The sequence below is a fragment of the Malania oleifera genome, chromosome 5 (genome assembly GCF_029873635.1).
Source record: "Malania oleifera isolate guangnan ecotype guangnan chromosome 5, ASM2987363v1, whole genome shotgun sequence".
NCBI lineage: Eukaryota > Viridiplantae > Streptophyta > Magnoliopsida > Santalales > Ximeniaceae > Malania > Malania oleifera.
Window position 1 is genome coordinate 13,656,969 of NC_080421.1, and position 144,179 is coordinate 13,801,147.

A 144,179-nucleotide genomic window follows, 5' to 3' on the forward strand; every position below is an offset into this window, starting at 1 on the left:
ATTTTAGTTTTTAAAAAGGTATAATAAAAGAAAATCTTTTGAAAGTGTTTTAGGTTCAAAAGTATAATTGTGAATAAGGAAAGTGATTTCTTAACTCTTCCTTTAAGAGACTTTAAGGGATTAACACCACACAACACCCATTATATATGAGTGTCTCTCAAGAGAAATTTTTTTTTTTTTGTTTTTTCTGTAAAAATAGGAAGGTTACGTACAAGAGTCGGTAGACCATCTTCAAAGGCTAGTCGACCGTTGTAGTAACTCGGAAAAAATTTATTATTATTGTATTAAATTAAAATAAACAAATTAAGTGAATAGTATTATAATGGTAATAAGATCTAATAGGATAAGATATATATATATGTGTGTGTGTGTGTGTGTGTGTGTGTGTATAATATTAATATTAATATTAATATAATATATTATATGTTATATTAGTTATATATATATATATATATATATATATTGTAACGACCTGATTTTCATGCCATTTTTTTTTCACATATATAAACTGTAAAATTTCGCCGTTCTAATACCTTCTATTATAAACCATAACATCATCCTAGACTAGGTAAGGACCATGGAACCTATATAACCATAAACTGCCTATGCAGCGAAAAGCAAAAAGCAAATATCCACATCAAACATATAGAATACCAGATAGTCAGTATCTCTCCAAAATATACATACTTAACCATTCCCAAAATGCCCTCAGCTGGACCTAGGGATTACTCAAAAAGTGACTTCCCAAAATACTTACCCTCCAAACAAGGCAGTACAAAGTCTCCTCTATCTCGATGCCTGATCTGCACGCCTACCTGGATCACCTGAAAAGTGGTAAATTACTAGGATGAGACAACTCTCAGTAAGATGAAATATGCTAATATCAGTGTGTGGCAGATGCGTTCGCATAACTGTAATATCTGATTTACAAGTACTATAAATAACTGAAACTAATAGAACACATATAAATGATACACAGTGTCGCAACGTCCTGGACCCGGCCCAGAGAGAACCTCTCTCACTGGCACAAAAATGTGTGGGTACGGCTGCGAAAAGGGAAAAATGGAATGTGTATTTTGAAAAAATATTTTCGTGGAAAACGATGTGTGATGGAGTCACCACTAACCTTTTGAAGTGCGGTTAGAACACTTGATTACCACCCCATCAGGGATAGAATCAGCCTGCGTTACCAAAGTCAGGTTTGGGAGTACGGTTATGCGAGGGGAAGGTATTAGCACACCCTACACGCCCGTTTTTACGAATGGTACCAGATTAGTAAAAAATTATCCCGAAATAAATCGAATAAGCCTTGTAAAATTACTCCCTCTCAAAAATCAAAAGAATGAAAATACTATATATGTATTCCCTCAGAACCGGGGCAAGTCAATACTCCGAAGAGTCCATGCCCTTGGTTGCAATCATTGGGAAGGAAAATCAAAAATAGGATACAAAATACACTCCCAGAGGTTTTGAAAACTATAGGTTTTTCTAAGTAGGAAAATACTATTCCGGGAGGTTTTTGGACTTTTTTTCGGGATGAAAATGGTTTTATGTGCCTAAAAACCCATTTTTGTGATTTTTCTAAAGTGTGAAAACATTTTTTGTGATTTTTTGTGATTTTTCCTTAACCCTCCTCTCTCTCTCTCTCTCTCTCTCTCTCTCTCTCTCCTACGATCCCCTTCCCTTCTCCCTTCGATCCTGTCCCTATTTCTCACGGAATTGAAGATCTGAGGCCACCATGACACTCCTGGCGAAGTTCTCTGCAAGTCTGCTAGAGTAGATCGTGGGAAAAGTTGATTTGAAATTCATCCCAAATCCAGGGTAAGACATTTTATTTAGATTATGTCTTCCTTGTAGTTGTAAGAAATGTTGTAAGTAAGGAAATACTGATGTTTTGTTCTGGGGGATATTGTTTTCAGGATGTTGAGTTAGGAACCCTGCGGGTATAGAGTTAGAATTTTATAGGGGCTTTTCAGATTTAAGGTAAGGGAAATATGCTATGCTAGCAATTTTTATTATGTATACAAAATATTATGAATATGTATATACAAGCATGCAGATCAGATTATTTTTCCTAGAGAATTATGAATATTATCTTTATAGAAAAATTATAGAAATTGAGCATGAGAATTTGTTTACTCAAATGTGTGGCATGTGTTTATTACAGTATAGTATGTAGATTTTTCAGTATTACAGATATTCAGATATTTCAAATCATTAGCAATGAATGAGACTTACAGTATTTCTAAAAATAACATGATTTCTACACCATAACACTCACACAGATTTTATAGATAATACAGACAAATTATTCAGTTATAGCATCAAAATGCTATAACCAGATTATACAAAGATTACAGATATTATACACAGATATTATATATAGTTGTTACAGATAGTGCAGACAGAAATCACAGATGATACAAACAGATATTATGAATACACTTCAGAACTATAATGTTATGGTTGTTTTTGAAATCATGTTAAAAGCAGTAAGATTATTATATATTTATATATGTATTAGTACTACATGGTTACAAAACCCTGTGAAAATTACAGACCGATGAATATACAGCAGAGCACGGTATCGTTGATAGTACAAAATAGAGTGCAACCACATAACTCAAATAGTATGTGGATTCCGTCTAGCCGAGCCAGGAGTGATTGCAGTCTCCCCAACAAGCTGGGTTGAGGTGGCCGGTTAGACGATGTTAGAGTTTGGTGATTGCCCGGAGAGATTGCAGTGGGCTAGATTGGCGGATGTACAAATATAGATTGACTTGCCTCGTAGGCCAACCAGAGTAAGTCTAGCCTACGGGCCACACAACCCTATCATGAGAGGTTATATCATGATATACAGATCCCAGGGTATAGCAGAAGTTCCTATGTAAAGATATATCACACAGCAGCAATTTATATTATTATACTAGCAGTATCTTCAGATAGCAAACTCAGATACACAGCAATATTTCAAAGATTACATGATAGATAGATATATTCTTTACATTTTATCAATTTTCTTAGATTTCAGTATTATTTCAGTATTTTAAATATGTAACTCAGCCGCCACACACTAGTAATAACATATTTCCACTTACTAAGCGTTGTCTCATCCCAGTAACTTATCATTTTTCAGGAGATCCAGCTAGGCGAGCAGATCAGGCTCGCGGGAAGAGGTTGACTTGAGCGGCCCTTGTGGGAAGGGTAGGTATTTTTGAGATAACAGTGTTTTGGGATAGTTTTTAGATTATAGTGATGTCACTGGGTATTTTATATTGTAAATATATTCTAGAGTTCTATAGTTTTCTGGTATTGTATTGTATATAGCAGTTCCTAGTTTTTGTTTACCACTGCCTAGTTTTGTATGACGTACAGAGTCTTCCCCGGTGCTCCTTTGGGTCTGGAATGTTATTAGTAGTATTTCAGACAAATGATACTATGATTTACAGATAAAAAAAAATGTTAAATAAGTAGTAGATCATTACACCATGTGTCGCTCTTTTGTGGTGCAAGCAACTTTAAAAAGGATTTTTCTTTTCTTTTCTTTTCTTTTTTTTAATTTTTTTTTCTAATGTTTCTTTCCTTCCTAGTTTCTCTCCTTTCCCTGGCTTAACCCCTACGCCATGCTCTTCGTCTCCTCCAAGCAGTATATAACGACCTGAAGAATAATGGTATTTAAAAAGAAAGGGAAATGGAAACAGGAACAGAAAGAGGCAGCCGACTTCACGTTCATAGACGACATTGCATTTTGGATGGGATAATCCCAAGAAATTTTTCAGGCCTCGTCGACGAACACAGGGGTTTCGTCGACGAACACAGGGGTTTCGTCGACGAGGGTTCTTCAAGATCTCATTGACGAAGTTCCGTCTCGTCAACAAGAAGATACCGAGAGAGGATTTTTGGAAGTCTGAAATTCGTCAACGAGGGTTAAGGGCGTCGACCTGTCTTCTTCTTGACCTCATCGATGAGATGACGTGACTCGTTGATGAAGGCCACAGTTTAAATAGGCCTAAAATCCATTTTTGGCCAAAATTTTCTGCACAGAACCTCTCTCTCTCTCATCCTTTGGTTCCCTACCCTTCTCTTTAATATCTCGGGCCGATTTTCTACTGATTCAATGATTTGAAGCCACCACGACGCTCCTAGGAAAGTTTTCTGCAAGTCTGCTGGAGCAGATCGTCGGTGGGGCTGAGTTGGAAACCATCCCAAATCCAGGGTAAGACTTTCTACTCAGTATTTGGTTACTTGACAGTTGTAAAGAGCATAGTATGCGTAGAAATACTAAACTTTAGTTCTGAGAAATGAGTGTTGAGTAGGGAACCCTGCGGGTGCAGGACAGATTTTCTTAGGGGCTTTTCAAGAATCAGGTAAGGGGATAAATTAAGCTAATATTTTATGAAAAGCATGTATAATATTATAGCATTTGATTTCAAGAAAATAAATATGTAACGCCTTGAACTCTTAAACCCGGGTCCAGCACGTTATACCTGATAAAATCCCTGATATTCCGTAATTAAACCATACATACGCAGCGGAAAAACACAACTATGAACCTCAATCATACAAATAATACCAGAGTTTCCTAATTCTATCCATAGACCATAATATCCTTCAACACCTGCATTTCCATAATTACATATATCTCCAAAACATTTCAGTATGTTCACAATCATTCCTTATTCAATAACTTTAAAATATAAAGACATAAACATAAATATTTACATTCCCCACAATTAACATAGAAATATACTATTTTCTTTTTCTATTTCCCAATAATGCTATTAAAACCTTGAGCATTCAAAGCTCGACCTCGAGGATGTCCTGAAAAAGAAATACATTTATATTCAGGTGAGACACATCTCAGTAAGGGAAGAAACAATATATTAAACTCAGCGTGTGGCCATCATGAGATTATACATATCATTTTATAATATTTGCAAATCATTAACATAATACTGAAAGTCATTTTCTGAACCTAACAATCACATGCAAATGTTTACCCACGAGATTACCCAAGGATAGGGGTGATTACCCGCCCATACAAGTAGCACCACTCTGCTCTGATACTTAGGTAACCCGAAGGTCACTACTGAAGCATACTAGAGCACTCACCTTACTCAGTAAGCCCTCAAGTGTTAGATTAATCTCGTACTCATACCGTTCAACAATAGCTTACCGGCAAAGGTCCTAAGGATAGGGAAATCTACTCGCTCATACAAGTAGGTTCCCTCTACCCTAGTACGTTATGCAGTTACTGCCACATTTGAAGCTACTAGTGCACTTGCCTTACTCAGCAAGCCCTCAGGCGAAGAGTATGTCTCGCCCAATCGTAACATGTTTTACATACATAGATACTTGTAATATCATAATACATCATTCTTTCCATCGTTATTCAATCATTCACATTCTTTCATGTTCATAACTTAACATTTCCTTGTGTGTCACTTTAAGTGACTCTTTTTCATTTGTATCATTTACATTTCACATTTCATTTCATTGCATTGTCATTCTTTATCATTTCATTTCATAACATTTTCATTTCATTCCTTTGTACTACAGCCGCTCTTTAGCCGTTATCAGTTAGTCCACATAGAAGTGCGCTAGAATCTGCTACAATTAGTCCACATAGAAATTCGCTTGAATCTGCTAACCCGACTTTCAGCTGTCGTACCTTTACATGGTTGCATTTAACATACACAGACAACATTGTCCATATCATATTTTATTCTCATTGCTTTACTTACTTAGCCTGCATCTCATACATTTAACATATATTTGCACAGAGTTTCATGCCACACAATTTAACAGTAAAATTCATACATATTCCTGTAAAATAAGTCAACACACATTTAACATTTAATTACTGAAAGTACAATTTCCATTGCTTACATAATTATCTAGAAAATTCCTTCCACTTTGTTAAGTTTATTTCCACAAATATATAACTAAATAAGTGGTCCTAAGCTCTGAAATCATAGTTTTACGTGGTTGACATTTTAATAATTCACACCAAAACATACATATAATATAACATAAATTATTAACTTAAATTTCATAAAATCTGATTTAATATATAATTTTCCCTTACCTGATTTCTTGCACTACGCCAACAGAGACCCTGAAAGATGCCTGCGGCGCTCACTCGGACCCTGAAATTAAATTCCTAGTTCCAATAAATTATTCTTGAATAAAATATTATTTAAATATTTCCTAAATAAATAGTAATACCCGCAAATATACTCAAATTGCCAAATTTCCCAAATCTCACTCTCACTTTGGAGTAGGGCCTAGAAGACCCCAATTGAAAAATTACCTACACCAAAATGACGACAATTGTGATTAGGATCACGTGGTGGTACCCAATCGTCGATTTAACCGCATATTAACAGAAAAATTAGGAAAATGAGAAAAATTTACCTTTCCCCAAGAGTAGTGCCTAAGTCATTCCCATGAAAAATCTACTCCAGTAGAAATGTCGGCAGCGAAATCAAGAATCCAACAGCACCTTCTGTTTCCCGATCCGCCGCAAACTCGTCGAGAAATTGAGAGAAGGAGAGAGACGGAGATGGAGACGGCGGACGGACGCAGAGAGAAGCTGGCGCAGGAAACAATTTGCAGAGTGGGGTGGGGGGGCGTGAATCTGGAGAGAAGAATTGGATTTCAAATTGAAACCCAATTCATTTAATTCTTATCTTTATATTATTTTATATTATATATATATACTTATTACTTTAACCATATATATACCCTATCCTTATATATATATATATATACCCATCATATAATTTACTTAATTAATTCATTTAAATAACATTTAATTAATTTATTAATTCAATTAAATAATATTCAATTAATTAACTAATTAATAATTAGTCTAATTTCATTTTATTTCATATATATATTATTTTTATTTTTTTCTCATAATATTCCTTTTATCTTTACATTTATTATTTTATTTATTATTGTTATTTTTCTTAATTATTTTAATCATTTTAATTTTTTGGGTCTTTACAAAATATATTTATATATGATTTATATTTGAAAAAATACTGTTGAAAATGATGGTATGTTAAATATACGAAAAACCTGTTTAGTGTGGCATGAGCAGAAATTGTTATGAAATACTGTTTTTTAGAAATGTGTTAACGATACGGATTTTTATAATGAAAAATCGGCGTATGGGCCGAGATTTTTATATATGTTTGCCGGCGTACAGGCCGAGCTATGTGTATGATTTGCCGGCATACGGGCCGAACTATGGAAATGATTTTCCAGCGTATGGGCTGTGCTATGGATATGATTTGCCGGCGTACGGGTCGAGCTATGGAAATGATTTTCCAGTGTATGGGTTGTGCTATGGATATGATTTGCCGACGTATGGGCCAAGTTATGGTAAAATGTGAAATACCGGTATACGGGCCGATGATTTTCATGATATACGTATATATGCAAAATGATATGATTGATTTTATAATTAATGATATGAAATATCCATGTATCACAGTTTCAATATATGTTATATGATATCAGAACCTGGTTAGCTTGGTCTAGGCTAGCACTTGCACGGTACCGTTACTATGTGTCCATGGTCATCATGATCATGATATTTGTGTTAACGCCGCTGTACGGTGTATGAGATTGGATGGTCAATGTGATTTTTAAGATGTGTGTGAGCGCCCCTAGTGTACGGACCAGGTCTGGTAGACCCATCAAACTTACAAACTGTACTTTTGACTTGGCAGTGATCGGCCAACCATTGTCAGGTCCCGCCTTTGGGCCACACAACCCAGTCATGTAGGGCAGCCAGCTAACCTACCAGGATTGTTTTTGTATTATTATTTATATAAGATGAATTATGTTATGGAAACCATTATGTTCTGCCTTGTTTTATACATGTTTTACCAGAAATGATGTATATATAGTTTTATTGGTTATGTTTATGATTATATGTATATCACATAAATGCTCATGTTGCCACACACTAGTGTTAGTTTATTTCCCTTACTGAGAGATGTCTCACCCCAAAATTTTATAAACATTTCAGGAGCCCCTGATAGGAGAGCGGGTAAAGCCCCGTTGATCTAGTACTGTTGATCTGCCCTTCCAATAGGGTAAGTGTTTTGATAGGGTCGGATTTATTTTGTAGGATGACCCTAAATATCTTTTGGGTTGTGTATTGTGTGTGTGGTTGTAGTAACTTTGGTATTGTGATGGATGATTCTATATTTATGATATTAAGATTACATGTTTCCTGCTACTTAGGCTTTCGTTATGTGTTCTGATGTATCCCTGGTACCCACGGGTCTAGGTTGTTGACCTTATAGGTCACGCCTGGTTTTGATAATGACAAATACTCATTATATCTAATGGGTGTTTGAGGTTAGTGTAGGAACTCAAATTGGCAGATCAAGATGCACATAGAGAAAGTGAAGAGTCAAAATCCAATCATTTTATGTTGTAATATATTTCTTTGATGTAAAGGGTTTGTAATAGTAATTAGGGCTTATGACTTGTAATAATTGCATGCATCACCTACATGATCTAATAGGTAAGCTCATAATGCAAATGACCTTAGAAAGACCTTAGGGAGGTCGACCGACACATAATTTTTTTTCGGTGTCTACAAAAAGACCTAAAAAAGACCCTAGGACACTCACCCTTACACTTATATATGTTAGGCACATTGAATAGGGTATTTGTGAATCAAAACAAAATCGAAATGTACACTTTGTGCACTTTTGGTCGACCGGCCCATATAGTTCATTCTGTTCTGGTCGACCGAATCCGGTCTGGGTCAAAAAGTTGACCACAGTTCGGTTGACCGAACTCTTGTAGTTCAAAATGGCCCAGTCGACTGAGCCCTTCTAAAGTCTACACTTTGACTTCCTGGTCGACCAAGAAGAATTTGTATACCACCAACCTACCAATGGTCCTCGGGAGTTGTCCCAACTGTCTAGTCGACCGAAAGCCTCAGTTCATTTTCTCTTGGTCAACCGAACCATGCGAATTGAAAAAATTGCCTTCTTCTGGTCGACTGACCGAGCAGTTCAAAAATGGCCCGGTCGACCAAACCACATGAACTACGGTGGACCGAAAAGGTTTCTGGTCTACCGGACCTCTCGGGTTGCCCTGATTTTTTACCGTGGTTAAAATATTTTAAACAAGGTTAATTATTTTAAAATGATTTAAAACTTTCCTAATTATTCCCAATAGGTCCCTAATGGTTATATTTCAAGGGGTGTCTATAAATATGCCCTCATTTGGGATAATTAGTTGGGATTAAAAAAAAAATTGATTAGGAGAGATTCTCTGAAAATCCCAAAACCTATAATACTCATATCCAATCTCTATTCACTCATACTTACCATCTTCGATTTCTTAAATCCTCTATAAGTTGATTGAGTGTTTATATTAATAGGTTTGCTCTCCCATTCATGTTTGATTGATTTATTTTTATTGAGGGCTAAACCTAAGTATTCTTAGGAGACTTTGTTAATAAGTCTATCCTAAGAAGACTTTCATTTGATCTTCTAAGATTGCACCTTCATTGCAACATCTTGAGAAGACTGTATTTGTTTTTGGTTGCAAAATATTTTCCAAATACTTTCAAATATCTAGTGTGTTTTATTTTGATAAATCTTTGAAGAGATATTTGTTTGTGTGAGAAAAATCTTTGTTGCAATATTCATTGATTTATATCTCTAGTTGAATACAAAGATTAAACTCTTTTTGCAAACCAAACTTATACATTGCTAGAGCTTCATATATATATATATATATATATATATATATATATTGTTTGGTTGATATCTTTGTTTGAGCACTTAGATTGAATACATTTTGTGACACAAAGATTATACTGGTTTGCACTCTCACGCACTAATTACACCGATAGTAAATCTATTTGAGAGTAGACATCTTAAGACCACATTGAGCTTACATATTATATCATTGGTGGTGTTTGTAATTGTGCGTATCTAGGTACACATCTGCTTCACTTGAAAGCATAATTACTGTACCATTTGATTATATTTTAAATACTATTGTATTTCCAGACACGGGCCTGAAGAGGGAGACTAGCCCTTTGAAATAGTCCCGGATTGGTTTAGACCCAGTTAGGAAATCTAGGTGCCTCATCCTGTTAAGGCGTGTAGGTTGAGGTCAACCCCGCTAATTGAACTGGTTGTAAAGGTTGAGGTCAGCCCCGCTGATTGACCTAATTGTAAAAGTTGAGGTCAACCCTGTGCTAATTGACCTAGTTGTAATCGGTGCCACTCCACCCTTAAGTGAGCCTTTAGTGGAATCCTCGAGATTGTGAGCTTAAGGCGGGGACGTAGGCATAGTTGGCCCAACCCCGATAACATATTGTGTGCATTGTTTATATTTCTACACTTTACATTTACCGTACATGTATGTTATGGGGTGAATGATGTGTATGACTTAATTTTCACATTATATTTATCTACGCATTTGGAAATTGCATAGACAGACCCTAGGTTGTATATATACTGTTGTTGGATAGATTAACCTAAGAGAAAAATTTTTAAATTCCTATTCACCCCCCCTTTCTTGGGAATACACCAATTCTAACACAGGTGGACTATGATCTGTTGAGTTTTGTGATATTGATTTTATTATATTATGAAAAAAAACTAAAAATTAAGCAGGTTGTCACACAGTAGCTCCACGACCACAGTGTTCGAGCAACAACTCATCTCCTTTGCAGCCTCCCCTCCCCTCGGCGAAACAGTGCACAAAGCCTTAGAGCCTCATGCTTCTTTTCTTTTTATCTCCCATCATGGCTCTTTCTCCCTTCATTTCTCACTTTCCTCTCCTCTCTGTTCACTCCACTTCCCTGCCCCTTCTCTTCTCTCTTTCCTTCATCATCCTCGGTGACCCATAGTTCACGGCCGCCTTGACAGCTCGTCGGCCACTTCCCGTTGCCTCCACACATCAACGTGTCTCCACATGGCCAGATCTAAATGAGTCTAAAACCATTCGTCGGGACCATGACAAACATCCGAGGACAATTTCATGATTCTCAAAGGAGATTCTCTAGATACGAGAACGCTCCAAACAGATGAGTTTTTCTCTTATTATTTTTTTTCGATTCATTTTTGTCTTGATTTTATTTGCTTCGAGTTGAGGCTCAACGTGAGTTTGTGATACTGGCGTGGTTCATGATTTTTGAGTTTCGATTGAGTGAGGTTGTGTGTGAGTGAATGTGCATGGCGATGGTGTGGTCGTGAGTGGGCAATGCTGTTAAGGTTCATGTGAATCAGTGAGGGATAGGGTTTGGATCTCGTTTCGGGTTGGAGACAAGGCAGCTCGTCTCTGACCGTGTGAACAAGGCTTGGGTTGACTCGTGCGAGTCAACCCAGGTAAACTATGTGATCTTGGGTTAGCCCGAGTGGGCTCAGGGTTGGTTAGGAATGGGCCTTTGGCTGATTTCTGATGGGTTGGGGTTAGGTTTAAAATGTGCCAGGGTTAGATTTAAAATGGGTCAGGGTTAGAATTTTGAAATGGAATTGGGTTAGAATTTTGAAACAGGCTTGGGTTAGCATTTTGAAATGGGTATGGGTTAGAATTTTGAAACGGGCTTGGGTTAGCATTTTGAAATGGGCCCGAAGTATTTTATTTGGCTAAATGGGCCCGGGGGTTTATTTTGAAAGTGAGTTAGGGTCAGTTTTTAAAACGGGCCAGCCCAGTTGTGGATTTTAAAAGCAGGCCAACCTGGGGTGGGTGTTTAAAGTGAGTTGGCCTGCTTAGGATTTTAAAACTAGGCTTGGTAAGTTTAACATATAACAGTGGGATGGTTTTGAGAACAATGGAATGGGTTGTGGGCTTTTATTTCAACTCCAACTCAGGACTAGAGTTTTGAAGCAGGGAGTGGGCTTACCTGCAAACCGGGTTTGGGGGCTGAGTTTTAAAAGAGAACAATTGGGTTGGATTTAATTTTGGAAAGGGCTAGCACTGATACTCAGGAGCAGGGGGCTTCGAACTTAGATAAAAGGATCCGATCTTTAGTCTGGGGAGTTGGTCTTAAGGGATTCAAAACCCAAATTCAAAAGTGGGTTCAGGGAATTGGGAAACATCTGGGATCACAATCAAACTCAGGTTTGGATTTGAGCCTAAAACTTAGAAACAGGGGGGGGGGTACCTGCACTCGTAAGCACACATACAGTAACATCATATTAATTGAACAAATGGATACATAATTTTACCTTTCTCTTCTTCTCTTCTAGTCTTCTTTTCCAACCTAGGTGTGTTTATGCTTGTTTGGTGCTCTGGATGAAATGTGTATTCTGGATGTTCTGCTTCTGAACTTTGCTTTTGAATTCTGTCCTCCTATAAACTTGTAGAACCTTCCTATCGACCCTCTTATTTCCAAACAGTCTTCTCTCCAAATCAATTCTTAATTTGAGCAGCACCTCCCCTCTTTTCTTTCTCTTAATATCAACAGGGTTTCTCCACTCCCCCTCTTTCTCTCCTATTTTCCCGACACTTCTCTACACTCTATGTGTGTTTAAAAACTAGCAGAGCCTCCCCTCTTCTCTGAATTTTTTCTTACTTCTCTCAATTTCACCAGGGTTTTACTTTTATCTGAGAGGTCCCTTTGCAATGTGTGAGCCTACCCTATTTATAGGGAGCTGGGGTAGCCTCTTGGCGCCAATTTCATTCCCTTGCAACCAATTTTGTCAGGGAATAATATTTCTTGCACGTGTGAGTGATTTGGTTTTTTGATTCTGGGCTAACCAACTCTCCCTTTCTTGTGTGCAGGTAATCCGGAGGGTCCATGTGGCAGATGAGGAATGAAGGGCTTTTGGGAGGTTTCGAGATGGTAGCACCGAGATGGAGGGAAGGGCATCTTTGGTTTATTTATCTTTTGTGATTTTCTTTTGCTATTACTAACCAATTTCATTTTGCTTTGCTTCTCTGTGCGCAGGTAGCTGAGGTGATCCAGATGTCCGCGTAGGAAAGGAGGGCTTTTCGGATGTTTCAGCTTGGCAAGCTCAGATTGGAGCATGGAAGGCTTGGCATCTTCATTTTTATTGAATTTTTTATTTTTTATTTTTTTCATTTCTGCATGAATGTAACCCCGGGGTTAACCCCCTGTAACCATTATTTGTATACTTTATTATTTCCTGCTTTATTTCCCTATGTATGTCTGCAACCTTCCTTTCTATATGTTTAGAGGTCTATGTGTGCGTGTGTGCACACCTGCCCAGTGTTGAATGGATGATGCATGTATCCCAATGTTGACCAATTTCGACCAAGTAAGTTAACCAATTAAGTTGGATAATTTTATCATATTAACCAATTAAGTTGGACAATTTTATCATAAAAGAGTCTAGTGATTAAAGCATGAATTCACCATCCAAATAGAACCCCAACTTTAAAATCAAAGGACTCATTTAATTAAAAATCCCATTAAAAGTTTAAAAGATCCAATCAAACCTTTAAAGCTCAGCTTTCAACAACACATCACTTAATTTTGAAATCTGGCTCAAGGATCGTCATTCAGATTTGAATTGAAATTCAAGAATGAACATTTCCTAGCACCAAATAAATTTTATGAAAAACTCAATTTAAAACTATAGTGAAAAAGGCTCAAATAGTTGACTTGACTCAAAATTACAAAACTACCTTGAGGAAATCAGGATTGTAGTATGGGACTCCAATTATCAAAGGGGCCTAAAATTTGGAACAATCGGGGCTCCAATTAGACTTAAAGCCAACTCTATTACACCGGGTCTTTTCAGAAAAGCCTGGTAAAAATTAGGGTGTCTACACATAGTATAACTCACACCTATGTTACTTAACATAAACTGTTTCTGAATGTTTTATTCAAAATAATTTTAGTATCTATATGTATGACTGCCGTTTCTGTAAAGTCTAGATATAGAATAATAACTGAGAAAACTTTCCTGGATGGATAACTGAAAGTCATAATTTAAACCCTTATGACTGGGTTGTGCGGCCCGCAGGCGGGACCTATCACTGGCTGGCCGACCAGGATAAGTCAACTGAACTCCGAAAGTCAGATCGGCCACCTCAACCCTAACTGACGGGGAGCCGATTGTAACGACCTACTTAATTTTCACATTTTTTTTCCTTTTAAATAATAAAATACAATATCAACATATCAAATCTAGTAGGTCATAATCAACCTACACCCGTGGGTACCAGGGACATACCAGAAACATAATACGGAAGCCTAAGCAGCAAGAAACATAAAATTTTAATATCATAAACATAACACCATTCATTTCAGTACCAGAATTACTGCATCCATTGTGTTTATATATACATCCCAAAAAGAATTCTAGAGTCACTTCTCACCAAAACCATCTGAGCCTAACAAAATACTTACCTTTCAAAAAGGGCAGGCCAGCTGAATCTATCCCAACAGAGCTTTATCCGCTCTCCTATCAGGGGCTCCTGAAAATTTTATGTAATTCGGGGTGAGACACCTCTCAGTAAGGGAAATAAACTAATACTAGTGTGTGGCAACATAAGTAATTCTGTGTTATACATAGAATCATATACGTAAACATATTCAGTAACTGTATTAATCATTTATAGGAAAAACATATTTAATCATAGCATGACAGAACATACTGGATTTCTACAAGCATAATTCATCTTATATCATATTAATAATATGAAAACAACCCTAGTAGGTTAGCTGACTGTTGTCATGTATTACCCCCACATGACTGGGTTATGTGGCTTGAAGGTGGGACCTGAAATTGGTTGGCTGACCACTGCCAAGTCAAAAGTACAGTCTGTAAGTCCAATGGGTCTGCTAGACTTGGTCCGTACACCAGGGGCGCTCACACTTCTTAAAACCACATCAACTATCCGTCTTCACGCTACTCCGTACAGCAGCGTTAACTCAATATCATGATGATCATGAACACATAGCAACGGTACCGTGCAAGTGCTAGGCTAAACCAAGTCAACCAGGTTCTAATAACACATAGCATATAATCAAACTGTGATACATGGATATTTCGTACTATTAATTGCCAAATCAATATCATCACATCAATTTGCATATTTATATACATTATGAAAATCATTGGCCCGTACGCCGGCATTTCATATTTTAACATAGCTCGGCCCGTACGCTGGCAAATCAAATCCATAGCACGGCCTGCATGCCGGCAAAACATATCCATAGCTCGGCCTATATGCCAGCAAAACATATCCATAGCACGGCCCGTACGCCGACAAAATATATCCATAGCATGGTTCGTATGCCGACAAAACATATCCATAGTTCGGTTGTACGTCGGCAATACATATCCATAGCTCGGCTCGTACGCCGGCGATACATGTAAAAATTCTTGGCCCGTATGCCGGTTTTATTATAAAAATCCAAATCATTATTATACTCCCAAAAAAAATTGTATTTTATCATAAATTCTACTCATGCCACACAAAATGAGTTTTTCATAAATTTAGAATATCTCATCAGTTTCAGTAGTATTTCCCAACATAATGCATAATTATATAAATATATAAATATATATACATATATATATTTATTTATTTCCCTAAAATCAAATTCTATAAAATTTATACTTATTTTTCATAAAGCATCTAACTTAGTTTATCCCCTTACTTGATTCTTGAAAAACCCCTAAGATAAACAATACTGCACCCGTAGGATTCCCCGTTCAACACCCTGAAAATAATATTTCCCAGAACTAAACTTTAGTATTTCTACGCGTACTATGCTTTCTACAACTGTCAAGAAGTCAAATATTGAGTAGAAAGTCTTACCCTAAATTTGGGATGAATTTCCAAACTCGACCCATCGACGATCCACTCCAGCAGATATGCAAAGAACTTCTCCAAGAGTCTCATGGTGGCTTTGGATCGTCAATCCAGGGAAGAACGGACCCAGAAATTAAGAGAGAAGGGATAAAAACCGAAATGGGAGAGAGAGAGAGGTTTTACGCAAGAAATTCTGTTAAAAAATGAAGTTTAACACTATTTAGACACTGGCCCTTGTCGACGAGATCATGAAGACAAATCGTCGATGAACTCTCTCCTCGTCGACAAATTTAGAATCACCCAAAACCCCCTCTTGGTATTTTCTCGTCAACAAAGAGCACCCTCGTCGCCGAGCCAAATATGTTGCGTCGTTGATGAACGCGCCTAATGTGCCCCCCTTTTAATTTCCTTTTCTCTCTCTTTTATTATTTAAATATTATAATTTCTCTGGATCGCTACACCTATCCACAACATAGGCATGATCGACTATTGAAAATCCATATACTATCTGAGTTATGTGGTTGCACTCTGAACTGAAAATAGTTACGATATTGTGCTCTGAAATTGATCTGGTCCATTAGGGTCTGATACTATATATATGTAACTGATATTTCTATATTACTATTTTACCATAATTTTGATATAACTGAAATAACCATTACATGAAATAACTGATCTGAATATGTTGTATAATCTGAATAACTATATATCTGAATACTGAATATCTGAAGATTTAAATACTGAATATCTGAAATGTTATGATTCTGAAATATGTAAATCATGGTATACTGAAAATGTTGTTTTATATATTTTTATGAATATATTCCATAACTTATGATTTTGCAAAATCTGAAAATATCTTTCTATCTATAGATATTTATACATGTATAAATGTCGTACATCATGATATTCTGAAATTCGTATAAATTCTGTGTTAGCCCTGACAGCTACACTATCTCGGTTTATATGTTTTGATGATATTAACCTATTTGTTGTTCCTAGTATTTTCCAACCTTGTAGATCTTATCTAGTATAGGTACAAAGTGTCGGATACACGGAGGTACCAAATCAGAAGCAAAGATCGGATCGAGTAGACATCAAATAGGAAATATCGGAAGGACGCTAACTTGGAAGCACCAAAGCACATCTTGAAGTTTTTATTTTGTATAAATTAATTGTAATAAGGGTTGTGTGAGTGAGTGCGTATTGTAACTCTTGCGGTGTGTGTCTTGCATGATTTTTGAGTAAGATTTGAGCCATTGCATAAGCATACTAGGACACATGAGCATATAAGATCTGCACAAAAGTAACAAACTCACAATTGATAGTTTAATAAGTTAAAATAAGAGTTTGTCAAATGAATCCTAAAACTCAAATATGTTTTCAAAGGGACAAGTTTTTAACATCTTAGTTTTAAGAATATTTTTATACTTAGTCCCGATTGTGTTAAAACAAGTTTTATGTCCTAAAGGTTCAAAGAAAGTCAATTATATTTATAAAAGGACATACTAAGCATATAAGATATCAAAATGGGTTTTCAAATGTGTTTTATTAATTAAGATATCTTATATTCAAAAGGAAACTCTTTTGGACAAGTTTTAATCTTCATTATACTTAATATATTTCATATAATTTTTCCCAAGAATGTTTTGAGTCATTAAAATGCTTTTTAATAAAGAAAAACAAAGCAATCGTCACTACCGTAGTGCAGCATTGAGTCTTGAACACCTTTCGGTATTTTGGGCATAAAATTTTGCTAGAAAAGTAAAAATGGGACGATCTTGATTTCCCTGGAAAGCTAAGACAAAATTCAACAACTTTCATGTTGATGACATTTTCTAATTCAGGGACCTCGTTGATGAACACAGGGGATTCGTTGATGAGATGCAGTATATGTCTAGTCGACGAGTGAAGGGGCCTAGTCGACGAGTCCAATGGGCAGAATGATGCTAATAGGCGGAAAACGGCTAGTTTACTAAATAAAATATCGTTTCTTCCCCTCAACAACTAGTTAAAGACTCCTAAGGCTCTTGGGCTATAAATACAAGCTATTTAACTTGTATTAGCATGGTTTTGAAGGCTTCTGATCATTCTTAGTGAAAAACATCTTTTCACACCAAAACCAAAGCACCTAGCACTTTGCATTGTTGTTCTTCATTCACAAGTGTTCATTCTCTCTTACTCTTTAATTGTGTTTGATTCATTACTTGAGAGATAGTGTGAGGTTGCTTTGTATTTAATATTTGCTCATTTGAGGAGCATCATATTATATTTCCATCATCTTCTTGTAAGGTTCTTTGTGGACCATTTGGTGAAGGTTCTTTGTAAACTGAAGAGGCTCTTAGTGAGCGGGTAGGGATTTGTTCTTGAGTTGTAAGACTTCTCCGCCAATGAAGGAGATCATATAGTGGAATCTTTGAGTTGGTCTCAAGATGTGGATATAGGCTTGGTGCCAAACCACATAAAAATACCGGTGTTGATTTTCTCTCCCTATACTCTTTATTATTTGTCTTGTATATGATTTAAATTTCATATATTGTGATATAATTGCTTGCATCTTGCCAAGTGTTTTATTTTGTAGAGAAAGTTTGTAATTCTGCAAAAGAGTCCATTCACCCCCCCTCTGGATCATATACTCCCAGGCTGGGACAACCAACCTTTTGTATAACAATATTTTCAACTAAGATACTGTAAATCATGATATCAGGAAACTGTATAAATACTATACTAATTCGATGTTAACTCATGCCACACAACTAAATAACAGCTCATGTATTAAAATCTGTATAAATATATATTCTGACATATTCAAATCACACCTTGTACCCATATTCAAATATTATAATTTATACTGATAAAAATTCTTGAATTTGCTAGCATAGCATATTTTCCTTGCCTGACTATCTGAGCACTAAATGTTATTTAAAATCTCACGCATGTGGCATTTATAATTTCAACATCCTAAGATAACACAAGTATAATTTCCCCATCAAACAACTGAATTCACTTAGATTATTATCACATACATATTCTCCTCGATTCCACATATGCATAATTTCTAGACTATAAATCATTTATCATTTTACCTGAGTTCCTAAAATATCACCCCACTGGGGCTTCAACCCATGCCTGCAGGGTCCCAAAACACTCTATCCCTAAAAATATAATACCTTAATTTTACTTCACAAAACTCTAGTATATTCTCATATAATACAAAATTTAGGCTCAAATAAACCTAGTAATACTGAAAATACCCAAATAATTTACTTACCCTGGTTTTGGGATGGTTCCCAAACTTCTAAAATCAACATTTTGCTTTGGCTATGTTGTAGAAAATCTCCCCAGGATCACCGTGGTAGCTTCTGATCATCAAACCGGGGAGAGACGGAGCCAGATTTGTAAAGAGAAGTCAGAGGAACCAAGTTTGAGAGAGAGTAAAAACTGATAAAATGAATTTTCTCGCTGAAAATCCGTTTTAGGGGTATATATAGACTACTAACCACGTGGTCTCGTCGACGAGCCATGATACATCGTCGACGAGTAACAAAATACGATTCGTCGACGAGCACTCAACCCTTGTTGACGAGTTTCTGACCCTGGAAATAGCCTTCTCGGTAAGTTCTCATCGACGAGACAGGTGTCCACGTCGACAATCCCAAGACCTGCCACGTGGGTCTCTACATTCTCTCCTCCTTATAAAATTTCTTCCTCAAAATTTTCTATTTGTAACACCCCAAACCCGCCACGTGGGGCCCGGAGTGTTAGGAGACCAGCAAGTGTCTCTGATACCATTCACGCAGCGGAAATAATAAAATAACCTCAACAAAATATACCAGAGTTCTATATTTACACACGCGAATCCATAATAATTACAACCTCTTTCTTCATATTACAAACCTGAACAAAATATATATTAAACATAAAAACTGAAAAACATAATCATTCTAGTACCACTCACAAAACTACCCCGCCCTGGAGCTATCTAAGCTCGATCACCTGGATAACCTGAAAAGATTTAATCAACAATGGGGTGAGACACCTCTCAGTAAGGAAGAAATAGTTTATAATAGTATGTGGCTGAAGTGTTTTATATATAATTAAAATAACCATACAAACACAATCAAAATCCAATAGCAGCCAAGGTAACCCGTTCATAATCACACTATGATAAATGCCTCTGTTATCCAATCACATGCCCACATACATAAATATTATACTGATAATTCCTGAGAATAGGGAAGTCTACCCGCCCATACAAGCAGATTCCCTCTGCTCTAGTGCTAACACCAGGGCACTCACCTTTCTCAGTAACCTCTTGAGCTATGTATCCAGGTAAAGTCACCTAGAATAGGGAAGGTCACCCACCCATACAAGTGGCTTCTCTCTACTCTGGTATCGACAAATAATTACCAGAGTACTCGCCTTCCTTAGCAAGCCCTCTGGTGGAGTAATCTACTTTACCCAAAATACTTAATTAATTAACGTAGCCCAACAATATTCGTTTCACAGAGCTTCACACATATATGCATACCACAATCATTCCACGTAGGATAACCATACAGTCTTCAATCATACCCACACTGTAATGACTTGCCTAAGTTACCATATATATATATATATATATATATATATATATATATATATATATATATATATATTTTACATAATAGCATGTCTATAACGACCTGCGTAATTTACTACATAATCAACCACATTAAATGGTCTGATACCAAACTGTAACGACCTGCTTAATTTACTACATAATCAACCATTTTAAATGCTCTGATACCAGTAACTAAGGGTTTAACAAAGTCGACCTGAACCCATGGGTAACAGGGACACACCTGTCATACACAGCGGACACCTAAGTAGCAGTAAATATAAATTTCATTCACCCAACCATAGAATACAATACCAGAGTTACTTACATTCCACCATATTTTTTTCAAAAAAAACACCAAAAGATAAAACTAGAATCTTACATAAAAAACCTATCGATCCTAGTTCAAAACTCACCCCTCTAGTAGGGTAGTAAAATCTGCCTCTAATAGCGTGGATCTCGGTCCGCCTGTCTATCTGAGTTTCCTGAAATAATTTTAAACTGGTGTGAGACACATCTCAATAAGAGAAATAAACTAAATACAGTTGTGTGGCAACATGAATATTTACGTGTTATAATAAATATACAGTACATATTACATACCTGAAAACACTGATAATATCATAACTGAATAAACATACAATTTCATAGTTATACTAAATCATATTGTATCTCACTGTTCATAAAATCATCTGATATAACTAGTAATACTGAAATATACCCAGGATGAATAGCTAACTGATGTCTACAACTATATACTGAAAGTCACATCGACTATCCATCTCTCACCCCCTCTACTAGCAGGGGTAGTTAGCACAAGTCTGAACTGAATTGAACTGAACTGTATAGTTATGGTACCGTGCTCCTGAAAACTAATCTGAACTATCATCCGAGTTCTGATAATATATAGTACATGATCATATACTGTTTTAACATAAATAGATTGATAACATTTTTTGAATTCTATCATAACATAAATAATTACGGCCTTGCGCTAGATAACATACATAACTGCGGCCTTGCGCCGGCTATCAATCACGACCTTGCGCCGAACATATCATAAATACTGAACTGAACATATGTAATGTTTATCATATATTTTGAAATCATAATTTCCTGTATTATCATGTTATTCCTGCAAATAACTGTAAACATGCTTTTTCTGTAAATCTAACTTAACATAATACAATATATGTGAAATAATATTCATGTCACACAAATTGATTAAAACATGAAATCTGCTCTGGAATTACATTTTCTGGAATTTTACACTAAAAACATAGTCCTGTGTAACAACAATATTTTCCCAAATAAATAAATAAATAAATATATATAATACATGCTTTCTAAAAATGAATCTGCTATTAAATGATAATAATAATAATAATAATAATAATAATAATAATATTAATTATTATTATTATTATTATTTTTATTTTTATGGAAAATTATTGCTTTAATTTATTCCCTTACTTGACTACTGGAAAGCCCCTAAAACAACTAGTCCTGCACCCGCAGGGTTCCCCGTTCAATATTCTGAAAATAACATTGCCCTAAACAAAACTTCAATATTTCTTCAAATGTTACATTTTCTACAATTGTAGGAATGTCAAATACTCAACATAAAGTCTTACCTTGAACTTGGGATGGAGTTCAAGTTAGCCCCACCAACGATCTACTCCAGCAGACTTAAAGAGAACTTCCCCAGGAGTAGCGTGGCGACTTTGGATCGTCAATCTGGCGAAGAACGGACCCAAAATCTTAGAGAGAAGGCAGAGGGGACGAATAAGAAAGAGAAAATATGATTTTCTTGAAAAATTTGCGTTGAAATCCAAGTTTAAGGCTATTTATACACCTGCCCTTTTCGACAAGACACGTCACTTTGTCGATGAGGACATGAAGGGAGTTTGTCGACGAATGCTTATTCTTCATCGACGAAATTCAGAGTTAAAAAATAGCTCCTCGGTAACTTCTCGTCCACGAGACGCGTGTCCCTGTCGACAATCCCATCAAGCGTGTTCATCGACGAGACCCCTATTGAATTCCAATTACAATTTCTTTTCTCTCCTCCTCCTATTATTTAATTAATATAATTCACCGGGTCTCTACATTCTTCCCTCCTTATAAAAATTTCGTCCTCGAAATTTACTATCCATATGATTCACCATCCCCTAAAGATAAACAGTCTACTTATTTTATTACTTACCCTCACTTGTGGCGGAGGAATACTTTGGTTACATTCAGAGTTCTGGGAGATTACATATATAAAATAAAATTATCCCAAAACCAAAATATTACTTACTAACTAAACTACTACATGTACTAACTAACCTGCAAAATAAACATTTCATAACCACTTACACTTTTCTGATTATAACTGAACCCCACTGAATAAATGTGGATATTTCTGCCTTATTTGTTCCTCGAGCTCCCAAGAAGCTTCTTCTATTGTGTGATTTCTGCACAGGAATTTTATTAGAGGAATCTTCTTATTATGTAATTCCTGCTCTTTCCTGTCCAGAATTTGTACTGGTACCTCCTCATAAACTAGTGAATCACTGAGCTCTAATTCACCATAACTGATTATGTGAGAAGGGTCCGAGACGTATTTCCTCAACATGGAAACATGGAATACGTCATGTATCCTAGACAACACAGGTGGTAAAGTTAGCCTGTAGGCAACCGGCCCTATTTTCATTAGAATCTCGAACGGGCTAATGAACCTAGGGCTAAGTTTAACTTTCCTTACAATTCTTATAACCCCTTTTAGCAGAGTTATTTTCAAAAACACATGATCACCGATATCAAATTCCAATTTCTTGTGGCAGGTATCAGCGTAACTCTTCTGTCGACTCTGAGCTGCACTGATTCTATCTCTGATGAGCCGAACCTTATTATACGCTTGTTGTACTAACTCTAGTCCCACAACTCGTCGTTCTCCCATCTCATCTCAATGTAGAGGAGAATGACACCTTCTACCGTAAAGAGTCTCAAACGATGCCATGCTAGTGCTGGCCTGATAACTGTTATTGTACGTAAACTCCACCAACGACATAAAATGGGTCTAACTATCCCCAAAATCTAGTACGCATGCTTGAAACATATCTTCTAATATCTAAATCATCCTCTCAGTCTGTCCGTCTGACTAAGGATGGAATGCCATGCTAAAGGATAACCGAGACCCTAGAGCCTCCTGCAAGCTCCTCCAAAATTGTGACATGAAACGTGGGTCTCGATCTGACACTATAAACACTGGAACACTGGGAGAACGGACTATCTCCTAAATATAAATCTCTGCCAGTCTATTAATTGAGTAGTTAATCTTGATGGGAAGGAAATAGGCTGCCTTAGTCAAACAATCTACAATCACCCAAATTGCATTTTGATCATGCAACGTTGACGGCAGCCCTGAAACAAAATCCATAGATATGTGATCCCATTTTCATTCTGGGATAAAAAGTGACTGCAATTAGCCTGCCGGCCTCTGGTGCTCAGCTTTTACCTACTAGCACGTCAAATACTATGCTACAAAGTTGACAATCTCCTTCTTCATACCACTCCACCAATAAGACTTTCGCAGATCCTTATACAATTTTGTTCTACTGGGATGAACTGTGTATAAAGATCTGTGAGCCTCTTCTAGGATGATCCTTTTGATATCAGCATTACTAGGAACACATAATCTAGAACGGAACCGCAAAGCTTCGTCATCTATAATCCAAAATTCCTCTCCTTGACCACTCTATACTCTGACCATTACCTCTACTAATTTGGGATCCTATTTCTGAGTAGTTTTAATCCTTTCCTGCAGAGTAGGCTGCACCACCAAGTAGGAAATACATGCCTGAGGATAACTCTTAACCAACCTTATATCGAGTCTCTCCAGATCCATCATGATCGGATACTGAATCTCCATAGCTGCCAGCACTGGTCCCACAGATTTCCTGCCCAGCGCATCAGCTACCACGCTTGCTTTTCTTGGGTGGTAACTGATAGTACAATCAAAATCTTTAATAAGCTCCAACCACCTTCTCTGCCTCATGTTCAATTCTTTCTGAGTGAAAAAGTACTTTAAACTCTTATGGTCGAAGAAGATTTCGCATCGCTTGCCATATAAGTAATGCCTCCAAATCTTCAATACATGTACTACTACAGCCAATTTAAGATCATGGGTAGGGTAGTTCTTTTCATACTCTTTCAACTGCTTGGAAGCATACGCTACCACCCTACCATGCTGCATCAATACATAGCCAAGTCCCTTCAAGGACGTATCACTGTAGATAACATTACCCTCACCCCCTGACAGGATGATCAACACTGGTTCCGTGACAAGCCTTTGCTTCAAATTCCTAGAAGCTCTGATCATAACTGTCGTCCCACTCAAATGTGATATTCATCCTAGTCAGTTATGTTAGAGGCTCTAATAACGCTAAGAATCCTTCAACAAAACGATGATAATAACCAACCAGTCCCGAGAAACTCTTGATCTCTTGGACATTCCTTGGTCTAGCTCAATTTACTACCGCATCAATTTTACTAGGATCCACAGAAATTTCATTCCCTGAGATGGCATGCCCCAAGAACACAACCTTCTCGAGCCAGAATTCACATTTTCTGAACTTGACATACAACTTCTTTTCCCTAAGCATATTTAAAACTTGCCTCAAATGCGTCTAATGCTCCTCATAGCTCCTCGAATAGACCAGTACATCATCAATAAAAACAACAACAAATTAATTTAAATATTAATGGAAGATTCTATTCATTAAATCCATGAATATTGCAGGAGCATTCGTTAGACCAAAAGGCATAACAAGAAACTCATAATGCTCATACCTGGTTCTAAAGGCTGTCTTCGAGATGTCTTCCGCTCTAACCTTCACTTGATGGTAGCCTGATTTGAGGTCAATCTTAGAATACACTTGTGTACCCTGGAGCTGGTCAAATAAATCATCTATACGGGGTAGAGGATACTTGTTCTTGATTGTCACCTTATTAATTTTCTTGTAATCTATACACATTCTCATGAACCTGTCATTCTTCTTCAAAAATAACACTGGAGCTCCCCACAGAGATACACTAGGTCGTATAAATCTCTTATCAAGCAAATCTTGCAACTGATTCTTTAATTCTGCTAACTTCGCTGACGCCATTCTGTAAGGTGCTTTAGAGATTAGCACTGTTTAACATAATACTTCAAAACCATAGTTTCTATGTTGTTTTTATGGTTTTTTTGAAAACTATTATAACATGCTTATTCTGAAGAAAACATAATATTTTGGTATAACATAATTTTTATGGAAAATCATACTCATGTCACACAAGTGTAAATAATATTCCAACATAAAATCTGAACTAAAATCATATTTCCTGATAAAATGTATTAAAACCATTTCCTTATTCAAGAGCAGTATTTGCAAACACAGTTCCATATCATACATATTTTTCTAAAAATAAATGTTGTATAATAATAAATTATTTTCATGAAAATGCTGAATTAGTTTATCCCCTTACCTGGCTTACTGAGAAGCTCACAATTTAAACCAAATCTACACTCATGTGTTCTTCTACTCAACACCCTGAAATTACATTTTTCCTAACAAAATTTCAGTATTATCATACCTAATACATTTTCCTCAGTCCAGAAATACCAAATAACTTATAAAGCCTAAAATAACCAACTTATCCAAATTTTGGGATGGTGCCCTAGTTTGCCTAATCAACAATCTACTCTAGAAGACTTGAAGAGAATCTTCCCAAGAGTAACATGATGGCTTCTGATCACCGAACCGGCAAAGAACGAAGCCGAAATCGAAGAGAGAAGGTAGAGGGGACAAACTTCTAAAGAGAGAGAGAGGGTTTCTATGCAAAATTTCTCGCTGAATCCCGAGTTTGGCATATTTATACACCTGGATTCATCGACAAGATACGTCATCTCATCAACGAGGCGAAGAAGGGAGTTCATCGACGAGCTCATAACCTTCATCGACGAACTTGAGGCCCGACTTCACCACTCTCGGTATATTTTCTTCAACGAGACACGTGGTGTACGACAAACCAGTGAAGGAGTTCGTCGATGAGATGAGAGGGTTCGTACTTTGTCCCCTTTTTGAATTTCTTTTCCTTCCACCTATTTTCTTTCTCTTTATTATTTAATGGCTATAAATTTTTGGGTCTCTACAGATACAAATTCTCTTTGGAATAGATTAGCTAGCTTTATTAAAAAGATAGCAAAAGAGATTTTAGGTGAATGAGGGGGAAAATTCTCAAATAGCAAAGAGAGTTAATGATGAGATAAAGATGTAAAAAAAATTATAAAGACAAAAAGAATTTGGTATAAAACGTGTCAAAAATGTAGAAATACAGATAACTTTGAAAAATATAAGGAGGCAAGAAAAGATACAAAAAATGCCGTTAGTGAAGCTAGATATAAATCATTTAATAGTTTGTATGATAGATTAGGTACAAAACAAGAGGAAAAAGATATATTTAAACTTACTAAAGGTAGAGAAAGGAAGAGTAAGGACTTAGGAAATGTAAAATGTATAAAAAGTGAGGATGATATTGTAGTGATAAAAAAAAATAAAAAAAATAAAAATAAAAATTTAAAATTAAATTAAATTAAATAATTAACTAAATTAAATAATTAATTAAATAATAATTATTAATTAAATTATATAATATAACATAATAATATATATTAATATAATATAATATATTATTATAGTATATAATTAAGTAAAGATCCTGAAGTTGGAAGCTTCAAGATCAATTTGATTTCATCTAAAGACTCACGCCAACCCCCCCTGAAATTCTCCTATGCGCCCAGCCTCCCTCCATCTCCGTCTTTCTCTCTCTCTCAATTTCTCGACGGATTTGCGGCGGATCGGGAAACGGAAGGTGCCGTTTGATTTCTAGTTCTGCTGCCGACATATCTATTAGAGTGGATTTGTTGTGGAAGTGGCTTATTCATGGGGTAAGATAATTTTTTCCTAATTTTTTAATTTTGCTTTAAATCTGCCGTTAAATCGACGATCGGACACCACCATGGTGTCCTAGTCGCAATTATCGTCATTTTGCGTGGGGTAAATTTCCAATTGAGGTTTTCTAGACCTCACTCCAAAGCAAGAGTGAGATTTGGGAAAATAAGTAAATTTACTATATTTGAGGGTATAATTATTTATTTGAAATTTATGGACCTATGAAATATTAAAATAATATTTTATTTAGGGTTAATTTAATGACACTAGAATTTTTAATTCTAGGGTCCGGGTGAGCGCCGTTGACATCTTTTCGGGGTCCCTATTGGCGTAATGCAATAAATCAGGTAAGGGAAAAAATATATATTAAACCAAAATTTTTATGAATTTAATGAAAAATAAATTGTGTTATATATATGTGTATATGTCTCGGTATGAGTTTAAAATGTCAACCATTTGAATTATGTTTTTCCGAGTTTATGACTGTTTATTAGATACGTATATGCGAAAATGAACTAATGAAAGTGAGAAATATTTTCAGGATAATTATGTAAGAAATGAAAATTTTATTTTCAGTATTTAAATGCTAAATATGGGTTGCCTTATTTTATAAGGAATATGTATGAATTTTATTGCTAAATTGTGTGGCATGAGTAAATGTAAGTTCTGTGCAAATATATGTTAAATGTATGAGATGCATGTGAAGTAAGTAATGCATTGAGAATGAAACATGATATGAACTATATTGCTTGTGTGTGTTAATGCAATTATATAAACAGTTGAAAAATGTTGGGTAAAACAGCTGAAAGATGTTGCGTAAAATAACTGAAAGATGCTGGATAAAACAGCTGAAAGATGTTGGGTAAAACAACTGAAATATGGTGGGTAAATGTAAAACAGCTGAAAAATGTTGGGTAAAACAGCTGAAAGATGCTAGGTAAATGTATGACAGTTGAAAAATGTTGGGTAAAACAGTTGAAAGATGCTGGGTAAAATAACTGAAAGATGCTGGATAAAACAGCTGAAAGATGTTGGGTAAAACAACTGAAATATGGTGGGTAAATGTAAAACAGCTGAAAAATGTTGGGTAAAACAGCTGAAAGATGCTGGGTAAATGTATGACAGTTGAAAAATGTTGGGTAAAACAGTTGAAAGATGCTGGATATAAAATGAAATGAAATGAAAATAAAAATGAATGAAATGGAAATGAAGTGTGAAATGTGAACAATGTAAAATGGGAAAGAGACACGTAAAGTGAAATAAAATGAAAAGAAAAAGATGGAAACATGAACAATTAAGAAATACAAAATAATGGCAAACAAAATAATGTACTATGATATTATCAGTATTTATGCTAGTTAAACATGTTACGTTTGGGCGAGACAAACTCTTCGCTTGAGGACTTGCTGAGAAAGGTGAGTGTCTTGGTTGTATCAGGTGTAGTAGTAGGCTGCATAATGTGCTAGGGTAGAGGGAAACTACTTGTATGGGCGGGTAGATTTCCTTATTCTTGGGAGCCTTCACCGGCAAACTTTCGTATGAACTGTGTGTGTACGAGATTAATCTATTACTTGAGGGCTTACTGAGTAAGGTGAGTGCCCTGGTATGCTTTGGTTATGACCTTTGGGTTGCCTAATGTATCAAACCAGAGAGGTGCTACTTGTATGGGCAGGTAATCACCCCTATCATTAGGTAATCTTGTGGGTAAAATATCTTGCATGTGTTTGAATAAGATTTGGAAATGATTTCAGAAATTATGTTAATGATTTGCAAATAATAAATAATATGCTATTTATAAACCTCATGTTGGTCACATATTGTTTTAATATATTATTTCTTCCCTTACTGAGATGTGTCTCACCCAAATATGAACTAATCTTTTTCAGGACCTCCACGAGATCGAGCTTAGAGAGCTCGAACTGTTATAGCACTTTTGAGGAAAAAATGTATAATTTTGATAACATTTTGGGGATGTAAATATTTTATGTTTTATGTTTTATGTTTTAAGTCTTCTGAGAAAAGGATGGTTGTGAAACATACTGGTGTTTGTGAATATTGGAAGTTTATGTTATGTTTTGGAGATATGTATATATGTGAATACAGGTGGATGCATGGTTTATTATGGTGTATTGATAGGATTTAGAAAACTCTGGTATTATATTTGTTGAAAGATTATAGTTATATTTTCCGCTGCATAAATGATATTAGAATGTGAATTATCAGGTAAATAAATGAATTAGTAGTACTGTGGGCCCACGTAGAGGGTCAGAGTGTTACAGATATTGTCTTGGTTAAGGATGAAGACATTAAAGAAAGATGACAAAGTTACTTTACTAAGTGGTTAATGAAAACCAAATAGAAGGCTTAAACTTAGAATTGTCAAATAAGAAAAAAACTAAAAATATGAGATTTATTCGCAAAATTAGAGTTAACGAAGTTAAGTTTGCACTAAAAAAGACAAAAAATGAGAAAGTTATGAGACCAGATAACATCCCAATTGATGTTTGGAAATGCTTAGGTGATAGCGGAATTATATGGTCAACTAATTTATTTAATACAATTGTAAAAACTAAGAAAATGTCATATGAATGGAGGAAAAGCTCTTTAATACCTATATACAAAAATAAAGGAGATATTTAAAATCGTAATAACTATCGTGAAATTAAATTTATAAGTCTTATGATGAAACTATGAGAAATGGTAGTTGAACAAAGATTAGGGTTAGAAACAAAGGTCCAGAAAATCAATTTGGTTTTATGCCTGAGAGATTTACCACAGAAGCTATTTATCTTTTAAGAAAATTAATGGAAATGTTTAGGGAAAAAAAGAGGGACATGCATATGATATTTATTGACCTTGAGAAAACATATGATATAATACCTAGGGAAGTTTTATGATGGGTTTTAGAAAAAAAAAGGTGTATATAGTAGGTATATCGATGCCATTAAAGATATGTACAATAAAGTAATGACTAGTGTAAAAGTTATAGATGGAGAAACTAGAGAATTTTCAATCGTATAGGTGTACCGTGACGGATCTGCTTTGAGTCCTTATATTTTTGCTCTAGTGATGGACCAATTGACTAAGAGTATTCGAAAGGAGGCCCCATGGTATATGTTGTTTGCAGATGATATTGTATTAATTGACGAAACTAAAGACGGAGTAAAGGTGAGTAAGAATTATGAAGAGAAACTTTGGAATCTAAAGTCTTTAGGATAAGTAAAAATAAAACAGAATATATGAAATGTAATTTTAGTAGTGATAGACAGAATATTGGAGACAAAATTAAACTTGATGATGAAGAATAAATAGAACTTGTAGATTTCGATACCTTGCATTTATTATGCAAGCTGAAGGAGAAATCGAAAATGATGTAATGCATAGAGTTAAAGTAAGTTGGGTAAAATGGAGAAGTGTTTTAAGTGTGCTCTATGATCGTAGAATACCCCTAAAATTGAGAGGGAAATTTTATAGGACAACTATAAGACTCGCTATGTTATATGAATCAGAATGTTGGGTAACGAAGAAACATAATATCCAAAAAGTAAAAGTTGTCGAAATGAGAATGATTAGATGAATGAGTGGTATAACATTGAAAGATAAATTAAGGAATGAACATATTTGTGATAAGTTAGGTGTAACTCTTATAGAAGATAAGATAAGAGAGGGACGACTCAAATGGTATGGACACTTGCAACGTAAGCGATATAGTGCACCTGTAAGGAAGAGTGACTTAGTTACTGTGAAGGGTAGTAGAAAGGGTAGGAATAGACTCAAAATAAATTGAAAAGAGATAGTGAGTAATAATTTAATATCCTTGAATCTATCAAAAGAAATGATTCATGATCGCATAAATTGGTGAAAAATGATTTAATAACCCTTCCTAGTGAGACTAAGGTTTGATTTTGTTGTTGTTGTATTAAAATAATTATTTATATTTCATAAAATTAAATATAGAAAAAAATATAATAAAATATAATTTTCTTGCCCTTTTTCTTTCCTTTTTATTTTTCGAAGTAAAATCTTTAATGAAATCGATCTTAAAAAAAGTCCTAAGAGTCTCGGCAGGTACCAGGTAGAAGAAAACGGCGTCGTTTCCATGTTTTGATCGCCTTGTAATTTACGCTGCCTCGCGACTTTATTATCATTCACTGTGGAACTAGATCACGAGCTTCTGTTCATTCCAAGGTCCAACCGACAAATCTTTCCGCCGAGGTCCCAATTTCTGCAACGAAATCAACCTAAAAATCCACTACACGCTGAGCGAATTCAAAGAGGTGGAGGTTAGCATTGAATTTCTCAATCTGAGAAGAGCTCGATCTTCGAGTTTTCTCGGCAATGGAGGAAGAAAAGAAGTCGCTCAAGGAGGAGACACAGGTTGAAGAAGCGGGACCACCGCCACCAGGCCAGAGCGGTGGCGGTGGATGGGGTGGGTGGGGTTTTTCTCCGTTGTCTGTTCTATCGGATCTTCAGAAGGCCGCCACAGTTGCCGCCGAAGAGATCTCTCGCAATGTATGCCTCTCTCTCTCTCTCTCTCTCTCTCTCTCTCTACAGATACTTGTATATGCTACTTGTGTATGTGTATTTACATGTGTCTATAAATGGCATGGGTTCTTGTTGGTTAATTTCGCTTCCTCCTTGAAATTAGGGTTATGGCGGAGTAATTTTAGTATAATTTTATATTGTGAAATGTTTGGCTTTCAAATCTTTTGTATATTTCTTGTGCACTTAATTCTGATACCTGAAAAGGTTCTCGAAGTGTTTGTTTTTATTTTTTCGCACCCTCTTTTTATTCCAACCGGTTTATTAGCAGAAATGAGTCTGATGGGTGAGTGCCTTGAATGGCGGTCGTCGTTGTTATCCATGATGCAAAAACAACAGTTTGTTTGATATAATTGTATTTGGATGCGAAAGGGTAACAATGAGCTGCATTTGATCTAACCCTCTGTATCAAAATGTAAGGTTGCATAGATTAGATTAATTTTTTTATTATTATTATTATTATTATTATTATTATTATTATTATTATTATTTTCATTGGGAATTTACTGACATTTTTTTTTTTTTTTCTGGAAAACTTCCTATTCTTATGTTGTTCAAATCGATGCTTCAATGGTTCCCCACAAGGCAGAATAATCCCATGTAGGGGACTCTGTCAAGGGGATCCCCTAGGCCCTATCACCTTATCATCTTATTATTTGTCAATATTAAGGAAATCTGAGTGCCAAACCAACTTTAAGGGTCTACTATTTGCAGAGGGCAGCACCAAACATATCTCAAATGGTTTCATGCTGTGAAATATTTGAATGAGCATCAACTTTGAAAATTTCAATTGAACTTACAACAGTGTGGGCAACACATTGTTAACTCTGAGACTGCATTTCTGAGAACATTTATGCAAGCCCTATCTCGTTACCAAAGATCAACAGATTAAAAACAAAAATTGCTTATCTGGTGAAGAATAAGGGATTTGCATGGTTGCAGATGGCATCTGTCATGCTAATAATGTTCTCTTTTGGTTGTAGATGTGCTTTTGAGTATCATACTCATTCTCTTCATTTTCCATAGGGCATCAATGTAAATATTTGAGTTGGACTCAGATCAAGTGATAATTTGGCTAGGTGGTTGCCGTATATATTGGCATGTTAAGGATAGTCAACTCATACTCATTGAAACTGCTGTGTCTGGGTTGCACTCCGTACAATACAGAGCTGAAATCTGCTCAAGTGACCATGCCCAAGTGGGGGGTGGTGCAGCCAAGTTAATGGTTTTCTGTAGTTAGAATTTTAGAATTCTTTATATACTCCCATAGTTTCATTTCCAAATTTCTTTGAAAATTTGAATTGAAAGGTTTCCAAAAACTGAGAACTGAAACTCAATCAATGTAATTGGGAATTTGATATTCCTCATTTTGAATAGCCCATATTTACGTTCTGCTAGTTGGAAAATGCTGCATGAATGGCTGTATTTATTTATTTATTTTAAAAATTTTCAGTCACAAGTCACATTTATTTTGTTGTTGGATGGCTCTATTGCATGATATCATGGTGAATTTCTTCTCTCCCTTGAAGGGCCCCATGATTTATTATTATTATTATTATTATTATTATTATTATACGAATCATACGATGGTGTCCGAGACCCTTTGGACACTCGACTAATCTACCGGGATAATGGATCTTGATCCTGAGGTATGATTTCTGATTTATGTGGTTGATTCTTTCTTCTGATTCTGACCACGCATATATCCTGCATTCGTCATTATTGAAGATGGTAAAGTAAATTCCTTACTCATATTGATCCTGAGAACAACAAGCTGAATTACAAAGTAGCTTTTTTAACCATTTATATGACAAATTTTTAGAAAAAACTCTGGACATGCTAGATTGAATTGTTTTGTTGCCCTATGTAGATAAGTGAAAAATATTTTTGGTAGATGAAAATTGAAAATGTATCAGTTATCACTTGCTCAGGGATTAGTGGCATGTCTATCGAACAAGAGTAATCAGTGAATAGCTGGTTGAACGTTGTTGCCTTTTTTTTTTGTGCCTGAATTAGAAAGAGAGCAAATGTATAAGACATAGTTATGGTTTTCTAATGTATTACATTTCTACATTCATTCATTCATTATTATTGTTCAATATGCTAAAATCATTGCAGTCTTGTTCACTATTGCACTTTCCAATGTCTTGGATGTATTCTTTAGAGTTTTCTGAGAATTGCATTGATGGATGCAGGCTGCTGCCGTTGCCAAGTCTGCCGCAACGGGCATTGCAGATGTGCAAAATGTGGTTGAGGACTCAGAGTCTTCTAATGGGGAGGAGGAAGAGGTCGAAGAATCTGTGATTGAAGGGACAAATGAGGATGGGAAGGAAAATCTACGAAAATCTGCTCTTGATAAGTTGGAGAAAGCTAGTGACGATTCATTCCTTGGCCAGGCAAGCCCCAAATCCTCTGTGTGTGTGTGTGTGTGTGGAGATCCAAGAACAAACAAATTCATCCATGAAGGGGTTCATATTAATGCTGAAGACACTATTATTAGGATATTAATTGATGTAAAGTTTTGATTAATTGGTTGTAAAAGAGCTTGAGGATAGTTGTTAGGGGTCATCTTTGGGATAGATGGAATAGTATCCCAACTCTCTGAGTATGCCGTGTTCTCTCCCATTTGCTAAGAGCCTAAGATATATCATGATGCAAGTCAAATTTATGTTACTGCACATCTATATGTATATGTATATTTAAGTCAAAGTCTTTTTTTATTTTTTTTTTGTATTTTTTTTTAATTCATGCAGGGTTTGAAGGTTTTTGATAATTCGGTGGAGAATTTTGCTTCAGGAGCATGGCAGGCAATAGGAAGTGCATGGAAAGGGGGATCTAATTTGGTTCAAAAGTATGTTTGGACTGTGACTTAATTTTTTAATATCTGCTTCATTGATCATTAATTGTACTCAGGAGAAACAATGATCCATTATTTATTTTGAGGGAACTTTTAGTGTTATGATCTGGATTTGTCGTTATTAGAGGAGTGCAATTAGTAGATTCCTTTATTCAGTTTTCTAGGAAGTTAATGAATGTTAATGTTAGAGTTCAGTGCTGCAGGGTGTGTATTTTAATACTATGCACCTGAATTTGGCAGTTTCTAGTGAAAACTTGACTTCAGTAGTATGGGTATTAACAGAATGGTTCAAATTGTCCTCTCTTTTGAGAAGGTCTTTCATTATATAGGCAAGACTGCCAGTTATACAAGGAAACTTAAATCTGTACATGCTAAGTACACAAAGTGATCTTAGGAAGCTATATTTTGTAAGCCAGCTAATTTACATAGAGTGATTTTAGGAAGCTATACATGGTAAGCTAAATCTCCTCTCCTATTTATGAAAGTATGTACAGCCTAGATTAATAGCTATTAACAAGGCATAATTTATGGCCTTCTATTGACATCCCCCCTCAAATTGATGTGGGTTATCTATAAGCATCAATTTATTTGTAAGAAAATTATGCCGTAGCTGTGTGAGAGCCTTGCTGTGTGAGAGCCTTGGTGAAAATATCTGCTCCTTGAAGATTGCTCGACACATGAGGAAGAGAGATAGTCTGAGTTTCAAACGCCTCACGGATGAAGTGGCAATCAACCTCGATATGTTTAGTGCGTTCATGGAAGATGGGATTGGCTGAAATGTGAATGGCACTAGTATTATCTGCATGAAGAGAAGTAGGACCACTTGGAGAGAAGCCAAGTTCAGCCAATAGCCCTCGGAGTCAATGTATCTCAGCGCAAGCTTGGGACAGGGCCCTATATTTAGACTCAGTAGAGGACTTACAAACACGGTCCTGTTTCTTGCTTTTCCAAGAAATAAGAGCTGGACCAAGAAACATGCACCAAACCATGGTAGAACGTCAAGTGTCACTACACCCGACATAATTAGCATCACTATATGCTACAAGTCAAGTGAAGTACCAGCAGGATAGAAAAGTCCCCGCAAAGCTGTGCCATGGACATAGCGAATGATTCGTCGAACTGCAGCCATATGAAGGTGTCGAGGAGAAGCCATGAACTGACTAACCTGTTGGACTGCATAAGAAATATCAGGTCTGGTAATTGTAAGATAGACCAAGCTGCCAACCAGCGTACGATAGGCTACAGGGTCTGATAACAAGTCACCTTCTTCTTTGCACAGCTTGAGATTAAGTTCCATGGGAGTATCAAGAGGGGTAGAGTCCTGGTGACCAGCAGCAGCCACCAAATCCTGGGCATACTTGTGCTGTGACAGAAAAATACAATGTGAACCAGCAGTAATTTCTAGACCAAGAAAATACACAAGAGATCCCCCAGATCCTTCATGTGAAAAGAATCCTGTAAATACTGCTTTAATTGAGAGATCAGAACTGAATCAGTACCTGTGATGATTATGTCGTCAACATACACCAAGAGAATGACAACACCAATCTCAGTTTTACGAAGAAACAAAGATGAATCATACTTGCTTTTGAGAAAAGCAAACTTGAGTAGGGTAGAAGTAAATTTCTCATACCATGTACGAGGGGCCTGTTTGAGACCATACAAGGAGCGACGCAACTTGCACAATGCCGAAGTAGGGGTGAAATGGTGCAAACCCCAATTTTGAGAAGCGGTAATAGCCAAAATTGTGCTGATGGTGGTCATTTTGGCCATTGGAGCAAAAGTTTCCTCGTAATTTACTCCATATTCTTGATTATTTCCAAGAGCTACTAAGCGGGCTTTATACCTGTCCAAACTACCATTAGACTTAACCTTAATGGAATAGACCCACTTACATCCAAGTGGAGTCACACCTGTAGGACAGCCCACCACTTCCCAACTCTTATTAGCCTCAAGAGCACATAGTTCCTCCTGCATGACCTGCTGCCAGCATTTCTCTTTGATTGCCTGTGAGTAACTAGTAGGAATAGCAATGGAAGAGAGAGTGGCAGACAGTGCAGTAGTAGTAGTACGTGCCATACATGGCAGGAATCCATAACGGTCAGGACTCAGGAGGACCAGATACTCTAGAGGGCGCAAAGGAGCAGATGGCGAGACAGGAGCAGAAGGGGGGCAGCACTGGAGGTCTCCTCTGGTATACCATGCCTGGCTGGAACCTTTCAACATGAGTACTAGGAGCACTCAAAGTGTCATCAAAAGAAGGTAAGAAAGCAACGGAAGACTCCAGTGAGGAAGACATAGGAAAGAACCATTGATTTTCAAAAAAGAGCACATTCCTTGAAACACAAATCTGATTAGAGTTTGGATCATGCATAAATAACCCTTTTGTGTGACACTATATTCCAACAAGGCACAACGGATGGATTGGGCAGAAAGCTTCTTTCTGTCCGGTGGGGGAAGATGCATAAAGCATACACACCCAAAAATGTGGAAAAAGATTGTGTCATAAAGAAGTATTGTGATGATTTTTTTTTAAAAGCACTGGAAAATATGGAGACTCGAAAAATCCAACAAAACTTGGGAGGAAGGAGTCTATTTTATAGAAAGGTTGCTTGTGTGGTAAGGTGCTTCTAGCCAAAACGTTAGGGAGGGAACCCCAAAAGGCCTCAATTAGGCATTGGTCCGGTCAACATTCTAAAAGGATAGGCGATTCTTCGTTCTAGCTGCTACTCCATTTTGTTGGTGGAGTTATATGGACAAGAAATAGTTTGTGACGAGATAAGACCTTAGAATTGCAAGATAACGCACTGGAACTCATGCCACCATATACCCCAACCGAAAGTCGGACTCTGAAGAATTTCACAGCAGCTGCAAATTGAAGTGGTCAACAAGAAGCTAAGAATAGTTAGGAACATATGGAAAACTTCTGAGGGTTGCGCAAGAAATACACCCATGTATATCTGCTGTATTTGTAGTCATAGATATAATTGATATTGTCAACATATGAGCTAAGACTAAGATAGTTGTGAACATATGGAAAAAACTTTCGCTGATTTGTCCGCAAAGAAATACACCTCATGGATATCACGCGGAGTCAATCGATATAAAAGGTCACTAAAACTATTCATATTGGTGCGAGGAAAATAATAGGACAATATCCCCAGACATCACTATGAATGATTGATCAAAAACTGTGGGTGGCGTCTACTTCCTTCAGAGGAGGGGAAAAAGGGAAAGTCACGCCTTTTTGCCTGTGCACCAAGATTTTAGCAGTGTGCACAAGTCAGGAAACATAGTTGCCACACTAAGGAAATGCTACTATCATTATTCAACCACATAGACCGGATTTCAACAAATAAGGTAGGAACCCTGGAATTAGGAAATAGTCCAAAGAGAGCTTATGCCAGAATTCATTTGACACTCTAGACTTATTACAAAGTAAAGATAGTACAGAGAAGAAGGTAAGCTATCGTGGAAGGAGTAAGGAGGTAGGAGAACAGGGAGCGTCCAATGCTTAGTCACCTTCGCTAAAAACTGCCCCGGACATTTGATCATGCACAGCAACAACACCATGCAGTAAAATGTACTCATATTTTGGTCCACAAGCTGGTGCACGAGAAAACTAAATAGAAACATCCTTAAGGAAGAGAACATACATCACCAACTGACACAATGGGTAGAGCATACCATTGGTTTGAATATATGAAGAGTCACAAATTCTCTGACAATTACTTAAACCATGGAGAGAATTAATCATTTGTTAGAAGCACCCGAAGATCTCAGACAAAGAGGGAGAAAAGATCCGTAACTTGAAGACCAATGCTGAAAAGCACGACATCATTGCTGCAATGTTTTAGAGTTAGAAAAGGAAATGCTGGAGGGGCTGTAAAAGCAACAGCGGACCAACAAAGTCAGTTTCAGCAGTAGCAGCAGAGGCATAGCGCGCAGCATCCAACAGTATCCCCTAGTAACAACAGACATGAGAGAGACTTGTTGGAGTGTGAAGGACGAATAGCAACAGTCATAATAAATGTGCCCTGGCGCTTGCAGTAATACAACATTTCTGACAGTGGGGCAACATGGCCATATTTCTTGCAACTTATAGCACTGTGTGGTGCTCATTCGGACACTTCCCTGCCATGAGCAAGATAGGCAACTGAGACGGCCAATTAGAAGAAAAATGAGACGCTCCATAATAATTCCGAGTAGGAGGTGTCTGTTCCCACGCACAAGGAGTCTCCAAAAATAGGCCTCCAAAGTCAGAACAGGATCTCAATTTACTAGAGAGGCACGAATTGATTCAAAGTTGGGCCTCACATTTAATAGCAAATTGGTTTAGTTGGTGGATTTTGGTACACGTGATTGTACTGTCGCCCAATCCTGCCGCCAAACCTTCGCTACCAGTAGAGAGACCGAGCATGGACTCTGTATGGTATACAGGTTCTGAATTAATCATTAACACCAAATCAGTCCAGCATAAACCGAGAGTAGCTCGTCTTGAAACTGATGGTATCCCCGGTCCTTGAGTATAGGTAAGGCATATGGCACAAATCACGCTGGAAGCACCTAGCATGGTATGTACCTTGTGGAAGACTGTTGAGATATTCCACATAGCCTTTGCAGACCTTTATGGAATGGACGCAGAAGATTTGAATGATAATCAGTATTGGCTCACAGAACCAAGGGGGGGAAATCCAGGAAATGATTTGAGTATCACTTCGGCACCTATCAGAATGCCTTGTCGGGCCACAGACTTGTGGCAGTAGATCCCCCTTTGCTGCTGCCATCTATATGTTCCCCACAGTCTTTACCCACTTTGATGAAAAGTGCCATTGAATTAGAGAAAACTCCCAAGCAGCATAATTTGCCACGTGTCAATCTGGAAACAACATATCGGACTCTCATCGTACTGAGGCATGAAAGGAACATGCGAGCAAGCAACATAGGGACCTGAAAGATGAATCTTATGATGGATTGATAGCTCTGAACACATCACCAGCATGGTTCCGAAGTTGTGCCTTGTTGAGAAAAAAGGTCTTTCTCTCTATAGCACAGGAATGCTAGTTATACAAGGAAACTTAAATCGGGTGCATAGAAGTCATTACACAATGAATGTATCTTAGGAAGCGAATATGGTATAGCCACAAGAGCTAATTCCATAAGAAGTATTTCAGGAAATGCTATACAGGCTAAGCTAATCTCCTCTCCCTATTTTATTGAAAAAGCTAATATCAGCCTAGATTAATAGCTATTAACAAGGCATAATTTCTGGCCTTCTATTGACAGGTATATGATTTTTGAATTGGTTTTTTTTTTTTTTTTTTAAATCAATGTAGTTGAAAAGGTATTTTTATTCTAAAAATAGAAAGATAGTGGTTCTTAGGTCAATACCTTGGGTTTAGAAGATGGTCATGGGCTTTTCTGTATATTCCTTGCAGACCTGCCTGCATTAAATCTCTTCAGCAAATTGTGAAACTGGGATCATTAGATCCTAAGAGGAGGTACATAGCAATAGTGATAGGACTCATGCAGTATGGATGTACCTGTCCAGTCTGTCCTGCATATTTTTTAGTTGCTAATTTGGGCTGTGCATCTTGCTACATCATTTAAGTTATGTTTTCTTTTTTCTCCTCTTGTTTTAGTCTTTCTCAATGCAGTACATTGCCTATTCATTTGAACTGCTGTTAGAAAGATAATTTTGCATGCCCCACATGCATCTATGTTTCTTATAGGTGGCCAGGGACCGAACCGAGATTCCATGATTCTGCGGAAAAATTGCGCCGCATGTAGGTTTCATTCTGTTTTGTGATCCAGCACTGATTAAATATATCGGCATAAATGACTATGGTATCAGTGTTGTTTTGCGTGCCAAAGATTAATTGTTTTGAACGGGTTAAGTTTACCTCTCCCCCAGCCAAATTCCCAGTCAAATTAGTTTGGCTTTTTTTGTTCCCCAGGCTCGAGCATTCTGCCGCGCAGTAATCTCTGCAAGAAGAATCTGATTCAGAATTGGTTAGTATACTTGAGCTAACGGCTTGGTTCAGTTGCACAGTACGATTCGGAAGTTAGCTTTTGAGAATTAATACTGCTTAATTTTTCAGATTGACTTATGTCTTGCCATTCTCCTGCAAGACAGGGAAACGGCTTTTTTAAGCAAAAGGGATGCGAAGTGTTGAAACTGCTGCGGAAAGGGGGAGGACTATGGATGCCATACCTCGATCAACGAGGACGGTTATTGGAAGTTGATGAAGAATCCCAAATAAGCAGAACAAGAATCCGATTTTACATGGGAGCACATTGTATTGAAGATCCATGTGACATTTGATCGTTTGCTTTACATTATGGAGGCCCAGAACAGATGAAGTGGTGTATTGACTCGTGGTAGCTTTATTATCTGTACAAAACTTAAATTTTCTTTAGTAGTGTGGAATCGAGGCAAATATTGACAGTTGTTGCTAACATTGATGTGATCTACCCGTTACAACTTTTAATCACTGTCAGGAACTTGAGGCATTGTCCAACCACTATGCTCTTCTATATAATCGAAGAAAAGCAAAAGTATCACATGAGCAGAAGTCCGCTTACGATGGAAGGCTTAGACAAATCCAGCACATTTCAGCTGAGACTGAAAGGCTATGGACGGTAGAGTGGAACGCAAGACGGGGAAAAAAAACTAGAGAACTATATTTGCTGAGTGGAAGGAAGTCCGAGTGACCCGACCATAAGGATTGTGCGAGGACATTAACATGATTACGTATAGTGTTTTCCGACAAGGCAGCTGACTTGGCTGCAGGGTAATGTTGCTGAGTACAATCCAATAATTCTTTCTCAGTTAAATAAGTTTTCACTTAGCCAACATGCACTTTTTGCAAAACTGCATGTGGCTGTCCATGCAGTAATCTGATTCTTCAGAGACCGATGTCAGTATCAAGTTTTCTATCTATCCTCTTTCTTTTTTATCATCATAGCTGAAATTTTCATGCTGGATAATTAACATTTGTTGATTGAATTTGGATTTTAGATATATCTGTTCCTCTATTTGCTTCGTTCTATAAACCACGGAATGTCATCCAAAGCCCGGAATCCATTAAAGATGTAGATAGGTCCAACACACAAATCTGCTGTACTAATGTTTTTCTGACATTTTGCAGGTTCACGAATGCCCTGACAGGCCTAGCTGCGAATGACATAATTCAAAGGACGTTCGTGGGGAGATGAGTCCCATCATTATCAGACGTGTGTGCGGTTCACGTACTGAAGACAATAATTTGACCACTTTTTAAGCAACACAGTGGGTATTGTACCTATATATGTTATCTTGGCATGGGTTCTATTACTGACAATGTCTTTCATACCTGAACATAATAACTGTGTGTAGCAGGAGACCTTTCAGAAAATGTGTGTTGTATTGCGGTTTCTCTACAAGGTTCGCAATTCTTGGACGTCGCTCCTTCTTATAGCAGCAGCAACGTGCAGGTGACCGAGAAAAAAAGACTTCTGATGCACGGAAAACAGTAACACATGACTGGCGCCTGAGGATTCAGTTGAAAAAGCTAAGATAGTTAGAACAAAGGCACAGTCGATGACCGTAAATGTGGAGGCAGTCTCCAACAGTTTTATTACAGGTGTGTTGTACTGCATTCTGGTCTTTTTGGTTGTAACTTGACGATAACTTGATGGTTTTGTACTAATTTAATGTATGCTGTATTAAAAAATATATTCACTCTGCCCCCTCCCCCCCCTATTCACTACATTAGGGGAGTTTGTAACGTGCATTGACAACACATTGAGTTCGCTTTAGAAGGATCATGAATCGCTAATATTACGAAATAATTTAAACCCAACATAAGATTAAAGTCCTGTTGCGTCAATTGAGTAAATTGCGGGAGCGGAAATATGAAACTTTTCATGCACACAAGTTAGCTGATTATAAATTTATACAATTCAGGATGATCAGAGATTGGAGGCTAAACATTTGGTGGTTGGTAGCAAAAGTGAAAAAATAGAAAAACCAGTATCAATAAACATGAAGAGTTTTGATGGGAAAATAAGAGTACATATGTTCAAGGTGCCTTCTTTGTGTTTGGAGAGTACGTTTTCCGTTGTTTAATGTAATTGTATTCGATTGATTAAGAGGATATGTGCTATAACATATGGTATTTAGGAATGGTGAAATGACAGCAATATTGCAACTACAAGTTTGGAAGAGTGTGCAAATCAGAGCTACTATTCTACAATTTGGAATAGTTAAACTGTGTGTTTTTTTTTTTATTTGGCTAGGGGAGAGGAGAGGGTGGTGTTGGGGTGGGGACTGGATATTTACAGCATATACAAGCCAATGTTCACCGTTTTTAGCTGTTGATTTTCTTCTATTTAATTTTTTTTAAAGTGTGCATGTGTGCAAGTGCGCACTGCGCACAAGAACATGATTAAGCAGAGAATGAGCCTGAATCTCAATCCTTGGCCCAGGCATATCTGATGTAGCTGAAGCATTTCAAGCAGCAATAAAGGGAGCCACTGCAGAGTCTCATGAAGTGCTTCCCCAAACCTCAATCCAAGAAAAAGCCAAAGCTTTCTCTGAACAGCTATGTATGATAAAAACACCAGCGATGCGCAAAATAGGATGGCCTCCTATACTTATCTTTGTAGTTCTTTGACCTCCATGTGCCTGCAGCTGAAATGGTCACGTCTACAATCGACATTAATCTAGGTTAGAAATGTTATCATATTAGTTTCATGGTAAATAAACTGTTTTTGAGGGTGGGTTCGTTGGAAATGGGAAGGCCACGATGTGCTTGCACTGAATCCTTTCCTCCAATTAAGATTCAATATGCTAAATAATTGGAATGGTGTGAAAAAACATGAAATGTTATGAAGAGAAGAGTGGTGGGAACTTGGAAAGAAACAATTCCGTCGGGTTCTAAGCTGCCTATCAGTTAGAAAGTGAGAGGGTTTCTCTTTGTTCATAATTTTTTTTATCTGAGCTTGAACTAGACGAGAGGGTTCGTTGGATTCAAACGTGAATGCAATATGGACATCAGAAATGTGGGGAACAGCCTTCATCAGTGGGAAATGGACAATTTTGTTATTACTGCTGGGGAATGAGAATTGTTTATGTTAGGGTAGGTGGTTTGATTTCCCTCCAAGTCTCTTGGTTATAATCTTCGATTTGATCTAACTTTGAACTTTTTTAGTCATCTTTGAGCATGAAGTTTTGAACCTTTAATGGCACTTTTATGAGGAAATTAACAATAGGATCCTAATTTTTGTACTCATCAGTTGTATGGTGTATTTTGATTTCAAATACGATGAAAACGATATTGTAGAAATGAAAATGGAGCTTTAGAAATCAAATGCAATGAAACTTTTAAGAACTTGCGTGATTTACTGGAACCTTTTCTCCTCAATCTGATCTTTACGATTTTTTTAGGGGCTCAAAAGACATGGGCGTGCATTGGAAAAAATCTTAATTATATTTACGTTTTTAATTTATGAGGTTTTTCATGGGGCATATGGTGAAGTCTAGTAGGCTAAAGTGAAAAATACCCCAAGAGACAGCTGAAAATTTTACATTTGAGTTCTATTTGAAGCCCATAGGGGAAATACATGTCAAAGGCTTGCACAATAAAGAAACATTGTAGAAAGAGTATTATAGGAGTGGACCAAGTAGGACTAAGGGGAAAACGATTAATAGGTGACGAGTATAAGCGGGCAAGTGAGATATTTCATTTGATTCCAAAGATCAAAGCCATTATAGCTTGAGGGCCATTATTATGTATCACTTGATTGGAATTTTACAAAAAATTCACACACTAAGTTTCACATCGACTATCTGCCTATAAACATTATAATCAAAAATGAGAAATTATAACAATCCAAAAATTAAAATTGCGAAACTTCAAGAAACATTGTCTCAACGTCCACAATAGTAATAAGAATTAGACTCAACATTAAAAAGAAAAGTATGTGATTTATACCAGATAATGTTAAGACCCCATTCTAATTTCATGGCAATCAAGTGAAAAAAAATTAATGGTCTATTTAGTTATGGAAAATATTTTTAATTTTTATTTTTAGTTTTAAAAAATATTTAAAAAATAGCTAATCTTTCATTTTTTAGAAATTTTTTCTAAAGTAAATTAACAGTATAAAAAATTTGACACTATTTTCTTGTAGAAATAGTTTTATTTTTATTTTTTTTTATTTTTTAAATAATTAAAAATGACGTTCTTTATTTTTAAAAATTCATATAGAAAAGGTAACAAATAATTTTTACTGTTTTTAAGATTTCTAACTCTTGTTTTGTTAATTAAGACTTGAGAGCATGCACTCATATATTAAATTTTGATTTGTGAATTCAAATCCAAAATTAGTGATCAAATATATTAATAAAACAATGTATTATAATATGACAATTTATATATAATATATATTACATAAATTTTAAAAATAATATTAATATTATGATATTATTATTAATATTTTTATTATAAATAATAATTTATAGAAAGAATTTATTTCTTGATTTATTACGTAGAAGAATTTATTACGCAGAAGATTTATTTCCCGATTTATCATTTTTTTAAAAAATATATTAAAATAATTTATTTCCCTATTTATTACGCAGAAAAATTTATTTCCTGATTTATCATTTAAAAAAAAAATATATATTAAATAATATCTTTTTTGGGAAAATAATTCCCGAAATGACATGTGACAAATCTCGCTACTCCAAGAAGCGAGATTACGTCAGGGTTATTCTGGGAATTATTTTCCCAAGAAACGTATTATTTAATATATATTTTTAAAAAAAGATAATTTGGGAAAAAAACTCTTACTTTTTGATATTAGAATCATATTGAAAATAATGTCATTTGTGAAGTTTACACAGTAGCGTGGCCATTTTGATAAGAGAAGAGATTAGATGAAACTAATAAGTTGGAACAGAGAAGAGATTAGATGAAACCAATAAGTTGAAACAAGATATAAATGATGACTTGATATATATTGGTGAAAACTAGTTTGATTCAAACGTTAAGCCATTAGATCTTGAGCATATCCATGTTTATAAGTTAACTAACAAAATGGAAAATTTCAAAAAAAATCCTCCTCACTTGAGTTTCAATCAGCCCACTTGAATATATAAAAGTCATTCTTGAATACTTAACTTTTGTTTGCCAGCATGGAATTTTGGCCTGTTAAAAATCTACTTACGAGTTTGTCCCACAATAAAAAATAGAGTCAAAAGATGAGTACTTATAGACATGATTGACCTCAAGATTAATAGGTTTAAAAACTTTTGAGTCAAGTTAGTGCTCATTCAGGTGTATCAAGCCCCCATCAAGATGATGATTCATAACTTCGGACAAGTGATGTGTTCATGCATGTAGACAAATGAAAGAGGAGCAATGATAAGTAGACTCATATGCTTTTGTGCCCTTTCCCATGATCGAGTAGTGACTCCTAATTGGTTTCATGATCAGTAGTTAACTTCCATTGAAGGGAGAGTTATTGGAACTCAGAAGTTAGGGTGAAGGGGAGATCCTTAAAAAATCCACTTGTGCGTTGTCCCACATGAGAAAAATAGAATAAAAGGAGAAGTGTTTATATACATGGATGAGTCCAAAAATCAATAAAAAATCAATAGGCTTTTGAGTTTTTTGGATTAAATTGGTGTTTGCCCATATATATCAAGCCCCCATCAAGACTCCCTTCATACTAATATGACCTTATTTGAATTTGTGTGTATTTGGATAAAATGTAATACAAAATTACATTCGCCTTGCACTTAGGGAGCATGAATTTCAAGTTTTAAATTTGGATTTGTATGGATTGAAAAAAATATAGTATAAATTTGTATTGAATTTCTTTTAGATCCACTCAAATCTAAATCCAAAACTTGAAATTCACATTTTGAAACATGACTTTATTTTAAATTCAATAATCCAAATTCAAGCCCAGAAAATTATGCTTCTACATAATTACCTTAGTGTCACATAACTAATTTGGAACTACTACTTAATAATGAAAAAGAAAAGTCATGTGAATCCATTCATCTATTGGATTAGCATGTGTAGAATCCACCATTCCTCTTCAATGGGTCTCTACCGGTAGGATTACATCTATTTGAATTTGACTCAAAACACTTAGGACACACACACACACACACACATATGTATATGTGTTCTATATTCAATTTTTCAATATTAGACAACTTAATTATAAGTGAAAATTTGCAACAACTTTTCAATTATTTTATTATGACTTGTGGAACATTACCTTTTTTATTTTTGTTGTTGCCTGAAAATCAAATGACCTTTATGGATTGTTTTCTGACCCCACCTAAAAAAAATCAAGAAATGATTTGCGAATGTCGTTCAATTTTTAAGTAGCAACAGTTTTTTAAAAATGCGTTAATGTTGATATATAGTTGTCCTCTAACATGGACAAGATTTTATTTACGTTGTCTAATGAGAGTACGAAATAATATAGTGAGACTCAACCGGCAAAAGTAAACAATATAAATCTTTCACATTTGACATTAAAGCTATACTAGAAGTACTTTCATATGAACTTTTTGAAAACACACTAATAGTTGAGTGTCTGCGATTAGATGATAGTAATAAATCTGAACATACTATATGTCACAAGAGAATTAGGTCAAAACAAATATATAAAACATGACAGTAGACACACAATTAATTCATGTATGTGCTTATGTAAAGAACAACTCTTTCTTTTACGCTAGAATATTGAGGGATTACCTTTAAAATAATTTTTGGCAAATCAAATATTATGTATTGAATACATTACCATAATTTATTTTGTGAAGATTTATTATATATTGGAAAGATGAGATGGGGGAGGCAGTAGTGTTACAATGTGTCCAATTGAGCCATGCACAGACAAAATCTTCTTTCCTATTATTTCCACCAAACCCACTAGGCCACTACCGCATTCTAGCCCATAGAATAAATAAATAAAAAGAAAAAACAAATAACTAAAATAAAAAAAAGTGTCCAGATTCAATGTACCTCCAACCAACCACTCCAACACTAAATATTTACCCACCTTTTATTTTTGTCGACTTAGCTTTGAGCAGCAGCCTGAAACTTCTACTGGCTACAGCAGCCATGGGAGAGGTCGATCCTGCCTTCATCCAAGACCTGGAACACAGGCCTAGTCCCAAATTCATCGAAGCCGGAGGAATTCCGTTGATCGATCTCTCGGCGGCGAATTCTCCCGACACTCTGTCGAACCCCCGCACGATCGCCGGCCTCGTTGCCGAGATAGGCGAGGCGTGCGAGAATTGGGGATTCTTCCAAGTAATCAACCACGGGGTGCCGGCGGAGATTCGCGAGAGGATTGAGAACGCGGCGAGGGAGTTCTTCGCGCAGCCGGCGGAGGAGAAGCGGAAGGTGAGGAGGGACGAGAGGCAGGCGTTGGGGTATTACGACACGGAGCACACCAAGAACGTAAGGGACTGGAAAGAGGTGATTGATTTTATTGCGAAAGTTCCGACGGTGATTCCGGCGTCGCACGAGGCCGATGATCGGGAATTGAAGGAGCTGGTCAATCAGTGGCCGGAGTATCCTCCTGACCTAAGGTGCTGTGCTGCATATTATTCGTAACACTGCATACACTCTGCAGGGTTTGGGAATATGAATTTTAAAATTAAAATTAAAATTTATAGATTTTTTTTTAAAATTTAATAAATCCAGGATTAATTGCAATTTATTTATTTTTTTCATCAGAAACACACACTTGAAATATTTTAGAGATTTGTTTTGGGCAATTTCATGATAATTTCATTCCTTTGCTATTATATCTTTTCGGACTAAATTACTCTAATTAATTTTGATGGTTTGACTTTAATGTCTCATAATATAATAAGCTATTATTATATTTACAATAGTAAATTATATTATATAAAAATTAAAATAATGTTATTATTATTGTACACAATAATTATATGGAACAATGATTGAAAGTGTGAGACTATCCCATTTATTTTCATTAATCAAATTAGTATGTGTTGAAGGTTTTTTTAATGAAGATTGATAAACTTTTTAGGAAATATATTTAATTTGATACATATTTTTAATAATTTTGTGTTAAAAATATATTTATTCTTCATATAAAATAGACATTTTATTTCAAGAATGAGATTTTTAAAACTATCATTATATGTAATTTTTTAATAATTTTAAATTAAGGGTCGGTTCAGGTGTGAAAAATATTTTTTAATTTTTATTTTAGTTTTTTCAAAAAATTTAAAAACTTAGTTAATTTTTTTATTTTTACAGACATATATGAATAATAATAAATAGTTATGGTATTATTTGTTTGTATAAATAATTTTATTTTTTTAAAAAATAATTATAAAAATGTCACCTAATTTTAAATTTTTTAAATTTATAAAAAACATTATTTAAAAAATAATATATTTTTAAAAAAATTTCTTACTTTTACATGTGGTAATTGAAATTTGAATGTGATATGAGCAGGGAGGTATGCGAAGAATATGGAGGAGAAATGGAGAAACTGGCTTTCAAATTGCTAGGACTCATCTCCCTGAGCTTGGGGTTGCCGGCAGACAGATTGAATGGCTTCTTCGAAGACCATACCGCCTTCATGCGGCTGAATCACTACCCTCCCTGCCCAGCTCCTCACCTGGCTCTGGGCATCGGCCGCCACAAGGATTCGGGTGCGCTCACCGTCCTTGCTCAGGACGACGTCGGTGGCCTTGAAGTCAAGCGCAAGGCAGATGGAGTGTGGGTTCTCGCCAAGACCACGCCCGATGCCTATATCATCAATGTCGGTGATATTGTTCAGGTACTCCTCCCCCTCAAGATTCCCACATTGAACATTTGCTTAGTTAGTGTTTGGATTTTGAGTCTTGAATTGAATTGTAGTGGATTTGGATGAAATTCACTATAATTTTATTTAAACTTCGCATAAAATCAAATTTAAAGTTGAAGAATCAAACTCTCAAAGACAGAGTTAGTATTAACTGGGTCACTTGGGCTTTGTAATTTAGGGGCTAGGGCTTGCTTTAAAGTGATTTGGAGGATAGGATACCCTTCCTAGTCGAGTCTTAGGAATTGGTACATAACCCTTGATTGGATTTTGCACATAACCTTTGATGACTTGATCCCAATGTTCCAGGTCAATACCACCATGATTTCTATGGGTTTTAGGGATAGTTTAGAAAAGTACTTTTTAAAATAAGTATTTCTTTGAGTGTAAATTAGACACTATTTATTGATGCGTGCACTTAATTTAAGTACTTATAGTAAATACTTACATTTTCAGACAATTCAAATGGCAGCTTAGACCCCTTGAGGAAGCACTTGCCACGCTGGGCCACTTTAGGCTTGGCTAAGAACTCTGTGCGTGCATTTGATGTAACACAATAATGGGACAAGATCGATTGGAGGGGGGATTTAGCCCCTTTGTGGGCTAGATTAGCCAATCTTATGCTGCCAAATGAAGGGAGTAGGGACCCTTTCATTATGTTAGGTAAGAAGGAACAATGAAAGAAGAAAATGTAAGGGACAGCTTTGCACCTTCATTTTCCTTTCTAGGAATTGAAAGGAAAGCAAATGTTTTGTCACACACATTGAAAACACAGGATACTTGCCCATCTAAATTGCCTCTTTTCCACATGGTTCTCTCAAGTCAATATGAACTCAGCAGCATTGAATTTTGTCCAAGGTAGAAAGCATAAATGCTAAAAAAATTTGTGGGGATCATTCCCAAGGGTGACTTAGGTGGTAAACTCAAGGTTTTTTTGATTAAATAATCAGGATTCAAGTTTTGAGGATTACGACTTTCCATTTGAGATAATACCTTAATACTTAAGTGGAGAAGAGTAGAGGGATGAATCCATTATTTCAGTCGATTAGAGTGTCCAAAGGATCTTGGATACCACTGCTAAAATAAAATAAAATAAAATTGTGGGGATTTATTAAAGTTTTGTCATCCCACAATGTAGTTGCATCTGACAGGATACTTGCTGCTTTTTTGATCATTATAAAAAAAAAAAAAAAACTTTGGGTGGATGCACGCTGCTTTTATCATAAATTCTTAGCAATGCAAATGTTAAAAGTAAAATTTGCCAAACCCAATGGCCTTTACCTCTAGTCCTCTGTCACCATGTGGGACTGATGGACTCCTACAGTGACATCCGAAAAGAATGCTCGGAACTAATCATGTCCACCTACTCTTTTTTCCCAACTGAAAAAACTGTTGCCAAGAACCTGAATTGATTGCAATAGTTCAAGAATCTTTTGGAGTATTAGCTGAGGAAATGAGAAAATTGTGCAGGTTTGGAGCAATGATAGATATGAGAGTGTGGAGCACAGGGTGAAGGTGAATCTCGAGAGAGAAAGGTTCTCCATTCCTTACTTCTTCAACCCGTCTCAGCATGTCAATGTGAAGCCTCTGGAGGAATTGACAAGTGAGGAAAACCCTGCCAAGTACGAGGAATACAACTGGGGAAAGTTCCTTGCCAACCGAACACGCAGCAATTTCAAGAAGCTCAATGTTGAAAACCTCCAAATTGACCATTTTAAGAAGCAAGAACAATCAGTCTAGTAATAGAAAAGAAAAAGGAGTGCTATCTATCTGTAATTAAGGAATAATAAGCTGTTTCAGCTTCTTGTATACGTTATGTTGTATATGGTAGTCGCTTTGGGAAGATGGTGTTTCCAATGGAGGACTATAATGGATAGAGGATGGTATGTTGTATTTGGTAGTCAATTTGGGAAGATGGTGTTGACAATAATGGATAGAGTATGGTATCTTGTATATGGGGACAGAAATTGGGATTCAGCCCCCTTAGCCTTAGCCTCAGGTCAGCCATTGATTGTAATATATACCACTAGCTCTATATGAATGAGACATTCCAAAAGTTATTATCATGTTTGACCCTTCGAGCTTGACCCTTTGACATTAATATTATCAAGTTGCATTTGGGAATATAGATTTTAATTTAAATTTACAGCATATTTTTGGAATTTGATAAATTTAATATAATTTTCTTTCGGATGGAAATCTAATGAAGTTGACATCTCTGCAGACATATATAGTCCAAGGTATTACTCTATTAGGAAAAAATGATCGACAAACAGTAATCACACAAGCAAACATTATGCAACACAAATGTGAGACCAGATTTACGTGGTTTGGTCTACTGTGACCTACGTCCATGGGAGAGCAGAAAATTCACTATAATCACCAGGAGAATTACACAAGGAGAAGGCGGAGGCTACTGCCCTCAACTCCTCTCTCACTCTCTCTTCACTTTGCCTTACAACACAGCACCACACACTCTCTGCAACACAGCTCTCTAAACTCTCATAATGCAACTCTCTACATGCACACACACATAGCAACTTTGCTGCACTCAGCTGCAACTCACCATACATTGCTGCAATTCACCTGCACATTCCACACACACATACATTACATATATATACACATGGGAGGGGGAAGAAGTCAAACAAAGGCTACTGCAAAGTCAGCTGGTAGGCAGATTGTTGGTGGCTGTCCATCTCTAGTTTCAACATTTTTAGCTGGGTGTGGCTGTCGACACACATACGAGCCACACATCTCCTAACAATCTCCACCTTGCCGAGTATCAACTCCCAAGTCCACAGCTCTACCTTGACACGAACTCGATCAATGCAAGTCTTCATGACTTGGTTCAAACGTCTGAACCATGCAGAGAGTACCGCCTTCTTCATCGGCAAATCGAACTCGTCTGTTCGTTTCTGACGACGTACTGCTATCATCTTCTGAGATCGAACCACCAACCACTGTGGTTCCTATCAACTGATATAACCCACGATACTCCTTCCTAGTAAATATTATTGAGTCACGTCGTGTCACCTCCATAGCTCCACCTGCGACAGATATTTTACAACCCTTAGAATCCAACCGACTAAGGGAGATCAAATTTCTTCGCATCCTTGGTACAAAGCTTACGTCATCCAAAATATGGACTGCTCCAATTGGCACTTTAGCTTCACAGATCCAATCCCTCTGACATCGCATGCAGACCCATCACCGAGTGATACCATACTGCAAACTTATTTGAAAGAATGGAAAAAATCTTTCTTAAAATAGTCATGAACTGAACTCCTAGAGTCCAAAACCCATCCATCATCGTTTGGACTGCTATGAGCATTTATGTTCTTCTTCATCAATTTTCGGCACTCTCTCTTCATATGGCCATGCCTTTTGTAGTATCGACATTGCACATTTCTTCGATTGATTTGTTGACGTGAGCTGCTCACCGTTACAAGAGCCTCGTCATTGGCATACTATGAGACATGCTCCGATACATTGACACCGTCTCGTGTCTTATTTTCTTCTTCATATCGTTTTCTATCTTCACAGTCCCTCTTGAAGTGCCCCTTTTTATCACACCAGTGACATACGATTTCGCTCGTATCTCGTCCTCTTGATTTTGAATGTCATTGCTTACCTCCGAATTTTCGATCTTTGCTTCTTCCTTGTCTCTCACTATTAGCTACCAAAGCTTGCTCACGAGATGTTACAATCGACTTTCTTAACGTCTCAGAATCTTGAAGTGATGCCATCACATCATCCAACTTCAAGGTTTCCTTCTCCACGAGTAATGCAGTTACCAAACCATTAAATGAAGCTGGTAAAGACAACAAAAGTAGAATTACCTTATCTTCTTCATCAATCTTTACGTCGAGGCTAAACAACTGGGTTAAAATCTTGTTATAATCATTTATGTGATCAAAAAGGCTGCTTGCCTCGTTCATTCGAAGTTGATACAATTTTTTCTTCAAAAACAATTTATTGGTAAGGGATTTTGCCATATACCTTTGCTTCAATTTCTTCCAGAGCTCCATTGGTGAGGTTTCGTCTAACACCGAGTACTTAACTTCATTTTCCAGACACAATTGGATTGTGCTGACCGTCTTTATCTCTAATTCAGTCCAATCATCATCTTTGAAATCATCTGACTTCTTCCCAATCAACAGCTTGATCAAGCCTTGATGAACCAAAATATCTTTCACCATGCTCTGCCATAAATTGAAGTTGTTCCGCCCATCGAACTTCTCCACCTCAAACTTCGAAGTGCCAATACTTGCCATTATGCTCCGAATATCACAAAATGGACATCGCCAATGGCTCCGGAATGGTCGAAAACCTTATAAATGGTTCAAGCTGCTCGAAAAACCGACCCTAAATGGTTCCGAAAAGCCCAGTCAAACTTCAGGTCAAATCAGTCAAGAAAAATCAACTATTCGTTAACTTTAACAGAATATTCCTCCGTTAATGGAATATATCTAACGACATTGACGGCCACTGACGCTGTTACTGATGCCGTCTGATTACGTGGCACAGTGGACCCCACTTGCTGACGTGTCCTGGGACCCACCTCATGTGGGGTCCACTGCTGACATGGCACGGGACCACCTCCTATGGGGCCTACTTGCTGACGTGTCCTGGGCCCACTTGTTGATGTGAACTGTACGAACTGCTATCGTGTCGCGGGCCCTTGATGACGTGGCCAGTGACTGTGCAGCTGACACGACGCTGACGTGTCATGGTGTTGGCTGATGCGGCGCTAACTCAGCGCTTATGTGGCCGCTGACGTGAGTGTCTTCAACCTCCGAACGTTCACCGGACGTTGGCCTGTGCGTGGGCACGCGTGACTCTCTTCCCCGAATAGCCGCCGGTGTGTGAATGCGCGTGGCAAAGCGATCTTTCTGCCTGAGGCACGTGTGAGCACGTGTGGCTTCGTCCGAGCTCCGGTTACTGCCGATGGCTTCGTCTCGATGAGGGGAATGTTATGGTGGTCTCAAAACCGAGTTTTGAGCTACTGTGCAGGGGCTCAAACCTGGGAATTTTGCTTCGATTCGGTGATTTTACTCCAACCTCGCTCTGATACCGTTTGTTAGGAAAAATGATTGACGAACAGTAATCACACAAGCAAAAATTATGCAACACAAATGTGAGACCAGATTTACATGGTTTGGTCCACTGTGACCTACATCCACGGGAGAGCAGAAAATTCATTATAATCACTGGGAGAATTACACAAGGAGAAGGAGGAGGCTACTGCCCTCAACTCCTCTCTCACTCTCTCTTCACTCTGCCTCACAACACAGCACCACACACTCTCTGCAACACAGCTCTCTGAACTATCACAATGCAGCTCTTTACATGCACACACACATAGCAACTTTGCTGCACTCAGTTACAACTCACAACACACTGCTGCAATTCACCCGCACATTCCACTCACACATACATTACATATATATACACATGCGAGGGGGAAGAAGTCAAACAAAGGCTACTGCAAAGTCAGCTGGTAGGCTGATTGTTGGTGGTTGCCCATCTCTAGTTTCAACATTTTCAGCTGGGTGCGGCTGTCGACACACATACGAGCCACACATCTCCTAACATACTCTCCCCTTGTTTGCTGTTGCTTTCCCTCCATAGCAGGGGCCATACAGAACTCATAACTTCCATGTCCAGCTGTTGACTAAGCATTTAAGTAAGCATGAGATTAATATATGAATGGTTTGTAATTACATTTTCTTTCCAAGACATCATTGTCTTCCACATTATTAGTATCTGTAAAAACCATTTGCATTCAAAGATACCAAGTTCAAATGATTTTTGTTAGCTTTTCACATCTTCAGAGCTACCTTCAGGCTTCACGTTTGCTTTTTCAACCTATGGATTCAGCTCCATTTCATTCCATGTGATAATCGTTGGGTTCATGAGCAGTGAGAAGAAAAACCCTTACATTAATTTCCTCCTCTTTTTTGAAGATGCCCCTCTGCCATTGCTACCAGTGCAGGATAATTTTATGTTCCTGTAGCATCATTGTTTTTCTACCGTACTCCATATCATGTGTTAAGCCCATAATTTGGTATTGTTGTTTATGGTGTGGCTCTTATACTTGTTGGGACTCATAAACAAAGGAAGAAGAAAAGCATATGAAGGCATTGGTGTTGCTCAGCAGGGACTTATCAACGAGTGCCCCGTGCTCTTCGACAAGTAGATACTGAGAGGCAGAAAATTGCAGAGTTTTTGAGATACCGAAAGCAGAAAAATGGGCTCATTAATGAGTGACTGTATTTGTCGACGAGTGGCCTTCTATGCCTCGTCGATGAGTGCCCTGTTCTCATCGATGAGTCTATTTGGGTTGCGAGAAATAATTTGAATTTTGAATTGAAACGTTGGGGTGGTTGGGAATTCGGAGGGAAACCTACAAGGGAGTCTTATTTATGTCCTTCTGGGCATATTTTGACAAAAGGAGAGAGATCATTGAGAAGTGTATTGTGTACTTACAAATTTCTTAGTAAAATTCTTGTGCTGATTGCTTTCGTAGATGTAGGCTTTGCTGAACCACATATATTGTTGTGTTGTTCTCTTTATTTACTTTCTGAATTACTGGTTGTGTTTACATTGTGTTGGTTCTTCATCATTTGTTGTGTTTTTTTTATTCCGCTGTGCATCCTATATCCGATTTCCACAATAAATTGGTGTCAGAGCGTTGTTGTCATGGCGTCAAGATCATCTTCTATAAGATTTGACATTGTCAAATTCAATGGAACTGGAAATTTCGATTTGTGGCAAAGGAGAGTAAAGGATGTACTTGTGCAATAAGGGATGACAAAGGCCTACATGATGTTCAACCGGATGGTATGGATGAGGCAACATGAGGAGAATTGCAAGCAAAGGCCATTTGTACAATACGCTTGTGTTTGACCAATGAAGTGTTCTATCGTGTGATGGAGGAGGATTCTCCAGCGGCTATGTGGCGAAAGTTAAAAAGCCGGTACATGTTCAAATTACTCAATAATAAACTTTTTCTTAAGCAGCGTCTCTATTGGTTTAAGATGGTTAAAGGTTTAAATTTAGATCAACATATTAATACCTTTAATCAAATCATAAGTGATTTGATGCGGGTTGATGTTAAGTTTGATGAAGAGGATAAGACTTTAATGTTACTAAACTCTTTGCGAGCGACTCATACTTATGAGAATTTAGTTACCACCTTTACATGGGGAGAAAAGTCTCTTAATTTAGAAGAGGTGACAAGTGTTTTACTGAATTTTCATCAAAGGTTGATGTTGGTCTTACAAGGTTTAAAATCTTGTTTTGATGATAACAAATAAGATGTACCTAACATATTTGGTTAAATGATGATATTTCAAGACTCAAGTATATGAATACAAAGTCAAATGCTCATAAGGATCATTCAAAGTTTATGTTCCATAGAAAGATGATCAAATAAAACTTAAAGAGCCAAAGCATGGATGTTAAAGAGGACTTGTTAAAAGCTTAAAGTATATTAAAGTTTAAAGACAAGATGGAGCCAAAGGAAGACAAAGCTAAAAGAAAGGACTCAAAGTAAGGACATGCATGAAGACTCCAAGACCTGAAAGATTTAAAGTCGTAAGAAAGTCTTTATGTAAGTACTTCAAGTAAGACTCAATATAAAAATAATTGAAGCTCTTTAGGAGAAGTTAAAATCTAAGAAACCATTTTTATAAAGACCTTGAAATATGTTTTCTAAAGTCATAAATTATAAAGGTCTCAGATATAAAAAGGTTTTCAAAGTCAAATTCTTCAAAAAAAAAAATTTTTTTTTGAATGCCCAAGCGCCTGCCCAAACCTCCCAAGCGATTGCCCATTTTGTGTTTTTTAAGAACTAGCAGATAGAAAGGTGTCAGGCGCCTGCCTGTGTTTTGACAGGCGACTGCCAGTGTTCTGAATTTTGAATTTGAATTAAGATAGGCGCCTGCCTTGTTGTACCAAGTGATTGCCACTCGAATAGTATTTTAAAATACCAATGGGAATTATTTTTAAATTTGTTTCTTAGGGTTCAATTCTTTTACAAACTTGACCAACACTCCAAGTAAACTTAGGGAGCAAGGATTTAATTTTTTAAACTCTATAAATAGCCCCCAAGACATGGATTTTAATCACTAAGAAATACCTATAGCAATCAAAGAACTCTCAAGTACTTTCAATTCACTAAAGCTCTCTTGCTAACATCTTGCTGCATACTCAACTAAGTTCTTGCTGATTCTCACACTGAAATTGTGCTTTCAAAGTCTGAATCTTTCAATAAAAAAAAGATTAATTCGGTGATATAATTTCATTGAGCTTCAATTACTTTATATTGAATTTACTTTGAAGTATATTGTGCTAATTGTTGTACTAATCTACTCTATCTCTACTCTATCTGAGAGTGTCTTTTGTACACAAGTTCTCTTCTTTTGCTTCTTGTCTCTTATAGATGATTATGCACTTAAACTGTATAATTAAGCGTTTTAATTCATGCATTGGGATTTATATTTTTAAATTAAATACATAATTACTCTCAATATTTTAACACTATGTCATATTCGTAATAATTGAGTTTTATTGAGTAATTTATTAATTTTTGGCATTTTTTTATCGCAGGGGAATTATTGGAAGCTAAAACCGGCATCGTTTTGTAATTTGCGCGTAAAGCTTTCGTTCGAGCTCCAATTGAGACAATTCGAAATTCAAGAGAACGCAAAGGGGGTGCTCTATGACTTTCGTGTTTCGAACTTCAAGAGATACGTACGGGCTTTAGGATTATCAAAAGTGGGCATACTCTCTAGGAAAGAAAAAGAAGAAACACGAAGAAAAAAAAAAGAAAAAAATTAAAATAAAAAAAAGTTTTGATTTGACCCGGCCATGCAGCCGGGTCTTTGTGGGTGTACGCGGGTAGGTCTCTTCCCCCCCTCGCCTATATATATATATAGGAGAGTTGAAAGAGGGTTCAGAGAGAGAAGAAAGGAGAGGAGATGTGCGTGAGGGAGAGAAGGAAGAAGAGAGAGCTGGGGTTGTCTATTGTGTAAGAGAAAGAATATATATATCTCCTTTCTTCTCTTTTTGAACTCTCTTTCAACTCTCCTCTCCTTCTTTCTATCTCCTCTCCCTTTCCTTCCTTTTTCTTCCCCTTTCCTCTTCTCTCCCTTCTCTCCCTTATCTTCTCACGAACCCCTTGCTCCAAGAGGTCTGCTACTCTACTTCGGCCAGTTGCTGCCACTGCTGCTTTGCTCTGGCCAGTCACTGCTACTGCCTCCCTCTTCTTCTTCGTCTTCTTCTTCTTCTTCTTCCTCTACTACTCCACGGCCTGCTGCCACTCCTGCCCTTGCTGCTATAGGAGGAAGACCCGAGAGGATCCTCTTGCTGTCAACTATGCTTGGCTGCTGTGTTGTTGAGGAGGACTCCACCATTGCTACTGTGAACAAGCTCTGCTCCTTCTGTGGTTGTTGAAGACCCGAAGGCTACACCAGCAACTGCCACAGCCAAGTTGTTCCTCCTTCCAATCGTCAGCAAAAATCGAAGCTTCCTTAAGCTACCATGGCTGATGTTGCATCCTTCCACACGGGCAAAGAATAAAAAACTTTCCTTTCTTTTTTATTTATTTTTTATTTCCTTTAAGTAGTTTAAATCTTGGTTGACTATTAATTAATTTATTAGAGTTTCCTTTAAAGTTTTATTTTTTTTAATTATTGGTTGGGTGTGTTTACTAAAGTTTATTACTTTTTTCTCCCTTAATTAACATTAGTATTAAATTTACTTTTTGCTTGATTTAACTTCTCCTTGATTTTAATCGGTTTGATTTCTTCAAAAAAAAAAAAAGAAAAAAAAAAAGAAAAAAATATCAAAGGAAAAAAAAAAATACCCTCCTATTGATTTAAGTTGGTAGTTTTTCTTTAGAAGTTAATCCTTGGTTAGTTCTTAATTGCGTAAAATCTTTGGTTCTTGAGTTTGCGTTCGATTGAGATTTTTAGACTTGCGTGTTTTAATTTACGTAGGAAAATTATCATTTTTAGGTTTGTCCAAAGTTTAACGCGTATTTCAATTTTTGCTTGATCAGACGTAGGATTTCTGTTTCTCATTATTAAATTCAGTGCATGCTAGGATTAGGATTTATTTTGTATATTCATTTAATTTGTTAAAAGAAATCTCAAACAATCCTGAAAACCCCAAATATGAACTGAGTTCAGTGATTTTTATTTTCGATTGGAAATAGGTAAAATTTGAGATTAAATCGCATTCCTTGGGGAGACAATCTGACCTTTGTGCTGAATATTACACGACAGAACTGCTATATTTGGAATAGCTTTCGAGCTGCTCATTTTTCGAGTGAATCAAGTTTTTTGCCCTGTTGCCGGGGAATGTCAGTCTTAGTCTCAAATTAGTATTTTTTCCGTCATTTTAATTAGTCTCATGAAAAAGAAAAAGAAGAAAGAAAAAAAAAAAAGGAATTGAGCTTTTAAAAAAAATTATGGCCGCACCTGCACCACACACGCTTATGAATTTTTTGCAGCTTCAATACACCACTGCACCATCTTACACTACTTTACCTAATGACGAGCTTAATTTCATGATGCAATGTGGGAGGAAGTCGTTGCTACCTCAGTTCTACGGGACGGAATCTGAGTGCCCTTATCGGTACTTGACAGAGTTTGAGTTGACTTGCAATATTTTTTTCTCTCGTGCTAGAACTAATGAATCTACTAGACTACGTTTATTTCTTGCCTCTTTGAAAGATAGGGCGCAGATGTGTTTTAATTCTTTGAGACCTCACTCTATTCCTAATTGGGCTGATATGGAGCGTGGATTTCTGCATAGGTTTTGTCCCTTACAAACAACTTAATTTTTGCAGGAACAGATCATTCAGTTTATGCAAAAGGGTGAAGAGACGTTTCGGGCTTGCTGGAAGAGATTCAAGGATCCGTTCAATACTTGTCCACATCACGGGTTTGAATCATGGAGATTAGTTAATTGTTTCTATACAACTCTTACTCCAGATTGCAAGCACTTTGTCTAGACCATGTGCAATGGAGAACTCTTCAGCAAGGAACCGGATCAGGTACTATCATTCATTGATTACCTAGCTGAAAGTGTCCAACAATGGAATACACGATATAATTAGGCACCTATGACAGTACAACCTATCAGCACAATTAGTGGTGGAGATACATATGAGTCAACATATTATCCAGACACGTTTCTGCCTTAGTATTAGCCACAACAGATCCCTCAGAACTGTGCGCCTTCAAGATTTCAATCTAATGTAACACCTGCTCCACTGGGGATGTCTCTTGAGGATGCCTTCCAGTAGTTCATGTAAATTCAAATTAATCAGTATACTTAGGACATTAATGAATTGCGGGATACCGTTAATGCGATAAGCTCGTAGTTGGATATCTTAGAAAAAGGGAAATTTTGGTGGAACCTTAGCCTAGTCCTCAAGAATACCAGTAGCAACAACACAAATACATAATGTTTCTCTTGAGACAGTGGAGGCCATCATTACTTCAAGAAGTAGGAAAGAAATTTCCCAACCTGAGGTGCTCATCGACAGACAACCAGTTGTCCTGACACAGGAAGTTACAGCTGAGATAGAGAAGTCAAAGAAAAACCAGAGGAAACAGGTCTAGATGTGAAACAGTCAGTTAATGAGGAGGCTGATACTAATAAGGAGTACCAACCTGTGGTACCTTATCCTCAGAGTTTGGTAGCCGTGGAACCGTCACTTCCGATTGGAATAAATGTCAAGAAGTCCAATGCTGAAACAAATCCCCGCAGTGGTAAGATGATTGGTATACCCGATAAAGAGGGTGAGTAGAATGGAGAACCAGGTAAAACTTTAAATGTTGATGCTTTTGAAGAACTAAAGGTAACTGTTCCAACAACTTTTCCTAAAAAACCAGTTCATAAAGAAGTAAATTTCATGAAAAATATGTGGAATAAAGATCTTTTCTTGTTAAAACAAGAAAGTCAATCTACACATGTATTGTCTGGTATTTTGAAGAGTATTAATGCATTTGAGGTTGACTTTCGTGCAGGTATGCAGACTGATTCATTGTGGCTGCTCAAATTTGGAGGTCTGCTAGTTCAATTTATAGATCTGCACCCATCAGACGAAATTCCTCTAGAGCGTTTGCTAGACCTGGCAAAGCGGATCGGGTCGGATAATCCGTGGCAGATAAAGCGGATTATTGGGTGAAGAAATCATAATCCATATTCGACTCGTTTAAGTGGCGGATTGGGCGGTTTTGGGTCGGATAATTCATGGCGGATGAGCGGATATTCTGCTATTCTCAAATGTAATTTTATTATTAATTTATTTTGTGTCATAATTATTTAAGTTCTAAACGAAAACTTGCGATTAGTTTGTTATTAATTTTTCTTGTAATTATATCAATCATTCAATCGTTTTTACCCGTGGAGTTGTTTCATTTGTGGGTTCTATGTTTGATGAATTTGGCAACCGAATTTCTTCTTCACTCATTTCGTCATTTTGATAAATTGAATTCACTATTGACTGAGACATTTTTTCCCCCTAATCCTTGTAATGCACTGTGAAAAATAGAGAAACAAGCTAGAAGGGGTAAAGTGCATTATAAGAATTAATTCATGAAATAAAAGTTTTTCTCACTAATTATACTTTTATTTTCTATTTCACTTTCTTTAATAACTAAACATAAAAAATACATTTATATTAAATTTATTTTTCGACTATTCTTTAAATTTTAAATAGAGTCTAAATATTATTTTCTAGTCTTAAATTCCTTTGGGGAAAATGAGTTGAGAATTATTATTTTACTATTTTTCACATTCTTTAAATTCTTTAATGTATAACATTTTATGACAAATTAAAAGTTTTAACTAAAAGTATGTTCATTTTTGTTCTTGAATCAAATAATAATTAAAAAATATGAATAAAATAATAAAAACAAAAATGAATACAAATTGTAAAATACTATATAAAAATATAAATTAATTATAATTATCTTACTCAATTATTACATTTTTCCTTAGTTTTTAGTGCTCCAAGAAAATGTGTGACATCGGAAAATGGGTGAATATATTTTCTTTGAATGAATTTTTATTTATATTTTCAAATTTTATGGATATTTTTTCTTCAATTATATTTTAAATTCACATGATCATCTTATTTTAATTTTAATTTTTTTATCAAAAATTGTACATAGAATGATTTAATATGCAAAAGTGAATATTGAATATACAACAAATATCATTAAATTTAATTTTCATTTTTGCCACAATAGTTGAAAATCGAAAATGGAAACAAAAAACAACCATTGTGCATAAACATTGTCATTGCCTACTTTAGTATTTTTTTTTTCAGTGCACTGAACAAATATAGAAGATGAAAATTGAACATTATAGCAAACAACCCCTTAGCTAGGCAGAACATATCCATTATTTTAGTCATTGCAATGCCACAAACAGAATTTTAATATCAGTTGAATCACTGGAAGAAGATATTCCTCCATTCTTCTTTTGGCCTAATTCTAGTTTAATTTAAACATATAGTTACAAGATCATAGAAGGAAAACTTTATTGAAGAAAAATAATACAGAAATTAAAGAATATATGCAATCCACCTCAAGTTGAATCGTGAATTGGTAGACTTGTCGAGTGGCTAGTGAGGGCCGACTGGGGCCACTGTGCGAGTGATTGGGCGAGGTTGTGAGAGAAGACTGGGCAAGGGAATAGTGGCTCATGGCCGTGGGTTGGTGGGTGGCAGTCGGCGACGGCAGTGGCAGTGGGAATCGTCATCGTCGGGGTTTGTGGGATGGTGGGATACCGGGAGTGGGAGTCTCAGTTTGGGTCCTACCCTTCTGGGATGTGGTTACCGGCTGCGCAACTGAAACAATGAAAATTATGAAAGTTGAAACCCTAATTTGACTATCTGAGATTTGAGATTTGGGATTGGGCTATCTTGGGAGTGGGAGTGTGGGACTGACAGACTGTGGCTATCTGGAGTGGACTACTGGGTTGTCTGTGTGGCGTGTGGTGTGGGCCGTGTGGGCACTACTGCACTAGGCTGTGGACACTTGGGCAATGGTGTGAGCACTTGGGCTTTTATGGGTTAATAAGTTGGCGGATATCTGCTGGATAAACCCAACCTGACCCACTAAGTAGGCAGATATGAAAATGAACAACCATATTCGACTCATTTAACAAGCAGTTAATTATAAGTCGGTTAAAACGGGTTGGATGCAGGTTGAATTAATGAATTTTTATCCATTTTGTGAGGTCTAGCCTCCGCCAGACAATTGTGATGTTTTTTTTTTTTTTTTTTTCCCTTTTTTTCATTTTGTTTTACCTTATTTTATCTTTAGTTAATTTTCACGTACATTTTTTTGTAGTTCAAATTTTCTTTTCCATTACTTTTCCACCCAGGTACGCCCTACTTCTCCCATGCACAATTTTTTTATTTCCCTTATGCTTTCACATTGAGGACAATGTTCCACTCTAGTTTTTTTTTTGGGGGGGGGGGGGGATGAGCATTTGCATGTGACACTGTGCACTGCTAGGTTTTATATATTAATTTGAAAAAAAAAAAAGAAAAAGAAAGAAAGAAAGAGTATTGAGGATAAACGATTATGCCTTGATTAACACTGACATATATCCTTCACATACTTGCATATAACCTAAGAATTACACAATTGAGTCATTTATGTGTAGTTTCTCTTTATATGACTTTGTAACTCCATGAAGAATTGATTGGTAGTACAATCGTGTTAATCTGGCTATATAAACTCTTGTATTTACACGACATCTTATGAGGTTGAATAGACACATTCACGTGATTCATTGCACTTAGGTTCCTTGTGAGCACCAAGAGAACACTCGTGGTGACTATGACACCTTGTGAGAAATCCTTGAGCTATTTATTATCCTTTTGAGTGTTAACATCAAATCAGAGTTCATGAAACTTAGTTCTCTTTTCTTCTGGACGATTCTTTGAACATTAGTCTTTGTTTTTGACTTGCTAGCCTAAAGGTGACATCTAGTGGGGAGATAGAAACCTAGGTCTTGTAGCCTAATCAAGATGTAAAGGCTGAGCCACCCCTCGAAATAGACTTATTTCATAGACTACTGTTCAAGCTTATTTCCTATTGGTGGTATGAAGATAATGAAAGAAGTGTAATGATTCTCCTAATTGACAAAGAAAAGAAAAAAATTGAAGAATGAGTAGAAGAAAGAATAAGAAATAGAAATGCACATGAAATGAAATACTAATGCATGTTCCACAGAAATACCACAAAAAGTCAAGGACACGATACATGTTTTCCACGTATGAAGATTCTTCAACCGCTTAATGCCTCAAATGTATTCACACCAAGTTTGTGAATAAGTTGATCTAGGGTGATCTCGGTTGGACATTGCGAATAGGTGAGAAGATGCTAGGGTGAAGGACCGGATACCTCGTAAATAGGCTAGACCCTTCTTAAACTAGTCCACTCTATATACTTAGCATTTTTTCCTTGCAATATGTGGGATGTTTGATCATGACACTCCTCCTCACATATGACAAGCAAACCCATTCTTTTTGAGTATTTTTGAGGCTATACCAATTAGGCCGAGTCAAAACTACCATTCTGTAGGTGTCCACTGGTATTCTAGGTGTAATGAGTCACACACATCACACATTCCTCAAGATTTTACCTATTTATACTCGAACTTATATGACTGCATTAACTCTGAATTGTACCGTTGGTTAACTTCATGTGAGCATACTATTCTTAATTGCTATATAAACAATGAACTTGCATGAGTGACGTGCTTTGGAGTTGTGTGCATTGAATATGAACTAGTTTGTGTGAAATTTAGTTATATTCTTGTATGTGAAGCGTTATGATTGTGTTGCATAGGCATTAATTTCATGTTTGCAAGAGTTAGTATTTGTGGGTACCGCCCTTGAAATCATTTACGTTATTTGTTAGAAACTAACAAAACGTTAGTTGGAGGGTGTGATTACGCGTTTAAATTACGTAATTAGGCATTTTAATTCATGCATTGCGACTTATATTTTTAAATTAAATACCTAATTACTCTCAATATTTTAACACTGTGTCCTATTCGTAATAATTGGGTTTTATTGAGTTATTTATGAATTTTTAACATTTTTTTATCGCAGTGAAATTATTGGAAGATGAAATCGGAATCGTTTCATAATTTGCGCGTAAAGTTTTCATTCGAGTTCTGATCGAGATGATTCGAAATTTAAGAGAACGCTAAGGGGGTGCTCTATGACTTTTGTGTTTCGAACTTCAAGAGATACGAGCTCTAAGATTATCAAAAGTCGGCATACTCTCTAGGAAAGAAAAAGAAGAAACAAGAAGAAAAAAAAGAAAAAAATTAAATAAAAAAAAGTTTTGATTTGACCCAGTCATGCAGCCGGGTCTTTGTGGGCGTACGCAGGAAGGTCTCTTCCCTTTTATATATATATATATATATATATATATATATATTCTTTCTCTTACACAACAGACAACACCAGCTCTCTCTTCTTCCTTCTCTCCCTCACACACATCTCCTCTCATTTCTTCTCTTTCTGAACTCTCTCTCAACTCTATTCTCCTTCTCTCTATCTTCTCTCCCTTTTCTTCCTTCTTCTTCCCCTTTCCTCTTCTCTCCCTTCTCACGAACCCCTTGCTTTAAGAATTCTGCTGCAAATCTTGTAGAATCTATTCAGAATGGTAGTCTACTTGCAATGGCTGGTTCTGTTGCACCGTCTTTATTAGAGGTTAGCTTGAGAATTAATATCTTGCTTAATTTTTCATTGTTGCTTATGTCTTGCCATTCTCTTGTAGACAAGGAAGGCTTTTACTGCAAAGGGAATGCAAGTGCTTGAAACTGTGGGCAAGGAGACCATGGACCTACTGATCACAGAGACTAGTATTGAAGTTGAGAAATTCCCAAAGAAGCTGAACAAGAATCCGATAATGACCAATTGTTTGAAGATGTGACATTTGATCGGTGCTTCTACATATATGGAGGCCCATAACAGATGAAGGTAGCTTTATTATCTCCCAAATTAAATTTCTCTCAATGCATGTGAATTGGAATGATACAAATGGTGAACCTGACAGTAATATGTGCAACTTGTAAAAAATCTGTCTTTTGTATTTTGCACCTTCCCTTTTTTTTTTTTCAGCCGTCTATTCTCCCTTTCATATACAAAAACCTTAACTTTGCTATACAATTTTTTCATCTCCTAGACTCAAGCTAACCTCCCTTATTAACGGGATGTTACAAAATTCAAATGCCTTAAATCTCTTTTGGTTGTTTACAATAACAACTCATGTCAACACTCCCCCTCAAGTTGATGCATATAGGTTTCGCATGCCCAACTTGTCAAGTGAGTTGTAGAAGTCCTTACTAGATACAACTTTTGTGAGGATATCTGCCAATTGATATTTAGATTTCACAAACGGAAACCTAATTGTTTTTGGTTCAAGATTCTCTTTGATGAAGTGTCGATCTACCTCCACATGTTTAGTACGATCATGTTGAATAGGATTGTGAGAAATGGCAATTGCAGCTTTATTGTCACACAAGAGATCCATCTCGGAAGTGGGGGCAAATCCGATTTTAGTGAGTAGCTTTCTTAGCCAAAGAAGTTCACAAAGACCCTCAGCCATTTCCTTAAACTCAGCTTTAGCACTTGACAAGGCTACCACTTTTTGTTTTTTGCTTCTCCAGGTTATAAGATTTTCTCCAACAAATGTAAAATATCCTGAGGTGGACTTTCTGTTAGTTATATTACCTACCCAAATCGCATCCGTATACCCATAAACCATCTGCTGAATGTTATGTTTTGAGAACATAAGTCCCTTGCTTGGGGATGACTTCAAGTATCGAAGTATTCGAATCACTACTTCCATATGACTCTTACTTGGATTATGCATAAATTGACTTACGACACTTACAACATAGGCAATATCTGGGCGAGTATGGGAGAGATAAATGAGTTTACCAACTAACCTTTGGTATCTTCCCTTATCTGTTGGTACTTGGTCTGGGTATTCTCCAAGCTTGTGATTCTGAACCATGGGGGTGTCTGCAGGCCTACACTCCAACATCCCTACTTTGGTTAGCAAATCTAATATGTATTTCTGTTGGCAGAGAAATATGCCTTGCTTAGACCTGGCAACTTCAATTCCTAAGAAATACTTGAGTCCTCCCAGATTTTTCATCCCAAATTCTGTTGCTAATTGCTTTTGAAGCAGAGAGATTTCGTCTTCATCATCTACTGTAATAATAATGTCATCTACATAGACTATCAAAGCAGTTACCTTGCCCAACCGATGCTTTAAGAACAAAGTATGGTCAGAGTTACTTTGTTGGAAGCCATATTTCTTCATTGCCAAGCTAAACCTTACAAACTATGCTCATGGTGATTGCTTCAATCCGTACAACGCTCACTACAATTTGCACACCACTCCATTCTTTGAAGATGCTGTATAACCAGGAGGAACATCCATATAAACCTCTTCTTGGAGATCACCGTTGAGAAAAGCGTTCTTTACATCAAATTGATGCAAAGGCCAATCAAGATTTGTAGCAAGAGACAATAATACCCTAACTATATTTAACTTGGCTACAGGTGAGAAAGTCTCCTGATAATTGACACCATATGTTTGCTTATATCCCTTTGCTACCAGTCGTGCTTTGTACCGTTCAATAGATCCATCTGCTCGGGTCCATCTTGCATTTGCAAATGCCTCATGAACGCTGGTAGGAATTTGACATATGGAGAGTTCTTGTGCAAATTTCTTAAGAGGTTCAGAGAGTTCCTTGGTGGATACATAGTTAGAAATTGGATACCTCGACCTTCGTTCTTCAATGTTTGGAGAGTATCTATTAGGTGGCTTGCCACGATTGTACCTGTGAGGTAAGACATAACCCGCATAAGCATCTATATCATCGGTATGTAAGGGTATAATAACATTATGTACCGCAGGAGTATTCTTAGGAGATGTTTTGACTAGCACTTTAGAGGGAGGGGATATAGGTTCAGTCTCAGATGCTGCATGCTTTGTAGTAGGATATGTCTCAGCTTCAAAGTTCACTATGCCTAAGTTATCATTCGGCCTATCCTGTCCCTCATGTTCACATGGCCCCTCATTTGGTGCCAACCAATCAAACTCATTTGGCACCTCATGTTGGAACCAATTCAACTCTTCATTATGTATCTCCCCCTAAAGAGGAGAAGTAGGTGCTGAAGAGGAAAAAAACACATCAGTCTCCAAGAATTGGACATCCATAGTCACATGGAGTCTACGAGTGGTAGGATCATAACACTAGTACCCTTTTTGATGGATGCCATATGTAACGACTCGGCCCTTTATACGGACTAGTACCGTTAACCCAAATACAAAATACCTATACCTGTTCAAAATACCTAGACAACCCGCCCTAAACAGGGACATACAGGTATAAACCATGCATAATTACAATGTAAATGCCTTGGAAAACATAAACATTCATTGGGATTTCTAATAGACTTATACCAGAGCTTACTATTACATCCACAATTACATAAATCCAGACCTAGCACATATTCTGCTATTACAACCCCAAAAAGATACTCCAATTGCATTCAATATACATATAGTCCACTTACGTAAGCTACCAACAAAAACGATTTCCAATTCCCTTAAGCAACTAGGACAGATGACCAGATGAACCTAAAAACAAAGGTTGTATAATGGGGTGAGACACTTCTCAAGAAGGAAGAAGATATTACAACAGTGTGTGACCACATACGCATATTTCCATAAAAACCCATGTATATATATATATATATATATATATATAACATTTCTTTATAACATTGTAACATATGAGATTTATTTGCACATTCTAGTATTTAAATCATGCATATGGATATTAGAACAACTACTAGTTTGGTATGACAAGTTTTTCTGTTTACCCCGTGGCTCGGGTTGTGCACTGATACCCCTGACAATGTCCTGTTCATGCAGACACTGCTAAGCATTTATCTATAGTTCGACTGCCCCTTGGTCTATTATTTCACAAACAATTAAAACTCCATGCAAGCCAACTATCTTAAGTACCCACACTGATCCCTCATGTGTGGTTGCACTGTACTGCCAGCATCGGAACCGTGCTTATAATAGTTTAGAATATTTTTCAACCCCATTACTGAAGTTTTTTTTCAACTTATTTTGGTAGCAAGCTGTGGTTCCAGTATCATATATACAATTTATAACAAAACATGATAACCTGTGCAATTCCAGTATTTTCACAAACTCATATATCCATATTTAGTATAAACCGGCACACACCCTCTCGGGTTACCCTTTTTGCATAATTAGCACGGTATATAACCGACACCTTTTTTTCAACATTTTCCAATATAACAATTTGGAACTCCGTTCCCATAATCCATATCAACGTATCAAATGTTCACGAGTTCATTTTCATCCACATGTCACACTAATTTAAACAAAAATCTGCTATATAGTATATAATATAATAAACGCCATTTAAATAAAAATAAGGGATTCAGGCATCTCTTACATATATAATAATACAAATAAAGAAGTTTTGAAATATTTGGAGATCATACGCCAAAATTCATATTTTTACCAAAAACTGAAAAATCATAAAATCGTAAAACTAGCATTTCTACTTAGTGGAAGTTAGCAAATAAGTGGTTAAATCATACATATAAGCAAAACCTAACTTTTTAGCTGTTTAGTTTTTTTCAAATATATTGTTGTAAACAAATTCGCCTTACCTTAAACTCGAAACGAAACTACGTACGAAAACGGTTCAAACCGATAACCTGGGATCCTCGAAACCTAAAAACTACAAGACATAACCTTACTATAATTTCAACTACTATCCAAACATTCAATCGAAATTGAAATCAAATCCTTACCTCGATTTTTGGAAAAACCCAAAATCCCCAAAACAACGATCCGATTCGCTAAAGTTGTAGAACTTCCTCCTTTGATCCACGCAAGAACTTCTATTTTTAGAAACGGACGTTGAACAACGAAGAATTTTAAAGAGAGAGAGAGAGAGAGGATTTTCGTTGGTTTAGAGAGAGAGAGAGAGAGCTTGGCGAGAAACTTAGCCTTTAAGCAACCACAATGGATATTTATCGAGCCTTTGACTGAGTCAAATTCGTCGACGAGGTGGCGCCTTCGTCGACGAATCTACCACATAGCTCGTCGACGAAGCCATTCCTTTGTCACCGAGCCCAATTCAGATATTTTCTCTGACCCGCTTGGTATTTCCTCATCGACAATGCTCTGAATTCTCTCGATGAGGCTCTGAAGGATTTCGTCGAAAAATGTGACCCCTTCATCGACGAACCCAGCTTATACGGGTTTGGGTCTCTACAATCTCCCCTCCTTCTAAAAATTTCATCCTCGAAATTTACTAACTGTTGCTAAACATAATCTTTTCTTATAATTCCACTCTACAAAAGAGTCGAAAGTCACTTACAAAGTGACTTTGGCCCAAATTCATTACACATCCTCACATATAGTGGAAGAATACCGTGGTTACACAAAAGATACTTCGGAAGATTACATACATAAAAAAAACTCTCCCAAAGACCGTTACATTTGATCTAAACCACTTCGTACTATAAAAATAACTGTGGGTACTTCTGGAGTATTTCAGACTCTAATTCCATGAAGCCTCTTCCACTGCATGGTTGCACCATAATACCTTCACGAGAGGTATTTCCTTAGTTCATAACTGCTGAACCTTCTAATCCAATACCTGCACTGGTACTTCCTCATACGATAAGGCATCACTGATCTCAAGAGGTTTGTAGCTCAGTACGTGTGAAGGATCCGGTACGTACTTCCTCAGTATAGACATGTGAAATACATCATGGACTCTGGATAATTCTGGAGGTAGAGCCACTCGATAAGCAACCGAACCTATCCTTTCAAGGATCTTAAAAGGCCCGATATACCGAGGACTTAGCTTGCCCTTCTTCCTGAACCTCATCACCCCTTTCATCGGAGTGATCCTCAGAAATACCATATCTCCTACCTTAAATTCCAACTCTCGTCAATGAGTATCAACATAACTCTTCTGTCGACTCTGAGTTGTCTTGATTCTTTCCCTGATCAACCACAACCCATATAGCATTCTGCCCATGCACCGCCGCAGGTAATCCCATCACAAAATCCATCAAAATGTGCTCCCACCTCCACTCAAAGATGTCAAGTGGCTGAAGTGGTCCTATTGGCCTCTGATGTTCTGCTTTGATCCACTGACATGTTATGCACTGCTCTACAAAACAGGTAATCTCTATTTTCATGTTGGACCACCAGAAAGATTCCCTTAAATCCCAGTACATTTTTTTTACTACCAGAATGTACAGTGTAGAGTGAATGATGTGCCTCCTCCAGAATGACCCATTTAATTATGACATCATTCGGTACACAAACCCTGCCACGAAATCTCAATATCCCATCACCAGAGATACTGAAATCCGGCTACAACCCCTTTTGAATTCCTTCCATAACCTCAACCAACTTAGGATCCTTCTTCTGCACCACACGGATCCTCTCCTGTAAATTTGGCTATACCACCAAGCTAGCAAGGACAGCCTGATGGTTTCTTTCCACCACCTCCAAATTCAACCTTTCAAGGTCCATACAAATCTGATGCTGAACCTCAACTACTGATACTGATGCATCCACAGACTTCCGACTCAGAGCATCAGCTACCACATTAGCCTTTCCTAGGTGATAGCTAATAATACAATCGTAGTCTTTAATCAACTCAAGCCACCTACACTGTCTCATGTTGAGCTCTTTTTGGGTGAAAAAGTATTTAAGACTTTTATGGTCAATAAAAATCTCACACCTTTCACCGTGCAAGTAGTGCCTCCAAATTTTCAGTGCAAACACTACCACTGCTAATTCCATATCATGCGTCAGGTAGTTCTTCTTGTATTCTTTGAGTTAACGAGAAGCGTAAGCAACTACTTTGCCTTGCTGCATTAGAACACAACCAAGACCCTTTTTCAAAGCGTCACCATAAATAACAAAGCCACCATCACTGGATGGAAGAGTCAGAATAGGAGCAGTGACCAGTTGTCATTTTAGCTCCTGGAAACTCAGCTCGCACTCCTTCGTCCAATCATACCTCACGTTCTTCCACACGAGTCTCTTTAAAGGACCTGCTAAATTGGAGAACCCTTCTACAAACTGACGGTAGCAACCTACAAGATCCAAAAAACTTCTGACCTCCTGAACATTCTTTGGTTTCGCCCAGTTCACTATTGCTTTAATCTTACTCAGGTCCACTGATACACCTTCTTTAGACACTACGTGCCCCAAAAATGCAATCTATTCTAGCCAGAACTAGCACTTCTTTAGTTTAGCATATAATCTCTTATCTCTAAGAATTTGCAACACCAGCCTCGAATGAACTTCATGCTCTATAGCACTCCTAGAATACACTAGGATATCATCGATAAACACCACGACGAATTGGTCTAGATATTCGTGGAAGACCCTATTCATCAAATCCATAAATGTTGTAGATGCATTAGTCAAACCAAAAGGAATAACCATAAATTCAAAATGGCCATATCGGGTTTGAAATGCAGTTTTCGGGACGTCCTCCGCTTTCACTTTCAATTGGTGATACCCAGACCGTAGGCCAATCTTGGAAAAGACCTGCGTGCCCTGGAGCTGATCAAACAAATCATCAATCCTAGGTAGTAAATATTTGTTTTTCACCGTTACCTTGTTAAGTTCTTTGTAATCGATGCACATTCTCATCGACCCATCCTTCTTCTTCACAAATAACATTGGTGCTCCCTAGGGAGAAACATTGGGTCGAATATACGCCTTGTCTAGTAGCTCCTAAAGCCGTTCTTTTAACTCTCTCAATTCAGCTAGAGCTATGCGATATGGAGCTTTTGATATCAGTGCCGTACCTGGAGCTAATTCTATGACAAATTCCACTTCATGATCCAGAGGTAAACCTGCCAAGTCCTCTAGAAATACGTTAGGGAACTCGCGCACTATTGCGATTATCTCCATACCCCATTCTTCTGCTGGCGTGTCTTTCACAAACACTAGATACCCCCAGCACCCTTTTACGAGTACCCTTCTAACTTGCATAGCAGAAAGGATCCATGGTGCAAAACGCACACACGACCCCAAAAACTGGAATTCCTGCTCTCCTGGCGGTCTGAACAATACTTCCTTCCTGTGGCAATCTATACTGGCATAACTGGCCGACAACCAGTCCATCCCAAAGATGATATCAAAGCCAACAAACATGCCATACACCACAAGGTCAACTAGTAGCATCCTCCCCTGAATTTCAACTAGGAAGTCATGGACTACACTGCTACACCCGACCGCAGACCCGGACGGTCTAGCTACTACCAGTTCATAATCTAGTAATCGAGCCTCTAATCCACACAATTTAACAAATCCATGGGAAATGAAAGAATGCATTGCCCCAGAATCAAATAATACAACAGTTTTATGAGAAAGTATGTAAATGATACCTGTGACCACATCGCCAGCGTTCTCAGCATCGGCTGGAGTTAGAGAATACACCTTATCCTGGGTCGTACCCCCTTGCTTACCACCATGTGGAGCATGAGTATTTCCCCTGCATGGCTGCTGCGAGGTTCCACTGTTTCTTTGCACACGACAGTCTCTCATCTGATGCCCTTGTATACCACACTCCATACAAGCCCTTGTAGACAACCAACACTGCCTAGGGTGTTTCTTACCACACAAAGAGCAACGTTGAACACGTGCGATGTTCTGGGACATACTACCACTGTTCTTTTTCCAGCTACCCTGTCCTACCCTAGATGAAGAACTAGGAGGCATTGGCCTCTTCTTCGGGACCTGAACCTCTGTGTCCTCTAGTAGACTCTCCTCTGCCACAGTGGCTTTGTCATCCAACATAGCAAAGTCCTGCAACTGCAAAATCACGGTCTGCCTACAAATTTCCTTCCTCAAACCCCTCTAAAACTTCCAGGCCTTCTTCGCTTCATCCGGTATCATGAATGGAGTGAATTGGGATAGCTCCTGGAATTTGGTAGCATACTGCTGTACTATCAACGACTCCTGCATCAGATTCATAAATTCCTCCATCTTTGCGTTTCTAACCGTGGTCAGAAAATACTGTTCAAAGAAGAGCTCTTTGAACCGGGCCCACGTCAACGCTACTAGTATTTGTAGTGACCTGAAGAATAATTGTATTTAAATAATAACGAGGAAGAGAAATGGGAACAAGTATCAGAAGGAGGCAGTCGCCTTTGTGTTCGTCGACGACATTGCATTTTAGATATAATGACCCGAAAGATTTTCCACAAGGCCTCATCAACGAATATAGGGAGTTTGTATATGAGTGCATAATAGGACCTCGTCGATAAAGTTACGACTCGTCGACAAGAAAATACTAAGAGATGGATTTGGGCTACTCTGAATTTCGTCGACGAAGGGTAAGATTCATCGGCGAATTTACTAAAGGACTCGTCGACGAGGTGACATGTCTAATTGACGAATCTTGCCCTATAAATAGCTAAAACTTGGATTTTTATTCATTTCCAGCGCTTCTCTCTCTCTCTTTCTCTTTCTCTCTCTCTCTCTCTCTCTACATCCCTCTCTCACTTCTCTCTTCGTTTCCGAGCCTATTTTTCGTCGGATCAAAGATCTGAGGCTACCACGACACTCTTGACAAAGTTCTTTGCAAGTCCGCTGGAGCTAATCGTTGGAAAAGTTGGGTTGGATTTCGTCCCAATCTCAGGGTAAGACATTTTATTCAGTATTTGCCTTTCCCTCAGTTATAAGAAATGTTGTAGGTAAGAAAATACTGATATTTTGTTCTGGGAGATTGTGTTTTCAGGATATTGAGTTAGGAACCCTGCGGGTATAGAATCAGAATTTTATAGGGGTTTTTCAAAGTTAACGTAAGGGAAATATGCTATGCTAGGGTTTTAAGAATTTAACAAAGTTTTCATAGATACATATATACCAATTAATATGTTGTTTCTATAGAATGAATGTTTTAATGTTGTGTGGCTCGAGTAGATATTTATCTAATGTATATTTATATAGATTTTATTCAGTTCAGTATATCATAGTTTCACAGAATGTTATGTTTTCCTGAATACCACAACACACAGTTTATAAAGACAGATTATATAGTTATAGCATCGAGATGCTACAGTTACTCAGATTTTAAAGTACAAAATTATAGCGTATGGTTATTTTGGGAACATAATGAAAACAACAAAAGTATATATATATATATATATATATATATAGTATCAGATCCCTATGGAGTTATTACAGACAGACACAATTTACAGAGCACGGTACCATTACTATGTACAGATAGAGTGCAACCACATATCTTAGATATTGTGTGGGTACCATCTAACCGTGCTCGGAGAGGATGCAGCTCCCTAGTACACTGGGTAGAGGGGGCTGGTTAGACGAGGTAGCAGCCAGTCCCGTGCTTAGGAGTGGATGCAGTTTGACCGGACTGAGGTAGTGTAGAGTATGATGACTTACTTGGAGGGCCGACTAGGTTAAGTCCTGCCTACGAGCCGCACAACTGTATCATGAGGGGTCAAATCATGACATATAGAGTCCCAGGGAAAGAACACAGTTATATATATATATATATATATATATATATATATATATGTATATAAATTTATAGTTTTTATTGTACGTAGTAAATTATAGCAGTATGAATGATAGAAAGTTTAGATGATACAAATGTTTTAAGCTTTTATATATATGTTTTATAGATTTGTCAGATCATACAGTTTTAAATATTATTATTATTATAATTTTATGACTCGGTCGAGACACACTAGTAATAGCATATTTGCACTTACTGAGCGTCGACTCACCCTATTACTTTACCATTTTTTAGGTGAGCCAGTTAAGCGAGTAGATCAGGCTCGCGGATAGAGATCACTTGGTCACCCTAGTTATAGGGTAAGTTTTGTGTAGGGTTCTGTATTTTGAGTAGTTGACACGGGAAAGAGAAATGTATTATGTAGCTATGGTTGAAAATACTGAATTCTGGTATTGTATATACATGTATTGGTGGTTATGTGATGTATGTTTTTCCGCGGCATAGGAGTGCCCATTACATGCAGGCATTGGAGGAATTTATAAAAAAAAAAAAAGGTGAAAATTTTGAGGATGTTACAGTATCGATCGGTGCTCCTCCATATTCTTTACTAACACCCACCATCTCTCAGCCTTCCCTGCCAACTTGAATGTGGCGAAGGTGACTTTCTGCCTCTCTGTATAGTTCAAAACATCCAGGATTTTCTCAATCTCTTGGATCCAATTCTCAGCATGAACTGGATCTACACTTCCTACGAACACCGAAGGCTTCAACCTGGTGAGCCGATCAATGGAGCATCCCATCTCAGATGCGAAACGGTCCTGCCCCCTATTTGTTTGCACCACCTCAGCCATAAGTTGCTGTGCGAAATTCCGTAATACACTCGTAGAGTCATTGCCAGCCTCATGGTCAGCACCCTCACTACTACTGCTTCCTATGTTAGCAGTAATGTCCCTGGATTCCATCCTAAAAGGCAAAAATGAAAATCCATTAGAAGGGTAAAATCCTAAATATCGGCTAATACTATTTTACTATAGACTCCCCTAAAATCATATTTTCAATATTGACGTACACCATTAATTTAACATCATCATTCTAACTCAAATCCTGCCCTTCTGCTTGGAAACAACACCATCAATAGATTTTAGTGATTTTCTGAACCTTTCGAATGATCCAGAAAAAACATAGAAGTCTGCCAAAGGAATTTTGTCTCCAGGCATACAAAACAAAACTCGAGGTCTTATCTATGTCCTATACTTTGGTATATTCTAGACTATAGAACTAGAAAATTCTTAATTCTGAACATATCCCTGACCAGGTAGCATGATTTAAATCACACTTCCAACTGGTTAAGGGCTCTGATACCAACTGTAATGACCCGACACTTTATACGGACCAACACCATTAACCCAAATACAAAATACCTGTACCTATTCAAGATACCTAGACAACCCGCCCTAAATAGGGACATATAGGTATAAACCATGTATAATTACAATGTAAATGTCGCGGAAAAATATAAACACTCATTGGGATTTCTACTAGACTTATACCAGAGCTTACTATTACATCCACAATTACATAAATCCAGACCTAGCACATATTTTGCTATTACAACCCCAAAAAGATACTCCAATTGTGTTCAATATACATATAGTCCACTTACGTAAGCTACCACCAAAAACGATTTCCAATTCCCTTAAGCAACTAGGACCGATGACCAGATGGACCCGAAAACAAAGGTTGTATAATGGGGTGAGACACTTCTTAGTAAGGAAGAAGATATTACAACAGTGTGTGACCACATACGCATATTTCCATAAAAACCCATATATATATATATATAACATTTCTTTATAACATTGTAACATACGAGATTTATTTGCACATTCTAGTATTTAAATCATGCATATGGATATTAGAAAAACTACCAGCTTGGTATGACAAGTTTGCCTGTTTACCCTTGTTGCTCGGGTTGTGCATTGATACCTTTGACAATGTCCTGTTTGTGCAGACACTGCCTGTAACGCCCCAAACTCTTAAACTCGGGTCCGGTGCGTTTTACCTGATCATATCCTGATAAATCATAATCCATAACATACGCAGCGGAAAACATAACCATAATCTCCATATAACATAATACCAGAGTTTACTAATTCTAACTACCAACCATAATAAATTAATCATCCACCAGTATTCAAACATATATACATGTCTCCAAAACATTATCCACTAATACCCGTATGTTTCACAACCATCTATATCTTATAAAACTTAAAACATAAATCATAAAACATAAAATATACATATCAAAATTAACATAAAAATATGCCCCTTTTCTTATATCTTCCAAAAATGTTATAAAATCTCGAGCTCTTAAAGCTCGATCTTGAGAAATCCTGAAAAAAATGAATTCATATTCGGGTGAGACACATCTCAGTAAGGGAAGAAACAATATATTAAAACAGTGTGTGGCCAACATGAGTTAAATAGATATCATTTTATTTCATTTGCAAATCATCATATAACATTGAAATCGTTTTCTGAACCTAAACAATCACATGCAAATATTTAACCCACGAGATTACTTGAGGATAAGGGTGACTACTCGCCCATACAAGTAGCACCCCTCTGCTCTAATACATTTAGCAACCCGAAGGTCACAATTTAAGCATACCAGGGCACTCACCTTACTCAGTAAGCCCTCAAGTGTTAAACTGATCTCGTACTCACGCATTCAACAATAGTTTACGCGCAAAGGCCCTAAGGATAAGGAATTCTACCCGCCCATACAAGTAGGTTCCCTTTGCCCTAGTGCGTTATGTAGCTACTACCACATCTGAAGCTACTAGTGCACTCGCCTTACTGAGCAAGTCCTCAGACGAAAGGTACGCCTTTCTGTCATTATACATTCATGCACATTCATTCATATTCATAACTTAACTTTGCATTTCATTTCACTTTAAGTGACTCTTTCCCATTTACATCATTTACCTTTGTCATTTCATTTCATTGCCATTTCATTGTCATTTCATTGCATAACATTTTATTTCATTACTTTGTACTATAGCTGGTCTTTAGCCATCATTAGTTAGTCTACGTAGAAACGTGCTAGATCTGCTACCACAACTCCTTTTAGCTGTCATCAGTAAGTCTACACAGAAGTGTGCTAGATCTGCTAACATGACTGTCTTTCAGCTGTCTTACATTTACATGGTTGTATTTAACATACACAGGCAACATTGTCCATATCATATTTTATTTTCATTGCTTTACTTACTTAATTTGCATCTCATACATTTAACATATATTTGCACAGAATCTCATGCCACACAATTTAACAATAAAATTCATACACCGCTTGTAAAATAAGCCAACCAACATTTAATGTTTATATACTAAAAATACCTTTTATTTCTTACATAAATACTCTGAAAATATGTTTCCACTTTCGTCAGTTCATTTTCACATATACATATCTAATAAACAGCCCTAAACTCGGAAAAATATAATTTAAACAGTTGACATTTTACCTATATTGAAACATATACACTTACATATAACACAATTTATTTTTTCATTTAATTCATAAACATTCTGATTTAATATATATTTTTTCCCTTACTTGGTTTCTTGAACTACGCCAACAGGGACTCCGAAAAATACCTGTGGAGCTCACCCGGACCCTGATTCAAAAATTCCTAACTCTAATAAATTATTCCTAAATAAAATATTATTTAAATATATCCTAGGGTTATAATTCTTAAATAAATAAATATACCCTTAAATTTAACCAAATTGCCAAATTTCTCAAATCCCACTCTCCCTTTGGAGTAAGGTTTAGAAAATCCCAATTGAAAAATTACCTACGTCAAAATGACGACAACGACGATTAGGACCTCGTGGTGGTGCCTGATCGTCGATTCAACAATAGATTTAACCAGAAATTAAGAAATTGGGGAAAAATTACCTTTCCCCAGGAGCAGTACCTAAGTCGTTCCCACGACAAATCCGCTCTAGTAGAAATGTCGGTGGCGGAGTTAGGAACCCAACGGCACCTTCCGTTTCCCGATCGGTTGAGTATTCGTCGAGAAATGAGGGGAGAAAGAGAGACGGAGATGGAGGAGTGGATGGCACAGGAAACAGAGACGCAGAGAGGTTGAAGAAGAAGGTGATGCTTCAGGTAACTTTTTAACTTTCTTTTATCTTGTTTTTTCTTTTACTTACATTGCCGTAATACTATTATATATATATTTCAAATTTTTTTAACTATTTATTTATTTATTTAATTTAATAACATTTAATTAATTAATTAATTAATTAATAATTTTTTTTCATACTATTTATTTTTATTTGTTTATTTAATACATTAATTTAATAGTGTTTAACCAATTAATTAATTATTTTAATTAATTATTATTATTTTTTATTTTAATTTTTTTTCTCGGGTTATTACACTACCGAGCATCTATCTATAGTCCGACTGTTCCTTGGTCTATTATTTCACTAGAAATTACAACTCCACGCAAGACGACTATCTTAAGTACCCACACTGATCCCTCATGTGTGGTTGCACTGTACTGCCAGCATCGGAACCGTGCTTATTATAGTTTAGAGTATTTTTCAATGCCATTACTGAAGCTTTTTTTCAACTTATTTTGGTAGCAAGCTGTGGTTCCAGTATCATATATATACAATTTATAATAAAACATGATAACCTGTGCAATTCTAGTATTTTCACAAACTCATATATCCATATTTGGTATAAACCGGCACACACCCTCTCGGCTTACCCTTTTTACATAATTAGCACGGTATATAACCGACACCTATTTTTCAACATTTTTCAGTATAACAATTTGGAACTCCGTTCCCATAATCCATATCAATAATATCAAATGTTCACAAGTTCATTTTCATCCACATGTCACACTAATTTAAACAAAAATCCGCTATATAGTATATATTATAATAAACACCATTTAAATAAAAATAAGGGATTCAAGCATCTCCTCCATACATAATAATACAAATAAAGAAGTTTTGAAACATTTGGAGAACATACGCCAAAATCCATATTTTTACCAAAAACTGAAAAATTGTAAAATCGACATTTCTACTCTGTGGAAGTTAGCAAATAAGCAGTTAAATCATACATATAAGCATAACCTAACTTTTTAGCGGTTTAGTTTTTTCAAAAATATTGTTGTAAACAAATTCCCCTTACCTTAAACTCGAAGCGAAACTACGTACGAAAACAGTTCAAACCGACAACCTGGGATCCTCGAAACCTAAAAACCACAGAACATAACCTTATGATAATTTCGACTACTATCCAAGTATTCAATTGAAATCAAAATCAGATCCTTACCTCGATTTTTGAGAAAACCCAAAAATCCCCAAAACAACGATATGATCCGCTAAAGTTGTAGAACTTCCTCCTCTGATCCACGCAAGAATTTTCGTTTTTAGAAACAGACGTCGAATGGCGAAGAATTTTAGAGAAAGAGAGGATTTTTACTGGTTTAGAGAGAGAGAGAGAGAGAGAGAGAGAGAGAGAGAGAGAGAGAGAGAGAGAGAGAGAGAGAGCATGGAGAGAAATTTAGTCTTTAAGCAACCACAATGGATATTTATAGAGCCTTTGACCAAATCAAACTCGTCAATGAGGTGGCCCCTTCATCGACGAATCCACCACACAACTCGTTGACGAAGCCATTCCTTCGTCGCCGAGCCCAATTCGGATATTTTCTCTGACCTGCTCGATATTTCCTCATTGACGACGCTCTGAATTTTGTCGATGAGGCTCTGAAGGACTTCATCGACGAACGTGACCCCTTCATCGATGAACTTAGCTTATACGAGTTTGGGTCTCTACACCATAGCCCAAAAACAAACACCGACATGCACACGGATCAAGTTTAGTGCACTGGTTCTTGTGGAGATACACATAAACAACACACCCAAAGACGCGAGGAGGAAGCATCAGTGCAGTAGGTAGTGACACATAAGTAGAAAGACATTGGAGTGGTGTCTTAAAGGATAAAACCTTGGAAGGCATTTAGTTGAGAAGGTGGAAAGCAGTGGAGACGACATCGGTCCAAAAACGTTAGGGCATATGACCACCGAGAAGCAAAGCACGGGCAGTCCAAGAACATGTCCATTCTTCCTCTCAGCAACACTGTTCTGTTGAGGTGTTTGTGAGCATGAAGTTTCATGAATTAAACCATGTTGAGTAAAGTACGCTTTAAGGTGCTTATTGACATATTCACCACCATTATTAGAGTGGAGAACCTTCATGGTGGCACTGTACTGAGTACCAACCATAGCATGGAATGTTTTAAACACATTGAGAACCTCATCTTTGTGTTTCATCAGGTAGAGCCATGTCATATAAGTACAATCATCCACAAAAATCACAAACCAACGAAAGCCAGACATATTAGTAACAGGTGAGGGCCCCCATACATAAGAGTGAATTAACGTAAATGGAATGTCACTTTTATTCATGCTTAAAGGATAAGTAGCCCGATGGCTCTTAGCCAAAATACAAGTGTCACATTTCAAATCAGGAGTCTGTAAATGCTTAAACAAATCCGGAAAAACATGCTTCAAATAAGGAAAAGATGGGTGTCCCAAGCGTCAATGCCACAACCAAAGTAGTGTCTTTTTATCAGCATGCGGATGGTTCATGTGATTGGCCTGGCTGATACTGAAGTCTTCCACATAATATAATCTCTCCCTCTTAGTACCACGCCCAATTATCTCCTTGGTGAGAATATCTTGAATAAGACAGAAATTGGGATAAATAAGCACAACACACCCAAGGTCTATAGTAAGCTGACTTACAAACAACAATTTATGGGATAAAGATGGAACAAGTAAAGTATTAGATAAATGTAGGGATGGAGATGAAGTCATAGAACCAACACCAGTGACTGGTGAGATAACACAATTTGCATTGGCTATGCTGGTGTATCGCGAAAGAGAGGTATGAGAGAAGTCCGAGGCAGCAAAAGTCATATGGTCGGTGGCCCCTGAGTTAAGAAGCCATGCACTACAGTTTGCATCTCAGTGGTAGGTAGGAAGAGCAAGACCAGGGATACTTGAGTTCAAATTAGGAGGAGCATCCGTGGATGTTGTAGCTGGTTGTATAAGGGAGAGATGAGGCTCTGCAGAAGCAACAATAGATATGCCTGAATTTCCATTGGTTCCGGTTCCAATATGACGTTTACAGGCTTGAAGGTCATGCCACCAATCAGGGTACCCATGCAATTTAAAACAGGTTTCACATGTGTGCTTCTAGTTTCCACAATGAGAACATTTTTTCGTATCAGTGGAATTTTGGGGTTTGGAAGATTTACCAGGGGCAGAGGTGCCTAACGTAAGTGCTTTTGAGGTCAAGACAGCCCCCTGGAGCCCATCGGGGTCATGGGTAGTCATAACCTGTTGTCGAATAACCTCCCGTCTAATATGCGCATACGCTTGTTTGACAATAGGAAATGGTTTCATCTGCAAAACATCAGCCCGTATTTTGTTTAGCCGATCATCAAGACCATCCAGAAACACATAAACATGGTCTTCCTGGATGATCTGATCATAGTGCTGAATATCAACAGAGCATTCCATAGGATTTGGCCAATGGAAATCAATTTCACACCATAAACCCTGCAACTTAGTATAATATTTTTCCAGCGAGCCAGCGGCTTGCTTCAGCCGTGTCACACGGCGTCGGAGATCATACACTTGTGATGTATCACTACCATCAAAGAATGTAGTGGCAATGGAGTCCCAAACCACCTTTACCATAGGAAACTGAATAAAATTGTTAATCAAGGACGAATCCATGGAAGTAATTAACCAACCTTTAACAATGGCGTTATCGGTGCGCCACTTGTGAAAGGAGGGATCAGTGGATAGCTGCTGGGGAAGGTCGCCATTAATGTACCCCAGTTTATCCTTGCCAGAGATATACATATCGACAACCTGGGACCACAGTGCATAGTTGGAACCATCCAACTTAATGCCGATTGGAGCAGCGGATGTTTTAGTGGTGATGGTTGGGGTCCTAGTACTGTTCAAAACCTCGGTCATCCTTGTAGTCAATTCAAGGATAGAATCAAAGAGGTTGGATGTGTTGCCAGAAGAGTTCGGATCATCAGAGTTCGCCATGAACAGAGGTATGGTTAGGATGTAATACAGGAAGCCAGAACTCATTTGGCTCTGATACCATGTAAAAAATCTGTCTTCTGTATTCTGCACCTTCCCCCCCCCCTTTTTTTTTCAGCCGTTTGTTCTCTTTTTCATATACAAAAACCTTAACTTTGCTCTACAATTTTTCCATCTCCTAGACTCAAGCTAACCTCCCTTATTTACGAGATGTTACAAATTTCAAATGCCTCAAATCTCTTTTGGTTGTTTACAATAACAGCTCACGCCAACACAACTACATTGTTTTGAAGTGTGCAATCATACATACTAATCTACAATTTTGGATAACGAGTGTTTTTTTTTTTGGCCAGGGGAGAGGAGAGGGTGGTGTTGGGGGGGTGGGGGACTGGATATTTACAGTATATACAAGCCATTAGAAAAACACAAACCACTAAATATTTACAGTAATAAAGGGAGCCACTGCAGAGTCTCATGAAGTTCTTCCCCAAACCTCAATCCAAGAAAAAGCCAAAGCTTTTTCTGAACATCTCTGTGCTGATCAAAACACATCAATGAGCAAAATCTAGGATGGCCTCCAATACCTATCTTTTGTACTTCTTTCGACCTTTATGCCTGCTGTAACAACCTGAGATTTTTGCACAGGATTTCGTCGACGAATAAGGGGATTCGTCGACGAGTGCATAAGGGACTTCATCGACGAAGCCACGTCTCATCGATGAGAAAATAACGAGAGAGGTTTTGGGGCAGCTTGAAATTCGTCGACGAGGGAGCAAGGTTTGTCGACGAAATTACTGAAAGATTCGTCAACGAGATGATGTGTCTCGTCGACGAAGGCCGCAGTATAAATAGTGTTCAACCCAGATTTTTGATGAAAACCGACGCAAGAAGCTCTCCCCTTTCTCTCTCTACGTCCCTCCCTCCTTCTCTCTTTGTTTCTGGGCGTGTTTCTCGCTAGATCGAAGATCTGAGGCTACCACGACGCTCCTTGTGAAATTCTCAGGGTAAGACATTTTATTCAGTATCTGCCTTTCCCTCAGTTATAAGAAATGTTGTAGGTAAGAAAATACTGATGTTTTGTTCTGGGGGATTTTGTTTTCAGGATGTTGATTTAGGAACCTTACGGGTATAGAGCTAGAATTTTATAAGGGATTTTCAAAGTTAAGGTAAGGGAAATATGCTATGCTAGGAGTTTTCATAATGCTATCAGAGATTTCATAGACACATATTTATACCAGTTTATTATACAGTATTTACAGAATATGAGTTTAAATGATTGTGTGGCCTGAGTAGATTTTTATTTGATGAAGGAATTTATATAGCTTTTATAATGTATTATACTATACCGAATACACAGATATAGACAACATATACAGTTTATATAGTTTTTCCCAGTATATGGAGTTATACAGAATATACAGATATAGATATATATATTCACAGAGATTGTACAGAGAAATTTACATGCATATACAACTTTTATACAAATAGTTTCATGAAACAGATATATATATATATATATATATATATATATATATATATATATATACATATACATGTATACAGTTTTACTCAGATCAGTATATATATTACAGCCTTATACAGAACAGTATATACAGAGTTATAGCATGCCATGTTTCCTATTACCATAACATACAAAGTATACAAACAGAGTATATAGACAGAGTATACAAATAGATATACAGAGGTAGCATCAAGATGCTACAGATATAGTATACAGAGATTACAGTATTTACAGTATAGAAAGCTAGCGTTATGGTAATTTTGGAAACATGATGAAAACAATAAAAGAGTATATATGTATATATATTGTATCAGATCCCTGTGGAAAAGATTATAGACAAATACAATATAGATATAGATTATAGAGTACAGTACCATTGCTATATATAGATAGAGTGCAACCACATATCTCAGATAGTGTGTGGGTACCGTCAGCTGTGCTTGGAGAGGATGCAGCTCCCCAGTTCACTGGGTGGAGGGGGCTAGTTTGACGAGGTAGTAGCCAATCCCGAGCCTAGGAGTGGATGCAGTTTGGCTGGACTGAGGTAGGGTAGAGTATATTGACTTATCTTGAGGGCCGACTAGATGAAGTCCCGCTTATGGGTTGCACAACCTTATCATAAGGGGTCAAATCATGATGTATGGAGTCCCAGGGATAAAACACAGTTATATATATGTATACAGTTTTACAGTATATGATGAGTATAGTATGTTATGATCAGTACGAAAAGTAGAAAATACAAACAATTCAATATATTTTAAATTGTGAAAGAACGATATGCTTTACAGATTATTTATTGCATTACAGTTCAGTTGCTATTTTAAAAGTACTCTTAACTTAGTTGCCACACACTAGTAATAGCATATTTCCACTTACTGAGCGTCGACTCACCCCATTACTTTTAACATTTTTTAGGTGAGCTAGTTAGGCGAGCAGATCAAGCTCGCGGATAGAGAGTGTTTTGATTACCCTGATTATAGGGTGAGTTTTTGACAGTTGTGTATATTTTTGGGTAGATGACCCTGGAGGGGTAAATTTATATGACTATGGTTAATACACACTGGATTTTGATATTGTATAGTATATATCTGAATGGTTGTATGATTTATGTTCCCGCTGCTTAGGTATGAATATATATATTGATAAAAAAAAAAATGAATAGAATTTTGAGGATGTTACACCTGTAGCCTGAAATGGTCACCGTCTACAATCTGCATTACTCTAGGTTTGTTGTGTGATTGACATGTTTATGTTTTGCTGAATATTATTTGGTGAACATATATTTTTCTTGATCGGGCTTAGCACACACACACACACGTCAAAATAAACAGGTTTAAGTTTAGGCGTGATTATGATTGATGCTTAGACCAAAATCAGATTGTTATTGTGGTTTGTTTGGAATTAATTAAAATTTGAAAATAGAATTAGCAATCAGCTGAATTACACACAACAAGTGGTATTAGAGCCTGACTATGTGATGGGGACCGCTAGGTTTGAAATAGAAAAATTCATCGGGAAAAATGACTTTGGTTTATGGAGGATTAAGATGCGTGCCATCTTGGTACAACAGGGGCTTGAGGAGGCTCTTCTTGGAGCAAAGAAAGGGTCTTCCACTTCACAAGGGGGGAAACCAAGTTTTCCCTCCACCGATAAAGTGAAGCCCGAAATCCTCCAAAAGGCACATAGTGCCATTATCTTGTCCTTAGGAGACAAAGTGCTTAGGGAAGTTGCTAATGACGATACGATAGCTGGAGTTTGGTCAAAACTAGAAAGTTTGTATATAAAAAAATCCCTAGCAAATAGACTCCATATGAAGACTAGACTCTACACCTTTAGAATGACCCATGGAACATTGATTGATGAACATTTAGATGAATTTAATAAAATTCTTTTGGATCTTGCTAATATTGATATTAGTATAGATGAAGAAGACCAGAAAATTCTTTTATTGAGTTCTCTTGACTCCACATATGAAAATATTATAGAAACTATGATGTATGGGAGAGAGAGGCTGACTTTAGAAGATGTGCAAGCCGTTTTGCACTCTAGGGAATTACACACTAAGTTTGAGTCTAAATCAGGGTCAGGGGAAGGGTTAAATGTGAGAGGTAGGTCTGAAAAGAGGAACAAGAAAGGAAAAGACAAGAGGTCTAGATCAAAGTTTAAGAGCAAGGCACTAAAGTGTTTTGCATGTCACAAGGAAGGACATTTTAAAAGAGATTGCACTGAGAGGAAAAATGGTGCAAACGCGACCACCTCTGAATCAAAGGGTAAGACAACTGTAGTTTTAGATGGGTATGATAGTGCAGAAGTGTTGAATGTCTCTGATGGAGATTCAGGAAAAGAATGGATATTAGATTCAGGATGTTCCTTCCACATATGTCAATTGAAAACCTAGTTTGAGTCCTTTACATGCTTAGAAGGAGGTCATGTTATCCTAGAAAACAATAAGTCATGTAAAATATAGGGTATTGGGACTGTGAGACTTCTAATGCATGATGGGATGGAAAGAGTGCTAAGAGATGTGAGATACATAGCTGAGCTAAAGAGAAACTTGATTTCTATGGATAGCTTAGATAAGACAGGGTACACGTTTAAGTTTGAAGGAGGTAGCCTAAGAGTTTGTAGAGGTTCACTAGTAGTGATGAAAGGGGTGCTAAAGAATGGGTTGTACACCTTGGTAGGAAAGACAGTGATTGGTGAGGCTTCACCTATCAATCATAGGGTAGAAAATCAGGTTTCCTTGTGGCATAAGAGGTTAGGACATGTTAGCCAACAGGGCCTAAAGGAGCGGGAGAAACAGGGGATCCTTGGAGATAGGAAACTTGAGGAATTGTCATTCTCTGAGGAGTGTGTCTTGGGTAAGTCTACTAGGGTTAGTTTTAAGAAGTCCACTCACACCACGAAACAAACTCTTGATTACACACATTCAAACTTGTGGGGCCTGCTACGGTTAGTTCTCATGGTGGTTCTAAGTATTTTTTGTCAATTATAGATGACTTTTCTAGGAAAGTATGAGTTTATATTCTAAAACATAAAAGTGATACTTTTGAAAAGTTTAAAGAATGGAAAACCTTAGTTGAAAATCAAGTTGGTAGAAAAGTTAAAACGCTGAGAACAGACAATGGATTAGAATACTTGTCAAATGAATTTTCTGAATTTTGTAAAGCTGAGGGCATAGCTAGACATAGGACTGTTAGAGATACTCCCCAACAGAATGGATTAGTTGAAAGGATGAATAGGACTATTTTGGAAAGGATAAGATGCATGTTAGCCACTTTAGGTCTGCCCAAGACCTTTTGGGCAGAGGCGGTGACCACTGCATAGGTGTCCTTCTACAGCTCTAAATTTTAAAACCCCTCAAGAAATTTGGTCGGGTAAGCCTGCTGATTATCAGGGTTTAAAAGTTTTTGGGTGCGTAGTCTATGCCCACATTAGAACTGATAAATTAGAGCCTAGGGCTATTAAATGCATTTTTGTGGGATACCCAGAGGGGGTTAAGGGCTATAAGCTCTGGGTTATAGAGCCTGGAAAACAAAAATGTATTATTAGCAGGGATGTAGTTTTTAATGAAACTAAAATGGGGGGGAAAACCAGAAAATTCAGATGAAAGTGTTAGGCACTCTGATACTAGTGACCCGCAGCTTGAGGTGGAGCAACCCTCCACTTCTCATTGCCATTTAGAAACAGATGCTGCAGATTTTGAGGAGCAAAACTCAAAAACAGAAACCTCTAAATTAAGTAAAACCTACCTTCTAGCACGGGATAGGGAGAGGAGGGTCATAAGAACTCCTCAAAGGTATGGGGAAGCTGATATGACATCTTTTGCTCTTTCTGTTGCTGAAACAAAAATTGAGGTGGAACCTAGGACTTTTAGAGAGGCCATGGATAGTAAAGAGGCTGAAAAATGGATTCTTGTAATGTAAAAAGAAATGGAGTCTCTAAATAAGAATAAGACATGGGTGATGGTGCTTAGACCGGAAAAATAGAAACTCATAGGATCCAAGTGGATCTTTAAGAGGAAAGAGGGAATCCCCGGAGTTGAACCACCTAGGTATAAAGTTAGATTAGTGGCTAAGGGATTTACACAAAGGGAAGGGGTAGACTATAATGAAATATTTTTCCCTGTTGTGAGGCATAGTTCAATTAGAATTATATTATCTTTTGTTGCTATACATGACTTGCATTTGAAACGACTTAATGTTAAAACTACTTTCTTGCATGCTACTTTAGAAGAAACAGTTTATATGCAACCTCCTGAGGGCTTTGATATGGAAATAAATAAAAATCATGTATGTTTATTAAAGAAATCTTTATATAGGTTGAAACAATCACCTAGACAATGGTATAAACGATTTGATTCTTATATAATTCAAAATGATTTCTGTAGAAGCAATTATGATGGCTTTGTTTATTTTAAATCATGTGATAAATGTCATATATATTTGCTATTATATGTTGATGACATGTTGGTTGCTTGTGGAGACATGGATATGTTACATCAAGTTAAGTGCATGCTTAAATCTGAATTTGAATTGAAAGACTTAAGACCTGTTAGAAGAATACTTGGTATGGAAATAACAAGAGAAAGGAATAAAAAGCGTCTCTACTTGTCTCAAAAGTCATATATTTCAAAGGTATTAAAAAGATTTGGAATGAGTTATGTTAAATCTACTTCTATTCCTGTTGCACAGCATGTTAAATTGTCTAAAAAACAGTGTCCTGAAACTGAAAATGAGTTACTATTTATGAATAGAATACCTTATGCTAGTATGGTTGGTAGTGTAATGTATGTTATGGTATGTTCTAGACCTGATCTATCTTATGCTGTAAGTCAAGTGAGTAGATTTATGAGCAAACCTGGAAAACCACATTGGCATGCTTTGAAACAAATTTTTCAATACTTGTCTGAAACAAAACAGCAAGAATTAATATTTGGTAAAAAAGATATGCATTGTGAAATAGGATATGTAGATTCTGACTATGCTGGAAATCTAGATACCAGGAAGTCTTTGTCTGGTATGGTCTTTTCTTTTTTAGGTAGTGCTATTAGTTGGACTTCTGACATGAAGACTAAAGTAGTACCTAAATCCAAGTTTGAACATTGTTCGAACTTGGTTAACCTTGGAAGCTATTAGTATTTTGTTTTGCAGGAATCACCATAGGAGATGCTAAAGAGGTGCAAGGGTCACAAGTTTGCCAAGGTGGAGAATTGTTGGAGTGTCAAGCTTGCTTGAAGGAAAAAAAAAAAAAAAAATCTGAGCCATCCATTCTTTAAAGAGATCCAGCAGTTGTGTGTTTTCACTTTTGTTAGTGGAGGGGCATGGATGTAATTTGCTCCTTTTCTTGTTGTAAATAAAAGAATTGAAAACAGCAGGGGCGGGGGGACTTCTTTTCAGTTTTGGGGTAGCTTCAGGTTTCAGAAGTTTTTAGTTTGCAGCTTCAGAAAGGGCAAATGCGAGAGTCTTCCTTTGCTTCAGCCGCGAGTCTTTCCAGCCGAGAGAGCACCTGCACCCGAGGGTTTCTTTAGCTGCGCGGGAGAGTAAGGGTCGCGCGAGAGAAGGAGACGGCAGGAGGGCGTTCGGCGTTGGGGGAATCTCCAACCTCCGGCAGAGGTTAGAACAAGGGTAAGACAAGGTAAAAACTCAGATTTAGTTTTTAGGGAAATTAGGGAGGAATATATGGAGAAACCTAGGGTTCTTCGCAGGTGCGAAGGAGGGATTTTTTGGATTATTCTTGAACTGATTTCCAGAGGAGATTGGTAAGACAAGAAAAGGTAAATCTGTGTGTACTTGTATTTATTTCCACCGATTTGATATAGTGTCTCTGGAGGTGAGTTTCTGCCGTGGATGTAGGCCAATTTTTGGACCAAATCACATAAATGTGTTCTTGTGATTGTGTGATTGACATGTTTATGTTTTGCTGAATATTATTTGGTGAACATATATTTTTCTTGATCTGACTTAGCACACACACACACACGTCAAAATAAACAGGTTTAAGTTTAGGTGTAATTATGATTGATGCTTGGACAAAAATCAGATTGTTATTGTGATTTGTTTGGAATTAATTAAAATTTGAAAATAGAATTAGCAATTAGTTGAATTACACACAACAAGATTAGAATGTTATCATATTAGTTTTCATTTGTAAATAACTGTTTTTGAGGTGGGTTCGTCTTAAGCCCATCCTCTCCTCAAATTAAGATTCAATATGCTTAAATAATTGAATGGCGAACACAACGAAATGTCTGAAGAAGTGTTGGGAACTTGGAGAAATCTAATGCCTACAGTTAGAAAGTGAGAGGTTTCTCTTTGTTCATAATTTTATTTTATCTGAGCTTGAACTAGACGGCAGAGGGTCTCTGTTGGATTCAAACGTGAATGCATCTGGACATCTGAACTGTGGGAAACAGCATCATCAGTGACGCAAAAGTTTCCGTGGCAAAACAATCTTTTGTTATTTAATGCATGGGGATGAGGAATTGTTTATGTTAGGACGTCTGGTGGTTTGATTTCCCTCCAAGTCTCTTGGTTATAATCTTCGATTTGATCTACCTTTTAACTTTTTCGTCATCTTTGAAGCATGAATTTTGAACCTTTAATGGCAACTTTTCTGGGAAATTACACCATAGGATCCTGAATTTTTGTACTTCATCAGTTGTATTTTTGTTATTTTGATTTCAAATACGATGAAAACGATATTGTTGAAATGAAAATGGAGCTTTAGAAATCAAATGCAATGAAACTTTTGAGAACTTGCGTGATTTACTGCAACTTTTTCTCCTCAATCTGATCTTAAAGATTTTTTTTGGGGGCTCAAAGGACATGGGTGTGCATTGGAAAAATCTTAATTATATATATGTTTTTAATTTTTGAGGTTTTTCATGGGGGGCATATGGTGATGTCTAGTAGGCTGAAATCTTTACATTTGATTCATTTGAATCACATTGGGATACTGTCAAAGCTTGCATAGAAATTGGAGATTTAGATGGAACCCCTAAGCTAGAGGAAACTATAATAGGCGAGTATATATGAGTGAGTATTAATTTGATTCCAAAGATCAAGCCATTATATCTTGAGGCCATCTATTTATGTATTTCACTTGATTGGAATTTTACAAAAAATTTCTCACACTAAGTTTCAATCGCTTGCCTATAAAATATAATAAAAAATTACATTCTAAATCCATAAATTTAAATTCAAACTTCAAAACTTATGCTCTCAAATGTCCCACAATTATTAATTAAGAATTATTACTTGACAATTAAAAATAAAAGTTTTGTGAATTTATTAATCTACAGATTAATTGTAAGATCCCCATTCTAATTTCAAGGCAATCAAGTCCAACTTTAAACTATCATGAGTGGATGTGATATACAAATTTTCAATGTAAAACGACTTAATAATAAGTGAGATTTCATCACAACAATTTATCAATTAGTTGTTATAACTTGTTGGCATTACAATTTTATCTTTTTCAAATTATGAAGATAGTTGTCGTACGGTGCAATTTGGGGAGGCTAATATGTCAAAGTGGACACTCAATGTATGTCGAGATTTTTTTATATTTAGTATTAACTATTAACGCGACACATTAATCTAATGTTTGGAAATGTTTTTAACTTACGTCCGTATAGATTTGAATAAAAAGTAATATAAAATTATATTGATTTAAAAAAAAATTATTTAAATTCAAATTCAAAATCAAAAAATTATTTAAAAATATTAAAATATATAATTATTTTTTAAACGAGTAACCCTTGATAAACGGACAGGGTTAGAATTTACATGATTGTGACCCATTTAAGATTGACCCATTTATGACTCGACGTGTTTACAATCAATCTAAAACTCATGAACCCGTTTTGTCACCCCAATTCACAAGTGGTTGGACATTACCATTATCAAATATATTATTATTATTATTTACAAAAAATATTAAAAGTGAATTCCGATTTCCTCAAGTACTTAACACATGATGCTTGCCTATTACATTTTTGTTTTTTTTGCCAAACTTGAATAGGAGTGCAGAGGGAGTGTGTTGGATCCAAGGCTGAATGTATGTGGACATGTACGCTCAACTGTGGGAATTTGAAGAGCATCATCAGTGACGCAAAAGTTTCCATGACGACACTAATCATTTGTACAGTATTTAATGTATGGGGACGAGGAAAGGGCAGATTTGAGCTCGTCTGGTGGCTTGATTTTCTTCCAGGTCTGTTGGTTATTGTCTTCGATTTGATCTTCCTAAGCTTATTTCTTCTTTCGGGAACATGGAATTTGAAGGATGAATGGCAGCTTTTTGGGTAACTTACATCAGAGGATCTCCAGGTTTTGTACTTCATCACTTTCAATTTCATTTATGATGAAAATGAAACTTTAGAAATGAAAATGGAACTTTAGAAATCAAATGCCATGAAACTTTGAGGAGAAAATTTGACTGGACTGAAAAAAAAAAATAAGGAGAAGGTTTATTCTTCATTATATTTTCTTTTTACACAACTAAAAAAAAAAGAATTTGTTCTAATATTATTAAAATTAAGAAAAATTAAATGTTAAGTACAATTGAGATTTTATTTAATGGTTTGGTATTTATATATTTTTTAGTTTTTTTTTTTGATAACTAGGCATGAAAAAATAGATTCTCTCATATTTTTCTTTCCTTTTTTCTAATACTTTCTAAGTTTCAAATGGGGCTTATAGGTATTGGGATCATTGATGCATGATGACTTCATTAGATGTTATAATTTTATATTGAGTGTGTATTAGAAAAATTTTAATGATATAGTGAAGTTAAGTGGCCAAAATAGACAACATTTTAATAGACTAACGTCGAAATCTTTACTTTTTGATATTAGAATCATATTGAAAATAGTGTCATTTGTGAAGTCTACATAGTAGCGTGACCATTTTGACGAGAAGAGATTAGATGAAACCAATAAGTTGGAACAAGTTATAAACGATGACTTGATATATATTGGTGAAATCTAGTTTGATTCAATCATTAAGCCATTAGATCTTGAGTTAACTAACAAAATGGAATCTTTCAAAAAAATTCCTCCTCACTTGAGTCTCAATCAGTCCACTTGAATATATAAAAGTCATTCTTGAATACTTATTTTTTGTTTGCCAGCATGGAATTTTGACCTGTTAAAAATCTACTTACGAGTTTGTCCCATATTGAAAAACAGAGTAAAAGGATGAGAACTTATAGACATGATTGGCCTCAAGATTAATAGGTTTAAAAACTTTTGAATAGTTAGTGCTCATTCAGGTGTATCAAACCCTCATCAAGACGATGATTTATAACTTTGGACAAGTAAAGTGTTCATGCATGTAGATAGATGAAAGAGGAGCAATGATAAGTAGACTTATATGCTTTTGTGTCCTTTCCCATGATCAAGTAATGACTCCTAATTGGTTTCATGACCAGTAGCTAACTTCCATTGAAGGGAGAGTTTATTGAAACTCAGAAGTTTGGGTGAAGGGGAGATCCTTAAAAAGTCCACTTGTGAGTTGTCCCACATGAGAAAAATAGAATAAAAGGATAAGTGTTTATATACATGGTTGAGTCCAAAAATCAATAAAAAATCCGTAGGCTTTTGAGTCTTTTGGATTAAATTGGTGTTTACCCATATATATCAAGCCCCCATCAATACTCCTCTCATACTAATATGACCTTATTTGAATTTGTGTGTATTTGGAAAAAATGTAATACAATATTATATTCGCCTTGCTCTAGGGAGCATGAATTTCACGTTTTAAATTTGGATTTGTATGGATTGGAAAAAATATAGTATAAATTTATATTGAATTTTTTTTAGATCTACACAAATCTAAATCTAAAACTTGAAATTCACATTTTGAAACATGACTTTATTTAAAATTCACTAATCCAAATTCAAGCCCAAAAATTGATGTTTCTAAATATTACCTTAGTGTCACATAACTAATTTGGAACCACTTTTTAATAACGGAAAAGAAAAGTCATGTGAAGGTCATCTATTGGATTAGCATGTGTAGAATCCACCATTCCTCTTCTATGGGTCTCTACTTGTAGGATTATATCTATTTTAATTTAACTCAAAACACTTAGGACACACACACACACACATATGTATATGTGTTCTATATTCAAAATTTCAATATAAGACAACTTAATTATAAGTGAAATTTTGCAACAACTTTTCAATTATTTATTATGACTTGTAGAACATTATCTTTTTTTATTTTTGTTGCTACCTAAAAATCGAATGACCTTCGTGGATTGTTTTCAGATCATGACCCCACCTAAAAAAGATCAGGAAATGATCCACGAATGTCGTTTAATTTTTAAGCAGCAACAGTTTTTAAAAAATGTGTTTGTGTTGATATATACTTGTCCTCTCATTTGGGCAAGATTTTATTTACTTTGTCTAATGAGAGTACGAAATAATAGTGAAGCTCAACGGGCTAAAGTAAACAATACAGATTTTCACATTTGATATCAAAGCTATATTAGAAACACTTTCATATAAACTTTTTGAAGAAACACAAATAGTTAAGTGTCGACGATTAGATGAAAGTAATGAATTTGAGCATACTATAACACATGAGAATTAGGTCAAAACAAATTTATAAAACTTGATAGTAGACACACAATTAATTCATGCATGTGCCCATATAAAGAACAACTTTTTAATATTGAGGATTACCTTTAAAATAATCTTAGGTATATCGAATATTATGCATTGAATACATTACCATAATTTATTTTGTGAAGATTTATTATATATTTGAAAGATGAGATGGGGCAGGCAATACTGTTACTATGTGCCCAATTGAGCCCATAGAATAAATAAATAAAAAGAAAAAAAAAACTAATTAACATTAAACTAAAAAAAAAGTGTCCAGATTCAATGTACCTCAAACCAGCCACTCCAACACTATATATTTACCCACCTTTTATTTTTGTCTACTTAGCCTTGAGCAGCAGCCTGAAACTTCTACAGCAGCCATGCGAGAGGTCGATCCTGCCTTCATCCAAGACCTGGAACACAGGCCTAGTCCCAAATTCATCGAAGCCGGAGGAATTCCGTTGATCGATCTCTCGGCGGCGAATTCTCTCGACGCTCTGTCGAACCCCAGCGCGATCGCCGGCCTCGTTGCCGAGATAGGCGAGGCGTGCGAGAATTGGGGATTCTTCCAAGTAATCAACCACGGGGTGCCGGCGGAGATTCGCGAGAGGATTGAGAACGCGGCGAGGGAGTTCTTCGCGCAGCCGGCGGAGGAGAAGCGGAAGGTGAGGAAGGACGAGAGGCGGGCGTTGGGGTATTGCGCCACGGAGCACACCAAGAACGTAAGGGACTGGAAAGAGGTGTTTGATTTTATTTCAAAAGTTCCGACGGTGATTCCGGCGTCGCACGAGGCCGATGATCGGGAATTGAAGGAGCTGGTCAATCAGTGGCCGGAGTATCCTCCCGACCTAAGGTGCTGTGCTGCATATTATTCGTAATACTACATACACTCTGCATCGAAGATTTATGCAGGGTTTGGGAATATGAATTTTAAAAATAAAATTGAAATTTATAATTTTTTTTTAAAATTTAATAAATCCAGGATTAATTGCAATTTATTTATTTATTTCATCAGAAACACACACTTGAAATATTTTAGAGATTTGTTTTGGGTAATTTCATGATAATTTCATTCCTTTGCTATTATGTCTTTTCGGACTAAATGACTCTAATGAATTTTGATGGTTTGACTTTAATGTCTCATAATATAATAAGCTATTTTTATATTTACAATAGTAAATTATATTATATAAGAATTAAAATAATGTTATTATTATTGTAGACAATAATTATATGAAACAATGATTGAAAGTGTGAGACTACATCATCCCATTTATTTTCATTAATCAAATTATTATGTGTTGAAGGTTTTTTTAATGAAGATTGATAAACTCTTTAGGAAATATATTTAATTTGATACATATTTTTAATAGTTTTGTGTTAAAAATATATTTATTCTTCATATAAAATAGACATCTTATTTCAATAATGAGATTTTTAAAACTATCATTTTATGTAATTTTTTAACAATTTTAAATTAAGGATCGGTTCAGGTGTGAAAAATATTTTTTAATTTTTATTTTAGTTTTTCAAAAAATTAAAAAACTTAGTTTATTTTTTTATTTTTACAGACATATATGAATAATAATAAATAATTATGGTATTATTTGTTTGTATAAATAATTTTATTTTTTTAAAAAATAATTGTAAAAATGTCGCCTAATTTTTAATTTTTAAAATTTATATAAAAACGTTATTTAAAAAATAATATTTTTTAAAAAAATTTCTTACTTTTACATGTGGTAATTGAAATTTGAATGTGATATGAGCAGGGGTGTATGCGAAGAATATGGAGGAGAAATGGAGAAACTGGCTTTCAAATTGCTGGGACTCATCTCCCTGAGCTTGGGGTTGCCGGCAGACAGATTGAATGGCTTCTTCGAAGACCATACCGCCTACATGCGGCTGAATCACTACCCTCCCTGCCCAGCTCCTCACCTGGCTCTGGGCGTCGGCCGCCACACGGATTCGGGTGCGCTCACCGTCCTTGCTCAGGACGACGTCGGTGGCCTTGAAGTCAAGCGCAAGGCAGATGGAGTGTGGGTTTTCGCCAAGCCCACGCCCGATGCCTATATCATCAATGTCGGTGCTATTGTTCAGGTACTCCTCACCCTCAAATCCCCACATTGAACATTTGCTTAACTTCGAATTAGCTTAGTTAGTGTTTGGATTTTGAGTCTTGAATTGAATTTGAGTGGATTTGGATGAAATTCACTATAATTTTATGTTATATTTTATTTAAAATTCACATAAAACCAAATTTAAAGTTGAAGAATCGAACTCTCAAAGACAGAGTTAGTATAAACTGGGTCACTTGGGCGTTGTAATTTAGGGGCTAGGGCTTGCTTTGAAGTGATTTGGAGGATAGGATGCCCTTCCTAGTCGAGTTTTAGGAATTGGTACATAGCCCTTGATTGAATTTTGCACATAACCTTTGATGACTTGATCCCAATGTTCCGGGTCAATACCACCATGATTTCTATGGGTTTTAGGGAAAGTTTAGAAAATTACTTTTTAAAATAAGTATTTCTTTTGAGTGTAAATTAGACACTATTTATTGATACATGCACTTAATTTAAGTACTTATAGTAAATACTTACATTTTCAGACAATTCAAATGGCAGCTTAGACCCCTTGCGGAAGCACTTGCCATGCTGGGCCACTTTAGGCTTGGCTAAGTACTCTGTGCGTGCATTTGATGTAACACAATTATAGGACAAGATCGATTGGAGGGGGGATTTAGCTCCTTTATGGGCTAGATTAGCCAATCTTATGCTGCCAAATGAAGGGAGCGGGGACCCTTACATTATGTTAGGTAAGAAGGAACAATGAGGGAAGAAAATGTAGGGACAGCTGTGCACCTTCATTTTCCTTTCTAGGAATTGAAAGGAAAGCAAATGATTTGTCAACTCACATTGAAAACACAGGATACTTGCCCATCTATATTGCCTCTTTTCCACATGGTTCTCTCAAGTGAATAAGAACTCAGCAACATTGAATTTTGTCCAAGGTAGAAAGCATAAATGCTAAAAAAATTTGTAGGGATTGTCCCTAAGGGTGACTTAGGTGGTAAACTCAAGACTTTTCTGATTAAATGATCAGGATTCAAGTTTTAAGTATTACGACTTTCTATTTGAGATAATACCTTAATACTTAAGTGGAGAAGGGTAGAGAGGCGGACCCATTATTTCAGTCGATTAGAGTGTCTAAAGAGCCTCGGACACCACTGTTTTGAAAAAAAAAAAAAAATGCTGGGGATTTATTAAAGTTTTGTCATCCGGCAACGTAGTTGCATCTGACAGGATACCTTCTTGCTGCTTTTTTGATCATTATATAAAAAAAAAAAAACTTTGGGTGGATGCACGCTGCTTTTATCATAAATTCTTAAAAATGCAAATGTTAAAAGTAAAATTTGCCAAATCCAATGGCCTTTACCTCTAGTCCTCTGTCACCAGGTGGGACTGATGGACTCCTACACTGACATCCGAAAAGAATGCTCGGAACTAATCATGTCCACCTACTCTTTTTTCCCAACTGAAAAAACTGTTGCCAAGAACCTGAATTGATTGCAATAGTTCAAGAATTTTTTGGAGTATTAGCTGACGAAATGAGAAAATTGTGCAGGTTTGGAGCAATGATAGATATGAGAGTGTGGAGCACAGGGTGAAGGTGAATCCCGAGAGAGAAAGGTTCTCCATTCCTTACTTCTTTAACCCGTCTCAGCATGTCAATGTGCAGCCTCTGGAGGAATTGACAAGTGAGGAAAACCCTGCCAAGTACGAGGAATACAACTGGGGAAAGTTCTTTGCCAACCGAAAACGCAGCAATTCCAAGAAGCTCAATGTTGAAAACATCCAAATTTACCATTTTAAGAAGCAAGAACAATCAATCTAGTAATAGAAAAGAAAAAGGAGTGCTATCTATCTGTAATTAAGGAATAATAAGCTGTTTCAGCTTCTTGTATACGTTATGTTGTATATGGTAGTCGCTTTGGGAAGTTGGTGTTTCCAATGGAGGACAATAATGGATAGAGGATGGTATGTTGTATTTGGTAGTCACTTTGGGAAGATGGTGTTGACAACAATGGATAGAGAATGGTATCTTGTATATGGGGACAGAAAATTGGGATTCAGCCCCCTTGGCCTCAGGTCAGCCACAGATTGTAATATATACCACTAGCTGTATATGAATGAGACATTCGAAAAGTTTTTATCAAGCTTGACCCTTCGACGTTAATATTATCAAGATTCATTTGGGAATATCGATTTTATTTTAAATTTACAGCATATTTTTGGAATTCGATAAATTTAATACAATTTTCTTTCTGATGGAAATATAATGAAGTTGACATCTCTGCAGACATATATAGTCCAAGGTACTACTCTCCCCTTGTTTCCTGTTGCTTTCCCTCCATGGTAGGGGCCATACAGAACTCATAACTTCCGTGTCCAGCTCTTGACTAAGCATTTAAGTAAACATGAGATTAATATATGAATGGTTTGTAATTACATTTTCCTTCCAAGACATCATTGTCTTCCACATTATTAGTATCTGTAAGAACCATTTGCATTCAAAGATACCAAGTTCAAATGATTTTTGTTAGCTTTTCACATCTTCAGAGCTACCTTCAGGCTTCACGTTTGCTCTTTCAACCTACGGATTCAGCCCCATTACATTCCATGTGATAATCGTTGGGTTCATGAGCAGTGAGAAGGAAAACCCTTACATTAATTTCCTCTCCTTTCTTCTCTCTCTCAACTCTCTTTCAACTCTCCTATATATATTTATACGGGCAGGGGGGGAAGAGACCTACCCGCATACACCCACAAAGACCCGGCTGCATGGCCGGGTCAAATCAAAACTTTTTTTTTTATTTCAATTTTTTTTCTTTTTTTTCTTTTTTTCTTCTTGTTTCTTCTTCTTTTTTTTTTTTTCCCTAGAGAGTATGCCCACTTTTTATAACCCTAAAGCCCGTATCTCTTGAAGTTTGAAACACGAAAGTCGTAGAGCACCCCCTTTGTGTTCTTCTGAATTTTGAATCGTCTCAATTGGAGTTTGAACGAAAACTTTACGCATAAATTATAAAACGATACTGGTTTCAGTTTCTAATAATTTTCCTACGATAAAAAAATGCCAAAAATTGATAAATTACTCAATAAAACCCAATTATTATGAATATGACATAGTGTTAAAATATTGAGAGTAATTAGTTATTTATTTTGAAAATATAAGCTTCAATGCATGAATTAAAACGCTTAATTATGCAATTTAAGCGCATAATCATCTATAAGAGACAAGAAGCAAGAGAAGAGAACTTGTGTGCAAGAGACACTCTTAGATAGAGTAGAGGTAGAGTAGATTAGTACAGCAATTAGCACAATATACTTCAAAGTAAATTCAATATAAAGTAATTGAAGCTCAGTGAAATTATATCCCCGAATTAATCTTCTTTTAATTGAAAGATTCAGACTTTGAAAACACAATTTTAGTGTGGGAATCCGCAAGAACTTAGTTGAGTGTGCAGCAAAATGTTAGCAAGAGAGCTTTAGTGAATTGAAAGTACTTGAGAGTTCTTTAATTGATATAGGTATTTCTTAGTGATTAAAATCCATGTCTTGGGGGCTATTTATAGAGTTTAAAAAGTTAAATCCTTGCTCTCCAAGTTTACTTGGAGTGTTGGTCAAGTTTGTAAAAGAATTGAACCTCAAGAAACCAATTTAAAAATAATTCCCGTTGGTATTTTAAAATACTTTTCGAGTGGCAGTCACTTGGTACGACAAGGCAGGCGCCTGTCTTAGTTCAAATTCAAAAGTCAGAACACTGGCAGTCACTTGTCAAAACATAAGCAGGCACCTATCAGTCATGTCAAGCACCTATCAGCCACATGACACCTTTCTATCTGTCAGTTCTTAAAAAACACAAAATGGGCAGTCGCCTAGGAGGTTTGGGCAGGCGCTTGGGCATTCAAAAACTTTTTTTTTTTTTTTTTAAAGAATTTGACTTTGAAAACCTTTTTATATTTGAGACCTTTATAATTTATGACTTTAGAAAACATATTTCAAGGTCTTTATAAAAATGGTTTCTTAGATTTTAACTTGTCCTAAAGAGCTTCAATCATTTTTATATTGAGTCTTATTTGAAGTTCTTACAGAAAGACTTACGACTTTAAATCTTTCAGGTCTTGGAGTCTTCATGCATGTCCGTACTTTGAGTCCTTTCATTTAGTTTTGTCTTCCTTTGGGTCCATCTTGTCTTTAAACTTTAATATACTTTAAGCTTTTAACAAGTCCTCTTTAACATCCATGCTTTGACTCTTTAAGCTTTATTTCATCATCTTTCTTTGGAACATAAACTTTGAATGATCCTTATGAGCATTTGACTTTGTATTCATATACTTGAGTCCTGAAATATCATCACTTAACCAAATATGTTAGGTACATCTTATTTGTTATCATCAAAATAAGATTTTAAGCCTTGTAAGACCAACATCAACCTTTGATGAAAATTCAGTAAAGCACTTGTCACCTCTTCTAAATTAAGAGACTTTTCTCCCCATGTTAGGGTGGCAACTAAATTCTCATAAGTATGAGTCGCTCGCAAAGAGTTTAGTAACATCAAAGTCTTATCCTCTTCATTAAACTTAACATCAACCCGCATCAAATCACTTATGATTTAATTAAAGACATTGATACGTTGATCTAAATTTAAACCTTTAACCATTTTAAGCCAATAGAGACGCTGCTTAAGAAAAAGTTTATTATTGAGTAATTTGAACATATACCGTCTTTTTAACTTTCACCACACAGCCGCTGGAGAATCCTCCTCCATCACACGATAGAACACTTCATTAGCCAAACACAAGCGTATTGTACAAATGGCCTTTGCTTGCAATTCTCCTCATGTTGCCTCATCCATACCATCCGGTTGAACATCATGTATGCCTTTGTCATCCCTTATTGCACAAGTATATCCTTTACTCTCCTTTGCCACAAATCGAAATTTCCAGTTCCATTGAATTTGACAATGCCAAATCTTATAGAAGATGATCTCGACGCCATGACAACAACGCTCTGACACCAATTTGTTGTGGAAATCGATTATAGGATTCACAACTGAATAAGAAAAACACAACAAATGATGAAGCACCAACACAATGTAAACACAACCAGTAATTCAGAAAGTAAATAAAGAGAACAACACAACAATATACGTGGTTTAGCAAAGTCTACATCTACGAAAGCAATCAACACAAGAATTTCACTAAGAAATTTGTAAGTACACAATACACTTCTCAATGACCTCTTTCCTTTTGTCAAAATATGCCCAGAAGGACATAAATAAGACTCCCTTGTAGGTTTCCCTCCGAATTCCCAACCACCCCAACGTTTCAATTCAAAATTCAAATTATTTCTCGCAGCCCAAATGGACTCATTGACGAGAACAGGGCACTCATCGATGAGACATTGGAGGCCACTCGTCGACTAATACAGTCACTCGTTAATGAGCCCATTTCTGCTCTCGGTATCTCAAAAACTCTGCAATTTTCTGTCTCTCGGTATTTACTTGTCGACGAGCACAGGGCACTCGTCGGACTTGCTGGGAGAGGATAGAGAAGATTACTCGCCCGTAAAAGTAGCAGATCATTCAGTTTATGTAGGGCACTCAATTTTTGCAGGAACAGATCATTCAGTTTATGCAGAAGGGTGACGAGACTTTTCGGGTTTGTTGGGAGAGATTCAAGGATCTGTTAAGTACTTGTCCACATCAAGGGTTTGAATCACAGAGGTTGGTTGATTGTTTGTATACAACTCTTACTCCTGATTGCAAGCACTTTTTCCAGACCATGTGCAATGGAGAACTCTTCAGTAAGGAACCAGATTAAGTACTATTATTCTTTGATTACCCAGCTGAAAGTGTCCAACAATGGAATACACGATATAGTTAGGCACCTATGACAGTACAACCTATCAGAACAATCAATGGTGGTGTAAATATGAGCCAACATATTATCCAGACACTCTTCCGCCTTAGTATCAGCCACAACAGATCCCTCAGAGCTGTGCGTTGTCAAGATTTCAATCTAATGCAGTACCTGCTCCACCGGGGATGTCTCTTGAGGATGCCTTCCAGCAGTTCATGCAAATTCAAATTAATCAGTATACTCAGGATATAAATGAATTGCGGGATACCATTAATGCGATAAGCGCGTAGTTGGATATCTTAGAAAAAATAAAATTTTTGGTGGAACCTTAGCCTAGTCCTCAAGAATACCAGTAGCAATAACAACAAATACATAATGTTTCTCTTGAGATAGAGGAGGCCATCATTACTTCGAGAAGCGGGAAAGAAGTTTCCCAACCTGAGGTGCTCATTGATAGACAACCAGTTGTCCCGACACTGGAAGTTACGACTGAGACAGATGAAGTCAAAGAAAAACCAAAGGAAACGGGTCTAGATGTGAAGTAGTCAGTTAATGAGGAGGCTGATACTAATAAGGAGTACCAACCTGTGGTACCTTATCCTCAGAGTTTGGTAGCCGTGGAACTGTCACTTCTGATTGGAATAAATGTCAAGAAGTCCAATACTGAAACAAATCTCCGCAGTAGAAAGATGATTGGTACACCCGATAAAGAGGGTGAGCAAAATGGTGAATGTTTAACTTTCAAGGAATCAGATAAAACTTTTAATGGTAATTGAAGAACTAAAGGTAACTGTTCCAATAACTTTTCCTAAAAAACCAGTTCATAAAGAAGTAAATTTCATGAAAAATATACTGAATAAAGATCCTTTCTTGTTAAAACAAGAAAGTCAATTTGCACATGTATTGTTTGGTATTTTGAAGAGTATTACTGCATTTGAGGTTGACTTTCGTGCAGCTATGCAGATTGATTCATTGTGGCGGCTCAAATTTGGAGATCCGCTAGTTCAATTTATAGACCTGCACCCATTAGACAAAATTCTTCTAGAGCCTCTGCTAGACTTGGCAAAGCGGATTGGGTCAGATAATCCGTGGTGGATAAGGCGGATTATTAGGTGAAGAAATCATAATCCATATTCGACTCGTTTAAGTGGCGGAGGGTCGGATAATTCATGGCGGATGGGCAGATAATCCGCTATTCTCAAATGTAATTTTAGTATTAATTTATTTTGTGTCATAATTATTTAAGTTGTAAACGAAACTTGCAATTAGTTTGTTATTAACTTTTCTTGTCATTATATCAATCATTCAATTGTTTTTACTTGTGGAATCGTTTCATTTGTGAGTTCTATGTTTGATGAATTTGGCAACCGAATTTCTTCTTCACTCATTTCGTCATTTTGATAAATTGAATTCACTATTGACCGAGACATTTTTCCTCCCCTAATCCTTGTAATGCACAGTGAAAAATATAGAAACAAGCTAGAAGGGGTGAAGTGCATTATAAGAATTAATTCATGAAATAAAAGTTTTTCTCACTAATTATACTTTTATTTTCTATTTCACTTTCTTTAATAACTAAACATAAAAAATACATTTATATTGAATTTATTTTTCGACTATTCTCTAAATTTTAAATAGAGTCTAAATATTAATTTCTAGTCTTAAATTCCTTTGGGGAAAATGAGTTGAGAATTACTATTTTACTATTTTTCTCATTCTTTAAATTCTTTAATGTATAACATTTTATGACAAATTAAAAGTTTTAACTGAAAGTATGTTCATTTTTGTTCTTGAATCAAATAATAATTAAAAAATATGAATAAAATAAAAAAAAACAACAATGAATACTGTGATGACCCAAAAATATATATATATATATGATTAAAGTACAATAATAATAAAATAATAAAAATAGTCATTAAGTTAATATCAATATAGAAGTGTTTTCTGTAGGATCCTTGATTCCATGTTTGATGCCTAAGAAAGACATTGTCTTAGCGAGTGCTCAGAGACCATTGCGGCTCAGTTGCTCCCTGGAGGTCGGCCTGGTCAAAATAGAATTTCATAGGATAAACAGGATAGACACTGTTTGTACACGTAAATAAGTATATATACATAAAATAGTGTTTTGACAAACATAATTTGTAGAAATACATAATAAGATGATAATAATATAGGCATCATATGTGGGGCCCACAAGACTATGTGGGGTCCACATGAGTCCCGGAGCCACAAGACACTGTTTATATACATAAATAAGTACATAAAATAATGTTTTAACTGATATAATTTGAAGAAATATATGATAAAATAATAATAATATAGGTATCCTATGCGGGGCCCACAAGACTGTGTGGGGCCCACATGAGGCCCGAAGCCGTATGGAGGTTTACACAAGTCTCAAAGCTATGTAGGATGCATAAAATCGTATAAGAGTTATTCAAGTTACGTAGGATCCATTCGGGTCTCGAAGTTGTGTGGGGCCCACAAGACCATGTGGGGCCCACATGAGTTTTCAAAATTTAAATTTAATTCTTATTCAAAAATAAATAATAAAATAAATAAATACTAAAAGTAGTTTAAAATTAATAACAATGATAATAATAATGATAATAATGATTAGAAAAAAAAAATAATAATAATTAATTAACTAATTGATTAATTAATTAGGTAAGTGATTAATTAAAAATTAGTTTAATGGGAATGGTGGCAAGCACTCCCACATGGCCTCCATCCCCATCCCATACTCAACCCATACCTTGCCCATCCCTTACCCATTCTTTAATTTTTAAAAATTATAATTTCACCCACCTCCCCACACTTTTATAAATTCCATTTCTTCCCCAAAATTTTCCTATAAATAGGGAGCTCTGAACCTTCATTTTTCACAACAATTTTCCAAGGAAGAGAAGGATTAGTGAGTGAAAGAAATTGTGGTGGAGAGAGAATTTTTAAATAAGTTCTCAATCACCCACTCTTTCCGATCTCATTTTTTAAAGATAGTTATTGTGTTCGTAGCACGCGGTAAAAGAAGAAGGTAAGTAAATTTTGATTATGTTAGTTTCTTTTTATTTTAAATTCATACCCGAGTTTATTTTGTACGTAAATTTTAATTATGTTACTTAGTTCCACAAAATTTCCATAAGTTTATTTTTACGCATATTTAATTATACCAGTTCTATCTTTAATATACTTGCATCTATTTGTGGGTTAAGAAATGTTCCAATCCCCTCGGGTAAATTTTCAGCATTTATTTCTATTCAAAAATAAAATTATATATATTTTTAACACAAAAATTGTGTGGCATGAGTTTATTTTTAAGTTGCATTTTTATGCAAATATGAGTAAAGATGAGATTTTCACGATATTATTTTTAAATTGCATAAATTATAATAAGATGATTTTAAAACCCCTTATCGCAACGAAAGTTCAAAGTTACAGATGCTCGGTACCGCAGCTTAAAGTTTATACGGATCAGAGTGCACCAACACTGTTTACAGAGTGGTTATTTATGTTAGTGGATTTCTCCTGAGTGCACACCTGGTTCCGGACCAGGACTTAATAAGGAAAATCTCACTTAAAGTTTACGTACGTTGATTTAGTTTGGTCGGCCAGCCAGCTAAGTCCAGTCTTCGGACCGCACAACCCAGTCATGGGGGTAAACATGACTTACGGCAAACAGGCCTAAGGGTGGTTTTTACAATATATGTTTATACATATTTAATTACGTGTACAAAGTTACTGATAATTTGAAGAAAAAGTGTAAGTTTACGTGAAAAGGATCATTTTGACGATCTAAGGAAAACGTATAAGGAAAAGTATATATATGTTTATCATTAAATATTTTTACAGTTTTAAAGTTAAAAGTTTAATTTAGCAGTTATAGTATATGATTTAAAAATTTACTGTTGAAATTGATGACAAAAGTTTTATGCAGAAATTGTTAAATTTATGTTTATTCTAAAAGCAAATCTTGAAGTTATAGTATTCATTATTGTTTTACGAAATTCTTTAAAAATTCATTTTGGCCACACACTAATAATAATCTTATTTACTTACTGAGCGTCGTCTCACCCCAATCATATTTTATTTCAGATAACTCTGAAGGACATGTCGGAAATCAGGCTTAGCAAGCATGCGGGTGGGGATTAGAAAAATAAAGATTGATTAGAAATATTAGTATGGTTTCAGATATTTATGTTTGTGTAATTTTCCTTTTTTGAAATAAATGATTGTAATATGGATAATTAGTGCTCTGGTTTAATAAAAATTGAGTTTATTTTGCTTCCGCTGTAAATGAGTAGTAAAAAGTTAATATCCCAGACCCCTCGGGGTCGGGGTGTTACAAATACAAATTGTAAAATACTATATAAAAATATAAATTAATTATAATTATCTTACTTAGTTATTACATTTTTCCTTAGTTTTTAGTGCTATTAATTATAATTATCTTACTTAGTTATTACATTTTTCCTTAGTTTTTAGTGCTCCAAGAAAATGTGTGACATTGGAAAATGGGTGAATATATTTTCTTTGAATGAATTTTTATTTATATTTTCAAATTTTATGGATATTTTTTCTTCAATTATATTTTAAATTCACATGATCATCTTATTTTAATTTTCTTTATCAAAAATTGTATATAGAATGATTTAATACGCAAAAGTGAATATTGAATATACAACAAATATCATAAAATTTAATTTTCATTTTTGCCACAATAATTGAAAATCGAAAATGGAAACAAAAAACAATAATTGTGCATAAACATCGTCATTGCCTATGTAGTGATCCTAAAAAAAAAAAATTAAAATTTCTTTTAAAAAAATTAAAATTATTATTTAAAAAAATTAAAATTAAAATTAAAATAAATAAATAAATAATATTAATTAAATAATATAATTTAGTAATAATATAACATTATAATGATATTATATATATTTAAAAGAACCTGAAGGATCTGAGATCCTTCATGAAGAAGTAATGGAGACAAAGGACGCAACCCCCCTCTCCTCAACTCCTCTCTCCCACTCTCCTCCATTTTGTTTCCGTTATTTGGTCGATCAAAAATTCAAAAATATTGTTGGGATCTGCTTGCCACCACCGACATTTCTACTAGAGTGAATCTGTCGTGGGAGCGGCGTAGGCATATCTCCTGGGGTAAGGTCAAATCTCAAACTTACTTCAATTTCTCTTAAACTATAAGCCCCATTAAAGAACGAAAATTGCTAGGAGACTCTTGGGAAGATTTTCTACAATCTAGCCAGAGTGGGTTTTCGAATTGGAGCTCTGTGGTACCAATCCTAAATCAGGGGTAAGTTTGATAATTTAAGATTTTATTAGGCTATTTAGGGTATTCAAAACTTAGGAAAATTTTATTGAAAGTACTCTAGAGATTATGACGAATAATATGGTGAAATTTGAATTTCAGGGTTCAGGGGTTTTTGAACACCTGAGGCGTAGGCCGAGGTGTTATTAGCCTTTTTTTAGGAATCAGGTAAGGGGATTAATTTAAGTCAGTAATTTTATGAAACTTGAATCAAATTAATTGTTATGTTTATATATATATTCATTTATTTGGGAATTTAAAGGTTATTTTGAAAACCAGCCATTCAAAATGGATTTTACAAACGTAGGATATATGGTATGATATTTTTTAATAAAGTGAACGGCGGAAAGTTTGTTGGTTTATAGGGATATGTTAAAATATGGAAAATCGTGTGACAGATGATTTAATTTGTATGAATTATTGTATATTTGGATTTGAGATTTTGAAATACTGAATTGTTTGTGAAATACTGAATTGTTTGAGAAATACTAAAAATGCTTGTGAAAATACTATAACTGTTTGTGAAATGCAGGTGTTTGAACTAATGGCCAGTGGCCGAGTATTTTTTGATTGGCCAAAGGCCAGAATTATTATTTGACGGTCGAGGGTCGAGTTTTAATTGATGGTTATATACTAGATTGTATTTTGTGGCCGGGGGCCAGGTTTTTGGAATACAAGAAATATATGTGAATTAACGTTTTAAATGCTGATTTTTATCATCTAAATTGCATGATATGCTTTAGGAACCCTGGGGACCAGTGTATTGTGAGAACGGTACCGTTGCTAGAGATTTGTTATGTGGCCACGTGCGTCCACACCTGTGCTGAGAGGTGTAGGGTGGCCTTGTCCGATTTGCCTACGTGAGGTGAATGCAGGTGAGGGCAATCGGACCAGCAGTTGGAGCTGCGTGTACCAGTGGAGTATGTTAGCGGAGAGTATAGATGACTACTGTCTAGGTGGATCCCCAGGACATTAGTCCCGCCTTCGGGCCGCACAACCCGTGCCATGGGGATGTAAATGACGTGTTTGTCACAGGAAGTGTCTTATATGCATATTTGTTAATTTATGTGAATACAGTTAATTACTAAGGTAACTTCAAGTGCTTACTGAGAAAGGTGAGTGCCTTGGTAGCAGTAATGGTACTAGAGCAGAGGGAAGCTACTTTTACAGGCGGGTAATCTTCCCTATCCTCGGCTAATTGTGTGTGTGAGTGTAAAATAAGAATGTTTTCATAAATGTATTTATCTACTTAGTGAACTGGTTATTTTCTGTACACTAAATGCATGCTGGCCACACATTAACATTAACTTAGTCTTTCCCTTACTGAGCCGTGCCTTACCCCTACTTTACAAACTGTCTTTTCAGGGAATCCTAGAGATCAGGTCTAGCGTGCTAGAGGAGCCGGGCTAGTGGTGTAAATTTTATGTATGTAGTGTGTAGATAGAAATTTTATTTTTGTTTAGTTTTATGGGATGCAGTTATGTGGAAATGGATATATTCTTGTATAAAGATAGTTAGAACTTTGGTAATGTAATTTGAGGAATTTATATTTTATTTCCACTGCGTATATGTGTTTTATATTTGATGAACAAGGTATTAGGTACACAGACGTCACTAAAGTAGCACTCCAGGCCCACGTGGCGGGTCAGGGTCATTACAGGTGGTATCAGAGCCTAGGTTTGCTAGGTTCTGCAGACTTTGAGAATTGATAATTATCAGAGTATAGGTTGAGATAAGATAGGGATAAGATTGGGTAGGTTAAACTGGGTTTTGATCTGGAAGCTTGGAGGCAGAAATCTATTGATGGACTTATGTGATTTTCTGAATCACTCGCGAGTTTCAGAAAACCATGGTAAATCGATCAATGGTTTCGTTTCTAGGTTAAGGGACTTGAACTCAGAAAATTTAGGTTGGAATGCTAGTATGAGTGGGTATGTGTGTGAAGTTAATGATAGTTTGGAGATTTTTACCTTAATGGTTTTGTGATAGAATTGGAATATGAATTATTAAATTAGAACTCGTACATTATATCAATTCCATTATTCCATATTTGCTTTAATTATGTTAAATGTGAAATTTCTAAGTTGGGTTATATCTTATTTACACACTGTTAGATAGTGCCGTTGTATTATTTGATTCAGGTGCAACCCACTCGTTTGTGTCTCGGGAATTTGTTAAACTATATGGGTTAGGGGTTCAACTGTTAGAGAAAGAGTTAGTAATGGGCACACCAATAGGGTCAGTGTTAGTATGTAGTAAGATGATTAGGGATTATCCAGTAGAGATTTAGGGGAGAGTGCTGCTTGCTAGTTTGATAGTCCTTGATATGCATTGTTTTGACATTATTTTGGGCATGGACTGGCTAGCATCCAGCTACGCGAGCATTGAATGTCGCAGGAAGGAGGTGGTATTCAGACCTCTTGTGGAGCAGGAGCTTGTATTTGTTGGATCATGTGTGCGTTCGGCAGAACGAATCCTTTCATCTATCTAGGCAAAGAGCTTACTTTTGGGGGAATACTAGGGTTACCTTGCAATGGTGAAGGAAGTGCCGAAGTAGGAACTCAAGTTGGAAGATATCCCAGTGATAAGGGAGTCCTTTGATGTTTCTCCAGAGGATTTATCGGGGTTGCCTCCTGATCAAGAGGTGGAATTTGCAATTGATATGATCCCAGGGACAACACCAATCTCCAAAGCCTCATACAGAATGGCTCCAGTTGAATTAAAGGAGTTAAAGTAGCAACTATAGGAGCTTCCAGACAGGGGGTTTATCAGACCAAGTGGATCGCCCTAGGGTGCACCGGTGATGTTTGTGAAGAAGAAGGATGGGTCGATGAGGATATGCATCGACTACCAAGAGATTAATAAGGTAATAGTGAAGAACAAGTATCCATTACCCCGAATTGATAACCTGTTTGATCAGCTTTAGGGTATGCAGATTTTATCTAAAATCGATTTGTGATCTGGATATCATCAGGTGAAGGTTAGATTAGATGATGTACTGAAAACTGCTTTTTGAACTCGGTACGGCCATTATGAGTTCTTGGTTATGCCGTTTGGGTTGACGAATGCTCCAATGGTATTTATGGATCTGATGAACAGGGTATTCCACGAGTACTTAGACCAGTTTTTTATTGTGTTAATAGATGATATTTTGGTCTATTCGAGGAGCCTTGAGGAGCATGAAGCTCATCTGTGACTAGTACTTCAGGTGCTTAGGGAAAATAAGTTATTTGTTAAACTTAAGAAATGTGAATTCTGGCTAGAGCAGGTTGCATTTCTAGGTCATGTGGTATCCAAGGCAGGGATTTTAGTGGATCCGAGCAAAGTGGAGGCTGTAGTTGACTGGGCAAGGCCGAAGAACATGCAAGAAGTCAGAAGTTTTCTAGGTCTTACCAGATACTACCGCCAATTTGTTGAGGGATTCTCCAGATTATTGGGGTCTTTGACACTATTCATGAGCAAGAATGTGAAGTTTGACTTGGCCGATGAATGTGAGCAGAGCTTCGAGGAATTAAAGCAGTGCCTAGTCACTGCTCTAGTGTAGGTCCTTCCATCAGGTGAGGGTGGATTTATAATTTATAGTGACGCATCACAGAAGGGACTTGGTTGTGTTCTAATGCACTAGGGGAAAGTTATTGCATATGCATCTCCCCAGTTGAAAGAGTACGAAAAGAACTATCCTACGCACGACTTAGAGCTGGCAGCAGTTGTGTTTGCATTGAAGATCTAGCGACACTACCTTTATGGTGTAAGGTGCGAGATCTTTACTGATCATAAGAGTCTAAAGTATTTCTTCACCCAGAATGAGTTGAATATGAGGTAGTGCAGATGGCTCGAGTTGATAAAGGATTACGACTGCACCATTAGCTATCACCCAGGAAAGGCAAACGTGGTAGCCGATGCATTGAGCTAGAAATCTGGGGGTACGTCAGCCTCAACAATTATGGCTTCGCACCAAATTGTGATAGACTTGGAGAGGTTAGGTGTAGAATTGGTAGAAGGGAATCATTAGACGTTCATTTCTAGTTTGGTGGTTCAACTATCTTTACAGAGAGAATCAGAACGACTTAGTTGAAAGATGCAGAGTTGATGGAGATTATAGAGAAGATACAGGAGGATCAGCACACATACTCTAATGTTGATGAGGATGGAGTTCTCAGATTTCACACTCGAATGTGTGTGCCAGATGATGCAGAGATAAAGAGGACGATAATGGGGTAGCTCACCGCTTTCTCTATACTATTCACCCAGGTAGCATGAAGATGTATAGAGACTTTCCAGATTCGTTCTAGTGGAGTAATATGAAGAGGGAAATTGCTAAATTTGTGGGTCAGTGCTTGACATGTCAGTAGGTGAAGCCAGAACACCAGAGGCCAGCGGGACAACTTCAACCACTGGACATCCTTACGTGGAAGTGGGAGCATATCTCGATGGACTTTGTATCGGGATTGCCTTCAGCGTTGCATGGGCAGAATGCCATATGGGTAGTGGTTGACAGATTGACGAAGACTGCCCATTTCATTCCGGTTAGAACTAGTTATTCCACGGATAAGCTTGCAGAACTCTATGTTCAGGAAATAGTTAGAATACATGGTGTGGCCGTGTCTATCGCTTCAGATCGGGATCTGCGGTTCACTTCCCGTTTCTGGAAGAGTTTGCAGGGAGCCTTGGGTTTTCAACTCACTTTCAGTACTGCATTTCACCCTCAGACGTGTGGACAGTCCAAACGAACCATTCAAGTTCTCGAGGATATGCTACGAGCAAGTGTGTTAGATTTTGGGGGTAGTTGGATTCGATATCTATCGTTGGTTGAGTTTGCATACAATAACAGTCACTAGATCAGCATTGGAATGACACCATATGAGGCTTTGTATGGTCGCCGGTGTAGATCTCTATTGTACAGGGATGAAGTAGGCGAGTGGCAGATTTTGGGACCAGAACTTGTTCAGAAGGCCTCTACAAAGGTTGAACTTATCAGGGAAAGTAAAATTAAGAATAGCTTCCCAAGAGAGGGGGGGGGGGGTGAATTGGCTTTTAAAATTTTCTTTTAACTTCTTTTAAGAATCCTTAACTTCTTTAAACACTTAACCAATTCTTTAACTTGTTTATTTAATTTCACCAATCACACAAGAACTTAGTTCTTTTATCTAATCAATAACACAATTAAACAACCAATCAATTAAACACAATCTTCAAACCAAACAATCAATTTAATTGCCAAGTATAAGTTAAACATCAAACAACCAAATCAAGATATAAAGTATTTAGCACTTTGGTAATATAATATCTTGAGATTGTTTGTTTGTTTATATAAGCCCCGTGATTATGAATTTGAAAACCTTGTGAAGAATGTAATTTAATATTCAACAATCCTTTCACAAACACAATAAAGCTTTTGTAGTCAGCCCTAGATATAAATTTTAATCAAGCCCTGTATATATGTATTTGCTTAATATGATGTTCAATACAACATTCTATCACTCTTTCCAAATATTCAAAACTCAAATAAACTTTCAGTTAATTTATCTTTGAGTGTTTAACCAAGAAACGTACTCCCGTATGGTTTCCGCAAGATATGGTTTCACCAACGTACTCCCTTTCGGTTTCCGCAACCCAAATCAAAATTAATCTTTAAGTTTACTTGATTTCCAAATTTGATTTTCAATTTAAATCATCTACGCAATTTAAATATGTACTGAAAATAAAGAATAGGGAAAGAGAGAGTGAACGGAGATTTTTACGAGGTTCAACTTATACCTAGCCTACGTCCTCGCCCTTGGCAAACCACCAAAGGATTACTAAACTTGTTTCGTTGACGAGTGGAACAAACCTTTACAATGCTCTTTGGTTAAGGCTAGAGCCCGCCTTCTCCAAACAATATCCCCTCGTCCGGTCACTCCTTACATAGGTTAAAGCCCGCCTCTCTAAGTAATATCCCTTTGCTTAGCCAATGTTCCAAAAAACCTTGGAATCGTCAATCTACAATAAACGAATCAAATATTTGTGTACAAATAATTTGCTCTTAAAAGAGTTGATTAGTACAACAATTCAGAACTATATACTTCAAAGTAAATAACAATATGAATATTCAAATTGAAGCTCAAGGAAGTATATCACCAATTTAATTCTTTCAATGAATGAAAGATTTCAGAATTGTAGCACAAACTTGGTGAGTAAAATCAACAAGAACTCAGTAAGCTTCGTGCAAGTTGAGATCAAGAGAGAGCCTTGAAATTTTGAGAGCAATTTGAGAGAGATTTTGCATTTTTTTTTTTTCTGAATTTGAATTCTTGATCTATTTGATTCAATCATATTTGAGGCTTATTTATAGAAGTTAAAAGGTGAGTAAATTGGTCCCCAAGTGTGTTGAAATATCCCCCAAGATTCCATAAATTTCGAACCATAAATAACCCCATTTAAAAATTTGACCGTTATGAGAAAAATCAGAACATCTGCGTGGCAGTCGCCTGCCCCAAACCTCTAGTCGCCTACTATTTTTATTTTAAAGGAATAGCAGGGGTAGTAGCCTAGCAGTCGCCTGCCAGAACAAAGGCAGTCGCCTGTCATGTTTACGCAGTCTACTGGTTGCACACATGTTGCTATTAGCTTCGCGCACCCTTTTGTTTTTCGATCATAACTTTTTATGTGTGACTCTAAATTTGATGATCTTGGTTTCAATTGAAAGTTAAGAAAAAATCCTACAACTTTCATGTTGAACACTTTTTAAAATAAAGAGTTTTTGATAGAAAAAAATACATCTCAATGCACATGTATAAAAATTAACAACATTTTGAAAATTCTCTTTTTAATGCTTTTCATTCCAAAAATGATTCTAACATTTTTGAAATAATTTTTGACCTTATAAAAATATTTTCCAAGTATGTTTCAAGGTATCTAGGTACAATATATTAACCTAAGATCTTCATGTATCCATATTGAAATTATTTGAAGTACTTATATGAAATTTCCTATAAACTTCTTCAAATTTCCAATTCTTGAATTCCTTAAGGTCTTTATGCTTGCTTCATCTTTCTTTGAGCTTTCATAAAGTTCTCATTAATCCTCATGCTCTCATGATCTTCAAGATTTATCTTTAAATTCATTTTTGAATCCATGCTTCAAGCTTGATATAAATCATCATTCTTTTAAATATAAGCTTTCCTGAATTCTTTAACCTTGCATTCATTATTGAGTCTTTAAAATACATCACTTAAAAAAAACATGTTAAGTTTTACTTGTTTGTTAGTATCAAAATAAGATGTTAGGCCTTGTAAGGCTAACAATCTCTCCCTTTTTGATGATGACAAAGAAGAAGCAAAAATTGGAGTGAGTTTTAAAAAGACTCCTCCTTTCAATAAGTATCATCTTAACAATATTTGCAAGATCAATATCAATTTCAAAATCTCTTTTACAATCATGCTCATCACTATCAAATACTTCTCCTTTTGATATATATTATATTCATGCTCAGTTTTTTCAATTTACAATACTATGCTCGATTTTTGCTTTAAAACTTTTCCCCCTTTTGACATCCATCAAAAAGAAAAAAAAAAAAAATTAAGTTTAAGTAAAATCACATGTTGAGAATTTCATCAAACATACGTATCAAACATATGAACACACTCAATTTATAGTTTTTCAATATAGCAAGTGTAGTGTATTAGAACATTCAAGTATATAAATTGTAACTTCATTACTAACAACTTTTTCCTTCTTTGACATTACTCAAGATATCAATAGTTGATTTTTATGATACCAATTTAAAATTGAAGTCATGATATCTATTTAAAATTCATGATACCAATTGAGAATTGATACCAATTATTGAAAATTTAATTCATGATACCAAATGAAAATTCTCTAAATTGATTAATACGGAAACAATCATAATATAAGCAATATGACATAACACTCTCCCTGAATTCAATGCATTCATTTTTGTTATCAATTTTGCTTTCATCATCCTATGTATCAAAACATTGATTCTTATCACGTATCAAATATCAATATCATGCCAATATCCTTAATATCATACCATGCTCACAAATATAATTATACTTGTCATGCTCAAAAGCAAATTTAACTTTTAGATTGTGATACCAAGTGAGCTTTGTAAAGTTGTGATACCAATTAAAATTTTAAAATGTGATACCAAAAATATTTATGGATACCAAAATAATCATTATATCTCTCATAGCTCATGGATATCAATAAAAAAAAAAAAAAACAATAAGTCTATCCATGTAATTCATCAATAGCATGCATGATCAAGAATTAATCTCATGTCACAATTCATGCTTATACTCAATAATCTCATGCTTAAATTTTCCATATAATAAGCCATAAATTTTCGATATAAGTCAAGCATATCATGTGGCATATCATATAGGCATGTAAGCATATAACATCTCATATGGTCATTTATTCTCAAATTTATCTTAAACTCATCTTTAAATTTTTCTATTTTAACTAGTTTGTTTATTGATCATGAATTAAGTTACTTTCTCAATTTTTAAATGGAATGACTTAATCCATGGAAATTTTCACTTATGAACTAGCCTTTCATCTTGGTACCCATACTTTCTTGGGTCCGGTTGGTTTAACAAGGGATGATTCCTTAATTCTCCATACTTGTTTAATTTTCACACCATTTCTCTTAAATGGACATTCAAACTTTATATGACCATTTTTCTTACATTGATAGCATATGGTGTTGGTGTAAGCATTAAAGGATGTGCTTGCATTATCTTTGGAGGCTTTTGAGAAATAACCCATGTAAAGATTCTTTTTCTTTTTATTTTCAATTCAATTAAATCCAATGCCTTCTTTGTTTAGAGACATTCTTTGGGAGCCTACCATTTTGTCAAAGTTTTTTTTTCCTTTTGTAAAGTTATAAATGATCTTTTCTTTATCTTTAATCTTATTTTTGAGATTATTTAATTCTATCTCTTTCTTGTTATCAACCTTCTTTTGAGATTTCTCTAACTCTAGAGAAAATTTTCTTATTTTATCCTTTAATTCAAAAATATATATATATCTTTCTCATATACCGTAGAGGATAGGGATCTAAGGTCTTCTATCATTTTTTCATTCTTACATTCTAATTCTTTAATTTTCAAGTTGTTTTCTTTTTCAACAAAAATTTTAGCTTCTAATTCTCTCATTGCAGCATCATACTTATTTTCAATTTTCTTGATCCTTGAATCCTTTTCCCTTTCAGCAACTTTAAGGGATTCTAACTATTTCATTAATCTTTCATTCTTATTTTTCAATGAAGCATTTTGTTTATTTACTTTGATGAGCATCTTATGTACTTTGAATAGATCATTTTGTAGTTCATCATAAGATGGCATACCCTCATCATTGGATTCACTAGATGAATTGCTTCAAGAATTACCTAAGGGTTTGGATAAGGAACTTTCCTCATTTTCTCAAGCCATAAAGCATGTATAAGTAACCTCTTGGTCACTTGATTCAATTTCAGAACTACTTGTACTCATCATGTCCCAAGTAGTGGCTTTCATGACCTTTTTATTTTTCTTTTTAGACTCTTTCTTGAATAGTGGACATTCCGGTTTTAAATGTCCAGCTTTATTGCAATTATAGCATGTAGGAGTTTTATTTTTAGTTTCTTTTTGCTGATTTTTTCTTTTGATTCATCTGATTCAGATTTTTGATTTCTTCTCTTGAATTTGTTTCTCCTTCTTAGTATCCTTGCTAGCTTTTTAGATATGAAGACTTCTTCATCTTTATCCATTTCACTACTTGAGTTTTCTTTTAAGGCTTTAAAGGCTATTTTTTCTTGGGCTTTGGTTTTCCCACTCTTTTTATTCATTACCATTTCGTATGTGAGGAGAGAACCTATAATTCATCTAAGGATGTATTTTTCATATTTCTACCTTCCGTGATAACAGTAGCCTCTGGTTCCCACATGGAGGGAAGGCCTCTTAGAATTTTTCTTATCATCTCATAAGTAGTGTAAGTTTTTCCTAAGACATTTAGGGAATTGATTATGTGAGTGAACCTAGTAAACATATTTGTAATTGATTCATTCAGGTTCATCTTAAAGGCTTCATACTCGCTTGTGAGCATATCAACCCTATTATCTCTAACATCTATTGTTCCTTCATAAGTAACTTCTAACTTATCCCATATTTCCTTAGCTGATTTACAAGCCATTACTCGATTAAATTCATTAGCATCCAAGGCACAATATAAAGCATTTATAGCACTTGAATTTGTTTGGAGCATTTTATAATCTTGATCGGTCATATCTTTCTTCTCTTTTCGGATTTGTTTTCCATCTACTATCTTAGTAGGAATTTGATCTCCATCTATAACAACTTCCCATACTTTCCAATTCATTGTTTGGAGACAGATTTGCATTCTCTTTTTCCAAAACGTGTAGTTCAAACCACAAAAGATAGGAGGCCTAGTTGACGATTGTCCCTCTTCAAAGGGAGCTACGCCTATGTGAGCCATTAGGATCTTTCTATAGTTACTTGTTAAGAATTACTATAACTCGCTCTGATACCAATTGAAATTAGGAATAGCTTCCCAAGAGAGGGGGGGTGAATTGGCTTTTAAAAATTTCTTTTAACTTCTTTTAAGAATCCTTAACTTCCTTAAACACTTAACCAATTCTTTAACTTGTTTATTTAATTTCACCAATCATATAAGAACTTAGTTCTTTTATCCAATCAATGACACAATTAAACAACCAATCAATTAAACATAATCTTCAAACCAAACAATCAATTTAATTGCCAAGTTCAAGTTAAACATCAAACAACCAAATCAAGATATAAAGTATTTAGCACTTTGGTAATATAAGATCTTGAGATTGTTTGTTTGTTTATATAAGCCCCGTGATTATGAATTTGAAAACCTTGTGAAGAATATAATTTAATATTCAACAATCCTTTCACAAACACAATAAAGCTTTTGTAGTCAGCCCTAGATATAAATTTTAATCAAGCCCTGTATATATGGATTTGCTTAATATGATGTTCAATACAACATTCAATCACTCTTTCCAAATATTCAAAATTCAAATAAACTTTCAGTTAATTTATCTTTGAGTGTTTAACCAAGAAACGTACTCCCGTATGGTTTCTGCAAGATATGGTTTCACCAACGTACTCACTTTTGGTTTTAGCAACCCAAATCAAAATTAATCTTTAAGTTTACTTGATTTCCAAATTTGATTTTCAATTTAAATCATCTACGCAATTTAAATATGTACTGAAAATAAAGAATAGGGAAAGAGAGAGTGAGACGGAGATTTTTACGAGGTTCAGCTTATACCTAGCCTATGTCCTCGCCCTTGGCAAACCACCAAAGGATTACTAAACTTGTTCCATTGACGGGTGGAACAAACCTTTACAATGCTCCTTGGTTAAGGCTAGAGCCCGCCTTCTCCAAACGATATCCCCTCGTCCGGTCACTCTTTACATAGGTTAGAGCCCGCCTCTCTAAGCAATATCTCTTTGCTTAGCTAACGATCCAAACAACCCTTGGAATCGTCAATCTATAATAAATGAATCAAATATTTGTGTACAAATAATTTTCTCCTAAAAGAGCTGATTAGTACAACAATTCAGAACTATATACTTCAAAGTAAATAACAATATGAATATTCAAATTGAAGCTCAAGGAAGTATATCACCAATTTAATTCTTTCAATGAATGAAAGATTTCAGAATTGTAGCACAAACTTGGTGAGTAAAATCAACAAGAGCTCAGTAAGCTTCGTGCAAGTTGAGATCAAGAGAGAGCCTTGAAAATTTGAGAGCAATTTGAGAGAGATTTTGAATTTTTTTCTGAATTTGAATTCTTGATCTATTTGATTCAATCATCTTTGAGGCTTATTTATAGACTTTAAAAGGTGAGTAAATTGGTCCCCAAGTGTGTTGAAATATCCCCAAGATTCCATAAATTTCATGCTATAAATAACCCCATTTAAAAATTTGATCGTTATGAGAAAAATCAGAATAGCCACGTGGCAGTCGCCTGCCCCAAACCTCCAGTCGCCTACCATGTTTATTTTAAAGGAATAGTAGGGGCAGTAGCTTGGCAATCACCTGCCAGAACAAAGGCAGTCGCCTGCCATGTTTACGCAGTCTACTGGTTGCACACATGTTGCTGTCAGTTTCGGGCACCCTTCTGTTTTTTTGTCATAACTTTTTCTGTATAGCTCCAAATTTGATGATCTTGGTTTCAAATGAAAGATAAGAAAAAAATACTACAACTTTCAAGTTGAACACTTTTTAAAATAAATAGTGTTTGATAGAAAAAAATACATCTCAATGCACATGTATAAAAATTAACAGCATTTTGAAAATCCTCTTTTTGATGCTTTTCATTCCAAAAATGATTCTAACATTTTTGAAATAATTTTTGACCTTATAAAAATATTTTTCAAGTATGTTTAAAGGTATCTAGGTCCAATAAATTAACCTAATATGCTCGTGGTGATTGCTTTAGCCCGTACAACGCTCACTGCAATTTGCACACCACTCCATTCTTTGAAGATGCTGTATAACTAGGAGGAACATCCATATAAACCTCTTCTTGGAGATCACCGTTGAGAAAAGAATTCTTTACATAAAATTGATGCAAAGGCCAATCAAGATTTGCAGCACGAGACAATAATACCCTAACTGTATTTAACTTGGCTACAGGTGAGAAAGTCTCCTGATAATCGACACCATATGTTTGCGTATATCCCTTTGCTACCAGTCGTGCTTTGTACCGTTCAATAAATCCATCTGCTTTGTGTTTAATGGAGAACACCCATTTGCACCCCACAGTTCGTTTTCCTTCAAGTAATGGAACAAGAGTCCATGTATCATTTTTTAGTAGTGCCTCCATTTCTTCCTTAATAGCTCGGGTCCATCTTGGATTTTCCAATGCCTTATGAACACTGATAGGAATTTGACATATGGAGAGTTCTTGTGCAAATTTCTTAAGAAGTTCAGAGAGTTCCTTGGTGGATACATAGTTAGCAATTGGATACCTCGACCTTCGTTCTTCAATATCTGGAGAGTATCTATTAGGTGGCTTGCCACGATTGTACCTGTGAGGTAAGACATAACCCACAAAAGCATCTATATCATCGGTATGTAAGGGTGTAATAACATTACGTACCTCAGAAGTATTCTCAAGAGATGATTCAGCTAGCACTTCAGAGGGAGGGGATATAGGTTTAGTCTCAAATGCTGTATGCTCTGCAGTAGGATATGTCTTAGCTTCACAATTCACAATGCCTAAGTTATCATTCAGTCCATCCTGCCCCTCATGTTCACGTCGCCCCTCATTTGGTGCCTCATGTTGGAACCAATTCAACTCTTCATTATGTATCCCCCCCTGAAGAGGAGAAGTAGGTGCTGAAGAGGAAAAAAACATATCAATCTCCAAGAATTGGACATCCATAGTCACATAGAGTCTACGGGTGGTAGGATCATAGCACCAGTACCCTTTTTGATGGACGCCATATGTAACCACTTGACCCTTTATACGGACTAGTACCGTTAATCCAAATACAAAATAGTTGTACCTGTTCAAGATACCTAGACAACCCGCCCTAAATAGGGACATACACGTATAAACAATGCATAATTACAATGTAAATGTCGCGGAAAAATGTAAACATTCATTGGGATTTCTACTAGACTTATACCAGAGCTTACTATTACATTCACAATTACATAAATCCAGACCTAGCACATATTCTGCTATTACAACCCCAAAAAGATACTCCAATTGCGTTCAATATACATATAGTCCACTTACATAAGCTACCAACAAAAACAATTTCCAATTCCCTTAAGCAACTAGGACCAACGACTAGATGGACCTGAAAACAAAGGTTGTATAATGGGGTGAGACACTTCTCAGTAAGGAAGAAAATATTACAATAGCGTGTGACCACATACGCATATTTTCATAAAAACCCATATATATAACATTTCTTTATAACATTGTAACATATGAGATTTATTTGCACATTCTAGTATTTAAATCATGCATATGGATACTAGAACAACTACCAGTTTGGTATGACAAGTTTTCCTGTTTACCCCCGTGGCTCGGGTTGTGCACTGTTACCTCTGACAATGTCCTGTTCGTGTAGACACTGCCAAGCATCTATCTATAGTCCGACTGCCCCTTCGTCTATAATTTCACCAACAATTACAACTCCACACAAGCCGACGATTTTAAGTACCCACACTGATCCCTCATGTGTGGTTGCACTGTACTGCCAGCATCGGAATTGTGCTTATAGTAGTTTAGAATATTTTTCAACCCCATCACTAAAGTTTTTTTTCAACTTATTTTGATAGCAAGTTGTCGTTCCAGTATCATATATACAATTTATAACAAAACATGATAACCTGTGCAATTTTAGTATTTTCAAAAACTCATATATCCATATTTAGTATAAACCGACACACACCTTCTCGGTTTACCCTTTTTTGCATAATTAGCACGGTATATAACTGACATATGTTTTTCAACATTTTCCAGTATAACAATTTGGAACTCCGTTCCTATAATCCATATCAATAATATTAAATGTTCACAAATTCATTTTCATCCACATGTCAACACTAATTTAAACAAAAATATGCTATATAGTTGATTACGCACCGAAACTGCGTAATTAGACGTTTAACCCGAGCTTTACGATTTATATTTTTAATTAAATATCTAAAATTGTCCAATATTTTAATAAAATTCCAAAATCATCATTCTTGAACTTTATTGCACTATTTATGAAGTTTTGGTAATTTTTTGTCGCAGGAAAATTCCCGAGAATCAAAACCGACACCTGTTCGTATTTTGTACATAACTTTTCCGTCCGAGCTTCGATTGAGATGATTCAAATTTATGAAGAAAGAGGAAAGGATTATCTATAACTTTTGAGTTTTTAGTTTTGTGAGATATAGGCTCCAAAAGAGTCAAATGTGCGATGAATAGAGAATGAAAAAAATGAAAAAATATAGCAATTCGGGTTTCCTATTCGGGTCTAGGGCTTTCCCCCCTATCCTATTTAACCCTTCTCTTTCTCTTCCTACGTAGGCAGCCCCCATGGCTCCCCATTCTCCTCTTTTCCTTCTTCTTCTTCTTCTTTCGTTTGTTTTTTTTGTTCTTTTCAATTTTGCTTCTCTCCCCTTGTCTCTCTTCATTCCCTTTGTCTTTCCTCCCTCACTCTCCCCCTTTCCTTTGTTTCTCTTGGCCTCCTCTGCCCTCTTGCAGTACGGCCAGCCTCCTCCACCATCTTCAGCAGTCCCCAAGCACAGCAGAACACTAGCCGACTCCATAGCAGGACCACCAAAGCGCAGCAGCAACTTCACGGCTCCGTGGATTTGTTTCTCTCTCTCTCTCTTTTCCTTTCTTTCTTTTTTTTATTTACTTTTCTTTGAATCTTGGAATATTGAAGAAATTTTAGTTTTTTTTAATGTTATTGGAGTTTTCTTTCTTTTTGTTTAAGTTGAGTAATGTTGAGTATTTCATTATTGTTAAATTAATCTCTTTGTTTATCTAATTGATAGTTATTTTAATTTAGCATTCTTAATTAAATTCAGATATTTTTTTTTGTCAAAACTCGATTTAGTTAGGGTCTATGATTAGTAAAGGTTGTGTTTTTATTGTGTTCCGTTATTGTTTATGTCTTTTAAATTTCCGTTGAATTCATGTTTGCATTTAAATTGTGAGTCTTGATTTGATCTCTTAATTGTGCTAAAGGTTCGATTTTTAGTAGGTTCGGTTTTTTTTTAGTATGTGTCTAGTTTAGTTTCCATTGTGTTTTTTTAATTCCATGTTCTAGGTTGCCATTTTTATTTGACGCGTGTCCCAGTGTTTCCTTAAGTAGACTAGGGTTTTTATTATTGTTATTTTAATTCCATGTTTAAAGCTTCCATTTTTAGTTAGTATGATCTAGTGTTTCCTTAAGTAGACTAGGGTTTTCATTATTGTTATTTAATTCTGTGCGTGATAGTTTTAGGACTTTAATTTGTGTTTTCATTTAAATCTCCACAATCTTGAAAACCCGAATCTGAACTGAGTTCAGTACCTTTTTAATTTCGATTGGAAGAAAGTAAAATCTGAGATTAAAACGCATTCCCTGAGGAGACGATCTAGCCCTTGGGCTTAATATTACACGATAGAACTCCTATACTTGGGATAACTTTCGAGCTGCTCATTTTTCGAGTGAGTCAATAGTATATAATATAATAAACACCATTTAAATAAAAATTTGGGATTCAGGCATCTCCTACATACATAATAATATAAATAAAGAAGTTTTGAAACATTTGGAGACTATACGCCAAAGTCCATATTTTTACCAAAAAACTGAAAAATTGTAAAATCGTAAAACCAACATATCTACTGAGTGAAAGTTAACAAATAAGTGGTTAAATCAAACATATAAGCATAACCTAACTTTTTAGGGGTTTAGTTTTTTTCAAAACTATTGTTGTAAACAAATTCCTCTTACCTTAAACTTGAAATGAAACTATGTATGAAAACTGTTCAAACCGACAACCCGGGATCCTCGAAACCTAAAAACCACATAACATAACCTTACTATTATTTCGACTACTATCCAAACATTCAATCGAAATTGAAATCAGATCCTTACCTCGATTTTTGGAAAAACTTGAAAATCCCTAAAATAATGATCTGATCCGCTAAAGTTGTAGAACTTCCTCCTCTGATCCACACAAGAACTTCCTTTTTTAGAAATAGACGTCGAGCGGCGAAGAATCTTAGAAAGAGAGAGAGGATTTTCGCTGGTTTAGAGAGAGAGAGTGAGAGAGAGCTTGGAGAGAAACTTAGCCTTTAAGCAACCACAATGGATATTTATAGAGCCTTTGACCGAGTCAAACTCATCGACGAGGTGGCGCCTTCGTCGATGAATCCACCATACAGCTCGTCGACAAAGCCATTCCTTTGTTGCCGAGCCCAATTCAGATATTTTCTCCGACCCGTTTGGTATTTCCTTGTTGACAACACTCTGAATTCCCTCGACAAGGCTTTGAAGGACTTTGTCGACAAGTGTGACCCTTTTGTCGACGAACCCAGCTTATACGGGTTTGGGTCTCTACAGTCTCCCCTCCTAATAAAAATTTCGTCCTCGAAATTTACTAACTGTTGCTAAATATAATATTTTCTTATAATTCCACTCTATAAGAGAGTCGACAGCCACCTACAAAGCGACTTCAGCCCAAATTCATTACATATCCTCACATATGGCGGAGGGATACCGTGGTTACACAAAAGATACTTCGGAAGATTACATACATAAACAAAACTCTCACAAAGACCATGCCATTTAATCTAAACCACTTATACTGCTATACGTACTTATGTACAATAAAAATAACTACGAATACTTCTGGCGTATTTCAGACTCTAATTCCCATGAAACCTCTTCCATTGTATGGTTACACCATAATACCTTCGCGAGAGGTATTTCCTTAGTCTGTAATTGCTGAACCTTCCAATCCAATACCTGCACTGGTACTTCCTCATACGATAAGGCATCACTGATCTCAAGAGGTTCGTAGCTCAGTACATGTGAAGGATTCGGTACGTACTTCCTCAATATAGACACGTGAAATACATCATGGACTCTGGATAATGCTAGAGGTAGAGCCGCTCGATAAGCAACTGAACCTATCCTTTCAAGGATCTCAAAAGGCCCGATATAACAAGGACTTAGCCCTTCTTCCCGAACCTCATCACCCCTTTCATTGGAGTGATCCTTAGGAATACCATATCTCCTACCTCAAATTCCAACTCTCATTAACGAGTATCAACATAACTCTTCTATCGACTCTGAGCTGCCTTGATTCTTTCCCTGATCAACTCGACCTTTGTAGAGGTCTGCTAAACAAATTCTGGACCCAATTTCTACCGCTCACCTACCTGATCTCAGTACAACGGATATCGACACCGATGACTATACAAAGTCTTATAAGGTGCCATCTCTATGCTAGCCTCGTAACTGTTGTTATATGCAAACTCAACAAGTGGTAGATATTGTATCCAACTATCACTGAAATCTAGTACACAAGCCCGCAACATATCCTCTAACGTCTGAATAGTCCTCTCCGACTGTCCATCCATATGTGGGTGAAAAGACGTACTGAATGTTAGTTGTGATCCCAAGGCATCCTGTAGAATTTTCCAGAAACGAGATGTAAAATGTGGATCCCGATCTGAAACTATAGAAACAGGAACACCATGGAGTTGTACAATCTCCTGCACGTGTAACTCTGCCAGCCTATTCAGAGAATAGTTGAGTCTGATTGGAATGAAATGTGTAGTCTTCATTAGCCGATCTACCACAACCCATATAGCATTCTGCCCATGCACTGCCGCAGGTAATACTATCACAAAATCCATCGAAATGTGCTCCCAGTTCCACTCAGGGATGTCAAGTGGTTGAAGTGGTCCTGCTGGCCTCTGATGTTTTGCTTTGTTCCACTGACATGTCATGCATTGCTCTACAAAACAGGCAATCTCTCTTTTCATGTTGGACCACTAGAAAGATTCCCTCAAATCCTAGTACATTTTTGTACTACCAGGATATACAGTGTAGAGTGAACGATATGCCTCTTCCAGAATGACCCGTTTAATCACGACATCATTCGGTACACAAACCCTGCCACAAAATCTCAATATCCCATCACCAGAGATACTAAAATCTGGCTTCAACCCCTTCTGAACTCCTTCTATAACCTCAACCAACTTAGGATCATCCTTCTGCAATACACGGATCCTCTCTTGTAAAGTTGGTTGTACCACCAAGCTAGCAAGGATAGCCTGATGGTTTCCTTCCACCACCTCCAAATTCAACCTTTCAAGGTTCATACAGATCTGATGCTGAACCTCCACTGCTAATACTAATGCATCCACAGACTTCCGACTCAAAGCATCAGCTACCACATTAGCCTTTCCTGGGTCTAATAATACAGTCGTAGTCTTTAATCAACTCAAACCACCTATGCTGTCTCATGTTGAGCTCCTTCTAGGTAAAAAAGTATTTAAGACTTTTATAGTCGATAAAAATCTCACACCTTTCATTGTGCAAGTAGTGCCTCCAAATTTTTAGTGCAAACACTACCACTGCTAATTCCATATCATGCGTGGGGTAGTTCTTCTCGTATTCTTTGAGTTGACGAGAAGCATAAGCAACTACTTTGCCCTACTGCATTAGAACACAACCAAGACCCTTTTTCGAAGCGTCACTATAAATAATAAAGCCACCATCACTGGATGGAAGAGTCAGAATATGAGCAGTGACCATTCGTTGTTTCAGCTCCTGGAAATTCAGCTCGCACTACTCCATCCAATCATACCTTACATTTTTCCACGCGAGTCTCGTCAAATTACCTGCTAAACTAGAGAACCCTTCTACAAACCGACGGTAGTAACCAGTAAGATCCAGAAAACTTCTGACCTCCTGAACATTCTTCGGTCTCGCCCAGTTCACTACTGCTTCAATCTTACTTGGGTCCACTAATACACCTTCTTTAGACACTACGTGCCCTTAAAATGCAATCTGTTACAGCCAGAAATCGTACTTCTTTAGTTTAGCATATAATCTCTTATCTCTAAGCATTTGCAACACCAGCTTCAAATGAACTTCATCCTCTGCAGCACTCCTAGAATACACTAGGATATCATCGATAAATACCACGACGAACTGGTATAGATATTCATGGAAGACCCTGTTCATCAAATCCATAAATGTTGCAGGTGCATTAGTCAAACCCAAAGGAATAACTATAAATTCAAAATGGCCATACCGGGTTCGAAATGCGGTTTTCGGGACGTCCTCCGCTTTCACCTTCAACTGGTGATACACAGACCGTAAGTCAATCTTGGAGAAGACCTGCATGCCCTGGAGCTGATCAAACAAATCATCAATCCTGGGTAGTGGATATTTTTTCTTTACCGTTACCTTGTTAAGTTCTCTTTAATCGATGCACATTCTCATCAACCCATCATTCTTCTTCACAAATAACACCGGTGCTCCCTAGGGAGAAACATTAGGTCGAATATACCCTTTGTCTAGCAGCTCCTGAAGCCATTCTTTAAGTCTCTCAATTTAGATGGGGCCATGCGATATAGAGCATTCGATATCGGTGCCGTACTTGGAGCTAATTCTATGGCAAATTCCGCTTTACAGTCTGGAGGTAAACCTGGCAAGTCCTTTGGAAATACGTTAGGGAGCTCGCGCACTACTGCGATCATCTCTAGACCCCATTCTTCTACTGGCGTGTCTTTCACAAACTTTAGATACCCCCGACACCCTTTCAGGAGTAGCCTTCTAGTTTTCATAGCAGAAAGGATCCGTGGTGCAGAACGCACACACGACCCCAAAAACTAGAATTTCTGCTTTCCTAGTGATCTGAACAATACTTCTTTCCTGTGGCAATCGATACTAGAATAACTGGACGACAACCAGTCCATCCCAAAGATGATATCAAAGCCAAACATGTCATACACCACAAGGTCAACTGGTAGCATCCTCCCCTGAATTTCAACTAGGAAGTCACGGACTGCACTGCTACACCCGACCGCAGACCCGGATGGTGTAGCTACTACCAGTTCATAATCTAGTAATCAAGCCTCTAATCCACACAGTTTAACAAATCCACGAGAAATAAAAGAACGTGTTGCCCCAAATTCAAATAATACAATAGCTTTATGAGAAAGCATATAAATGATACCTGTGACCGCATCGCCAGCATTCTTAGCATCGGCTGGAGTCAGAGAATACACCCTATCCTGCGCTGTACCCCCTTGCCGACCACCATGTTGTGCCTAAGCATTTCCTCTGTATGGATGCTGTGGGATTCTTCTATTTCTTTGCACACGACAGTCTCTCATCTAATGCCTTTGTCTACCACACCCCATATAAGCCCCTGTAGACAACCAACACTGCCCAGTGTGTTTCTTACCACACAACGAGCAACTTTGAACACGTGCGATGTTCTGGGACATACTACCATTTTCTTTTTCCAGCTACCCTGTCATGTCCTCGACGAAGAACTAGGAAGCACTGGCCTCTACTTCGGGACCTGAACCTCTGCTTCCTCTAGCAAACTCTCCTCTGCCACAGTGGCTTTGTCAACCAATGTAGCAAAGTCCTGCAACTGCAAGATCGTTGTCTGCCTACAAATTTGCTTCCTCAACCCCCTCTAAAACTTCCATGCCTTCTTTGCTTCATCTAGTATCATGAATGGAGCAAATCGGGATAGCTCCTAGAATTTGGCAGCGTACTGCTGCACTGTCAACGACTCCTGCATTAGATTCATAAATTCCCCCATCTTTGTGTTTTTGATCGTGGCTGAAAAATATAGTTTAAAGAAGAGCTCTTTGAATCGAGCCCACGTCAACGCTACTGGTATCAGTCAGTGCTCCTCCATCTTCTTTATAGACACCCACCATCTCTCAGCCTCCCCTGCCAACTTGAACATGGCGAAGGTGACGTTTTGCCTCTATGTGCAGTTCAAAACATCCAGGAATTTCTCGATCTTTTGGATCCAATTCTCAGCATGAACTGGATCTGCACTTCCTACGAACACCGCAGGCTTCAACCTGGTGAGCTGATCAATGGAGCATCCCATCTCAGATGTGAAATGGTCTTGCCCCCTATTTGTTTGCATCACCTCAGCCATAAGCTGCTGTGTGAAATTCCATAATACACTCGTAGAGTCACTACCAGCCTCATGGTCAGCACCCTCACTACTACTGCTTCCTATGTTGGCAGTAATGTCCCTAGATTCCATCTTGAAAGACAAAAAATGAAAATCCATTAGAAGGGTAAAAACCTAAATTTCGGCTAATACTATTTTACTATAGACTCCCCTAAAATCATATTTTCAATATTGACGTACTCCATTAATTTAACATCATCATTCTAACTCAAATCCTGCCCTTCTACTTGGAAACAACACCATCAATAGATTGCCGTGATTTTCTGAACCCTTCAAATGATCCAAAAAAACATAGAAGTCTACCAAAGGAATTCTATCTCCAAGCATACAAAACAAAACTTGAGGTCTTATCCATGTCCTATACTCTAGTATATTATAGACTATAGAACTAGAAAATTCTTAATTCTGAACATATCCCTGACCAGGCAGCATGATTTAAATCACACTTCCCACTGGTTAAGGGCTCTGATACCAACTATAATGACTCGACCCATTATACGGACCAACACCGTTAACTCAAATACAAAATACCTGTACCTTTTCAAGATACCTAGACAACCCGCCCTAAATAGGGACATATGAGGATAAACCATGTATAATTACAATGTAAATGTCATGAAAAAATATAAACATTCATTGGGATTTCTACTAGACTTATACAAAAGCTTACTATTACATCCACAATTACATAAATCCCGACCTAGCACATATTCTGCTATTACAACCCAAAAAAGATACTCCAACTACGTTCAATATACATATAGACAACTTAAGTAAGCTACCACCAAAAACGATTTCCAATTCCTTTAAGCAACTTGGACCGACGACCAGATGGACCTGAAAACAAAGGTTATATAATGGGATGAGACACTTCTCAGCAAGGAAGAAGATATTACAACAGTGTGTGACCACATACGCATATTTCCATAAAAACCGATATATATATATATATATATATATGTAACATTTCTTTATAACATTGTAACATATGAGATTTATTTGCACATTCTAGTATTTAAATCATGCATATGGATATTAGAACAACTACCAGCTTGGTATGACAAGTTTGCCTGTTTACCCCCGTGGCTCGGGTTGTGCACTGATACCTCTAATAATGTCCTGTTCGTGCCGACATTGCCGAGCATCTATCTATAGTCCGATTGCCCCCTGGTCTATTATTTCCCTAGCAATTACAACTCCACGAAAGCCTACTATCTCAAGTACCCACATTGATCCCTCATGTGTGGTTGCACTGTACTGCCAAAATCATAACCGTGCTTATAATAGTTTAGAGTATTTTTCAACCCCATCACTGAAATTTTTTTTCAACTTCTTTTGGTAGCAAGCTGTGGTTCCAGTATCATATATACAATTTATAACAAAACATGATAACCTATGTGATTCTAGTATTTTCAAAAACTCATATATCCATATTTGGTATAAACCGGCACATACCCTCTCGGTTTATCCTTTTTGCATAATTAGCACAGTATATAACCGACACCTGTATTTCAACATTTTCCAGTAGAACAATTTTGAACTCCGTTCCCATAATCCATATCAATAATATCAAATGTTCACAAGTTCATTTTCATCCACATGTCACACTAATTTAAACAAAAATCCGCTATATAGTATATAATATAATAAACACCATTTAAATAAAAATAAGGGATTAAGACATCTCCTCCATACATAATAATACAAATAAAGAAGTTTTGAAACATTTGGAGACTATGCGTCAAAATCCATATTTTTACCAAAAACTGAAAAATCGTAAAATCATAAAACCGACATTTCTACTCGGTGGAAGTTAGCAAATAAGCGGTTAAATCATACATATAAGCATAACATAAGTTTTTTAGAGGTTTAGTTTTTTAAAAAAATACTATTGTAAACAAATTCCCCTTACTTTAAACTCGAAACGAAACTACGTACGAAAAGGTTCAAACCGACAACCCCGAGATCCTCAAAACCTAAAAACTATAGAACATAACCTTACTATAATTTTGATTACTATCCAAATATTCAATCGTAATCGAAATTAAATCCTTTCCTCAATTTTTGGGAAAACCCAAAAATCCCCAAAACAATGATCCGATCTGTTAAAGTTGTAGAACTTCCTCCTTTGATCCATGCAAGAACTTCCATTTTTAGAAACAGACGTCCAACGACGAAGAATCTTAGAGAGAGAGAGAGGATTTTCTCTAGTTAAGAGAGAGAGAGAGAGAGAGAGAGAGAGAGAGAGAGAGAGAGAGAGAGAGAGAGAGAGCTTGGAGAGAAACTTAGTCTTTAAGCAACCACAATGGATATTTATAGAGCGTTTGACCAAATCAAACTCATCCACGAGGTGGAGCCTTCATTGATGAATCCACCACAGAACTCATCAACGAAGCCATTCCTTCATCACCGAGCCCAATTCGGATATTTTCTCTAACCCGCTCGGCATTTCCTCGTCAACGATGCTCTGAATTTCGTCAACAAGGCTCTAAAGGACTTCGTCAACAAACGTGACCCCTTCTTCGACAAACCCAGCTTATATAGGTTTGGGTCTCTACACCATAGCCTAAAAACAAACACCGACATGCACACGAATCAAGTTTAGTATGCTGGTTCTTGTGGAGATACACATAGGCAACACACCCAAAGACACGAGGAGGAAGCATCAGTGCGGTAGGTAGTGACACATAAGTAGAAAGACATTGGAGTGGTGTCTTAAAGGGTAAAACCTTGGAAGGCATTCAGTTGAGAAGATGGAAAGCAGTGGAGACGACATCGGTCCAAAAACGTTTGGGCATATGAGCACCAAGAAGCAAAGCACGGGAAGTCTCAAGAACATGTCTATTCTTCCTCTCGGCAAAACCATTCTGTTGAGGAATTTGTGCGCATGAAGTTTCATGAATTAAACCATGTTAAGTAAAGTACGCTTTAAGGTGCTTATTGACATATTCACCACCATAATCAAAGCGGAGAACCTTCATGGTGGCACTGTACTGAGTACTAACCATAGCATGGAATGTTTCAAACACACTGAGAACCTCATCTTTGTGTTTCATTAGGTAGAGCCATGTCATACGAGTACAATCATCCACAAAAATCACAAACCAACGAAAGTCAGACATATTAGTAATAGGTGAGGGCCCTTATACATAAGAGTGAATTAACGTAAATAGAATGTCACTTTTATTCATGCTTAAAGGATAAGTAGCTCGATGGCTTTTAGCAAAAATACAAGTGTCACATTTCAAATCTGGAGTCTGTAAATGCTTAAACAAATCAGGAAAAACATGCTTCAAATAAGGAAAAGATGGGTGTCTCAAGCGTCGATGCCACAACCAAAGTAGTGTCGCTTTATTGGCATGTGGATGGTTCATGTGATTGGCCTGGCTGATACTGAAGTCTTCCAAATAATATAATCCCTCCCTCTTAGTACTATGTCCAATTATCTCCTTGGTGAGAATATCTTGAATAAGATAGAAATTGGGATAAATAAGCACAACACACCCAAGGTTTGTAGTAAGCTGACTTATAGACAACAATTTATAGGATAAAGACGGAACAAGTAAAGTATTAGATAAATGCAGGGATGGAGATAAAGTCACAGAACCAACACCATTGACTGGTGAGATAACACCATTTGCATTGGCTATGCTGGTGCGTCGCGGAAGAGAGGTATGAGAGAAGTCTGAGGCAGCAAAATTCATATGGTCAATGGCCCCTAAGTTAAGAAGCCATGCACTACAGTCTGCATCTCGGTGGGAGGTAGCAAGAGCAAGACCAGGGATACCTAAGTTCAAATTAGGAGGAGCATTCGTGGATGTTGTAGCTGGTTGTATAACAGAGAGATGAGGCTCTGCAAAATCAACAATAGTTGTGCCTGAATTTCCATTGGTTCCAGTTCCAACATGACGTTTACAGGCTTGAAGGTCATGCCACCAATCAGAGTACCCATGCAATTTAAAATAGGTTTAACGTGTGTGCTTCTGGTTTCCACAATGAGAACATTTTTTCGTATTAGTGGAATTTTGGGGCTTGGAAGATTTACCAGGGGCAGAGGTGCCTAACGTAAGTGCTTTTGAGGCCAAGACAGTACCCTGGAGCCCATCGGGGTCATGGGTAGTCATAACCTGCTGTCAAATAGCCTCCCGTCTAACATGCGCATACGCTTGTTCGAAAGTAGGAAATGGTTTCATTTGCAAAACATCAGCTCGTATTTTGTCTAGATGATCGTCAAGACCATCCAGAAACACATAAACATGGTCTTCGTGGATGATCTGATTATAGTGCTGAATATCAACAGAGCATTCCAAAGGATTTGGCCGGTGGAAATCAATTTCACACCATAAACCCTGCAACTTAGTATAATATTTTTGCAGCAAGCCAGCGGCTTGCTTCAGCCATGTCATACGGCATCGAAGATCATACACTTGTGATGTGTCACTACCATAAAAGAAGGTAGTGGCAATGGAATCCCAAACCGCCTTTACCGTAGGAAACTGAATAAAATTGCCAATCAAGGACGAATCCATGGAAGAAATTAACCAACCTTTAACAATGGCGTTATCGGTGCACCACTTACGAAAGGAGGGATTAGTGGATAGCAGCTGGGGAAGGTCGCCTTTAATGTACCCTAGTTTATTCTTGCTAGAGATATACATCTCGACAACCTGGGACCCCAGTGCATAGTTGGAAGCATCCAACTTAATGCCGATCGGAGCAGCGGATGTTTCAGTGGTGATGGTCGGGGTCCGAGTACTATTCAAAACCTCGGTCATCCTTGTAGTCAATTCAAGGATAGAATCAGAGAGATTGGACGTGTTGCTAGAAGAGTTCAGATCATCAGAGTCTGCCATGAATGGAGGTATGGTTAGGATGCAATACAGGAAGCCAGAACTCGTTTGGCTCTAATACCATGTAAAAAATTTGTCTTCTGTATTTTGCACCTTCCCTCCCCCCCCCCCCCCGGCACTTTTTTTTTCAACTGTCTGTTCTCTTTTTCATACACAAAAACCTTAAATTTGCTATACATTTTTTTCATCTCATAGACTCAAGCTAACCTCCCTTATTTACGAGATGTTACAAATTTCAAATGCCTCAAATCTCTCTTGGTTGTTTACAATAACAGCTCACGCCAACACAACTACATCGTTTTGAAGTGTGCAATTATATATATACTAATCTACAATTTTGGATAACGAGTGTTTTTTTTTTGGCTGGGGGAGAGGAGAGGGTGGTGCTAGGGGGGGGGGGGACTGGATATTTACAGCATATACAAGCCATTAGCAAAACACAAACCACTGGATATTTACAGCAATAAAGGGAGCCACTGTAGAGTCTTATGAAGTTCTTCCCCAAACCTTAATCCAAGAAAAAGCCAAAGCTTTCTCTGAACATCTTTGTGCTAATCAAAACACAGCGATGAACAAAATCCAGGATGGCCTCCAATACCTATCTTTTGTAGTTCTTTCGACCTCCATGCCTGCAGCCTAAAATGGTCACCGTCTACAATCTACATTACTCTAGGTTAGAATGTTATCATATTAGTTTTCATTTGTAAATAACTGTTTTTGAGGTGGGTTCGTCTGAAGCTGACGATGCTGCACTGAATCCTCTGCTCAAATTAAGATTCAATGCTTAAATAATTGAATGGCAAACACAAAGAAATGTCTGAAGAAGTGTTGGGAACTTGGAGAAATCGAGTCATCGGGTTTTAATCAGGGCCGGCTCTTCACAATATGACGCCTTAGGCGAATGATTTAATCAAGGACCCTTAATATTTTGTTTAATTTTTATTTTTATTTAAAATTTTTCTAACTTTTTGAGATGCAAAATCACTAATTAAAGTTTTATATTCAAGATTTTCAAGTATTTCTTTTTCTATTGATAACATAGTGAATCCATTTAATCTTTCTTGTGACATAGTTGATTGCAAATAATTTTTTATAAGTTTAAGTTTTGAAAAACTTCTTTCTGCAGCAGCTACTATCACAGGTATCGATAATAAAATTCTATAAGTAATAAATGCATTTGGAAAACAATCTACCTTTTTTATAAAGTTCAATGTTTCAATTGGTATACTCATTTCTTCCAAACTTTCTTTTAAAATTCTCAATTCTGAAAATAAATCAAAACCATTAATATCTGAATGTGTTCCACATTTTAAAATATTCTCAAGTGTCAAACATTTTTGTTTCAAATTATTCTCATCTAATGATTTTAATATTTTTAAATGATATAAAAAACCAAAAATATTCTTATATGTTTTAAATTGTTCAAATCTACTCTCAAATGAAATAATAGCTTAATCTATTATGTATAAGAAAAAATTAATCTTAAAAGATTCTTCAGCTGAGTGTGTTGTATCATCATTAGCATTCTCATCAACTTATTTTTTTCTATTTATTACACGTTTTTTACGAAATATTTGTTCAATATTCATTTCAAGTGCAATCTCTTTTGTTAAAATCATAGAAGATATAAATCCATTCTCCCTATAATTTTTTAGAAAAACAATAAGACCTTTTAATTGATTAATGGCGATATCAATACACATATCTTTTGATTGTAAATTTTTACTAACACAATTAATAGCAAATAGTATGTCATACCAAATAATCATTCCTAATAAGAATTCAAAATTTTCCATTTCATAAGTTGCTATACAATAAGATTCACTCTTTGTTTTTGGATCATCACTAGTTTTTTCTAATTGAAGTAAAGCATCTCTTATTTGAGAAATTTGAAACCTTATTGTTTTAACACTCTCTATTCGACTTTCCCAACGTGTTTGTGATAATGATTTTACAGTTAAATTTGGTACATATTCGGTTAAAATTTTTTATCATTTCGTAGAAGAAGAAAATAATGTATATATTCGTTGTACTACTCCAAAAAAGGTTATAACTTTATAACAACAATTAGCCATATCACACAGTACTAGATTAAGACTATGACAACTACACGAAGTATAAAATGCTCTAGGATTTATATCTAATAGTCTCTTTTGTACACCTTATTGTTACCTTTCATATTAGATCCATTATCATATCCTCGCCCTCTTATATTCTCAATACCAAGTTCAAATTTTTGTATGACATTTATCAATACATATCATCTACTTTTAGAAATTCTATAAAATGTTCTTCTATTTGAATTGGACTTGTAGAAAGATTCAAATATCGTATTATTAAAGACATTTGTTCTTGATGACTTACATCCGGAGTGCAATCGAGTATGATTGAATAATATTTTGTTTCATTGATTTGCTTCATAATTTTATTTTTAATATTAAGAGTTAATAAATTTATCAATTCATTTTGCATATTATGACCAAGATAATGATTATGAATTTCACCATGTTGAAAACTTCGAATATGTTCTTTCATTATTGGATCAAATTCTGCTATCATTTCAATTAAACTTAAAAAAATTCCATTATTCTCTTGATAAATTCATTCATTTTTCCCATGAAATGTCAAATTATTTTTTGTAAGAGTTTTCACTACATAAATAATTCTTAATAATACTTTTTTCCAGTGTTTTTTTTTTTTTTATTAATTTGTTCTTCTATATTTTTATCAATTGTTGTATTTTTTAACAAACTTAACTCTAAATTAGGCCAATTATTTATATTGAAAATATGTTCTTCACTAATTTCGTGACTTTTAAACTTAGTATTAAAATTTTTTCAATTTTTACACCCTTCATTAGCTAGTTGTTGGTTATTTAATTTTTGGCCAAATAACTTACAACAAAAACAAAATACTCTATCTAAATCTTTAGAATATATAAGCCATTTTCTATCATGTTTCTCTCCATTTGATAATTTTCGAATATAATATATATTTGAAAAATGTCTTGAATTTTTATCTTTTGGAAAAATTAAATCATTATCCCTAATAGGACCTTTTTCAACTAGAAAATTTCGAAATTTGGTATCTATATTTTCCCAATATATTGGATCATAAATATTATCATCATTATTTATTTATTTTTCTTCTATATTGTTAAAATGTCTTTTAAAAGAAATATCATTAGTGAACATTTTCTGTATATCAATGTTATCTTTATCACTATTATTATTATTATTATTATTATTATTATTATTATTATTAGATTCTAATTTCATCTCTGGAATTGATTGCTCATTTCTTGGAGGATTTTCATCTTGCTCATTCATATTTTACTTAGAATTAAAAATAAATTTATCAAGAGCTCCCTTTTGAGATGACACTAATTATTCTATTTTTTTTCTTTGTTTTTCATATCCGGATTCATATTTTCTCGTTGACATAATTAAATTTCAAAATTAACACTAACTATAAATTGACAAATTATGTAAACAAATAAAAATAAATTTAATAAATCTATAGAAATAGTAGATTGAAACAATATAACCTGATTATTATTATTATTGCAAATCGATCGGCGAGCGAGACTTTAGAGATATCGGATTCTTACCGGATACAACGCTCTAACCTCAAAGCTTCCAAAATCTAAGAAAAAATAGAAAAAAAAAAAAAATTTAGAGTGAAAATAATATATAAACATTGAAATCAAAATTAGAATTGATGAAAATTACAGAGAATCGGAGGCCTAAAGATAATGAACACAATAGTCGGAGCAAAAATCATAGAGAGACCAAGCGATGAGAGTGAGAGAGTGTGAGAGATGAAAAAAAATTTTTAGATAGACTAAGAGAGAGAGAGAGAGAGATGAGAGTAATAGATAATTTGAAATACAATAAAGTTGTTAGTTGGGAAGTATAAGACTTGAAAAAAAATAAAATAAATTATATTTATTTTATATTTTAAAATATAATTTCATTTATTTGTTAGTTGGGAAGTGAATTATGAGAATAGAGCATAATAAATAATATTAATATTATTTAATTTAAAAAAATTTTGGGACCAAAAAACTATATTATTATATTAAGAAAAAATTTAGGGGCCTTAGGTGGGCGCCTCAATTGGCTAAAGGCAGAGCTGCCCCTGCTCATGGTACAATATGGGGAGGCTAATATGTCAAAGTGGACACTCAATGTATGTTGAGATTTTTATGTTTGGTATTAACTATCAACGTGACACAATAATCTAATGTTTGGAAATGTTTTTGATTTAAATCCGTATAGATTTGGATAAAAAGTAATATAAAATTATATTAATTTTTTTTAAAAAAATTATTTAAATTCAAATTCAAAATAAAAAAGTATTGATTTATGAAATTTTACATGAGAGTATTGTGAGGGTCCTCTTTGGAGTCATAATTTTATTTTTATGTGTAGGGTGAACTTGAACAGGAGTGCAGAGGGAGTGTGTTGGATCCAAGGCTGAATGTACGTGGACATGTAAGCTCAACTGTGGGAATTTGAAGAGCATCATCAGTGACGCAAAAGTTTCCATGACGACATTAATCTTTTGTACAGTACTTAATGTATGGGGACGAGGAAATGGCAGATGTGAGCTCGTCTGGCGGCTTGATTTTCTTCCAGGTCTGCTGGTTATTGTCTTCGATTTGATCTTCCTTAGCTTTTTTCTTCTTTCGGGAACATGAAATTTGAATGATGAATGGCAACTTTTTGGGTAACTTACATCATAGGATCTCCAGGTTTTGTACTTCATCACTTTCAATTTCATTTATGATGAAAATGAAATTTTAGAAATGAAAATGGAACTTTACAAATCAAATGCCATGAAACTTTGAGGAAAAATTTTGACTAGACTGAAAAAAAATAAAAATAAGGAGAAGGTTTATTCTTCATTATATTTTCTTTTTACACAACTAAAAAAATAAGAATTTGTTCTAATATTATTAAAATTAAGAAAAATTAAATGTTAATGATGAGTACAATTGAAATTTTATTTTAATGATTTGGTATTTATATATTTTTTAATTTCTTCTCTTCTCTTTTTTTTTTTTTTTTGATAATTAGGCATGAAAAAAAATAAATTCTCTCATATTTTTCTTTCCTTTTTTATAATACTTTCTAAGTTTCAAATGGGGCTTATAGGTCTTGGGGTCATTGATGCATGATGCTTCATTAGATGTTATAATTGAAAGCATAATTTCAAAAACTACAGACCAACAATTGTTTACAAGCGGAAGAGAACAGTGATTTGACCTCCAGCCATAATTGCTCAAGTTTTCAAGAAAGGAATTTGAAATAAGAAAGAAAACTATGAGAAATAGAAAAAGAGATTTGAGGATTATCTTTACTCTCACTGTGTTTAAGAAGAGTAAAAGAAGTAGGATTTTTGGCTAGTTCTATATCACCGTAAGCCAATGTGTGACTTAATGATTAATTATAGACTCTATTTATAGACTGGTCAAGACCCCATCCACTGAGAGATTTCCTCTCACATTTCCTACCATCAAGGGATTATGAGCTTTCAAAATCTCTCATTTGATTTTCAAATCAGATTCAAATCTTCCATTTCAAATCTGATTCAAATCTTCCATTTGAATTTCAAGCCGATTACTTAATCTTAGGAGACTTAGTTTTAGTATATCAAGTAGTTTCTATAAAATTTCATCTCCCATATTTTATTTTTTGAATAAAATAATAATTATAATAATTTAGATAATAGTATTTTCAAATAAAACAAGATGTGTTATGTGTGCCACCAAAAAAGGAAACATGCACGCTAACATTCTCCCACTTGGCTCACATGATGCATTTTGAAAACCTTATGGGATGAGAAGTTCAAAACTAAATATGGCCACAAAACTACTTTAACTTTTATAGAAAGATAATACATGAATCATAACAGTTTTGTTTTTTTCTTTATCTAGTAAATAATTCCTTCCATGTATCACAATGTACGATCTTTCTTAATAAAACTTTATGTGCTAACTCTTTATGCATGATTTTTTATAAGTCATTGCGAGTCTCATGTCCCAGTGGACAATTTTAGGAATAGATACTATATGTGCACAAATAAATTCATTTTATCGACAATTAAATAAGAAATCAAGAACAAAGTGTACTAATCAATCCCATGTTTTCCACATGTTTTGTAAACACTTTGATTGAGAGCCCTTTTGTCAAAGGGTTTGCCACCATTAAATTAATACTTATATGTTCAATGCTCACTTCTTGTTCTTTAATTCTTTCTATGATAGCAAGGTACTTTATGTCGATGTGTTTACTTCTGCTCCCACTCTTGTTGTTCTTTGAAAAAAACATTGTTGCCGAGTTATCACAGTAAATCCTTAATGACTTTTATATTGAATTCACAATTTGAAACCCTGTGATAAAATTCTTTAACCATTTGGCTTGTGAAGTTGCTTCAAAGCATGCTATAAACTCTGCCTCCATAGTAGACGATGCAATTATTGTCTGTTTGATGCTCTTCCAAGATATAGCACCACCTGCTAACATAAAGACATATCCTGAAGTGGATTTCTTTGAAACTTGACATCCGGCAAAATCCAAATCTGTATATACAACCACTTCTAGATCGTCTACATGCTTATAAGTAAGCATGTAATCCTTGGTTCCTTGTAAATATCTCATAACCTTTTTGGCAGGTTTCCAATGATCCATTCCAGGATTACTTTGATATCTGCCAAGCATTCCTACTGCAAATGCTATGTCTGGTCTTATACAGACTTGTGCATACATCAAACTGCCAACTGCAGATGCATACGGAATGTTTTCCATTTCTTCCTTTTCCAATATATTTTTCAGACACTGACTTAAGTTGAATTTGTTACCCTTCAAAATGGGTGTTGCATTCAGCTTACATTCATTCATCCTAAATTTCTCAAGAACTTTTCAATGTAGGCCTTATGAGATAGTCCTAATGTCCTTTGAGACCTATCTCTGTGAATTTCTATGCCAATGACATAAGAGGCTTCACCTAAATCCTTCATTTCAAAATTCTTAGAGAGAAATTGTTTCGTGTCATATAACAGTCTCAAATCATTGGTTGCAAGTAGGACGTCATCCACATATAGGACTAAGAAAATACTACTGATCTTGAGGTATATGCAATTATCCACAATGTTCTCCGTAAAACCAAATGAAGTAATAACGTCATGAAACTTTAGATACCATTGTCGAGAGGCTTGCTTTAGTCCATATGTTGACTTCTTTAATTTGCAAACCAACTTACTGCCTTGATTAGAACAAAATCCTTGAGGTTCTTTCATATATACATCTTCAAGATCCCCATTTAAAAATGTTGTTTTCACATCCATCTGATATACCTCTAAATCAAAATGAGCTACAAGAGCCATGATTATTCTAAATGAGTCTTTCTAAATATTACCTTAGTGTCACATAACTAATTTGGAACCACTACTTAATAACGGAAAAGAAAAGTCATGTGAAGGTCATCTATTGGATTAGCATGTGTAGAATCCACCATTCCTCTTCTATGGGTCTCTACTGGTAGGATTACATCTATTTGAATTTAACTCAAAACACTTAGGACACACACACACACACACACACAGACATGTATATGTGTTATATATTCAAATTTTCAATATAAGACAACTTAAAAATACGTGAAATTTTACAACAACTTTTCAATTATTTATTATGACTAGTAGAACATTATCTTTTTTTATTTTTGTTGCTGCCTGCAAATCGAATGACCTT

The 144,179-nt window shown here is 36.2% G+C and overlaps 4 protein-coding genes and 1 long non-coding RNA gene across 6 annotated transcripts; 4 read left to right on the forward strand and 1 right to left on the reverse strand.

The window, feature by feature from the left end:
* The first annotated feature begins 31,518 nt into the window (after window positions 1–31,518).
* On the forward strand, window positions 31,519–85,071 carry LOC131155850 (uncharacterized). The gene is given in 12 exon segments (XM_058109296.1): window positions 31,519–31,878; window positions 34,104–34,304; window positions 34,662–34,759; window positions 40,723–40,743; window positions 40,810–40,829; window positions 41,033–41,101; window positions 41,104–41,123; window positions 41,261–41,559; window positions 41,917–41,971; window positions 42,303–42,390; window positions 43,235–43,278; window positions 84,895–85,071. Coding segments are annotated over 12 exon segments (1,266 nt in total). The 5' UTR covers window positions 31,519–31,704.
* On the forward strand, window positions 47,810–59,320 carry LOC131156678 (jasmonate-induced oxygenase 2-like). Of its 2 annotated transcripts, none has more exons than XM_058110542.1 (3): window positions 47,810–48,371; window positions 49,273–49,600; window positions 51,095–51,690. In XM_058110542.1, the coding sequence occupies exons 1-3, from the start codon at window positions 47,899–47,901 to the stop codon at window positions 51,362–51,364; spliced, it is 1,071 nt and encodes a 356-aa protein (XP_057966525.1). In that variant the 5' UTR covers window positions 47,810–47,898; the 3' UTR covers window positions 51,365–51,690. The 2 variants fall into 2 exon arrangements, with proteins under 2 accessions (XP_057966525.1, XP_057966526.1); XM_058110543.1 differs by lacking the exon at window positions 51,095–51,690 and adding an exon at window positions 58,241–59,320 and having other exon boundaries at window positions 47,829–48,371.
* On the forward strand, window positions 66,304–66,546 carry LOC131156681 (uncharacterized). Its single transcript, XR_009137053.1, has 2 exons — window positions 66,304–66,389; window positions 66,457–66,546. It is a non-coding gene; the product is annotated as an uncharacterized LOC131156681 (long non-coding RNA).
* Window positions 85,072–96,928: 11,857 nt separating the features above from the next.
* On the forward strand, window positions 96,929–100,798 carry LOC131156679 (jasmonate-induced oxygenase 2-like). The gene is made up of 3 exons (XM_058110544.1): window positions 96,929–97,435; window positions 98,355–98,682; window positions 100,207–100,798. Exons 1-3 carry the CDS (start codon window positions 96,963–96,965, stop codon window positions 100,474–100,476), a joined length of 1,071 nt encoding a protein of 356 aa, XP_057966527.1. The 5' UTR covers window positions 96,929–96,962; the 3' UTR covers window positions 100,477–100,798.
* A 41,995-nt stretch (window positions 100,799–142,793) lies between these two features.
* On the reverse strand, window positions 142,794–143,327 carry LOC131155851 (secreted RxLR effector protein 161-like). The gene has a single exon (XM_058109297.1). The coding sequence runs from the start codon at window positions 143,325–143,327 to the stop codon at window positions 142,794–142,796; it is 534 nt and encodes a 177-aa protein (XP_057965280.1).
* Window positions 143,328–144,179: the final 852 nt, after the last annotated feature.

Coding starts and splice junctions, on each gene's coding strand:
- LOC131156679 (XM_058110544.1), top strand. CDS start 96,963: ATGCGAGAGGTCGATCCTGCCTTCATCCAAGACCTGGAACACAGGCCT. Junction 97,436..98,354: donor GAGTATCCTCCCGACCTAAG/GTGCTGTGCTGC, acceptor TGATATGAGCAG/GGGTGTATGCGAAGAATATG. Junction 98,683..100,206: donor ATGTCGGTGCTATTGTTCAG/GTACTCCTCACC, acceptor AAAATTGTGCAG/GTTTGGAGCAATGATAGATA.
- LOC131155851 (XM_058109297.1), bottom strand. CDS start 143,327: ATGAATGAATGTAAGCTGAATGCAACACCCATTTTGAAGGGTAACAAA.
- LOC131156678 (XM_058110542.1), top strand. CDS start 47,899: ATGGGAGAGGTCGATCCTGCCTTCATCCAAGACCTGGAACACAGGCCT. Junction 48,372..49,272: donor GAGTATCCTCCTGACCTAAG/GTGCTGTGCTGC, acceptor TGATATGAGCAG/GGAGGTATGCGAAGAATATG. Junction 49,601..51,094: donor ATGTCGGTGATATTGTTCAG/GTACTCCTCCCC, acceptor AAAATTGTGCAG/GTTTGGAGCAATGATAGATA.